Source organism: Podarcis erhardii (assembly GCF_964252035.2).
Source record: "Podarcis erhardii genome assembly, chromosome: 1".
Taxonomy (NCBI): Eukaryota; Metazoa; Chordata; class Lepidosauria; order Squamata; family Lacertidae; genus Podarcis; species Podarcis erhardii.
In genome coordinates, this window is record NC_138497.1 from 32712101 (window position 1) to 32854535 (window position 142435).

Here is a 142435-nt window from a genome sequence, read left to right on the forward strand (position 1 = left end):
CTTTGGGAGAGAGGACACACCTGGCACTGTCTGCCCCGAACTCCTGGCTGCATACTGTAAGGTCGTGAATATAAGCTGCACTTTTAACTTTTCACGGTCGGAATTTGGGAGGAAAGTGTGGCTTATATTCGGACCAATACGGTATCTTCTCAGATATCTTCACTGGCTACCAATCTGTTACTAGGCCAACTTCAATGTGTTACCATTAGTACATAAACACTCAACAGCAGGGGTCCCCAAACTAAGGCCCGCGGGCCGGATAAGGCCCAAGGGACTCGTTTATCTGGCCCGCAGCAACCCCTGCCACCCACTGCCTGCTCTTACCAGTGCTGCGCTGCATGGCTGCCCACTTCCGGGTCGGAGGAGCACTGGAAATAGTTTGTGTGCATGCGTTATTTCCGGTGCACATCCGGGTTGAAGGCCCGTGCACATGCGCACAAGCTATTTCCGGTGCTCCTCCGACCCGGAAGTGCGCCAGAAATAGCGTGTGCACATGCGTATGGGCACACGCTCCCCTGTCCTACTGCGTGATCGGCGCTGGAGACACCGGCCCAAGGCACGGTAAGTTTGCTGACCCCTGCTCAACAGCTTAGGACCAGTTTAGTTGAAGGATCACCTTAGTCCATATATGGCCATGCATCCAGCTTGATCTGTGGGTCTGCTTTTACAAGTGCCACGTCATGTCTTTTCCCTACGTTTAAGGAATCCATCTTCTAGCACTGCGGCGCTAACACTCTGGAGCTTCTTGCCTATTGACATCAGGCAGGTACCTTCACTTTTACCATTTTTGACACTTGCTAAAAGCTTTGCGTGGGCAAACCCTAACCAGGTATGTAAAGCTGACATGCATTTTAATATGTAATTTTATAACGTGTAATTTAACTGCCAACTTTATAATTTAAATTTTATTTATCCCAGGCTAACACTAACCTACCATAGTGGCCCATTTTAAGAACACTAAGCAGTTTGCCAACTTAATACTGGTAGGTAAAGGTAAGGTAAAGGACCCCTGGATGGTTAAGTCCAGTCAAAGGTGACTATGGGGTTGCGGCGCTCATCTCGCTTTCTGGCCGAGGGAGCTGGTGTTTGTCCACAGACAGCTTTCCAGGTCATGTGGCCAGCATGACTAAACCGCTTCTGGCGCAACCAAACACCGTGACAGAAACCAGAGCGCACGGAAATGCCGTTTACCTTCCCGTCGGAGCGGTACCTATTTATCTACTTGCACTGGCGTGCTTTTGAACTGCTAGGTTGGCAGGAGCAGGGACCAAGCAACGGGAGCTCACCCCGTCGCAGGCATTTGAACTGCCAAACTTCTGATCGGCAAGCCCAAGAAGCTCAATGGTTTAGACCAGCTGGGTGCATGCCTATTGAGGCCAATAGTGTCTTTTCCTATCTACCCTTTCGCCGTTGCAAATTAAGACGTAGAACAAAATGACTCAGGCACTCTTGGATTCCACCAGCCCATCCACAGAGACATCTGCAGCCAGGACTTTTAAAAAGGAATTTTAGCTGAGTGGCTGGTGGAAACAAACTCAAAAGGGCACTTCACACAAATCCTTCGCCAGCCCAGTTCAGGATTACATTCCATACACAAATCCATTGTTAGGTGTGAGAGACTACTTTACATGTTTTTAAGGGGTACCTAAGTACAAGTTGAGATTTCTGGTCTTTCCAATGTATGTTTATAGCTGGGAATGGGGATTCTAATTTGTGTCAGACCATTTAGTTTTGGTAGGTGAACGATAAGTATAAAAAACCTTTTCATTAAACAAAAAGTAAAAGCAGAATACAGAAAATAGTATATAAAGCTACCTTTATTTAGACTTTTACAGAACAAGCCAATGAATACACTTGTAGGAAGTTTAAAAACAGTATGTCACCTTTTTACACCAACTATATTGCCATCGACTTGCTTTAGATGTTACAGAAATTCCAAGTTTTGAATCCACTTTCCTCAATCAACAGGTATTCATAAATACAACATCTTAACCCCCAATTAATTTAATGGTATACTGCATTTTTATTGGCATTTGAAAGTTTAGCTTGTGGCCAATAATAATCTAGTTTTGAAGTTACCCATAGGCCTCCTGCAACATACTGCAAAGCACAGAAATAAATGAGATGCAAGTTTTTTTTTTTAAAAAAAAAAATCTAAGCATTACTCTAAAACTAGAGGAGAGGCAAGGCTTGTTGAAATAACTACATGAAGTCTCTAAACAGATTTTAGATGGCCAAGTAATTAGAATTGGCTTGATACACTCACTTGGCTTCTGTATATGGGCAGTTAGTTCACCAAGGAACGTTAGTAAAAGCTGGCATCAATTTGTATAATGAAAGCACAGAAAAGAAAACCTGGATTATGCACAGCTGTGTGCTCCTTCACAGAACTTGAGAATTCACTTTTAGCAATTAAGAGGGGAAGTGTTAATAGGCAGAATATTCAAACACTCTGTATGAAGTATGGCAAAGGGAGAAAGATATCTATGTGAGATGAAGCGGCAACAGGCTCTCACACCTCTGTAAAATACACATTTATTTCTACAAAAAAAAAGATCTGATACAGAAATGATTCACACAAATGTAACTATGTACCTATTAAAATATACAGAAACTCTTTTAAGTAGAGGAGATTTAAAAAGATGAAGGGGTTGTCAATCCTTTTATTTGTACACTTTTGCATCGTCACATAATTTGATAAGTAACCTTTTACAAAATCATGTAAAAAGCACGAGAATTGCCTGGTAAAGTGTCTGCATTTCTCCAAAAGATTTTATACAGCATGCAATTAAGGCAGCCTTCTCTTCCCCACATGGAATCCTTTCACTCATCAAGTAATCTTCTGCTGCAAAGATTAGGCTAGGGAGCCTGGTCTCTTCTGTCAACGCCTTTTGTCTTTCCTGTCTGATTTACGGTCTCTTTCACTCCGCGAAGTTCTTTTGCCTGACCGACTACTTTCTGATATAGACCTCTTTCTGTCCGGCCTTGAACTTTTATCCTTTGATCCTTTCGCATCTCTGCTGCTACCTTTCGAAGACTTGTGACTCCTGTCTACTCCTGCATTATCCCTTCGCTTTCGATCCAGACTCCTCCTACGCTTCCTATCCCTATTGTGCCCACGCCCTCTGCTTCGACTTCTGCTCTCGCTGCTGCTGGAACTACTGCTACTCTCTCGACTGCTACTTCCGCTAGTGCTGCTGCTGCTGGAGGAACTACTCCGGCTACTGCTGGTGCCGCTGCTAGAACTGCTGCCGCTACTACTGCTTGTAGAACTAGTACTACTGGTGCTGCTGCTAGTACTGCGACTTCGACTCTTGCTGCCTTTGTTCCTTGCTCTGCCTCTGCTCCTGCTCCTAACCTTGTTCTTGACTTCTACGCTTACTGCCTGGATTTGGTCTGCCTGAGTTTCAGGCAGATTCTCAGGCACTACCCTTTCTTCTTTGTCTACCTGAGGCTCTTGATCTTGAGTGGATTCCAACTGTGGTGAAGGCTGTGGCTGAAGCACAGCCTCTGGTCGAGGCTGGGCCTCAGCCTCGGTCACTGCAATGGATTCCGGCTCCTTCTCTTCTGCCTCCTCTGGTTCAGCTTCCACTTCTGGCTTGTTGCCTTCCTCTTTCTCCAAGGGAGCAACAGGCCCCTCCTGCTCTGGTTGAGCATTACTCTCCATTTCTGGTTCCGCTTCTTTGCTATTCTCATTTTCTAGTGGCTCTGCATGATCTGCCTCATTGGTTTCCATCACATCCTGCTCGCCATCTACTGGCAGCGTATTTTCAGCTTCCTCTTTCCCTAAGACAACATCCTCCTCCTGATTATCCTGCTGCCTATCATTCTCCTTAATCTCTGGTCCCTCATCTACCTTAACCTCCATTTCCTCTTTCTGCTCCTCCTCCTCCTGTTCTATCTCTCCATCACTGTGATTAGCACCTACCTCCTTTTCTTCCCCTACCTCTTCCATTTCTACATCATTGCTCCGATTACCTGTCTCCATCTCTTCCACCTGCTGAACCGCCTTACCCTCTTCTTGCTCCTTGTTCTGGTCTTCCTTCTTTTCTTCCTTCTGCACCTCCTGGTGTTCTTTTTCCTTCAGAGATTGTCGCCTGGGCCTGGCTTCCATTTTGTTAATTTGCTCAGCAAACTCAATGCGCCTATTTTCAAACAGTGCTGCAGAATGAAAGAAGACACACTAAGCTTATTGTGGGTACTTAGCATGGTTCCATCTTACTGATAGATCACTTGAACCACTTCACACAAGAAAAGTTTCATACAGACAAGCGATCATCCATGTTAAGAGGTCAGAATGTGCACTTGTGAACTGGGGCATTTGCCAAGTATTTTTTAATTACAGGCTACTGGCAGTTAAGAGCAGTAAAGTTTCACATTAAGAAATAATTTATAACTGGATCCAACAGGTGGGCAAGATTCTTATCTCCCCAACCCCCTAGAGACAAATTGTATCTGTCAATCACTTGGGCTGGAATTCCAATGTCACACCATTACAAATGTTCTGTTTGTGCAAGCACATCATCTTGCAAGATGGAAAAACCCTGCTTGCAACTATGTGCTGTTCTGAGGATTTGACCAAACCCCAGAACAGGACTCTAGCACCCTGCCAGTGCCTTTGCACCAACTTTCCAAAGCTGGGTAGGCAATCCTCCACCTTGTGGGTGGGCCAGTTCTGGCTTTATGTGTTTTTGTGTAAACGTGCAGACTCCCAGAACTGACCCTTTGACTAAGATGCAAGTTTGCTTTACTGCCTTATCAATATCACTTTAACTTTTTCTATTGAAATGCCAGAAGAGCTTATATCAAAGAAAATGTATCTACCCTACCACCAGTAACATACCATTTAATTTTTTTTGGGAATCATCAAACAGCTTCTGGGTAGCAGGACACATTCTGCCAGGTATGTAGAACAGATGAGGCTTTGTCTTTGTTCTTATATATTTAATTATTTTGGCATTATGATCATTCCATTCTTCTTGCTGGTAAAAGAAAGATTTTTATTTTTTTAGTATCGTCCACAACACAAACACCACATAGCAGCTGCTTGAATTTTGACTCACCAGCTGAGCAAGTTCAACTTTCTGTTCCAATAGCCGCAGCTCTGTTTGTTTAGCACGTCTTTCCTCAAAGAGCTCTCGCCTCTCATTTTCAACCTGCTTTCTCTCTTCCTCTGCCTGCACTTCAAGTTTCTGTTCAATTTCTTGCCGTCTTTTTTGCTGAAGTGGAGAAACAGTTTCATATTTGCTTAAGGGGAGCTCAGAAATTTTATTATTAGTTTATATACCACTTAATAGCTGGTCGACCCCTGTTCTGGAATCCGATCAATACTGAAGTCTTTATCTAATTATTGCAAGATGGCCCAAAACTTTTGGCTGAACTTAGTAGTCAAGTCACTGCTTATAGTGGTTGGTTTTTCATTTCTACTCCCCTAAAGTATGGAGCACTCCTTGTGTATCAAGCAATCCACATTTACAGTGAAGCAGTGCCAGGCAATGCAACTACATCTCTCCAACTTATGACCTTAAGCCTGGTAACCAATAGGAGCTCTGTGCCCCCCTCTCTCTTTCTAATCTGTTTTCAAATTGTTATGGAACCAGAGACAAGTAAATAATAATAAAAGTTCAACTATATAGCCAACTAAAGGCAGGGCATACGAAACCTAAGTATGGACCTCTCTAGGCTGCTGGCAGTTACTAGTGGTTTTCCCAGCTGGTTGCCAGAACCCAGTTTAGGGTCGCCATACAGAACTGTATTTGTAGTAGGATCCATGTTCTATTGAACATAATAGGCTTAAGTAAAGTTTTAGGAATGCTCACTGTTTCCCTTTACACTTGAAAAATGACTTTAAAGTCCTCATGTTTCCACAATGAAAAATCTGAGCTACTGGGTTACTAGCAGTAAGTTTCTTCACACAAGACAGTATACAATTCTCTCATTCAACAGAAATAGTAGTCTCTCTCCTCTAATGAACATTACAAGGTATTGAGTTAATACCCTCTCAGTAGCGACTGTTGATTCTTGTTTAAACTTCTGAAGAGTACCCATCAACAGGCCAAATATGCGCCGATTCCTAGAACAGAAAAGGAGTAAAAAGATATTATATGATTGACTTTCATACGTGTTCATTATGCATACCTATTGAAACAGTTTTCCAAATCTTCCAAGGTTGTTAGTTAATGGCACATGAATTATAAAAAGGCTACAATAATACAGGGTGAAAAACTATTTAGAAAGAAACATAACCACTGGATGTTGCAAATTTCAACAACCAACATGATAAGATAACAAGATAATTCCAGTGGATAGCTTTATCAGCAACAGCATATAATTTCCAAACATATTAAATTAAATGAAGTTCTTAATTTATGACCCAAAGACATCCAAAAGTTTTATCTAAGATTGAAGACAACAATAAAATACATTAAATACACTGATTATTAATAAAAGGAATACCATTGTTGTGAGTTTTCATAAGGAACCTCAAGAAATGATTTGCCATTTTGTAAACAACATAGCACTGAAAATATAGTCATCTTCTTTTGACTTACTTTTTTGTTGAGAGCTAGCTGTATGACCAAGAAATTTGGCCCTTACGGAGAATCATAGAATTGTTAACTTGGGAGGGACTCCTCCCCAAGGGTCATCTAGTCCAATCCCTTGCAAAGCAGGAAAATCAACTAAAACAACCCTGACAGATTGCCAGAACTTCCAAGGATGGAGAGTCTACAACCTTTCGAGGGAGTCCACTCCACTGTAGAACATCTCTTACTGTCAGAACCCAGAGCACAATGGTCACAGCCTGAAAATAAATTCCAGCCCCACCCCAACTAATACATATGAGATGGTGCTTGAATTAAGAAATAATTTCCCCAAAAAATTATTTGGATACTTTCCCACAAACTACCTACCTGAAGTTGATATACAACCAGCTCAACACAATGCACTGTCTAAAAGTGAGACCTTTAGATAGCTAAGATCTTCATAAACATATTTTAATGAAATATGCCAATTTCCCAAGATTTTGCACAGAAAAGCATGAAAAAGTACAATAGCTGCTAATTTGCAGTATTCTTTAAAGACCAAGGCTAAAATTCCACCAACATCAATGGGACTTACTTCTGAATTAGACTGGTTCATATCAAACTAAAAAAAAAAACCAAAAAAACCCAAGAAGGGAACATTTTAGAAAAAAACAACATGCTAAATCTCTACGTAAATAAACATGGAAGCTGGGTTGAGTTGTCTGGTGCAGTCAGAACCTGTACACACACTTCTTAAGAAGCAGGCTAAGACAGCATAAAATATTAGACAAAGTTTTCTGTGCAAGAAAGAACACTTCTTTCATAATTTGTATTATGCACTTGGAGTTTGAAAACGTTATGGTTATAGTCAACAGCATTGTAAGATACCTTTGTTTTCCCTTTTCATCCATGTTTTGATCTTGAATAAGGTCTCGGCGTGTTCGTTCTTTGGAGGTAGCAACAACAGAAGACTGCAACGCTGGCTGCAAGGATAGGTCAAATCCAGGTTAATGGAAGCTTTTCTACACTTCTTTCCCCTCTCTACCCACCAACTTCTAGGTATCCCTTACTTTTTTAACATCATCATCCTCTGCGTCGCTTTCATGGCGTGATTCTCTCCTTGTCCGACGTTCCCCAGCTAGCCTAAATTTAAGAGAGTATCAAAGGCATCCACTTTATACTAGAACCAAGGAAAATGTTTCAATAGGCTTAGAAAATGATGTTAATAAAAGCAAAATAACTACACTAAAATCAAGATACTGTGCTTCACAGACTGCTTTGATCCAACCTCTCTGTCCGTGTTGTTGCTGGGATCCAATGAACTCTCTGGTGAATGTAGATTAGCTGCTTGCTAAATATGTTAGTTTATTACAGCATCTTTTTAAAGATGGAGACCTCACTTTTAAAGTCCGCTTACTTTTCTTTCTACAGAACATATTGTAGAGTAGCAACTCCTACACAATTTACGGGTACTCAAGACAAAAAAGGTGTTCTACTGAAATCCTATTTAAAAAATCACACAGAATCAGGATACACCAGTATAAATTATTTGCTAATGTAGAATCCCAAGAGGAATTATTATGCAAGTTAATTAAAGAAGAACTGATACATGAATGGTTTTTCCTTTCTTCCCTCCCGGTTCCTTTTGTATGTCTGAAATTGCAAGCAATCATTTTAAATTATACACAGCCTTGAGTGCTATATAAAAACCATGCAGAAATGCACTACAGAAATATACTGAGTCAGCTAAGAAGGCATGCTGTTCTTGTCTCTATCTTCATTCAATCCTGTTCTTGAATTCAGCCCCATTTCATTCTCTGCTCACCTATTGGTCGCCCCTTCTAGATCCCTCTGTTTGGCTGGGGGTCCTCCTCCGCTATCCGAGAATCCACGCCTGAAACAAAAGAGCACATCAGTGTATCAGATCAGTATGCTCCAAGCAAGTTTATAATGCCAAGACCCCATAAAACTAAAGTTCAATGTCTTGCCTTGTGTGCAGCAAGTTTTACAGAAGTCACACCATGCTCTCTAACATTTATATGAAGCCACTAGGTGAGATCAGAGGGTGAAAGTAAGATGTAATCAGTCTAACAAAGAAAATCAGCTCTATTTCTTTTTTTTTTTTATCTGAGTTAGGTGAGGCTGCTCAGGTGCTGAACCAGTCCTTGGGCTCCGTAATGGGCTAACAGATTGAAAGCTGACAATAAAGAATTGTGAGAAAGTGGTTCTTATGTTGATAAATTAGGTACTTGGCTTGTTTCAGATGGGGGCGCACCTTCCATGAAGAAGCAGGTTTGCAGTTTGGGGACACACTTACATCCAGAGTTGTCACTAGAAGCCATGGTAGCCCAAGTTTCACAAACTGCCCTTCCCAGGTTTGACCTTATCACCAGGTAGGAACATTCCTGAACAGACAGTCTTGCCACCATGATGCACATTCTGCTTATCTCTCAAATGGAATACTGTAATGTGTTGTACAAGAAGCTGCCCTTGAAAACTTTCATTAGTGCAGAATACAGTTCAGCAGAGGAGCATTGTTGGGTACTGAAAAGACTCAGGGCAGAGGCCCACAAGAAATATTCACATATGCTTATTTTTATGTATAGGCGCCAATTTTCAGCTGTCATTTGAAGGGGAGAAACAAACTGGCTGTCAGGGAGAACTTAGAGCTATAGGGTGGCAACAGGGATTTCCTGGGCCAGTATACTATATGTGGATTGGGCCCTCCACCCCATCCACAGTCTAGAGCTGCTGTTTATGTACATATTTATGTACGTATTTAAAAACAGACAAGTGCTCGTTGGCAAATTTGAATGGGAGGTGTCTAGGGTCTCACCAGTGCTGTACTTTGAAGTGTTACCAGTTGCCCTGTAAAAAAAGTTAAGTTTAAAAAGGAAAGATGTCCAGTATCCTGCATCAAAGACCCAGACACATGGGCCCCCGGCTACCCACTAACAAGGCTGTTGCTTTATCCTGATGGAATCATATCACATAAATTCTGAAAGAACTACCATGGCAGCCTATTTGCTGCCAAGCCCAATTCCAAATGCTAGTACTCCTTTAAGCCGCTAAATGGTTTGGGGCCTAAATAATTGAAGGAGAACATCTCCCTAAACCAGCTTGCTTATGCCTCAAGATTGCTAGAGTGCTTTTCTCTGTTTCCATTGTCAGGGAACGTTCACTACAGTCGTACCTTGGATCTCAAATGCCTTGGCTCCCGAACAAATCAGTTCCCGAACGATTAAAACCCGGAAATGAGTGTTTCAGTTTTCGAATGATTATCGGAACCCGAACATCCAGTGCAGCTTCTGATTGGTGCAGGAGCCTCCTGCAGCCAATCAGAAGCCGCACTTTGGTTTCCAAATGTTTTGGAAGTCAAACGGACTTCCAGAATGGATTCTGTTTGACTTCCAAGGTATGACTATATTTGGGTGAGATGCAAGAGAAAGCCTCTCAGCACACTCATGCAGCTCTCTCACACACGCATATACTGTACTTCGCATATACACTGCTGCAAGTACATCTCTCCCTCTCAAACACATACCTACCCTCTATTCCCCCACCTCACATAAATATCTCCCTCTCTCTACCCATGTATATATATATATATCCAACTCTCATACACAGAACAAACTAAGTATCCCTTCCAATTCAGAAAAGCCCCTTCAAGGGTGGAGGATGTGACTGTTTTAAAAAATAAACCATCCACAAAAGTAACTAATCCCTGAGTTACACAATACCACAAATTCAAAAGCTTATTCCTTCCTTTTAAGAGCATTTTAAAGAAACTCTAAAAATGTGAATATATCTAGCAATTTTAAACTTTCCAGTACCAAAACTAAATACCAAGTAGGCCAAATATCTGTAGGACTGCAAAGACTGCTATGCAAGCAGAGCATAAAACACCATCCAATAAAAACCAGGCAGAGCTCTGTTGCAATAGCCTTCAAGTACAGTGGTACCTCAGGTTACAGACGCTTCAGTTTACAGACTCCACTAACCCAGAAATAGTATCTTGGGTTGAGAACTTTACTTCAGGATGAGAACAGAAATTGTGCAGCGGTGGCAGCAGGAGGCTGCATTAGCTAAAGTGGTACCTCAGGTTAAGAACAGTTTCAGGTTAAGAATGGACCTCCAAAATGAATTAAGTTCTTAACCCGCGGTACCACTGTACCATACCATGCCAGTGTTAGGCTACAACAGCAGAGGATCTGTAACTGGCTGCCTACCCTTCGGTAATAACAATGGTATATGAGCCAAGCGGCAAGTTATACATGCCTTCTACTGAAATCTTTGAAGACAGCAATTTTGTGGGCTCCTCAGCACTGCCATAAACTAGCATTACAGCAACTGGTAAGTCCAACTTGAAATTACTGCAGTTTTTTTTAAGGTTAGAAGAGAAGTTGCATGCAACCTTAGGGCAGCAATGACAGCACAAGCAATGGTCAAGTACCCCAACAGCTATTTGCTTGTCTGCCTGTGAATATGCTTTGGACCATGAGCAGAACCCCTCTCTTCCCCCTCAATGTACAAGTGTGGCAGTTGAGTTCAGACTCTAGCTACCTTCAATCAACATATTAAAACAACATTTAACCTTCTTTTCATTTCTAGCCTTCAAATACAAGCATAACATTCCGTGCAGCATAGAAGCTGCCCTCAGAAAGGTACAGAATTGGTTTCCATTAATCATCCACAGATACTCACCTGAGTAATATACTTCCACGCCCCCTACCTCCACCAGGGCCTGTGATGGTCAATAATCTCCCTTGAGCGGGCCTGGGGGGAAAAGTCAAGTGAATAATCATCAGGAAGGTGCAAAGAGGTGCAGAAAACATCCCTCAAAGGAACACCACTGGAGACCTGGTGTAAATGTAGCCCCCACCCCACCCCCACTTTATTAGTCAGCTTTAGTGATTGGGGACGGGAAGTGACTGCTTCTAACATGTGCAGGATCCTGATGGCCTAGTTTATTAAAATACCTTGACTTCCCACGTGGAAGGAAGTAGCAGAAAATGCAGGGAGACGGCAGTGGGTATTGCCTACCTTTCGTGACACGGAAACTTTTACAGATTTAGGCTGGGGCATGAGCGCACTCTTAACCCGGGTTAACTTAGGCCGGTGCAGGCTGCGCCCCTAAGCGCCCTTACTGGGAACTAGCGAGCCCCATTGAAGCCATGCGGGGAAGCCGCGTTCGCAGGGCGCAGCCGCGCCCGGCAACTCACGTGGACGCCACTAACGGATTCTGCTCGTAGGCCTCCCTCTGCGCGCCCGCACCCGTTTACCCCCGATTTGAAGAGGGACGGGGCTCACGGCTGCACCGCTCGGGCCCCTGAAGTCCCAGGAGAGGGAAGGGAAAGGGCGCGGGCACGAGGGGGCAAGCGCAGAGAAGCCTCTCAGGGGACGAGCGCGGCGGCCCCCTCTGAGCCGAACGCCCCCCCCCCCGCCGGCCGCCCCGCTCTTCCTCCCGCCTCACCGCACATCGTTGGGGTCCCGCCCCGTGAGCTTGCGGATGTTCTCGTCGACGTGCTTGAGGCTCTCCTTGGCCTTCTCGAGCTGCTCCTGCAGAGCCCGCACCGCCACCGCCATCCCAGCCACCCACAGGCGCGGCCTAGCCAGTCAGGGGCCGGCCGAGAGCGCGGCTCGGCGGGAAAGGGGCGGGGCGCCGCGGCCCAGCCCCCACGCAGCGCGGCTCCTCCGAGCAAACCCGCCAATCGGCGGGCGAGAGTTGGATCGACAACGTTCCTCGCCAACAGCCGCGCCTCGTCCCTAGCGAATCGCCGCCCTGACAGGTTGAGTGGCATTTGGGTGCTCCTGTCATCAGCTTCCTTCTTAGCCAATCGGGAATCCGTAGTGCTTAGAGCGACGTCGGGAGAACCACTCGACGTTCGCTTTGCTCTGTTTCTCCTGCCAATCGCGGAATGCCAGAGCAGGGTGGCATCGAGTAACCAATCAGTGATGGGAGGCGGGTCGGCTGATGCTTCCCTATCCGCCGTATGACCATCCCTACTAATTTTCGCGCGCTCCTCGGGTCATGAGGCGCCTTGAAGTGCAGGGGGCGGGACTAAACTCAATTTCCACGGACGCGTGGCTTTTCTGATTCTGAAATTTGCTTTTAAGTCCTGTTCACTATTACGTACTTGGAAGCAAGCCCCATTGAAGTTAATGGAACTAACTTTTGAGTAAAAAAAAAACCACAGACTCAGATGCGCAAGTGACAAGTTGAAATAACAGCATAACCAAAATATGTGAGATGGGCTGTAACTATTAGCAAACGCTCCCACTATCATTGCTGTAATTGCCTTCCCTGCACTTTAAGGCAAGCCATCTTATTTATTTATTGGGGCACAGAGAGCTAAAAGGTCACCAAGGTGAGGAAGCAGCAGCATTAATGTTTGCTGCTATCACAGCCAAATATTAGACCTTCAATGGGTCTCTAAGGTGTTTGGTCAAATTCATTTTGAATTTCTGCCTTCCCTGCTTTTTCATCACACAAAGCTTTCCATTAAATGACAGGAAGGCCCAGCTCAACAAGGGCAGAAGGATTCTAGGGAGTCAAACTGCCAAGGGCCCTGAATTGGCTGATCTTGTGATCAACAAGGCTACTGGCAAAACTAGCAAAACTCCTAGAGTCCACAAAGACCATAAAATTCCTATCACAATGCCCAGGTCTCCAGGGGCCACTTTGAAGAGTTCCTCACGCTCACAGACTGAAGTTGTGGGCCTCCAAGACCTATGACCAGACAAGAGCTGAGTGAATGAAGAAACTGCACAGAGTCCATTATTCCGATGCAGCTCTTTGACCAAACATTACATTATTCATTGGTCCATGGGTAAACTTCCAAGCAACTGTATCTCGGGTTAAGTACTTAATTCGTTTCAGAGGTCCGTACTTAATCTGAAACTGTTCTTAACCTGAAGCACCACTTTAGCTAATGGGGCCTCTTGCTGCTGCTGTGCCGCCGGAGCCCGATTTCTGTTCTTATCCTGAAGCAAAGTTCTTAACCTGAAACAATATTTCTGGCTTAACGGAGTCTGTAACCTGAAATGTATGTAACCTGAAGCGTACGTAACCCAAGGTACCACTGTATACTGTAATTAGCTATACAGTTGTACCTCTAGATACGAACAGGATCCATTCCGGAGCCCCGTTCTCATCTAGAAGTAAACGTATCTAGCGATGGCACTTCTGTGCACACGCGCGTCGCTTTTCGCCGCTTCTGCGCATGACGTCATTTTGAGCGTCTGCGCATGCGCAAGCGGCAAAACCCAGAAGTAACGTGCTCCGTTACTTCCGGGTTGCCGCGGAGTGCAACTCGAGCGTGCTCAATTTGAAGTAAATTTAACCTGAGGTATCACTGTATAAGCTCTTATGTCCTAGGATTCAGTGCTCATCCATACTGTTGTTTAATATGGATAGAAGATTCCTGTACCTTCCTTAATTTGCCATTGTGCATATGACAGTATCTAAATTGGTGCCTTCCCACACTTTCCACTCCCTCAGTTCAGACTTTCTCATACCCTTTCCTTTTTGGAGTATCCCTGGGACTGAGGGGAAAGTGTGGGAAGGCAGTGATTTGGAGGATAATGTCATATGCACAACAGAATTAAGGGAGGTACAGGATGCTTACTATCCATGTTAAACAACAGTATGGATAAGCCCTCTTAAAGGGAGGTCTCTTACTGTGAAAATCTGTCTAAAATTCTGAACATCACAGACACATAGAGAATCATATCACAACAATTCCAGATCATATCACAGAATAGTGTTCTTCATCTTTATTTTTATAGTAATGACCAGGGGTCAGCAAACTTTTTCATCAGGGGGCCAGTCCACTGTCCCTCAGACCATTTGGGGGGCCGGACTATATTTTGGGGGGAACGAATTCCTATGCCCCACAACTAACCCAGAGATGCATTTTAAATAAAAGCACACATTCCACTCATGCAAAAACACCAGGCAGGCCCCACAAATAACCCAGATATGCATTTTAAATAAAAGGACACATTCTACTCATGTAAAAACACAATGATTCCCGGACCGTCCGCGGGCTGGATTTAGAAGGCGATTGGGCCGGATCCGGCCCCCGGGCTTTAGTTTGCCTACCCATGGTTGTCCTGGCATCAGGACAAACTGACCTGCAGTCATGTCACTACAGTTCAAGGCTGCACCACTGTGGAAAGTCTAAGATCCTGATGCTACAGCAATAAAGACACACACAATAAGGGGGGGGGGGGCAATAATTCAGGAACAGTAACATCTATTTCCACAAAGTCCATAACATATTATTGCTGACATCTTTCTGGCTTGAGAGACAATGAAGTGTGCATCTGGGGTGAAGTCAAACCGCTGTGTTAGCAGCACCTAAGTGACCTCCCTGGGGCGCATGCCTGGGATGTATTGTGCAGATTTCCACCAACTGTGGCATTATGCATGGACAATAGCCTCAACATTTTTTTACTCCACTTTCCCAACCACTTACAGCATTGCATCATTTTAAAATAAAGCAAATTAAACTATCATAAGAAAAGCAATTGCAGTTTTGGATAAAAGTCTTTTATAAAAAACAACAACCTGGGAACAGTATGATAAAAGAAGCTACTATTTACAATTACACTTAGAATTTGATCTTGCAAGCAATTCTATGTTGCCATTATTTTCTATTGTTTTCAGTGCAAGCAACCTCCTAGGGTAATGGTGAGGTTGAGAAATGAAAAGTAGATCAATCTTATGGGATGAGCTGCTTTGAGGAGAAGGCAAGATATAAATCAAACAAACAGGATATATATACAATTTATTTACTTCACATTTATCCAAGACCCTTGGAACACCCTATTGCAAGCCAAGAGCAACTTATTTATAATTCTTACAACAACCCGCTGAAGTAGGTTGAAGGTGAAAAGGCTGAATTTGAGATAAGTTAATGTACAGCAGAGGCCGTTTGGGATTAATTCCCAGCAGTCCCACTGGGACCCACTATGCTCTCTACACCCACTGATTTAGGCATCGCTAAAGTCGCAGTAATCCTAGGGGTGTTTTGTTAAGAGGCCAGAAGAGGAGTTTCCCTTTCTCTTTTCCTTCTGGTGTGGTGTTCTGCTTAGTGTTTTTAGACCTATTTTAATTTTAAGTTACTGCATTGGAATTTTCAGGTCTCCTGCAACTGGTTTTCTTATGGCCAGTGCCCATCCTGAACGTATGGGATTTGTGACCATTAAGCTCATTTGCCTTCAGTAGCAGTAAAGCTCTGCTGAATGAAATACAATTGCCTCTGGTCTATTTTTGGGGAATCCTGCAACGTGTTGTAAGTTTTTACACCGCTAACTGTACGTTGGAATCTGGATCAATACTGAGTAGAACTCCATGACATCTTCAACGTAGCCGTGAGCCCCGCCGGACCTTCGCTTCCAAACGGACACGGAGAGCAGCAGCCCAATGCCCGAGATCGCTCCCATCGGCGCCCGCAAACCACCGAGCGCCGAGGCGGGGACTCCCCGGAGCTCCGCCCCAGAAGCAGCTGCCGGTTGTTGCCTGGGCAGCTCCGCCTCTGGATTGAAGGAGGGACTCGGCTCGGCCCCGGCGAAGAGCGGGTGGGCCCGGTCCTCGTTCCCCTCTGCCCGGGATCTTCCCGGCATGAACAAGGCGGAGATGGCGGACGAGGCGCTCTTCCTGCTGCTGCACAACGAGATGGTGTCCGGGCTGTACCGCGCCGCCGAGCAGGGCGATGGGGTGAGCGGGGGTTGCTCTCGCGGCTCTGCGGAGGCATCTCGGCGCTTCCCCGTCGGAGGGAAGGGAGAGAGGCGGAGCCCGGGGGACGGCGCAGCCGGCGCTGTGGCCCGAGGAGGGTCCCTTCTTTATATTCTGTATTTTTTTAACGCAGCTTCCCTAAATCCGGAATGCCTTCTCCTACCCAAAGCCTCATAATGGAGTCTCTGGTTTCGAAATCTCTCCTCCTTAAAGCGCTGAGGTGGTTTGAGGGCCTGGCCAAGGGTTTCTGGCGTCTGAACAGATTAGCCCGTGTTCAGTATCCAGGTTCGGGGCTGGTTATGGGCGAGTCCAGTGATGGACATGAACAGACTCCCCGAGAGAAATGTGATAAGCATCACATACAGTATGTACCAAGTAAACTAGGGATGATCTAAATTAAAAATGTTTGTTACATTCCCTCTGACCCACTAAGACAGGGGTCAGCAAACTTTTTCAGCAGGGGGCCGGTCCACTGTCCCTCAGACCTTGTGGGGGAGCCAGACTATATTTTGAAAAAATAATAATGAAGGAATTCCTATGCCCCACAAATAATCCAGAGATGCATTTTAAATAAAAGGACACATTCTACTCATGTAAAAACACGCTGATTCCCGGATCATCAGCGGGCTGGATTTAGAAGGCAATTGGTCCGGATCCTGCCCCCGGGCCTTAGTTTGCCTACCAATGCGCTAATACAATGGGTGTCCCCCCCCCCCCGCAACAGCATGCTTTGTGTTTGCATATAACTTTTTTAAATGTTTCAGAAATTCCTGCCATCTTTAGTGTAACGTGTCCTTAAATTTAAAAACAACATAGGCGTTTTAAAATGGGCAGGATTAGGACAACACATTATCCATAATTCAGTTAGGACAGACTGCTTGCAATTAAATTAGTATGTTTAGTAAGCACACCTGGAGTCAGAATTCAGCAGTGCTTGAAGTGGGATGAAACCCTAACTCTACTGTCTTTTTTTATTCCACTTCAAGTATTTCAGATTATAAAATTACAAAGTGTCTCTCAAAGTATATGTTTGTAGGACCCAGTTTATTTTTATGGTTGTAAGTTGTTTTAAATTGTTTTTCATATTGTGTTTTAATGCTTTAACCTGCCCTGAGACCTTAGAGTGAAGGGCGGGAAATAAATGACTGACTGACTAGGGGTTTCTGTAAGAATTCCTGCTCTATGATTGCAGTCATAGTGTTGTTGTCTTTCACATGACGGTATATGTTTTGACTCCACAGAGTGGGAAGTGAAGGAAACAGGATGTTTGTGTTGCTGTGTTCCGTGAAGTGGGACTATCGTCCTATGTTCTTTTTCTCTTTGCTGTCTGATGCTAGAGAGAGACAGAGCCATGTTGCAGTCCTCCGTGTGTGTTTATATGTAAATAAAGTAGATTAGCCAAAATGCTGAGTTGATTACAGGCAAGACAAAAGTGTGGAAGAAGAAAACTTAAAGTATAATTTTAAAAATAGATTTGCATAAGTTATTGCGGTTTGTGGGGTGTTCTTTGTACACACACAAGATTACCTTTATTATACCTTACAGGAAAATGGACGATGCATCTCAAAACTGGAAAATATGGGTTTTCGAGTAGGACAGGGATTAATAGAAAGGTGAGTGGCATGTTTAGCTTCTCTCTTGACCCATTATTTTCCTTCAGAGTTGCAAATATTCCAGCAGGTTTCCTGATGTCCTTATATCATGTATAAATTCTGTGTATATCATAAGACACAGAAATTCCCTAAGGGATGTTGCTTTTAAAGATGCCCCACACAAACTTTAGTGGCTGCAACGTGATGGGAAAATCAAGGGAATTCAGTGGTGCTGCCTTGTACTAAGTGGAAGTGTTTTTCTGCTTGTGCAAGACCTTTCTTGTGCCAAGATTTGTAATAATTATTTGTAGTTGTAGTTTCATGTCATGGTGGGGAGGAGGAATTTGTTTTATGGATTGACCACCTTTTTGTCTATATTGTTTCTGTTTCTGTTTCTGAGTTGGTTTTTAAATTTTTGGAAGTCACTTTGAAATTTTTGTGGGAAGCTAGCTCATAAATTGAATAAATCATTGGCATAATTAGAAACTAGAAATCTACCTTATGTCAGGTCAGATAACCTGTCCTTCTAGTCCAGTGTTGTGTACTCAGACTGGCAGTGACTTTTTGGGGCCTCAGGGTCATTCCCATCATTTTTTACTTAATCTGTTCTTTAAACTGCAGATGCCAGGGACTGAAACTGGCACCTTTTATTCTGCTGACGACTTATGCCCCCTCACCACATCGCGTGCATGCAACTAATTAAATGCCACTACTTTTAATTTCTTTCTCTTAGGTTTACAAAAGATACTGCCAGATTCAAAGATGAACTGGATATAATGAAGTTTATCTGCAAAGATTTTTGGACTACTGTATTCAAAAAGCAAATTGATAACCTCAGGACCAACCATCAGGTATTGTAGAAACTGAACTTGTAGAGTTGTCAATCTTGTTGCATATCAGTGCCAAGTGGGCGGAGAAGAAATTAGACATAATGGTACATTATTTACATTCAAATACGTTAATATAAATTTGGATTCTGTCTGGAATTAAAACAGTTGGGATCTGGTATAGCTCAGCTCTGTCAGCACAATTGCACAACGAAGCATTTGCTTGGATTGTACTACAGATGGGCCTGTATGATTATAAATAAGGTCTTTGTATGTAGAAAGCAGTAAAAAGGTGAACAACCCTTATTGACACTCTAGTTTTCTTTCTGCAGGCTGTTTTCTTATGTGAGAATATTCAAATAGTATTTTTCCACTTGCAGTTTAAAATAAGCAAGGGATGCATCACATTTTTTTCTGATTCTAATTAGGTTCTTATTTCAGAATAATTTTGTTAGGATCATATGCCAGCCACCTTATGCTGTAAAGAGAATTCCATAAGGGTAGCGTGTGTAGCTAAATAATACAGATTTATTCTATGGTGTTCCTTCAGTTTTGTTTTTGCTGTTTTTCTTGTTCTTAATATTGTACACTGTTTTAGGAAGATTTTATCTTGAAAGGCAGGATTTGAAAGGATGAATGAATAATTAACATGCATACGTAATAAAACAATCCAGCTAGTAACCATATTTGCACAGAAGTTAACTTCCTGGGGAGAAAGATGTCTGCCATTAATCTAGCCTTTCTTTCAAAGTGACTGGTTGGGATGATTGCAGTTTAATTGACCGGACTGCATTTGGTAGGAAAACAAAGTATACTGCATGTGTTTGCAGGTACTCTGTAACCAGCTTTTCCCATGTATATTACCTAGCGGGGTTACAACATTAATAAATGATTCTTGCATGAATAGCCAAGGAAAAGGCAGGATAGAATTATAACTGTTATTCATTTTTTGCAGGGCATCTATGTACTACAGGATAACAAGTTCCGTCTCCTGACTCAGATGTCTGCTGGAAAACAGTATTTGGAGCATGCTCCTAAGGCTTGTATAATTAATTATATCTTACGTAGTTCATAGGAGCACCTTCAAAACCAAATTTCTTCTTGGAGTTGCAATACAGTGGTACCTCGGGATGCAAACGGGATCCGTTTCGGAGCCCTGTTCGCATCCTGGATAGAATGTAAGACGCACGTGCGCAGGTCATGTTTTGCTGCTTCCGCACATGCACGTGACGTCATTTTGACCATCTGCGCATGCACGAGCGGCAAAACCTGGAATTAATGTGCTCCGTTACTTCTGGGTTGCCGCGGAGCGCAACCCGAAAATACTTATCCTGAAGCATATTTATCCTGAGGTATGACTGTATATTCATTACATATATGGGGCAGGGGAGAGCAGCAGGAGTGGTCTTGCAACGGTGTTATCTTCTCCATGTACTTGATGTTCACAGTTGTACTTTATACTGTCATATATTTATTCTGTGTTAATAGGAATTTTTGCAAGTTTGACAGATAAACGTTGGAGGGGAAGCAAACTTCTTTTATAGAAGTATTCTATCAGTTGATTGCATTCTAGCTGTCAGATCCACATGTGCACATGCTAGTATTAAAGAAGTATCCTCAAGAGATATTTTTTTTTAACTTTGGGCCCTCTTTCCCCATTTCCTGCATGGAAGTGTCTTCAAGCTACATTATTACATGAGCACTGCTCCACAGCATTTGATATTTTCATTCACATATATTCATTCAAAATAAGATGGGTTTATGAAAAATTCCATATTCTCCCACCACGCTGACGAAGATCTACGAAACAGCAGTCAATATCCAGAATTTCTCAGTGTTGAACATTATATTTGCTGAATACACAAAGCTCCACAGCTTATCTTTCATCGTACAAAGTTTGGTACCTCACTTCAAAAAGATTTTCAGAGACTTTGAGATTAAGATTTCATTTTGAACTTGTTATTGTTTGAAGGAATTCTATAAAGTTTGTCTATTACGTATGTATATGGTCATCGTGTTGCCTAAACATTGTTGACGTTCTCTTTTGCAACACAGGGGTTTGTTTGGATACTTGAAGCTGCTCTCGACAGGGTTAACACTCTCCTTAAATAATGAAATTCATACCTTGGAGGGTTGAGCCTGTTTTTTTTCACTGGAGGGAGAGCCAAAATTAACAAATTAATTTTGTTATTTATACCCCAGCCATCAGGCTGGGTTTCCCCAGCCCCTCTGGGTGGCTTACAGCACACAAAAATATTGTAAAACATTACATATTTCCTGATACAGGGTTGCCTTCAGATGCCTCCATGACATTTTGCCCTTTCCACCAGCTACAACTGGCGCACCAGTTGCATGCCTTCCTAGACAAAGAGCCTGGCCTCAGCTATCCATGTTCTGGGCAAACCCAGCCAGATGGGCGGGGTATAAATAATAAAAAATAATAAATTATTATTAAATTATTATAACCTCCAGAATAGATTATTGTGTTGCATAAAGAGGCCTCCTCTTTGAAAAAAGGGGTGAACATTAAATTCCTCGGCACAAGTTTAAAGAGCTTTCAACAGTGTAATGTGAGAATTATATAAATGATCAGAATGTCGTTTTGTTTGACTTAATGTATGGGTCTTTCCCCCCACAGTACTTGGCATTTACTTGTGGATTAATTAGAGGTGCTTTATCCAACTTGGGAATAAAGAGCATTGTGACAGCCGAGGTTTCAACAATGCCCGCATGTAAGTACTCTTCTTCTTGGCAAAGTATGTGTGCAAATTGTCTCTTCCGCTTAATATAAAGTTGGTGAGACAAATGACCAATTTTAGCAAATATGAGGTGGTTGCACTTAAAATAGCTTGTTGTAGCCAAGCTTGGCCAATGATAATTTTGCAGTCTGAGGTGGAGGACATGATGGTACTTTCCATTGCTCCCAGTTCATTCCAGGAACGCAGCTGGTACTGTTTTCCCCCCTGCTGGATCTGTGAGCAGCAGCCTAGTATTGAATAGGGAGGGTAGGACACAGGGCAAACACAAACCCTGCCTTCCACACCTCACTGTTGCCCCCTGCCCACCAGCATCTGACTAATGATAAAGCCAGCCTTGGGTATAGGTTGCAAAAACGTATAGGGGACTTAAAGGTAAAGGTAAAGGGACTCCTGACCATTAGGTTCCAGTCGTGGCCGACTCTGGGGTTGCGGCGCTCATCTCGCTTTATTGGCTGAGGGAGCCGGCGTACAGCTTCTGGGTCATGTGGCCAGCATGACTAAGCCGCTTCTGGCGAACCAGAGCAGTACATGGAAATGGCATTTACCTTCCCGCCGGAGCGGTACCTATTTATCTACTTGCACTTTGATGTGCTTTCGAACGGCTAGGTTGGCAGGAGCAGGGACCGAGCAACGGGAGCTCACCCCGTCACAGGGATTCAAACCGCTGACCTTTTGATCAGCAAGTCCTAGGCTCTGTGGTTTAACCCACAGCGCCACCCGCGTCCTGTTATAGGGGACTTAAGTAGGGGGAAATATGTTGGGTGGTGGATTTCTTACGAATTTCTAGCTAGAGACCTGCATGCCTAACGGGATACAGACTTTGCTCTAGATTCATAGGCCTTTTCAAGCCCTAACACACAGAAGTCACACTAAATTGCTTGGTTTTTTCCTCTGTGTGTCAAGCCAAGCCGAGTGTGGCTGCAGTTCTGGAAATACAAGAGTTGCTGAAGAGAGGCATGCTAGAAGAGGCCTTGGATTCATCAGATCCCAAGCCATCTCATTCTTCCAATAAGGGAGAAATATTATCCAAATTATGGTGGAGTTATTTTACCTCACGTTGATTTTTTTGAAGAAGCAAAATGGAGGAAAGGCAAAAAGCCACCCTGGCCAGCATGAGCCCAGCAAGACTTTAGGAAGTGGCAGTACTGTAGGGTTTCTCTGTAAGACTGTAATTCTAAATCCACTTACAGGGGAGCAAACCCCATTGAACACAGTGGGATTTACTTCTGAGGAAACATGCATAGAATTTTGGCGTTGTATCTTCAAACATGTCTGAAATAAATGGTGGTAGTAACTTGTAACTAGCTACTCAACCGGAGGCCCAGGGTGAAACATGGATTTCAGTTCTGTACCTACTTAAGCGGGAGTAAGGCTTACAGAACTGAATAGGACATCTGAGTAGAAACCTGATTGCACTGTTAAACGGTAATTGTTTTTTTAAAATATGTCCAAACTACCTCCTAATACAGAAAGTCTGAGAGATTTTTGTTAAATCTAGCTAACAATCAGGGTAGGGAACTGGATCCAGCCAGTGGGCTGAATCTTGATTTTCGCCGCAAACCTACGGTCAACCTTCGGCAGGTTGGCAGATGGTTACCCACCTGTCAGTCACCTGATGTCACCATGACATCAGATGGAGCATTTTGCTTTGCCTGCATGGTTTGAAGTCAAACCATACAGGTGAAGGAAGTATTTCCTTGACAGTACTGCTCAGCTGCTCTGCACTTACAGCTAGCTCTGTTTTGGAATTGGCTGCATTGGTGCTGACAGGAAGCTGCGCTTGTCAAAGAACAATTGGGAGCACACAATTGTGACCCCCCCCCCCGCTTAATTTGTCTTGTGGACCAGAGGTTCCACACCCTTGACTTATTGGAGGATATAATAAAGTACATGTAACCATACCACTTTTAACTACACGAAGAATTGTTTCTCCTTGGTAAGATGGATGTTATAATAACTTTCTCTCTTTACAGGCAAATTTCAGGTGATGATACAGAAGATATAGCACATGTACAGAACCAGCTTCCTGCCTTGTAAAATGACAAATAAAATGTATATTTTATTTATATCCGTAGTTTATTGAAGCTGTCCTATATTGTATAAAATGCCATATAGTTTAAAACACAAATTTTCAAGTATGACCAATAGCCAGTGTCTGCTGTATATCTTGCTTTTTTTCTTTTTTGGTAGTCGCTAAGTTACTGTGTGTTTCAAGGAAGATGAAGCTTACAAGTTTGTAAAGATGGAATGGAAACCTTGATTAAATTTCAAGCTCTAATGTCTGGTTAGTTTTGCAGTACATTGATTTAGCAATGCAAAATTTGTTCCAAGCGTTGATCTAGAGGTGGGTTTGACAAGATCTATGCATATATAATGGGGCACCCAGCTATTATCTGAACTGGGGCTATAATGTCTAATTGAATAATTAGAATGATTAATTAGATGACAGACTTTTAAATTTGTTTTTAATGCAAATACTTCTAAAAACTGCAGATGACGAGGCCAGTCTTTGAAAGGCATTCTTTTATATTTTTATAGGAGGGACTGCCTTTAAGATAACACACGTGTTAAAACAGGCCTAAACTAAAAGCAAAAATTGCAACCAGACAAAATTAGTCATGGTTTAGTCCCATCAGATTCACTGGGACAAGTTAGCCATGCCTAACAAGTCCCATCAAGACTAAGCATGACTACCTTAAGTCTGAAACTCTGAATCCAACCCTTTGCATGATCAAAACATTTTTCCCCCATCAGCAATTTTAAATTAATAGCTTAATGGGTGAACTCATGATTAAATGACTGAAATACCTTACAGTCAGGTTGTATCCCTCATTTAACCAGCTTCCCCCTTCACAGCTTTTGAGATACTAAAAAAATATTGTTGTATGGAACGGGGTTGAACCAGAAGATGGTCTTCAGGCTCCCTACCAGCTCTAGAATTCTATAGTTCTGACTTCATTGTGTGCCTGCAAACACATACATATATTATCTATGCTATACTACTCGGTTGGAATAAATTTAAGGTATTGAAAGGTCTAGATCCTAACTTTCCAAGCTGGCTCACCAAACAAACAAATGACATGATCAAAATATGTTAGTGAACCAGCCAAAACCAAGAATAATTAGCTAAGTGAATTTAAATGCCTACCTAAACAAAAAGGGCTTAAGTCCAGATCCTGGCCTTTCTCATGTTGCCCCAAATGTATCTTGGATTAAAGATGCGTTGAAACATGCAAGGGGAGCCGCCCCCCATGACCTCATGTGACCCACAAAAGTTGTCCAGGGGGGGATGGATTATATTGAAAGGGTTCCGTACTACTCTTATGGCTTTAAAGGTGGTGACCAGCACTTGGAATTCAGCCTGGAAATGTATGTTCTCAAGGCCCAGCCCTGCTCAGCACTCTCCCTGCAACATTTTGCACAAGCTGAATTTCCAGGTGCTTTCAAAGGCATGCCCAGGTAGAGCACATTACAGTACTTCAGTCTTGTGCTAAGTGAAGTATGTGGCACCATGTTGGTTACTGCTGATCTGTGTGTTAGCTGTATGAGGAAAGGTCTAGAAGCACTTCTGAATGAGTTGCAGTAATTGCTTTCAAGGATAGAAAGGAATGAATAACAACAGCTAGGTATGAAGAGTAAGGCAAATTTCTAATGAACTTTCCACCAAATAAAATCTTGCTCAGCCTCTGACTTCATATCAAGTTTGGAAAAAGAAAATACAAGTAGAATATATCTAAGCTAAATCTCTGCATAGAATATGATTTTTATTTTACTATTCCTAGTATAGAAGGGGGATTCTGCTTATGGGAAGCAGTGTTGGGGAATGATCAATGTCAGTTAACTTGCATCTACTAAAGCTGCTACATCCATTTTATGAACTAAATTTGGCTATTTTAAGAAGAAGGAGTTTGGATTTGATATCCCGCTTTATCACTACCCAAAGGAGTCTCAAAGCAGCTAACAATCTCCTTTCCCTTCCTCCCCCACAACAAACACTCTGTGAGGTGAGTGGGGCTGAGAGACTTCAGAGAAGTGTGACTGGCCCAAGGTCACCCAGCAGCTGCATGTGGAGGAGCGGAGACGCGAACCCGGTTCACCAGATTACGAGTCCACCGCTCTTAACCACTACACCACACTGGCTCCTAAAGCATTGCAAAGAGCCAATACCAATACACTCACAAATTAAAACTCTTTTGAATAACTTTATTTATAAAAACATAGTATTATAAAAACTTTATACTAGCCAGATTCAGTCCTGCAGGGTTTTCAATGATAGAATCAGTCTTGTTCCGTGGTGTAGCTTGAATGAGGAGGAGTTTGGTATATGAACTGCAATCACACACTAGCTGCAGGCAAATGGGTCCTTCAGAAAGTGTTTTAGGCACTGTGTTGGTGACCTTTTCCAAGCTGAGTTTTCCAGCCACACTTGCTAAAAAGACATTCCAACTATTCATTTTCTACAGAATTCCCCCCCTATTCAGGGAGATCACACTGGAAGATGGGATATCTCTGCTGTTTATCACACTTGTCACAGAGGAGCTAGCTAATAACACTGGCTTGCATAGTGCCTTAGAAACAATGGCATCCAATGCTTTTATGCTTTCCAGACTTGTCAGGAGGCTTCATCAGCCAGATCGTGCTGGTCAAAATACCTATTGGGGGAAAGAATCCATAAAAGTTATACAAGTCGCTAAGGAAAGCCTACACAAAAACTTAAAATGTCAGAGAAACACAACACATACACTTGGGTATCTCAAACTCCAACTGAACACTGATGTACTAAATGAATGCAAAAACTATACCAATTTCAGTTGTTTCTTCAAGAACAGAGGCCAGGGTGGTAGGTGGCTCAGCTCTTAAGGTTAATAATCCTGTGCATTTGTAGCCCCTGCTGGCATGCAGCCCCACGAAAGATTATCTCCAAGGGAATGTGGGTCTCAACAAGGTTCCTTAGCTCTGATTTATAACAACAAGGAGGTTCCAAAAAAGTTTTGCCTTGGTAGTGAATAAACTGCTTCAGGCTAAAACAACTTGAAAGAATCCTATAAAAGGTGACAGTTATTTAATTCTGTTGTGATATTCACTCCCTCTGCCCCTACTTTGCAATACACTTTTGATGAGGAATCGGAACCTATTGATCCCGGATGAAGAGGCATCCTCAAGCAATTCTGAGGAGAAGTGACGAGAGGGAGGGGGAAACCAGGAGCAGACAAATTATAGCCTTTATGAAAAACAGTATGTGGTTCTTGTGTTCAGGGCATATTACAGTGGTACCTCAGGTTAAGTACTTAATTCATTCTGGAGGTCCGTTCTTAACATTAAACTGTTCTTAACCTGAAGCACCACTTTAGCTAATGGGGCCGTCCACTGCCACTGCTGCGCGATTTCTGTTCTCATCCTGAAGCAAAGTTCTTAACTCGAGGTAATATTTCTGGGTTAGAGGAGTCTGTAATCTGAAGCGTATGTAACCCGAGGTGCCACTGTATAAGCCATCCAGAAGCCTCATCACGCTGGATTATAGGGCTAGTGATGGCTGAACTTTGCCCCCTAAATCTCCATAGAGAAACTAAATCATCCTACTGAAACAAAACTACAAGACTTAAAAATCCAAACCTTCTGTCAGACCATTGAGGATAACCGCTTTGAGTGACTCAAGATTACAGTGGTGCCCTGCAAGACGAATGCCTCGCAAGACGAAAAACCCGCTAGACGAAAGGGTTTTCCGTTTTTTGAGGCGCTTCGCAAGACGAATTTCCCTATGGGCTTGCTTCGCAAGACGAAAACGTCTTGCAAGTTTTCCCCCTCCCCCCCTTTTTCTAAGCCGCTAAACCGCTAATAGCCGCTAAGCCGCTAATAGCGCTAATCCGCTAATAGGGATGCTTCGCAAGACGAAAAAACCGCTAGACGAAGAGACTTGCGGAACGGATTATTTTCGTCTTGCGAGGCACCACTGTACAATCCTTAAATAGCCTTATACAGAATTACAATCCAGCTCTTTCTCCTTTAGGGCTGCAAATCTCACCCAGTGGCTTGCAGCTTTGAACCTGCTCTTAATAGTTATGCAACTATGCCATACCTGCCAACTAAACAAATTAACAAGTTCAGAGCAGACACTTTTTCATCATTCTTGTTTTCCTGCAACAGAAGAAAAATGAAGTTAATGTAGTATGTTACAGCAAATGTCAACAATCCCAAACAGATTTGTGACTCAAAACACAGTGCACTGAATGTGACAGTAATTTCTTATGTTACCAGCATTTGCTGTTATGCTTCTGAAAACAGGTGATTCACTAAATTCAGGCATTCACTAAATTAATTAAGAACTGTCAGCATTTTGAACACTCACTGTACCATCTAGTACCCCAAATTCTCTTTTCTGCCACACTTTGAATTGTCATTTTCAGAATATATAAAAAAACCCACATTTCATACAACCCAGATGGTTACAGGAAAAGGAAAGAATGAGCAATTAGCATAGATAATAAATTCCACTATTACTTTTCTGCCACAATAATTTGTTGATTCAGCTTACTTCTAAGACTCTCACTTCAGAGCATCGTCTGGCCAACTGCCGAATGAGGGAGTGAGCCTCTGGCAACAATGGTTTTTCAAGACAGGCCAATAGCGCATAAAGCCATCTGCCCTAGAGAAATTCAACAAAAGTGGCATCAAGAATTTAACACTTAAGTAAAATAGTTATTGCCCGTTTTATCAAAATACACCTTGATCTAAGGATTACCACTGTGAAAGATCCATAGCAACCCAGTCACCATAAAATAGATACATGTGGTTTTCTCAAGCCAAATTTAGCTTTCAGGAGCTTCCTGCAGCCAATCAAAAGCCACGTTTTGGTTTCCGAACGTTTTGGAAGTTGAACGGACTTCTGGAATGGATTCCGTTAGACTTCCAAGGTACGACTGTACTATTTTTCTTCAGCCTAACTTCTCAGATTGCCTTCCTTGACTTCCAAAATGAAAAAAAAGAAAGAGTGCAAGTTACCAGTTCTGGAGTAAATTCCTTCTCTGCAAGCCAGTTTGTCAGGTACTCCAAGACGCTGGTTACTGTTGCCTTTTAAGAACAAGAGAAGCAGTTATGAAGAAGGGTTTTCTGCAGCTAGTGTTTCCATATAGCCCTTGCATTATTAGAAAAGATGTAATGGCTATATTAGATATTTTATACCACGTGCAGGGAATCTGTGGCCCTCCAAGTTGTGGGTGGATTCAAGCTCCCATAAGCGCCAGCTAGCATGGAGGGCAGCAGGTTCATTAACGGACTTACACAAATGCTAAGGATAATCAAGGAAGCAAATGGCTAAATGGAACACAATAAACCTGTTTTGAATACACATGCAAAGCCACCCTGCAGTGACAACACATGTTTGTAACTTCTGCTGCTATGAAACAGTTGTTGTACAGCAGTGGTGGGGAACCTCTAGCCCAGGGTTTCCCAAACTTGGGTCTCCAGCTGTTTTTGGACTACAACTCCCATCATCCCTAGCTAGCAGGACCAGTGGTCAAGGATGATGGAAACTGTAGTCCAAAAAAGAGCTGGAAACCAAAGTTTGGAAAACCCTGTGTCTAGCCCACAGGCCTCATTAGGCCCACCAGCCTTCAGAGGTTGGTATTCTTCTTCTGCATCCAAAATAGGTGCTTCTTGAATTTGAAATAAGGTGCTTTCTCCCACCAACCTGCAGAGGGACTGAAAAAGGTGCCAAATTTAAAAAGGGCAGAACTCGTTTGGTCTGCAAAGAAAGTGTCTTCGTTTGCAGCCACGGCTTAAACTTTCGACCACCTGATATCATATGACATCAAGTGACTTGACAGGTGAGTGAGTGGCCCCATCACCGATCAAAGTGTCCTGCAGAAGGCTAGCCACTTCTGGATCTAGCCCTCTAGTGTAGATCCAATTCCCCATCCCTGCTGAACAGTCTTATCATAAACATTTATATTTCACTGGCATATCCAATTTGAAAATCAGGTTGCTGTCTGTGACAAATATTCCTACAAACTTTCATACAAAGCAATATGTACAATTGCTTTCCACAAGCAATATGTACAATGGTAGGATGTCTATGAGTAAGTGGACAGTACAAATCTAAAGAATTTACTGGTTTCAGCCATATTTGTAGAGTGAAAGAAATAGAATTACCTGATTCATCCTGCTAACAATACTCAGCAATGGAGGAAAGCCAATCTAGAAGAGAGAAAAAAAACTCCATTAGAATATATAGCATTTTTGCAGGATACAGATTTATTTGATGGAAATCAGAATTAGTTTAGCACACAAACAGCAGCACTTTGCTGCCAATGGGTGATAACAAACAGGACACCCCCTTCATTTGTGCCTCCTCTCCAAATCTGTTCCAGAGGGTCCCCAAAACCCCAGAGCAGATTTTGTAGGTTTAGGGCTAGGCTGTACAAAGGAGGAGAGGAAGGAGAAGTCACATTGCATCAGTGGAAGGTATCTCTGTGGTGGACAGTCAAAGTGGGTTATCACCCATTTTTTTTAAAAAAAACACCCCATCTTTATTTAATGGGAGTGTCATATGCACATAAAAACATGCCTAGGAACTCTGAACAAGGATGTACAATAAATATTCAGCACTTTTGTCCAAAGTTAATACGCACTTGTACATAATCAATTCCTTGATCTTCATCTCTGGATACTTCAACAGCTGTGTCTAAATAGGACTTTTCACCTAGACAAAACCTTTTCCAGCCTTCTTCATCCTCTACTCTGGGCTAAAGAATGCAAAAAGGCAAATTACTTTTCTTATTTAAATGTTGTGGAGTGTTTTCCCCCCATTAGGTTAGAGAAAATTCTACCCTCAAAAAAGTCAATCCTGTATTTTTAGTTTGTAACACAGTCACCACAACAACACCACTTGGGATCATAAAGTAACCCAAGAACAAAATTTTTAAAAAGGCATTCATAAGGGGTTGAATTGGAGTATTATGGAACAAACAGTTTGACAACACAGTTAATATGTTATATTCAACTTACGATTGTTACATTACTGTCCAAATGTTGTGACTTCCAATGATTCCTGTGCTTGTTCACACTCTGAAAGATTTATAATTAAAACCTAATGACTACAGCATTCATCAGTTAAAAAGACCTCAACAGAATTAAATCTTATTTCAAAAGGAAAAAGAGTGGCAGGCTGAATTTTGTTGTTGTTTTTGATAAGGACTATAACATTATACAAATCAACACAATGTGATCCTTTCTATTTTTAAAAAACTCTTGAAAGTTAGTTGATCTGAGAGTATGTTTAATATTGGGAGGCCAAATCTTCAGAATTCAAATCTTTGGGAGTTCTCTCAGGCTGACAAGATGATTCAGGAAGTGTGTTAGAATATACCAGGAAAAACAACATATTGGATCACTGGCTTGGTGTGTGTAATCATTACTTACCTGGCGAACGGCTGAAAAGTGTGCCACTTGTTGCTGTTGCCATTTCAGAGTTGGAGAATACCCTTCAGGGGCAGGTTGGCATCCTGAAAGCTAAGAAAGGAAAGAATGAATATGGCTTTGTTAAGAATTTAGCATAGTTACATTTTAAGGCAGGACCATGTTGTTGCAATTTCAAGTCCTGTTCTGCAAGAACACCAGCCACATGGCTGGTACAAGGTGTTCAATTTTGTGACTGGAAAACCCTCAAAAGCCTTGCCAGTTTACGTGGATGGTGTCTACTTTTGCAAAACAAACCCTGAAATTGCAATGGCATGGCACATTCTTAAAACAAGAGAACAATCAGACTCAAGTGCTTCCAACTTTATTATTTTATCTCAAGAAGTTTATGGATACAGTTCTTCAAAACTTACTGAAATATTCGCAGTCTGCTTCTTTTTCAATTTCTTGGGGTCTATCTGGGCCACAACAACATCAGGGCATTTTGCAGCTTCAATCCTACAAAACAAAAATGGGGTCTAAAATTTGGAGTGCCTTCTGATTTCCCTGTAAATTTACCATGTAAAACGAGGTTTTCTATATGCCACACACTGAAATACTTAAAGAAATTGTCACAATCTACCCCACCCTTTGCCCTCAACTGGGCTTCATTGAGAATCTTGATTGCCTTCTTCTCTTTTATATAATTTTGCCTCTTTGAGCTGTTTTATTTATTTTCAATGGGAATGTTTTATTTTTAGGCTGTTTTGATCAGTCAAAAGAACAGGCTGCGATATAAAACTTTTAATCCAGAACATAACATAGAAGGGCAGCAGAAACATTATCCATATGTGCTTCACAAGTTACAGCTGAAAACTGCATTTCTATTTAAAAGATAAGTGTTCTGTTTTTGTCTTATGTTACAATATTTGGCTAAGTATTCTTTGAATTTCTTCTTGTTGGCTGAACATTTTTGGGTTAACGCTCAATGTGTTTTACAAGTTAAATCTATGCAGTCAGAAGTAAGGCCCAATGCTTTCAACAGAGCTTACTCCCAGGTAACAACACTGCAGTCATGTCACACAGCTGATCACGAAAGTGAGCACTGATCTCCCCAAATTCCAACATGTGAACATCGCCTGTTATAGTCTGCCCCTGTCAGCTGATCCTAACCAACTGGGTATTAGCAGTATGTACTGATACTCTTTGGTGTATGTGTGTGTGTGCGCGCTCTCTCTCGTGTGTGTGTGTGTGTGTGTGTGTTTGTGTGTCAAAACAAAGAATCTGCCTGAATTTTTCGACTCTGTTTGTGCACGTGGCTATGGCGGCTGTCACGATGTGTTCCTGTACTTCAAAATTTAGGACGACAAAACTGTTTTGTTTCATAAGATGGGATGCGGGTGGGGAAGGGGAAGAGTGAAAAGGAAAAAGATAAGTGCTAAAAAATAAAAATAGTGGCCTACAGCCAGCCTCTGGGAAGGAAATGACCCGATCCCGACAGAACTGCACGCACATTTGGCCATCAAAAGAAGCACTTGCCCTATGCAAGCTCTATGCAAACTGCAAGCACGCTGGAAGCAGCAGCAGCAGCAGCAGCAGCAGCCGTGGCCAGGTGTGCCTGAGGGTCCACTTGTCAAGTGAGAAACATTATTGGCCTCTCTGTTCCCCCGAAGGGGCTGGCAGGCGATCCCAGCCCGCTCCCTCTGCCCCCCGGAGCAGCCCCGCTCCCCACCCCGACCTACCAAGGCGGCGCCCACAGACACCCGGCCAGGCCGCCGCCCACTTACTGGACCCGCTTTAAATATTCCTGGGGTGTTCTGGGGGGCACGGTGGGGTCGAAGTCCTCCGAGAGGTCGCAGTCTTGCACAGGCAGGAGCCGCGGCATCAACTCTTCCGCCGCCGACTCCATCTCTCAGCCTCCAGGGAGCCTTCTTTCACCAGAGACCGCAAAGCGCATGCGCGGCAAACAGCGACGCTCGCGACGACCGAGGAGCGGACCTAGCGCGCACGCGCAAACCGCTGCTTCGAGAGTTCAGCGGGCAGGGGCAGAGGCGCATGCGCAGGGATTGAGTGGCCGCGTTCCACAAAAAGCAAACGTTCAAAAACATTACCAGTAAATTAAAAGAAACAAATTAGCAAACAGAATAAATTCAACATTGAAACAAAATATCCCAAGGTTTAAGTATTTAAATACAAAGGAAAACAAGAGATAACTGACAATAAAGTTTCTGGTTCTGGTCTTCCTGCACTCCCAAGGAGCCTGGTTTAAATACAGTTCAGAAGGAAGCCAGGTTACATGACATACAGCCTGGCTCCCATAGCCTTACTCCAGAGGAGGCTGCTAGCAAGAGAAGAGACATGTTGGGGAGCAATGATGCTCAATCTATTCCCCAGGCTCCTGGAAGTACTAACTTGCTGGTGCAGGTCTTATGGCCTGCCCTGAGCCCCCCTCCAAAATAAAAGATAAAATAAACTACAGAGCTTTCCCTTTATTCAAGCACAGAATGCACTTGATAGAAACAAGGGCATACAATTTATGCTTAAAATTCTCTACAGAAACCTTGCATTCAAGGCAACAGATGTCAAGCAGAAGACAGCAGTGATAGCTTGCAGTCACTATTTTTCATGTCAACATGTGGGATTTAAACGCTATGGAACATTGACCATGGACCTGAGATTTTATTTGTTTAATTGGGAGATAAAAAGGTAAAGGTAAAGGGACCCCTGACCATTAGGGGTCCAGTCGTGACCGACTCTGGGGTTGTGGCGCTCATCTCACTTTCTTGGCCGAGGGAGCTGGTGTACAGCTTCCAGGTCATGTGGCCAGCATGACTAAGCTGCTTCTGGCGAACCAGAGCAGCACACGGAAATGCCATTTACCTTCCTTCCTTTTAACTACTTGCACTTTGACGTGCTTTTGAAATGCTAGGTTGGCAGGAGCAGGGACCAAGCAACGGGAGCTCACCCCATTGTGGGGATTCGAACTGCCGTTCTGATCGACAAGTCCTAGGCTCTGTGGTTTAAATACAGTGCCACACACGTCCCAACTGGGAGATAAATACTGCTAATAAAACCAGCAAGATAAACTCACAATTTAAAAAATCCCAATACAAGATTATTATATGTATTACCCACTCTTCCCACTAAGGACCCAAGTGAGGTTATAACAGCAATTCCACAAATAGACTTTGAATTAATGGAAGAAACCCTCATTTTCTTAGAGAGGCAAAGAAACTGGGGGTAGAGTTACAGAGGATCCCTATGTGGCTTCTAACCTGCTCATTTGTCCATATGGGATAACAAAATGTTGCCCATATGTTGTCTTGGGAGGCTAAGGAACCAGGGAAATTGTGCATTCTAAATTCACGATTCCTGGGTATTCTATAAATGCATTACCCATCTACACCACCCAGAAAATGGCTTGTTACATATGCTACAATTAAAAGAAAAGCCTGGGAGATTTGTATCTCTCTCCTTCAAAATGTGTAATATTTTGTATCCTGAAATATTTCAGCTGTTGGAGATTGTTAAAATCTCAGCTGTGGCTGCTTCACACAGCCCATAAAATTTCACTTCATTCCAGTCTGGGCACTTACCTCCACAACATAATCAGAAGCTCACCTCTTCAAGCTCTTCTCTTTTTAATACTCTCCAATGAATTTCTGTGTTTTACAGGGCCCTGCTGCCTCAAAAACTATATACAGTACACACTATTTGCCTTAAGTTAAATCACCTCACATGGATGTGTTTATGTAAGACATAAGTTTTGTAAAGATTTCTTTTTATTCAGGTCTACTTTAGAAACTTGTGTACCATTGCTACACATTTTGTTATTTAAAAAGTTTATAAAAATACAGATATATATACACACACACATTAGTGTTCTTCATGCCTGTTCATTTGTGGAAAGGCTCTACCTTCCAGTAGACTCCCATCTTTAGAAAAAAGGGATGTTAAGCTATGCACAGCAAGATATTCTTACCTAGAGTTCACATTAAAAACACAAAATCAAGTATCATCTCTACTGTAGTTCTAGAACATGATCAATACTTTCTTAAAAAGATATAATATTGTGGCTTTTTCCACTCATCGCTATAGATGCTAAACAGTATAGAGCACTTCATTAATATAGCAAGAGCCTATTTTGTGTTGCATAAACTCTTTAAACTTTTTGTCTTATATTGGTATCTGTAACCTGGAGTGTAATTGGGAGAAGCAAAACCCAGTTTCATTCATTTGTACAATTCTTATTTTGTGTATATGTTTCATAGATTTACATTTTCAGAATTTAACCACAGAATTCATTCTTATCCACAGTACAGCATTATAAGCTAGTTCTCTTCTTACTCCCCACCCCACCCCACCCCACCCCCACCCAAAAAAAAGAATGGAAAAAGGAAACCTGGTTCACAAATCAGCAGGTCTTCGACATTTTAGGCAACATTTGATATATAATTGATGCATTGGAGCCATTGCCATGAACGGGACACAAAATACAAGTTAATTACAGAATGCAAACCATGATCTCTTACATGACCTAAAAGAATTGTACTCTCAAATCTGGTCTTGCATAAAGATTCTTTTAAAAAAACCCAATCTATCTATATATGGCAGTATTCCTGGCATCCTAGAAAAGTGAAGAAATACTGATAGATGGTAGGATGCATGCAGGTGTAAAGAATAAGCTCAAGTTGATAAATATTACTACTTCCAGTGACGATTATCTGAGCGGATCTGGATGGGAAAGGCAGTAAAAATAATACAAAAGGCAGAGGGATCAGAGGATGACAATGAATGGTGTTTCGCAGACACACAAGATCTAATACTTGAAGAGAGTATTGTCTGAGCATGTGCGAAGAGGGAGCCTGATCTACATTTCCTTTTTATCAATTACACATACAACATGCATTGCAGAAAATAAATCCTGAGGAGAACGTGTGACACGGATACCACAGCAAATTATTAGTTTAAAAGAAGGATCAATAATATCTGCATTTTTAAAAGATCCTATGAGGGTCCAAAGGCTCTCAACCTCATCTACTTACAAGGGAATAGAAAATTGTCAGTGCTTTGTATTACTGATAAAAAGTTTTTTAAAAAACAGTCCAGTTTTTTGTAGCCTGGAAATAACAGTTACGTCGAATCCTCTTCTCTTCCTCTTGAGTGCTACACACTGAAGTCCATGTATCCCTTCCTCCCCGCCCGCCCCCCAAAAGCCTTCAATGGAAGCATCATCAGGGACTTCCATCACTGCTTTCTTCAAGGAGCGATTTCTCTGCAGGTGAAACAGATGCTCTTTATTGCCATCCACTCTGGGGAAGACTTGCCTGTAAGGAAAAGGGGGCTCCAGGTGTTCCTGGTGCAGGGGGATATGTAGTAAAACCATCTGGTTGGGATGCATAGTTCTCCAGAGCAGACGCAGTGTGTGCCTTTAAAGCAAAACAAAACAAAACAAAATAGTATGTTTAAAAGAAGACCACAAGCAGGGCCCTTGCTCCTTTTAGTTTGTTTATATTTGCATACTTGGTTCTTAACCTATTTAGTTTATGCAAATTTTAGAATTTCTAAATAAGGATGATTACGGAAGATTGTTTTAAACTAATTTATTAGCAAACAAAACAATCTACATGTTTGAATAAATTTATTTTGCATTTTCAGACTCTCACAACCCTGAAAACATAGATTTCATCGCCACTTATCTAGAATTTTAATTGAGTTGGATTGGTAGTTTTGCTATTAGCTGCCCTGCGCGTGGGGTAAAGCAGGATATAAACGCTATGAAAGTAAATGAATGTTTCATGTGATGGATAAAACACACTGAGGCATAAATGACTGCAAGCATTACAGAGCTTGTAATAATCAGAGTTGTCACAAAATCGGTGTGTGTGTATGTGTGTGGAATGCCACTTTCATTTTAATAGCATACTTTATCCTCATAGTTATAGAAGAAACCTGTTAGAAGTGGCTAGTTAACCACAAAAGGCTCAAAAGACATCTGGATGGCACGTCTGAGGCTGGGGACTAAGATTCTTGCAAGAGCCCTTCTGACCCCACTCTGCTAATATAAAATGAGCCCAGATTTTCCTTCCCTAGTTCCTATAATCTAGTACCCAAGTTCTGGTCTAACCAGAATAAAGCATGCATATACATTTGCAGACATCTCCTTAACTGATTATCATTGTAGGCATTGGAACCTTTAGCATGTTCTGTATTTACCTGCAGTAATGCAGACTGTGCAGCTGCACTGTGCTGAAGTTCCTGCAGGGAAGACTGTGTAGCACTCTGGGCAAGTCCAGGGATGCCAGGAAGAGAGAGGAGTCCAGGGAAAACTGTATTTCCAGGGGCCTGAAGCCCAGAAGTCAGGCTAAAAGAATCAGAGGTGGAACATGTTCAACTCCAGACACTGCGGCAACAATTTAATACACAAAATTCAAAAGTGTTTTATAGTGATTAGATTCTATGCTATGATCATAAGGTCGTATACAACTAAATAGTTGCATTAGTGCAAGGATTGGCACTAGCACAACAGAATGTTCCCTCCTCTTTCCTTGCACATCCCATACTTTCCCCAAATCTGCTCTGGGGGGTTGGGCAAACCCTCAGAACCAATTTAGGGGGAGAAGAGGTAGGGAAGAACATCTGATTGTGCAAGGAGAAAGCCTTGCTCAAACTGAATGTTCACCTTAGCACTATGTGGAATGTAACTTACAATTTAAATACTGTATACACAAATTTGTGCGCCCAAGCACTGAACAGACCAGTTATCATTTTGCCAAGAGGGATTCTGCATGTGGAAATTGTTTTGCCAATGTCTGATATTTGGAATTTGATTACCTCAGGCAACAGATATGTGTAAAATACAGCCCAGTGCCGTATTTGTCGGTTCTTACTTTAGGACTTCTCTCAAAGAACCTAGTACAAATTTAAGAGCCATATATCCTCTAGCAGGAAGACATTCAGTACTTATCAAGTTAGTAGGGTAGGTTTAAAAGGAAATTACAAACTTATAGACAGGTCTCTGCCCACGTTGAAAAAATTTAGCCTGCAACACAGAGAGCTAAGAAACGGGGTATTCAAAACAAGTTATCAATACTTCATTATCCTTATGTTTAAAACTTCACAACTACCATTAAAGATAATCAACAATTTGCCAAAGAGACCCCCTGACCTCTTGGAGCAACAACGTACCCGGCCTGTGCAACCAGTGCAGAGTTGAAGTTTGAGCTAAAGGCCGAGGCAAACCCTGGCAGCACTGGAGCCGGAGATGGGGCTGTGGCAGCTGCCGGCAGTGGTGCAACTGCTGCTACTGTAGAAGATGCCTGGAGCCCAGGGAAAGAAGGGAGAGCAGGAGTGACAGAGGGAGTGTTAGAGACAGGGAAAGGAGGGAAGGATGAGCTGCATGAGCCTAGAGGTACTTGAGGAACAGAAAACAGCGAAGGGACGGCGCTGCACAAGTTGAGGGGGAATGGGGGAGCTGGAGCAGCCGCTGAAGCGATGAGCGTCGGGAGGGCACTGGTCGCAGAGCTCACATGGGGAGCAGGAATGCCTGATGTGGTCGTAGGTGGAATGGGCAAGAGAGACCCCGTTGGGGTAAGTGCTGGGTTGCCGGCAAAAGCAAAACTGCTGGCCAGTGAAGTGAATGGAGGAAGTGCGTTATATACTGGGGCTATAGGAGCAGATGAGCCATGCGGGGCGATGGAAGGAGAGCTGTTGAGAGAAGAGCTCAAGGAGGAGAGGCTAGAGAGTGCTGGATTCAGGGAACTGCCTGGCAAGGAACTAGTGGAGGTATATACATGGCCAAGTGCTGACAAGCCTGAAGTGCTATGAGAAGGTCCGGAAGAATGGGAAGGGCCTTTGAAACCTGAAATTGTAGGGCTGGTGGGCTCAGTTTTGACCAGCGCAGGAATTGCTGTGGCAGCTGGTGCAGATGAGGCCTGCTGTTCGGGATTAGCAGGACTTGGGCAATGGGCATGAGCAGCTGAGGAAACACAACTGATGGGCATAATGGAGGACGGCCCTGCAGTTAAAGGGGACTGCGTTGGGGGTGTTGCGCTACTGTTAACCCCAGGCTGAGATGGAAGCCCTGGGAAAATGGACAGCCCTGAAGTGGAAGGGTGCTGGAGGGCAGAGGTAGCAGTTGGAGTGTAACATTTGTTACCGGACGAAGAGGGGGCTTCCGAATTCTGGCTGGCAAGACCAGATAGAGAGGCAAGCTCAGCCGTCACAGCCGAAGGCAGCCCAGCTGAATTCATTATTGAGCTATCGTTTACAGACAGGAATCCCTTCAAGACCGACAGGAGTGGGTTGGGCAAGTTAAGTGGGCAAGGCAGGCTAGTGGCAGGAGAACCAGCAATGGTGGACGGAAGGGGACTAGCTATCCCTTGAGGAGTGGGGGTCAAGGACAAAGGAAGGCCAGCAAAAGCAGATGACAATGAATTAGGGTTATTAGCTGAGGCAGTGACAGATGCAGCGGAAAAGGGCAGGCTGGCAAATGGTGTAGAAGCGGATGCAAAACCTTCGCTCGGGACAGGAGTGGCACATGGCGTGGAGAGCCCCTGTGGAGCTGCTGTGGCAGGCAGCACGGAAGCCAGCCCAGAAAAAGTTGAAGGGAGGGGAGCAGAGGTAGCACAATGAGCAGATGTGGCAGGAACACCAGGCAGCGAATGGGATTTGATGACAGTAGGGGTGGGAGTTGATGGCTGTGATGGGTGGACCGAAGAGATAACCTGCCCAGAGAAGGCAGGAAGGACAGGGGTGGACATGCTTATCCCTGGGATGGTTGGCGATGCAAGTGCCGACGAGTGGCTTATTGCCTTAACAGATGATGGGGTTGGGGCTGGAGTAGCAGCAGGGTTAGAACCATGAGGTGTAAAGAGATGATTCGTTTGTGTAGCAAAAGCTGGAAAGAAACAAAACCGGTAAGAATTCTTGGAAACTAGCAGAAATGTTTGTATTCAACATGAATGCATTGTAACACAGTTTACACAACAGCAAAATAAAAGATGCTACCACCATAACTTGCAAGAAGTAAAATGGTATGCAAAATGAGACACAAAACACTAGCTCATTTATTGTTCTTTGCATTGTTAAAGAATAACTGTAGGACAAGCAAATATAAATACCAGTTTCACTTTCATATCCCATGATCGCTGCTGTCAGTTTAACTATATGGTTATTTTAAAAATTAATGCCCGCCATTCATTTTAACCAAATATGATGTCCATTTTTCTCCTATGCATATAATAAATATTGGATAGGTTACCAGATGTGTTGCCAGACAACTAGCAAGCAGGACTAGTACTGAGAAATAAGCCCTGCCCTTTTGTACTAGCTTCATCAGAAGAGCAAAATTATTCACAACACATTTTATTCTTGGTATCAGAACTAGCTGGATTTCAGCCTCTCTTAGTTTTAAAATTATATTTAGCCATCTTTTTTCTAAAAAATATTTTCAGAAATACAGGCAAATCTGCAAGGAGTTCTTATGTTTAGGAAGTCATCATGCCATATTGGCCCATCTATCTCCTGCTATCCCAGGTAGTGTCACCCAGCAATATATTGTCAGTGGTCCCTCATTTGTCTGTGTCTCCTGTTGCTGTACCTTCCGGTGTCTAGTTAGCCTTACATATCAGGACTAAAAGGAGGAATGCAAATGAGTACATTCATATACAACTTATTGATTTACTTTGGACCAGGGCTGGTGAACCTTTGGCCCTCCAGTTGTTGTACATCAGCCCCAGACAGCATGGCCAATGGTTAGGGATGCTGTGAGTTGTAGTCTAGTAGCATCTGGAGGGTCAAAGGTTCCCAAAACCTGCCTTAGGCATACAATACACATTCTCTTACTTCAAATTCCTAGTTTTTCAAGACAAGGCTGGGGCAGACATAATACTCCTTATTAACTACTGTTAAGAAATTAGGAGGCAGTCTTAGGGCATAGCTGTCAACTTTCCCCTTTTCTTATTTCCTATTCGGAATAAGGGAATTTCCCTTAAAAAAAGGGAAACTTTGACAGCTATGCCTTAGGGACACTCGTGCTTCATTGAATCTCCTCCTCTCCCTGGAAATAGGTGTCCTCTCCACTTTCTGTGGTTAAGCAGAATTTGTCAGGATAGCAATTTTTGAGGATGAATGGCAGCAAATTTAATCTGAACATACTTTTTCAAGCAAGTTTTGTGTTTCAATAAGAACAAAATGTGTGCTGTGAAGTGCTCTGGGATTATTTAGATGACGGGCAGATTATAAATATTTTAAATAGATGCGCAAACCTAATTTCAGTTACTAAATTCTACATACTACTATTGAAAATAGAATTGCTTGCAGAAGGCACTCAAAAGTCCTAAGTGGTTATGCTGCACTCGCAACACTTGAGAAATGTGGGAGTTTTAACAGGAAAGGAAAAACAATATTACATGGAAAAGCATAGTGGGGGTGAAGATAGGGAGCTGGCCATTAGTTCTGGGTAAAGGTGCTGCAGTAGTTGATAAGCAACTAGGTGATGAAACATACCTTTGACTAGTTCTGCTAAATAGGGAGAAAAAGCAAGCAACTTCTCTTTCTTTATAGGAATCTTACTAAGCAATTGCAGCCATTGCTGTCACCAATGCTTTCCAATTTTCCTGCAAGGCTATGTCAAAAACGTTTTACATTAGTTGAAGTTTGCTTTGGTAGCATCAAAACTGCTGACATTCACTCTCTACTCCGGGCATGGAGACTCAATGTGCTCACTCATTTGGGGGGGCGGGGGCTGTAAAAATGGAAACTTCAGTAGATTTGGCCATTATTTCAATTGTGTACCTTGTTATTTCTCTGCCAAAGATGAGAATAGCAGTCATTCGCTTCTTTGGCAGTAAGTGAAATGCTATAGTACAGGCTGCCGTTCAGGTCGTAGGGAGCAGGTTCTGCCCCCACTAACCTGATGTTCCAGAGTCTTTTTTTGCACTACACTGTATGTTGAACAGTTACCACTGACTTCTGAGATAGCATGCAAAGCAGCACTGTGCCCCAAGCTCATGGAAGACTTGAGCTTCTACCACAGTAAAGGGCTTTGGGAATAACAAATGAAAGAGGAAGTAGCTTATATTACTGTCAGGAAGGTACATGTTTTATGCATGTTTTCCCCACCACCACCCCAATGTTTATTTCCTGTTAAACCAAAAGTGATTAAGCTGAAATGAGGCTATTAGCATTTCCTGGGAAGGGAAGAAACTTGAAGCTCCTACCTAAATTAAATACAAGAAATTCAACTGGGTACTAGTTTTTTTGTCCCCTTGTGATAAACAAATACTTTTAACTTATGAGTTGAACTGTAAAAACCACCTCCTCCTCCCCCACCCTCAAATATTGCAAAATGTTAACACAATACTGCTTTAGGGTCCACATTTATTGTCTGTTCCATTAAGTATTTAGAATTCACTATTATCAATGAAGCTAAGTTCTCTCACAGGGACCACCAAATTATACATAGAAACATAGGATCTGAAGTGCTTCCATTGTAATTATTCAACAGTGCTCAAAAGCAGATAACGATAGTAGCTTTTAATTAAATATTATTTCATCAAAATTTAGCAAGTCTAGACAACAGCAGTGAATTTTTTCGCATGCCAAAGTTTTATGTATCTAACAATTTGGGCTAAGAAAGGTACTTGTTTTTTCTGTACCTCAGCATGACATACACTTATGAATTTAGTGCTGGGTTTAGATATAACATCAGAAAAAGAATTTCTAAGCAACTGGTTAAAAAACCCCAACACTCAGGAACATAGTAAGTAGCTTACCTTAACATTTGCTGCTATTCAAATACAAATGGATTTATTTTTTTAAAAAAGCAGCATTCAGCAGAATTAATAATGTTTATCCTCACAAACACATGCATTTAAGTTTCTACAGCTACAGCTTGTCTCTGCAAGTGGACAGCTTACCTTGGCTTTGGGAAGATTTTGTCTGATTGGAAAGCTCTTCATTTTCTACATAAAGAACATAATTAATGAGGTGAAAACAGAATTCTTTTGATACTAAAGGTAAAGGTAAAGGGACCCCTGACCATTAGGTCCAGTTGTGACCGACTCTGGGGTTGCGGTGCTCATCTCGCTTTATTGGCCGAGGGAAGTACAGCTTCCGGGTCATGTGGCCAGCATGACTAAGCCGCTTCTGGCGAACCAGAGCAGCGCACGGAAACGCCGTTTACCTTCCCGCCGGAGCAGTACCTATTTATCTACTTGCACTTTTACGTGCTTTTGAATTGCTAGGTTGGCAGGAGCAGGGACCGAGAAACGGGCGCTCACCCCGTCACGGGGATTCGAACCGCCGACCTTCTGATCAGCAAGTCCTAGGTTCTGTGGTTTAACCCACAGCGCCACCCGCGTCCCTTCTTTTGATACTACCAAGCTGTTAAAAAAACAACTCCTTTTCATTGTTTTCATTTTAACAATCATCATGCCTTGAGAGATGGGAGGCCTTCCCCTCCACCCCAGGCCACTCCTCTCACTCCTGCCTACCTGTGACAGATAGACTACAAATCCCATCAGCCCCAGCCAGCGTGACCAATGGTCATGGATGATGGGAGTTGTAGTCCAACAACACTTGGAGGGTATTATGGTGGCTACCCCCTGCTCAAGCCCATTCTGAAGCAAATCTCTTCACACTTCCCACCCTGCAGAAACTATTACTGGGAGGGAGAGAGCCTGACAGTGACTTGCTAGTTGTCAAGAGCAGGCTTGCGGCCCAAGACATCGGCACAGACTCTCCCAGCTATTGGTGACGCTGGTGTGTAACCAGGACACATGGGGCTTTCGTAGGGTTCTTGCTTTACCTGTTCCTACATGACTAGAAGCATATGGTGGTGGAGCTGGCAAGCCTGGAGCTATGACATTGGCCAGTGGAACAAGACCAGCATTGTTGTAAGCACCTACGTAAAAGAAAACGGAAGGCAGACAAAGATGGTGTAATGAAGTTTCACAGGTCATCTCCAAACAGCGTATCAGTAAACCCAATACTTTAAGGGCTGCCTTCTTCCATAAGTTATTTTCTACCCTTGTCCAGATATCACTGCCAATGAGTTATGATGGGCAGCTACCTGGAGCAGGCAGAAGCACATACTTCAGGAAGCATCCTCTCAAAGAGAGATTCATCAGATCCCAACACTTTGTTGTTGTAAATGCCTGGCAGAGACACAGCTGTTCTGAAAGGCTTGTTCATTGCTTTCTGAACCCCGTTACGTTATTTTAGTAACGTTTACCTCCATGGCTGAGATATCTGATAATATTTTAAGTTGATACTCTTTTTTTTTTTTTTATACTTCTGGTATGATGTGCTCTTACGTAAACCTTGAATTGGCTTTGTGAAAGAAGGCAGTTGTTTTAAATGAAGAAATAAATATAGCAAGTTGTTTGAACGGTTGAAACTGCATGCGGAATATCACCTTACGCTGAATTCTGAAGCAGTCACAGAATCCTGAGCTTTCAAAGCTAAACTAGTTAATTTAAAAGGTTACTCCCCACCCCCTGCAAAAAAATCCTGAGCTTTCAGTATTCCTTTAACAGATTAAAGATTCATTAAGTATTCAGCTGAAATTCCCCACATTTAAGATTAGAAACGATGAAAAGGCAGGTATAAGGTGTCAAATACTAGCAGCAAAGTGGATTTCTGCTGTCCCACCCAAGTGTCCAAACCCTGCAAGCAACTGCGCCCCAATATTTCAGAAATCTCATTTTTCTTTCACTGCTCCTGATTTTTCAAAAAACAAAGCAGGAACTATTCTTTCAGTTTAATTACTCATTAAGAGTCAATAAAGTATGCATAAGGGATTGTTTTAGAGTGGGTAGGAAGCAGAAATGAGTAGGAGAATCAGCTCCAAGACTCAAAAGGTATAGAATTATCTATGGAGAATTGTTTTGAGCTGCAAACATCACAACTTAAGGACATTAACAAGTTGGACAAAATTCAGAGGAGAGCTATGAAAGTCATTGAATTTTACTCCATCATGCAAATAGTGTAAACAGTAAGAGATCCGAAGCATATATTTAAGAAAATAACTGAGGGTAATGCCCATAGAGAATGTGAAAATTCTTCCACAGTATAAAGGGGAAATGATCACAGAAAACAAACAGGAAGGATGGGCTTACTTGGTGCAATGGTTGCATGTGGTCGACAAGGAGGGATAGGATAAGGAACAGGCTTGTGTGGATTGTATGTTGCTGGGGCCTAAACAAGAGGGACAAGAGTTTGTCAAAACTGAACATCTACACATTAATCTATTGCAAAGGCAACGGTAAATCCCCCCTCATTTTGTAGCAGAAATTATATATTGTTTTTTTCACTACTGAAATATTTCGAAGGGAGGTGGCATTTTGCTCAGTTCTCAAAATTCCAGCTGACCATTTTCACAGGCTTTCTTACTTAGTTTCGACTTCTGCATTGGAAGCCTACTGCCTACACTGCAGTTTGCCTTTAACATGCCCCAATAACCAGTAATTGATATGACTTATCTGCCTTTAAACTCTGTGGTGGAAAACCTTCTCTCAGATACATTTGAGACTTCTTGAGTCACTACCCTTCTGCTATGAACAAAACAACTGAACTCATGAATTTCTGATCTTGCCAACTGTAGGGAAGAGCTGCACCTTAGAAACAGATCACATGCTTTGGATGCAAAAGGTCTAAGATTCAACTCTTTTTTGCAATCTTCAGGTAGGACTGGGAAAGATTCCTGTCTGAAACTTGAGGGCCAGTACCAGTCACTGCAGACAGAAATGAACTACCGTATTTTTCGCCCTATAGGACGCACCGGCCCATAGGATGCACCTAGGTTTTTTTTTGGGGGGGGATAAAGAAAAAAAAACATTTCCCACCCAGCCGCGGCTTCAGCACGCTATCCGCAGCCTAATGAGCCCTGCGGGAACTCCTGCGGGCTCCCCAGGCTTGCTGATAGCTTCCTGAAGCCTGGTTTGCACCGACCCCTCTCGCTCTCCAAGCTTTAGCGAAAGCCTGCATTCGCCCCATAGGACGCACACAGATTTCCCCTTCATTTTTGGAGGGGAAAAAGTGCGTCCTATAGGGCAAAAAATACGGTAGCTGGGCCAGTAATCCAAGAAAGTCTCTGCTCGTTTTTTTCCTGGAATGTCCTCTTCTTCCACCACACAATTCAGGATGGTCCCCTAACCTCCAAAGGAGCATTTTCAGGGGGCGACCAGGGAAGAAGTAGTCAGCTTATGCCAACTCTGTGACATTCGTTCAGCTGTGGATACAATGCACTATCACTGATTCTTCTCCTTCATTGCATTCAAACAGTATTTGGAAATTTATCTTTACCACCTCCTTTGCTCCTTCCTCCTTTCTTAAAAAAAATACCAAACTTTACATTGTAAGCTTGCAAAAGTCATTCTTTTAAACTATTTTTATTACGGTCCCTTTTTGTTCTTCCACCATTTTCACCCTGCTGTTACTTCTCTCCCAAGTAACTCTATTCTGTTTTCAAGAACAGGAGCAACCCCAATAATGAAGCTTATAAAAATGTAATTTTGTAAACCTACTGGCTTGGATGGTCCAAGGATACGAGCTGCTATTCCCTTGCCTTCATTAGTGTAGTCTTCATTCTCCTTTTTGACAGGTGACCCCTGGAAAAAAGGAGGACCCACTATTAAAGACCAAGCTCTCTACTGTGTGGAAAGCAAATGTGGGTTACAGAAAGCACAGGGACATTTGTAAGAGACAGATATAGATGGATAGATAGATAGGATATACTTAGAGTAGCTCTAACTGTCTATCTATCACCCATTATCAGGAAAACGTCCCCACTGAACCATGAAAGACAGCTTCACCAGAATAAATTAAGATTTTCTGTGACATTTAAGCAACTAAGGCTAGAATTCTATACATTCACTTAGAAGTAAACCCGCTGAATACAGTAGAACACTTTCTGAGTAAACATGCTCTCAGAGTGAAGTTTCAGGCCACACGTTCTAAGGCACTGGTTTCAACCAGGGTCCTGTGGAACCCTTAGGTTCCCAAAACATCCCTCAGGGGGTCCACAAAACTTTACAATAAAAATGTTGATGCAACCTGGAGTACTCTGATCATGCAGGGTTCCAGGTTGCAAGGATGCCTTGATGCACAACAGCTAAAAGTGAAACAGCTCCTTTCCCATAGCCACTTGCCCTTTAAGAAAGCAGACACAAGTGGGAGGTGCTACTGCTCATGCCCAATGCGGAGGGCATGGCACTGCTCCCCCTTTGCATGGTGGGAGAATATATGTGCAATTCTTCTCAAGAGAACTACTATTGGAGTGATTTTGGGGTTTTCTGCTTTTAACAGGAACTGGATATTTTCTTCTTCAAAACCAATTATTCCAAGTAAAGGTAAAGGGACCCCTGACCATTAGGTCCAGTCGTGGCCAACTCTGGGGTTGCGGTGCTCATCTCGCTTTATTGGCTGAGGGAGCCGGCGTACAGCTTCCGGGTCATGTGGCCGGCATGACTAAGCCACTTCTGGCGAACCAGAGCAGCGCACGGAAATGCAGTTTACCTTCCCGCCGGAGCGGTACCTATTTATCTACTTGCACTTTGACGTGCTTTCAAACTGCTAGGTTGGCAGGAGCAGGGACTGAGCAATGCGAGCTCACCCTGTTGCAGGGATTCGAACTCCTGACCTTCTGATCAGCAAGTCCTAGGCTCTGTGGTTTAACCCACAGCGCCACCCGCTTCCAAGTAGAATTTAGTACTTCCAAGTAGAATATGATTCTCTGTAATTAGGCCTGTTTGTTGTTGTTGTTTAACTAAAGAGAAACAAATTAGGAATTATGTTATCTTTTTAACAAAATGTTTTTATTATTTGCCCAATACTGATGAAGACAGGCTTGCTGTTATTCTTTCATTTTTGTGGGCAATTTATTGCAGCAGTGCTACTTTTATATTCCACCACCAATCCCCAAACTGAAAATGACAAGTATATTCAGTAAGATCATACTGGGAAAATTCCATTTATGCGGCTGGGCTTTCCTTTTGGGTAAGGGTTTCCTGGAATCATGCCACAGGAAGATATCATAGCGTGAGGTGCTTTGCACCCTGCTTTGGAAGCCTGCAATATAAACAAAACAAAGGGCAGCATTAGATTCCAACACAACTATACTGAGTGGTGGCAAAATAGCCTACTTTATGAATACACAAGAATGGGTGTAAAGGTAAAGCTATCATATTCCAAGGGCATCATGAACATTTCGGTACAGCCCAGATGGCTTTTTCTCGCAAGCCACTGCCTCTCCATTCCCCTTCTCTAAGGCCTGATAATTCCCTTAGAGCAGAGCTGGGTGATGGTGGCCCAATGGATAAACCCCAGCGGAACATCTTTTTGCACCAGGGACTGGGATTAGCATAGTCCTTACGTGGAAATCCTGCACTTAGCATGGGCCTTCGCCCTGGCGGAAAGGTCATGTGGTGCAGCAGTTTCATATTAGGGATTTTGAAGAGATGTTCTGCCATGCTCTGGAGACACCTTAAGCTTTTTGCAGCTGTTTGCTTTGAATTATCTCAAACATGAGAATTTATCATTTGACTTTCCTATTATTACAGCAATGTATTGCATTCCAGATTATAATAGGCTGTGTTTGTGACTAGGTAAATCATAAACTTGGCCCAAAGGTTCAATTCCTACTCATCAAGGGACCAGTCAATGAAATGCCTCATAGAGCTACCTCATACTTGTTTGTGCAACTGAAGTAGTGCATCTTTTAAAATCCACAGACAGATCTAAAACGAAGAACCACAGCCCCAGAGTAGCAGCAGAGCAAACTGACAATACAAGGGCAAATTATACATTCAAGGGAGAATGCAAAACTTGCAGAGAAATTCTCAATTTCTCCATAGACTCAATCTCTTTGATACGTACAATATCATGCAATGTCCTGAAAACCTCCAAAACTATGCATTTTGTCCCTATGCGCTTCCAGGTTTTCATGAATGCACCCGTGTGGTAATACCTGTTCAAGAATTCTCCTGCATCTCTTCTTCTCAGACATGCTAGTTCTGAAGAGATCTTCAATAAGGCGGTAATTCTGAGCATCAATAATATTGCTATAAAACAAAGCACTATGTTTAGAAACTGTTAGCGGCTCTCATGCATACAGTCAATAGTATTTATCAGAGCTTGTTGTGCTACTTAATATTCCTCAGCAGCATAATCATAACAACAAAGCTAATTTTAGCAGAAAAGAGATGGACCAGTAATATATAAATATATACACACAAACAAGCTATCAGTGCAAGAAGATACGCCCCCAGTCACAGCCCATGAGGTCAAGGATCTTAACCATTCAAGCCTCCATCAAACCAAAACACCAAAAGGACATATGCTAGTACTAACGGTAACAGTCTGCATGGAATGCTAATCAACAGCCAATACTTACGAAGCCAACAGTTCTAATGCAATAAGCTTGTCTTTGCTAAAAGTGAAGCAGTTTAGGATGTTAACCACTTTTGCTGCAGAAACAGCTACCATTTTCTAGAAAGGAAAGAAAAGAAAGTTTCAGCAATCCCTATTCACGTACATTAGTTGCAGGCTCACATGTCTGCATTAAGGGTTGTTTTTTTACAATCAATGGTATACAAATTGTATGAAGAAGAAAAAAGATCATTGAGTTTTTGGCAACCAACAAATGGATCAGAGTGCACAGACTAATCAAAGGTAACTGGTGTGGTGCCCATCCTGATGTTGTGCTGCAACTCCCATCACTCCCAGCCTGCATAAGCAATGATCAGGGGTGACTGGAACTGCAGCCTCCAGATGATGGGACTAAATGCTGGCTACCTGGGTACAGACTAATGCTTCAACAGCTTGTTGAACAAGGCTTTTGTTCATAATGACAGCATGAAAAGACAGCAGAGAATCTGAAAGTCACCTAGGTCTAACCACTACACTGTAGCAGAACAGACAATTTACAATTATGTTATTTCCAGCTGTAGGCCCCACAACACACATAAGCTACCACCAGACTGTACATGAGATCACAACAAAGGTTGCATCGCTTTGGCAACAGGACTTCCCCTTCCTCCCCACTGCATATCCCATACTCTGCCAAATTTTTTCCACTTGCCTGCAATTCCCTCACTCCTCTCAAATCCAGAGAAGTTGGCAGACACAGGGGGGAGGTGTGGAAGGGAAATCCCTCTGGATACAAGCCACAGTATTTGAAACATTCAATATTGACCAAGCTAGTCTTTACAAAGAAGGGAGAATAGGATGGAATACGCAGCATTGGCTGAACAGGGAGGCTAAACGGCCCCCCAAAAAGTGAGCATGTCAGAATCATGCACAATCAGGATTTGAAGTCATCTTTAAGGACTGTGGTGATAAAACGAGTGAGCAGTCCAATCCAAACCTGCTGCTGGAAACCAAGTAAATGCTACTATGGCTATAAGACCAGAGAAATGCAATTCAACAAAATCTACTGCTTCAATGAAAAAACTTACATGTTGCAATGCCTTCATTGCTTTTAACTGTGGTTCAGCCCAAGAAAAGTACCTCAGTAATTCAACAATCTGCAACGAAAGAAATCCGACAGTTCATCACTCATGTAAAAACTGTCACTGAACAAATGCACACATTTGTACATCACTTGTAGCTAGAAGTAAAAAGGTTTTCTCAGAAACTTTTGTGGAATGGTTTTTGTTGATTCTTTAATAGCTGTGAACCAGTTTGACGAAATTTAAATCTAAAATAGTACCACACAATTAAACATTTTTAGAAACAGAATTTCAAAGTTATCCAAATCTTGAATCTGTTTAATAAGCTATTTTTTTGTAATTGAAATCTGAATGGAGATGCAGCTACATTCATGGCAGCATCTACCTTGTTGTAAGGCCGTACTTCTCAAACAGTGGACCTCAGATGCTACAACCTGCCCAATGCTTCTTCACTTGTCTCCCCTAGCTATCCCACAGCCTTTTGGTTGGACCAGTGCCAGCATTAGTGACTCCTTGCATATTGTAAGGTGGCTGGGAGACAAACATTTTGGGCAGTTGGGGGGGCAGGAGGCGGAGGAAAAGAAGATCTCCATCCTCTGAGGGAAAAGGGCTAGAGGAGTTATGGAAGGAAATAAGAAAGTGAGATATTTATTAATTCTTATTATTAATAATAAATAATAAATAATAAATAGCAGGAAGCAGTGAATCTAACAGGAACATTTAGGAATAATGAACGAAATTGTCAGTTAGGAGGGAATAAGGTACAAATGTAAAAGGAGAAGAAATTACAGAAAATGAGTAAAGATATTTTAAGAAGCATTGGGGGGGAATATGAAAGAAAAAAGACTTCTCCATTTAGAGTCTCTGAATCGGCAGATTCTACCTAAAACCTCACGGTACTATGACTTGAGGAAGGCTGATCATCTGAGCTCCTTGATGAAAAGAAAACTGCGGTAAAGAATTTAGCAATTTCCATAGGTGGATTAGATAACTGTAGAAACCACCAAAGTCAGTAACTGACAGCTGCTCAGAAACTGACTCCATCTTGTGACTGGCTCTGCCCTGCACCACCATTTTGTGACTGGTGGACTTCAGTAATTTCCAGCTGTCTCAAGTGGGCATTGTGGTACAGAGTCTGAGAACCCCTGGTGTAAGGACCCCAGTCCCACTACTGGAGCATAAAATTCACCCATACTCAGCAGAGCACAGAATCAGGCTTCATAAATATACTATTTTCTTGCTTCACAGGATAGGGCCCTAAATTGGAGGGGGAAACTCAACATTTACACTCTTCTCACTCTGCCAAGCTGATCGGAAAAACAAGGCACCTTTAGCAGAATTATTCATGCTGCAGCACAGAGATCAGGAAGCTACAATTGTTGTTCAGCTCCCAACACCCAAGAGTTCCAGCCAGCATGGCCAACTACCAAAGACGAAGGGAGTTGCAATCTAACAACACTTGAAGAGCCCCTGCTATAGTGACAGTTGCCTTGTCATACTTTCCAGAGCTTTGCACAGCTTATTTGTTCTTCAGCATTACCTGTTCGCTAGAAAAGTATCCATGTACATATTCAATAGCTTTCAATTTGTATTCCATTAACACAGCCTATGAAACACAAAAAACCATAGGTTAGTTTGCAAAACTATAGTAATGAAGGCGTAAAACTATCGGAAATCAAGAGCATATAGCAAGGGTAGCACACTTTAGGCCCAGGCCTTCTCTGTAGCTTCCTTGGATACTTCTGCCTGGCTGGAATGTGTACTTAAACTTTGATAATGCCTTTGGCTTCCCTAGATTACATTGTGTGTGTGTGTAAACCTTTTATGTTTGCATGGCTTAAATGTAACCCAGTGTACAAAATAAGAATCAGTCAGTTGCTCTGTGCACTCCCCCCCCCCACACTTCCACCCAGTTTTGTCTCTGGCCCTGCCCACCAGAAGTATGTGGTGCCTGGAGGTTTGACCATAAGAAAATGGAAAAGGTATTCATTCCTGCTAAAGATTCTGCAATGCTACCATACTTAGTATGAAATAAGTCCTATCAAAAATGAGGCTTCTGTTTCACTAAAGTATCTTTAGAAACAACACTGGCCCTGCTCAAAGTAGGCCTACTGAAGTTAATGGACATGACTATCTTAGGTTCATTAATTTCAAGTGTTCTACTCAGAGTAGGGCTTTGTTGAGTAACAAAATGTAAGGGAAACCAAAGCAGTGGTGGGATGTGTGAAGCCACACAATGACCAATGGGTTCTTGTTAAAATCCTGGGTTTTATTACTGGTTTTATAAGAAGGCACATTATATGCCATTTAAATGTTATATGTTAAAGACACAGAACTCCTGTAACAGAATATAGAAGACATATTTGCACAATATTAAGTTTCTTCCCTAGACTAATGTTTTTACATTTTTTACAGTTGAGCTGTTCTGTTATATTGGTTTAATCACTAATTACCTTTCTAATTTCATCAAGCACCATCTCAAATGCTTTTTTATCCATCTTGCTTTCTTCAAGATGTAACCCTTTGTCAGTTCCAGACACTCTTTATTGCAGAATTGCCTTCTGTTGAAAAAACACAAACAAAATAAAATGTGAATTCCTACCCACACTGTGCACCTCACTGATCATGAAGTTCATCACTAAGTCTAGAATGGGGAATTGTTAACATTGAGAGAGCCTCAACTTCTGAAATATCTGCATCAAAGGTAATTCCAAAACTCTTTATTCATTCTCTCATTGAAGCCATTATTTACTAGCCCCAATGTGGAAAAATGGCGTGTTACTGTCCTCAAGCTCAAGGTAATACATAATGTCCTCAAACAGTTACAAAATGAGCAGCCTTCCATCATAAAAGAACTTACCCAAGCCTTCTCAAATGTAACAGCAGTTCCTTTGAACTCACTCAGATGCACAACACAGAATCTGCATGATGCTGATTGGCAGCAAGAAGGCCAGCAGCTATATTTTATTTATTTTAACATTACTGTACTGCCAATGTCGTTCCATGGAGCCCTCAGGACATCCATTTCTAGGTAGAATCCAAAAGACAGAAAAAACAGAACTCAGTAGAAGCTAACACCTCCTAAAGGAAGTTTATTTAGTATGCTGAGCATTCTTGCGACATGTCGTGATGTCAAATGCTGTGACATACTATCCAACTTTCCATAAAACAGATCTACATTTAAGCCTCTCTTAGTAAATTCTGAACCTTTAAAGGCAAGCAATTAGGACATGTGAATAAAACATATTTTCTAGTATTTTAAAAGAAATCCTGAATTCTAGAGAACAGTTTCAAAGAGTACTATAACTTGGACCCAAAAGGGTCTTACATGTGCAGAATGATGCTTCTCTTGATACAAGGGAAGTTGCCGCCAAATTCTGTGAGTACCCTGAGCCCCACCCACTTCTTGCCATTTCATAAGGTTCTTAAACCCTTAGGAGCTTTTTGGTGTTGCAGGGAGCAATATCTATGAAAGCCCCGTTGTGCAAGTGAGGGTCTCCTCACACTTCTTTGGATCCAACCTGAAACATTTCCCCCCAAAATCCTCTATTTGTCTCTTTTTTAAAAAAGGAAAGCATAGATCTAGGGTGCTCATATTTATGGAATTTTGTATCCAACCAGTGGTAAAGATAAGGCATTTGACATTATGTTATAATGTAGCTAGGGCACATAGCTAAACCATTTCTTCTGTTAAAAGTTTTACCTACAGCCCAATCCAAAAATGGCTCCGATCAAAGCCCATGGAATTTATTCCTGACTAAGTGATCACAGAACTCCAGTCTCATAACACAATTCTGTCTATGCAAAAGTACCGTAAGTCCCAATTCAATGAGGCTTACTTCCAGGCAAACAGAGCTTTGGTATATCTTGTGATCGCTGGTAAAGGCTGAAAACCTTATCACCTTCAATCCCTCCCAGCTTACCAAGGCTTGATGTCCTTCCACAATGCCCCACTTTTCTCTGTAACTGGGCTGAGTAACTGAAGAGGGATCATGTGCAGCTCTCCACATCCCCTGCAATGTCTCATTAGAGATATGGGTGACCATCCTCAACACTGGGGGTGGGGTTTCCCCTGACACTCCAGAGATGTTTTGTGGCAGGCTGAACAGGGTTGAGGACATCCTTGCTGAAGTCCATGCTTGTGCAGCAGTGTTTGTATAAAATAACATGCAATTTTCTCTTTGCTTTGTGTACTGAACACACAAATTGTTTTTATCATATTTGAATGGAATTCTACAAAGCCAATGGTGATATTCAAAACTCCTGAGGCTAATGTAGAGTGTGGGTCATCAATATCCAGACATTCAGAGAGTAAGTAAAATCTGCCCATTCTTCTACTTCCATCTCCTCCCTCACGACTTTACACTTTCTTCTATCATCATAAACACAACATCCAATCTGTTCCAGCATGATACTCATTGCAGCCCAGTTTGATTCAACCATTCTCACTAAAACCATTTCAGAATTCCACCTCCAAAATAACTGACACATCCAAACACAACCAGGAGTGAACACACACTAGTATAACCTGAGATTCACCAAGCTTCTTTGGCACACCTCCTTCAAGTGATCGTCTCTGTGATGAACTACTAACTGATACTGCCTGGCAGAATCCTCTAATGCTTCTTTCCGTAGGGCAAGGATGGGAAACCTGTTATCCTCCAGCTTCATGTTCCAGCAGCAGCAGCCAGCAAAGGCAACAACCAGGAACAAGACCAGTCCTAGTCCTACTATTTCCAGGGGTCCAGAAGTTCCCCATATGCGATACAGAAGTCCCTCTGATGACCTAAATGAAAAATTGCCCTCGTCACCAGCCCAGCACCAACAGCTTCTGCATTGTGGGCTTTAAACAGACGGTTATGCTAAAGGTTGCCATTCAGGGCACAGGGCCTCCCCTCAGTCCAGGGGGACTTGCTTTCGAATAAACCTGAACAAAACCTCGTGCTCACACACGGATCGCGTTTGCTGTGACTTGAATCCCGCTGAGTTCAACGGGGTTTAACTCCATCCCGAGGGGGCTCGCACGACGGGTTCCGGATTAACCAAGAACTCGAAGGGCGACCCTGGTCACGCTCGGTCCCATAGGACTTAGCGGCGTTTACCCCCGGGAAACACGTGCTTCAGGGCTGCAGCTCTGACCAAGGGAAGCGGCTCCGGGAGTCCGCGCCGCGCGCCGCTTCCAGGCTGCAGCACCCGAAGCCGGCGGCGCAGGCAGGCCCGAAGCCCTCCTCGCCAATTAGGGACGGCTCGGGCCCGCTTCCAGCCCCGCCTTCCCCGCCCCCCTCCAGCCGCTGCTCGGCTTACCATCCGCGGCGGCCCGGCAGGCAGGCAGGCAGGCAGGCAGGCGAGGAGCGGCCCCTGGCCGGCGTCCAGGCAACCCGCGCGCAACCCCCAGCCGCCCCCACCGCGCGGAGCCAAACTTCGCGACTCGTCGCCTCCTGATGTCATCACCAGCCAGGCGCCGCCATAAGAGGCCTTCCTCCCGCCCCGCCGTTCGGAGTGGATGCCGGGAAGGAGGAGACGCACCTGCTCCTGGAGTCAGCCCCGCCCACCCCTTTCCCTCCGGAGGCTATTAAGAGGCCGGCCGCGTCTCAGGAGGACTCAGAGCTCTGTGCTCAGCGAGGCTCGTGGGCTCCCCGGGGGCAATGTTAGAAACTGAGATAGGAAAACTAGGAGCTCAGTGGCACCTTAAACCTAAGTTATGGGCGCAACAACGGGATGGCTAGGCGCGCCTTTTTATAACAAGAACACAAAGTTGAAAATGAATGTACTGCAGCTAAAATATGAGATTCATTTTTCACATGGTCTAGTAGTCCATGGGTAGGCAAACTAAGGCCCCCGGGGGCCGGATCCGGACCAATCGCCTTCTAAATCCGGCCCGCAGACGGTCCAGGAATCATTGTGTTTTTACATGAGTAGAATGTGTGCTTTTATTTAAAATGCATCTCTGGGTTATTTGTGAGGCTTAGGGATTTGTTCATTCCCTCACCCCCAAATATAGTCCGGCCCCCCACAAAGTCTGAGGGACAGTGGGCCAGCCCCTGCTGAAAAAGTTTGCTGACCCCTGATCTAGTCCTTTCCCTGCTCAAACCCCTCATATTCTTAAGAGGGTCTCTTCTCCAGTCTTCAGAGAGTAGCTGAAGTGGGGAGGCAGAAAAAGGTCGTCCTTTACTTCCACTTTGCACTTTTGAATCTGAAATCTTAGGCGCAGTACTGCGCCCAGGGCTCAAACTGCTCACACTAATGAAATTCCCTGTTGCAAAATGCACCTAGAACAATGGGAGTTTTGAACACTGCCTGGGGGTATTAAAAAGGTGATGAGAGGCAGCCTCACTTGGGAGGATTCCTTTATTTATTGCATTTACAGTCTATCCCTCCTTTTCCTCTAAGGAGCTCAAGGTGGTATACATGGTTCTGCCCCCTCCTCATTTAATCACCACAACGACCCTGTGAGGGAGGTTAGGCTGAGAAGCAATGGCTGGCCCAATGTCATACAATGAGCTTCATGGCAAGTGGGGATTTGAACCCTGGTGTCCCAGTCCCAGTCCCACACTAGGCCAGAGGTTTTCAACCTTTTGGGGTCCACGGCTCCCTTGATCAACTACATTCTTTCTGTGGCACCCTGTGGGGCTCAGGAGCTCAGTTATGTCACCCCTAGCCTGCAGAGCTGGCAGCCTCTCACCCTTTTTTGAACATCCTTCCTTGTGGAGTGTTCCCTCAGCCTCCTCTCCTTGGGAGTCCTCTGGGCAGCTGCCCCTGGTCTCTTAGCTGCCCCTGCTGCCCCAAAGAGGGGTACCTCCTCACGTTGCCCCACTGGGTCCTGGGACTTGTTTGTCCATTCCCAACAGCAAGGGCTGGTGGACTAGCTGGCTAGGCTCCTTGACCCACTTGCTTACTTTGAGGCCACCTCAGCTCTGGCAACCAGCACCCCCTGACCAGCCCCAGAGGCACCATTCGCCTGCGGAGCTTGTAGCCAGGGCTGCTGCAACTAACAGCTGTGCAAGCCTTTGGGAGGCAGAGATGTGAGATGGCATCAGAGGAGGGAGGGAAGGAAAGAGGGACATAGGCCAGCGTTGCCCGTGGCACCCCTGGCCATCATTCAAGGCACCCCAGGGTGCCATGGCACACTGGCTGAAAACCATTGCACTAGGCTGACTCACATAGGGTTGCCACCTTTGTTCTGGAAAAATATGGGCCAGGGGGGTGGGGGGCGATTTCTTTTTTTTTTAATCTGGTGCTGAAGTGACTTCAAAGCAATCCATTGCAATCTACTGCAGCCAAACAGGATTTCCCTTCTGGAAATTTTCACACACAATCACACACACATACACATGAAATTGTAAATCTGTCTGTTCTTTGCTACCCAGACCTTAAATACCTGACCTTTCACTACCCTTTCAAACACATGCATTTGGAGAGGTTCCCTAACTTTGCAGAGAGAGAGAGAGAGAGAGAGAGAGAGAATACCTGAAATACAGGACAAACTATCAATAGCAGGACGTAACATTTTACATTGAAATATGGGACGATTCTGTGATATACAGGACAGATGGCAACCCTGCTCATGCATTATAGTGGTGTGTAAGCTGCCGTTTGAAAATCACATTTTCAGTTTCTAAAGGGTTCCATTAGTCTCATTTTCTTCAGCATCTTTGATGAAACCAAAATATATGAAGATATACAAACAGTAAAAAAACAAACTAACACCCTTCTATTGAACCTAATTTATTCAGCCTCCAGGGAGTATAGTCTCGAGGTACCTCCATTACAGCCTCTACTGTGTTTACACAACCTCAGCCAAATTGCACTTTTGCAAAGTTTAGAAAATAGATGAAAAATGAAGCAAGGTGTACAAAAACATGCCATGAATCATTAAAAGAACACTGTGTACTGTTCCAGTATACACATGAGATGCTTGGGAATTGGGTGGGGAAAGTGCTGGTGTGCTCAAGTCTCTCTCGTGGGCTTCCCCAAAGAGGTGTCTGGTTGGCTCCCCAGATAACAGAGTGTTGGACCAGATGGTCCTTTAGCCTGATGCAGCAAGCATTTTATTATGTTCTAATGACAAACTGTTTTCTACAAGGTTCTGTGTAGATAGAAGATCGTTTTGTCCTGCTTTATATGCGCTTTTTCGGAGACAATAGCTTTACCGTAGCGCCATCTTATGGTGTATTTTGGAAAGTTCAAGAAATATCAGTTGAGTAGTACTGTATTGTTCATATAATAGCTTATGTATTTTGGTTGCTGGTTTATTGTTTTGCATTTTGCATTAATTCAGATTATTGATTCTTATGGGGTTCTCACTATTTTCGGCTAGAGGTAACTTTTTAATACTAAGGTTATGTTCTGACGGATAGTTTTCGCTCCCGCTATTCTATTCTTTAGGGTCTCCTTGTGAAAATAGTGCTAAATGTCCTCCCTGTTGTACTCTGTTAACTGTAAACTTGTGTTAAATATGTTCGTCGTCCTGAGCGGAACCCAGTAGCTTGGCTGGGGGGCGGGGGTAGGTAGAAGGAGAAGAGATAAATAGGCAGGAAAAAATTAGGCTGAAATGTGACTAATAAAGATTTCCCTTAATTTTTTTTTTAATTAAAAAAAAACCATCCCTGCCTCTTGGGCTATGGAGCCATCTCCTCCGCTTGCTTATCCACGTGCAGATCAAGCAAAGGCTCGAGAGACCGGCATCGTAGGCAGAGTGGTGTGGGGAAGCAGAACTCCGTCGGACAAGGCAGCCAAAACAAAGACGGCCACTCGAACCCAGAGACACAGGCAGAGTTCCACGCCCCCTCGCTCTCTTTGCTGAGGCTTGGCTGGGAAGAGTGCGAGAAGGCGGAGCCAGAGCGACTCCCGCATGCAGATGAGGCAACGCCGCGGAGCATTATGGGGGAGCACGAAACGGGCTTCGGGGGCCCTCGGAGAGATCGGGGCTCCGTCAGACTGGTCGGTAGATGATGCCCGACTGCGAGCGAGAGAAGGAAAGCGGGGACGGGGCCCTCGGGCAGGGCTTGGTATGCTCGCTGTGTTTTGAAGGGGTGCGGGAGGACGGCGGCCCGGGTCCGGGCGGAGCAGAAAGCATACTTACCTGGCAGGGGAGACACCTTGATCATGAAGGAGGTTTTCCCAGGGTGAGGCTCATCCATTGCACTGCGGGTGTGCTGACCCCTGCGATTTCCCCAAATGCGGGAAACTCGACTGCATAATTTGTGGTAGTGGGGGACTGCGTTCGCGCTTTCCCCTGACAATTCATGTGCAAAGAATAGAATTAATGTGCTTTGTTCATATTATTTTTCTACGTTCGCGATTCTGATTTTAAAAAATGAACGTCTGAGGAAACGGGTCACACTTTGGTCAGTATAGTTGCGTGCCGATGAGTGCTACTTGAGTGACGAAGGGATCCTGTGCTCTGGTCTCCTTGTGGGATCCGCAAGAGACACGACTGCCTGGTTGGTCCCCGGGAGAAGAGCGTTACACCAAGTGCGTGTTGGGTCTCAATCTCGTTTTCTTACGTTCTAACATCAACAGATTGCATTTCCACAAGAAACATTGCGAAGTTGACCTGGCTTTATAAGCTTTCCCTCAGACAATGGCTTTGCAGTAGCGCCATCCTATGGCATTCGTGGAAATCTTGTATATATATTGAGCATTGTTCAGGTAATAGCTGAAGGGTGTTTCTTTTCCATCTCCCTTTAATTTCCACACTAGTTCTTCTCATGGCGTTCTCATTGCCCACCGCACCCCACGTTTCTTTTTAATGCTAAGGCATTCGGTCAGGTTCCTGCGGATCCTTTTCACGGCAACTCTTCTGCCTCCGTTTTGCTCAGTAGCTTTTCCTTGGGAAACTGCCTCCGATCGCCTTCTCTGTAGTACAGTGGTACTTCGGGTTACATACGCTTCAGGTTACACACTCCACTAAGCCAGAAATAGTGCTTCAGGTTAAGAACTTTGCTTCAGAATGAGAACAGAAATCGTGCTTCGGCGGCAGCGGGAGGCCCCATTAGCTAAAGTGGTGCTTCAGGTTAAGAACAGTTTCAGGTTAAGTACGGACCTCCGGAACGAATTAAGTCCTTAACCCGAGGTACCGCTGTATTTCTGTTAACTACAAGTTAGGTTAACAAGTTTGTCCCGAGCTGGACTCCGTAGCTGAGGGGGGGTGGGGAATGAGAGGAGCACAGCAATAGAGGCGGACCATTTGGGCGGACAAATGTGAGTAATAACGCCTTAGGAATCACTGAAGTCTGTTTCTTCCAACGTCTGGGGTGGATAACCAGCCCCGGGCCTGACCCTTGGGCTGTGGAGCCAAAGCGTGTCTGGTCCTTGCCCTTATAAGAATTGCAGGCAAGGCGCTGAGGGCTGGACAGTACAAGGACTACAACCAAGGCAGCCGCTGGAACAGAGGCCTTTGGCTGGAGCGGGGCTTGGCTGGGAAGAGCGGGAGGAGGAGGAGGCACTCTCGCATGCAGATGAGGCGCCACCACGGAGCATTATGGGAGAGCACAAATGGGCTTCGCGAGCCTTTGGAGAGGTCGGGGCTCCGTCAGGCTGGAGGGGTAGATGACGCCCGACTGCGAGCGAGGCAAGGGAAGCGGGGATGGGGCACTCGGGTATGGCTTGGTATGTTCGCTGTGTTTTGAAGGGGTGCGGGAGGACGGCGGCCCGGGTCCGGTCTGCAGAGAAAGCATACTTACCTGGCAGGGGAGACACCTTGATCATGAAGGAGGTTTTCCCAGGGTGAGGCTCATCCATTGCACTGCGGGTGTGCTGACCCCTGCGATTTCCCCAAATGCGGGAAACTCGACTGCATAATTTGTGGTAGTGGGGGACTGCGTTCGCGCTTTCCCCTGACAATTCATGTGCAAAAAACAGGAATGAAAGTTCTAGAAGTAATTTAGTATTTGTATTTTTTGTGGCACGTGACTGGTGCCTGTTTCTTTGCAGGACTCGTGGCTTTTTGTGTGTACGTTTTCTTTGGTCTTTGGTTTGTTTTTCAGACTGAGACAGTCCTATGTAGTCCAAAAGTTTGTAGTGTATATGGGAGGTGTATCTAAAATCGTTACTGTGCAATCCAATATAGAATATACAAAACATAACAAGAAGGTAGAACTCGACTGCATAATTTGTGATTCCAGGGATTGTGTTCATGCTTTCCACTAACTGGTGTTAAAAAAATCCAGAAGGATGCACTGCCTGGAGTTGAGGAGTTTCTGCCGGATTTCTCCACTCCTTGGGAGCCTGCTGTGGAAAATGGGGTGAAGGAGGAATCAGTGTCTGGGGGTGTGTGCCAGAAAAACGGGTGCAGCAGGAGGAATGACTAGTGTGCAAAAACCAGAATTAATATGCCCTATTCATACTCTTTCTACATTTTATTCTACTTTCAAATTTGTCGCAATTCTGATTAAAATCAAACTTCTCAGGAAATTGGCCGCATTTTGGTCAGTAAAGTTGCCTCATGTTGAGTGCTGCTTGCTAGGAATCAGGAGTGCCAAAGGGATCCTGTGCTCACGGCCTCCATGTGGGATTTGCAAGAGACGTCTGTCTGGTTGGTCCCTGGGAGAAGAGCATTCCACCAAGTACAGTAGCTGTTGGGTCTCATCCCCGTTTTCTTACGTTCTAACATGAACTGATTGGATAACCACAAGAAACACCGCGAAGTTGCTCTGGCTTTATAAGCCTTTCCACAGGCAATGGCTTTGCATTAGTAATAATAATAATAATAATAATAATAATAATAATAATAATAATAATTTATTTATACCCCGCCCATCTGGGTGGGTTCCAACAAAACACTAAAATACAATAACCTATTAAACATTAAAAGCTTCCCTAAACATGGCTGCCTTCAGATGTCTTCTAAAAGTTTAGTAGTTATTTTTCTCTTTGACATCTGGTGGGAGGGCGTTCCACAGGGCGGGTGCCACTACCAAGAAGGCCCTCTGCCTGGCTTCTTGTAGCGAGTGAACTGCCAGAAGGCCCTCGGCGCTGGACCTCAGTGTCTGGGCTGAATGATGGGGGTGGAGACGCTCCTTCAGGTATAGTGGACCGAGGCCATTGAGGGCTTTAAAGGTCAGCACCAACACTTTGAATTGTGTTCGGAAATGTACTGGGAGGCAGTGTAGGTCTTTCAAGACCGGTGTTATATGGTCTCGGCGGCCGCTCCAGGTCACCAGTCTAGCTGCCGCATTCTGGATTAGTTGTAGTTTCCGGGTCACCTTCAAAAGTAGCCCCACATAGAGTGCATTGCAGTAGTCCAAGCGAGAAATAACCAGAGCATGCACCACTCTGGCGAGACAGTCTGCGGGCAGATAGGGTCTCAGCCTGCGTACCAGATGGAGCTGGTGAACAGCTGCCCTGGACACAGAATTGACCTGTGTCTCCATGGACAGCTGTGAGTCCAGAATAACTCCCAGGCTGCGCACCTGGTCCTTCAGGGGCAGGATTCAACCTCAATCTGTTAGCCGCCATCCATTCTCCAATCGCCTCCAGACACTCACACAGGACCTTCACCGCCTTCACTGGTTCCGATTTGAAAGAGAGGTAGAGCTGGGTATCATCCACATACCAGCGGCTGCATATAGATGTTGAAAAGCATGGGGAAAAGGACAGAACCCTGAGGCACCCCACAAGTGAGAGCCCAGGGGTCTGAACACTCATCCCCCCCCACCACTTTCTGAACACGGCCCAGGAGGAAGGAGCGGAACCACTGTATGACAGTGCCCCCAGCTCCCAGCCCCTCTAGACGGTCCAGAAGGATGTTATGGTCAATGGTATCAAATGCCGCTGAGAGATCCAGCAGAACTAGGAAACAGCTCTCAATCACCTTGCCCAAGAATGGAAGATTTGAGACTGGGCAATAGTTGGCCATATTGGCAGCATCTAAAGATGGTTTTTTAAGAAGCGGTTTAATAACCTCCTCTTTCAGCGGGTCTGGGAAGGCTCCCTCATGGAGGGAGGCATTCACCACCTCACAAAGCCCATCGCCCAGTCCTTCCCGGCTAGCTTTTATAAGCCAGGATGGGCAAGGATCCAGGAGACAGGTGGTTGGCTTCACTCGTCCAAGCAGCCTGTCCACATCCGCGGAGGTAACAGATTGGAATTGATCCCACATAACTTGACTAGACAGAACTCTAGCACTCTCCTGCCCCGGCCCTGCTCCCATGGTGGAGTCTACCTCTTCTCGAATCTGAGCGACTTTATCTGCAAAAAACTTTGCAAAATCATTGCAGGAGATCATGTGGCCCGTAGCACCATCCTATGGCGTTCGTGGAAATCTTGTATATATATTGAGCATTGTTCAGGTAATAGCTGAAGGGCGTTTCTTTTCCATCTCACTTTAATTTCCACACTAGTTCTTCTCATGGCGTTCTCATTGCCCACCGTACCCCACGTTTCTTTTTAATGCTAAGGCATTCGGTCAGGTTCCTGCGGATCCTTTTCACGGCAACTCTTCTACCTCCGATTTGCTAAGTAGCTTTTCCTTGGGAAAGTGCCTCCGATTGCCTTCTCTGTGGTATTTCTGTAAACTACAAGTTAGGTTAACAAGTTTGTCCCGAGCTGGACTCCGTAGCTGAGGGGGGGTGGGGAATGAGAGGAGCACAGCAATAGAGGCGGACCGTTTGGGAGGACAAATGTGAGTTATAACGCCTTAGGAATCACTGAAGTCTATTTCTTCAACATCTAGGGTGGATTTGCAGCCCCGGGCCTGACCCTTGGGCTGTGGAGCCAAAGCATGTCTGGTCCTTGCCATTATAAACATTGCAGGCAAGGCGCTGAGGGCTGGACAGTACAAGGACTACAACCAAGGCAGCCGCTGGAACAGAGGCCTTTGGCCGGAGTGGGGCTTGGCTGGGAAGAGCGGGAGGAGGAGGAGGCACTCTCGCATGCAGATGAGGCGCCGCCGCGGAGCATTATGGGAGAGCACGAAACGGGCTTCGCGGGCCTTCGGAGAGGTCGGGGCTCCGTCAGACTGGGCCGGTAGATGATGTACGGCTGCGAACGAGCGAAGGGAAGCGAGAACGGGGCCCTCGGGCGGGCCTTGGTATGGTCGCTGTGCTTTAAAGGAGTGCGGGAGGACGGCGGCCCGGGTCCGGTCTGCAGAGAAAGCATACTTACCTGGCAGGGGAGACACCTTGATCATGAAGGAGGTTTTCCCAGGGTGAGGCTCATCCATTGCACTGCGGGTGTGCTGACCCCTGCGATTTCCCCAAATGCGGGAAACTCGACTGCATAATTTGTGGTAGTGGGGGACTGCGTTCGCGCTTTCCCCTGACAACTGGTGTACCAAAAAACAGAAATGAAAATTCTAGAAACAACGTAGTTTCTTTATGGCGTACGGACTCATGCCTGTTTCTTTGCAGGAGACATGAATTTTTTGTGTACATTTCCTTTGGTCTTTGGTTTGTTTTTCAGACTGAGAGAGTCCTATCTAGTCCAAAAGTTTCTAGTGTAATATATGGGAGGTGTATTTAAAATCGGTACTGTGCAATCTGGTATAGAATATACAAAACATAACATAACAAGAAGGTAGAACTTGACTGCATAATTTGTGATACCTGCATAATTTGTGATACCGGGGATTGTGTACAAGCTTTCCACTAACTGGTGTTAAAAAAACCAGAAGGAAGCACTGCCTGGAGCTGAGGAGGGGGCTTCTGCTTGATTTCTCTACTCCTTGGTAGCCTGCTGTGGAAAATGGGGTGAAGGAGGAATCAGTGTCTGGGGGGGGGGGCGGTGCGCCAGAAAAACGGGTGCAGCAGGAGGAACTGCAGGCATGTAATAACACAGGAAAAACTCGGGGTGTGTGTGTGCACACTGCAGAAGAGCAGCAGGTTCCTGCTGATTTTCTTACTGCCCTGCAAAGTGCTGCAGACAAGAGCACAATGGTGGTCACACAGCAATACCTAGCAGGTTAAAGAGAGGAGCAAGCCCTCAAAAATGCTCTGTTTCTCTAAATCAGGAACCTTTTGGGCTCCACACACCAGATCCTTATTGGGATTGGCCTTCTGGCACCGAATTTGACATGTGAGCAGCACAGCCTACCTGTCTCAGTTAGCCTGACAGTTAGTTCCTTGCACATCCAAGCCAGACTGCTTGGATCCTAACAATGGCAAACTACTTTTGAAAGCATCATTTTCAAACTGGGGGGCACTAGGCTAGCAACAGCCCTTTGCCCTGGAATATGTAGTGGCTTCGATCCCTGTCTAGATCTGAAGTACTGTTCTCCTCTGTTCCCTAAGGAAATGTTGAGAGGTTTGTTTTGTTTTTTCAATCCAAGATTTCAGCAATCAGTATTCTCCATGGATGCCCTTTTCTAACCAGTTCCTTCCTCGCAGAGTCCTATGTATTCCTGTCACTCCAACACTTATACTTTGAGCCTTCTTCTTCCACTAAACTACCTCTCTGTTTTCTTCTAGCTTACATTCCTCCTTGTGCGAAACATACTATAGATCTAGAAGTCTCTTCCAAGCCACATTCTGCAGAAAGAATTACATAGGAACAACGGGAAAGAGTGGCAGGAGACCTGTCGGAATTTGTTTGTCTTGCCTACAAAGAATAATTTCAAATCTTTCGAAGACGGTGTGGCACTAGCAATGTGGAAAGGGAACTTAACAGCATGCTGCGACCCCACTAACCAACAGATGGACATGTCAAAGAGGCCGAGCAGCGATGGCAGTTCGGTAAACACAGGCCCCAAAGGGGTGATCAACGACTGGAGGAGATTCAAGCAGCTGGAGACAGAGCAGCGGGAGGAACAGTGCCGGGAGATGAAGCGCCTCATCCAGAAGCTCTCGATGACATGCAGGTCCCACCTGGACGATGAGGAGGACAAGCGGAAGCAGCAGGAGCTCCAGAAAAAGCTGGATGGCAAGCTAACCCTGCAGGAGTACAGCGCGCTGCGTGAGGGCCCAGATGACGAGGAGTTCCTGCAGCAGTACCGCAAGCAGCGCATGGAGGAGATGCGGCTGCAGCTGCGCGGCGGGCAGCACTTCCAGCAGGTTGTTGAGATCCACAGTGGGGAGGCCTTCCTGGACACTATTGACAAAGCGCCCAAGAATTCCCTGGTGATGGTCCACGTCTACGAGGATGATGTCCCAGGGGCCGACTCCCTCCACGGATGCATGGTCTGCCTGGCCACTGAGTACCCCATGGTCAAGTTCTGCCGGGTGCGGAGCTCCCTGATCGGCGCCAGCTCCCGCTTCACCACCAGCGCCTTGCCGGCACTCCTGGTCTACAAGGGTGGGGAACTGGTGGGCAACTTTGTCCGTGTCACTGACCAACTGGGTGAGGACTTCTTCGCCGGGGACCTGGAGGGCTTCCTGCAGGAGTGCGGCCTGCTCCCTGAGAAGGACGTGGTGCTCCTCACCTCTGTCCTCGATGCCTCCTCCTCCTCCTGCCTCAGCGAGGACAGTGACCTGGAGATCAACTGAGGGCATCCTAGGGGGAGCAGAGAGGCACCTGTGAAGGGGCGAGTAGAAAAGCCCACCCTTCACCTATGGAAGCCCAGAAGGCCCAGAAAAAGTTAAATATGGAGAATAAATGGTTGAGATATTCGGATTTATTGTTGGAAGATAATAAAGGATTTAAATTAAGACCATTTGAGCAAATTAAAGATAAATTGGATTGGCTACATTATTACCAGATCAATGAACTGTTTAAGCTTGATAAGAAAAATGGTTTTGCATCGGGGAAAACCAAATTGGAAATGGAGTTGTTAGATACTAATGTCAAAAACTTATCGAAAATGTATAATTTACTGTTGGAGTGCCATACAAAGGATGACCAAGTCAAATCTGTGATGATAGATTGGGCAAGAGATGTTGGGCACAATATAATGTTGGAAGATTGGGAAAGGTTGTTGAAGAAAGGGGTTAAGTTTACTGCATGTACTGTACTAAAAGAAAATATAATGAAAATGATGTATAGATGGTACTTAACCCCAGTTTACTAACAAAGATTTATCATTTGAGTGTTAATTTATGTTGGAAATGTAAAGAAAAGGAAGGCACCTTTTATCATATGTGGTGGATGTGTCCCAAGGTGAAAGACTTCTGGGGAAAGATTTATAATGAGTTGAAAAAGATGTTGAAATATACATTTATAAAAAAACCCAGAGGCCTTTCTACTTGGAATAATAGGTTTGGAACCACCCATGAAAGACATTAGATTGTTTTTGTATGCCACAACTGCAGCAAGAATTCTGTTAGCCAAAAACTGGAAATTACAAGAAATACCAACAGTGGAGGAATGGCAGATAAAGATGATGGACTTTTTGGAGCTGGCTGACCTGACCGGAAGAATCCTCGAACAGAAAGAGGAGGAGTATCAACAAGAATGGAAGAAATTTAAGGATTATTTAGCCAAATATTCTAAGATTATATAAGTAGAATTATTTGTGAGTACCATATTGGCTTAGGAGTTAAATATGTTAAATAGCATATTATAGATAGAAGTTAATATGATAAGAAAGAAAGAAGTTAATTGACCAAGTTACCGTATTTTTCGCTCTATAACATGCACCCGACCATTACACGCACGTAGCTTTTAGAGGAGGAAAATCCGTAGGCATGTCACCCGTAGGCATTCCCTCCATAACACGCACAGACATTTCCCCTTACTTTTTAGGAGGAAAAAAGTGAGTGTTATGGTGCAAAAATAACGGTAATCGTATTTGAAAACAGTACAGTGGTGCCCCGCAAGACGAATGCATCACAAGACGGAAAACCCGCAAGACGAAAGGGTTTTCCGTTTGCGAGTTGCTTCACAAGACGAATTTCCCTATGGGCTTGCTTCGCAAGAAGAAAGCCCATAGGGAAATCTCCGGGGACCTCTTTTAAATGCTGGCGGTGGGGAGCAAAGCCTTTTCCCCCCCTCCGGCCTTCAGAAGAGGTCCAGGAAGGCCGGCGGGGGCCGAAAGGCTTTGCTCCCCACCGCCAGCATTTTAAAAGCGGTCCAGGATAGCAGGGAAGCGTTTCTCCGCTATCCCGGAGGGCTTTTGAAGGCTTTTGAAGAGGTCCTGGACCTCTTCTGAAGGCTGGCGGGGGGCGAAAGTCTTTGCTCCCCCCCCCGCCTGCCTTCCCGGGGGCTTTAAAATCACCCCGGGACAGCAGAGAAGTCCACTGTCCGGGGCGATCTTAAAATGCTGGCGGGCGGCAGCGAAGCCTTCGCTGCCGCCTGCCAGCATTTTAAAAAACCCCGGGACAGCGGAGAAGTCCTCTGCTGTCCCGGGGTTTTTTAAAATGCTGGGGGTGGGAAGAAAAGCCCTTGTCCCCCCCCCCCAGCCTTCAGAAGAGGTCGGGGGACAGACTGTCCCCGGACCTGGTCTGAAGGCGGTTTCCATAGGAACGCATTGATTGATTTTCAATGCATTCCTATGGGAAACCGTGCTTCGCAAGACGAAAAACTCGCAAGACGAAAAAACTTGCAGAACGAATTAATTTCGTCTTGCGAGGCACCACTGTATTGGAAAACTGCTACAATGATTTACATGGAAACTCAGCTAGGGGGGATTCGAGGAAGTCACTCAATAATGGTACAAAAGTGGGATTATAATAGTTACGATAATTGTTTGTATATTTGTTTGTTTTTTATATTGTAATGCTTTTCTTTTATGTTTGTTGTAAATTTGGAAAACCAATTTAAAAAATTGGAAAAAAGTAAGAAAAGCCCACCCTTTACTAGCACCTAGAAGGCAGTTACCCAGTTGCTACCCCCCCACCCCCCTTCCCAAATGGAGGAGCCACCTCAAGCCTCCTGCTGAAACCTGTCCAGCAGCCTGTGACCCCTCTGCTCTATGAAGAAATGAATGAAAAACAATCAGCGAAGCAAGTATTTAACAGACATCATAAAAAACGAATGTCAAACTTGCTGTATTTTAATAAATAATTATCAAATCAAGTACTATCTGCAGTCTATTTTTTTTTTTTAACACCAGTTAGTGGAAAGCATGAACACAATCCCCAGTATCACAAATTATGCAGTTGAGTTCTACCTTCTTGTATATCTCCTGTTTTGTATACTGTGGTGTAAACCACTGAGCCTTGGGCTTGCTGATTGGAAGGTCGGTGGTTTGAATCCCCGCAACTGGGTGAGCTCCCATTGTTCAGTCCCAGCTCCTGCCAACCTAGCAGTTCGAAAGCACGTCAAAGTGCACTGTTAATTGTTTTTACAGTGGTACCTCGGGTTACAGACACTTCAGGTTACAGACGCTTCAGGTTACAGACTACACTAACCCAGAAATAGTACCTCGGGTTAAGAACTTTGCTTCAGAATGAGAACAGAAATCGCGTGGCGATGGTTAGCTAAAGTGGTACCTCAGGTTAAGAACAGTTTCAGGTTAAGAACGGATCTCCAGAACAAATTAAGTTCTTAACCTGAGGTACCACTGTATTCTGATTTCATATGGCTAAATTTTGTAAGCTGCCTAAGGGGTCTTCTGTGGAAAGGCAGGATAGAATTCTTATAAACAAACCAATAAGGTTGCAATAAGGCTCCATATATTTATGAGTCTCTTCTCTATGTGCCATTTTAAGTTTAATTCCTTCAATGTAGATTTGATTAGAGTCTCTATAGGTCACTCTAATATGATGTATGTGTCAACATGCACAGCTTAAATAGCAGCTTTTGTGTTACCACCTGCAGGAATGATGAAAACCTGCAGCAATTCTGAATGAAAAATAAAACGTGATCTTAAAACGAAACAGAAAAAAAGTGCAAGTAGATAAATAGGTACCACCCCGGTGGGAAGGTAAATGGTGTTTCTGTGTGCTGCTCTGGTTTTGGCAGGAGTAGCTTAGTCATGCTGGCCACATGACCCGGAAAAACTGTCTGTGGACAAACACCGCAACACCAGAGTTGTTCACGACTGGACTTAACTGTCAGGGCTCCTTAATCTTTACCTTTACATTGGATTGCACAGTAACGATTTTAAATACACCTCCCATATATTACACTGGAAGTGAGAGCTGGACCATAAAGAAGACTGATCGCCGAAGAATTGATGCTTTTGAATTATGCTGCTGGAGGAGACTCTTGAAAGTCCCATGGACTGCAAGAAGATCAAACCTATCCATTCTGAAGGAAATCAGCCCTGAGTGCTCACTGGAAGGACAGATCCTGAAGCTGAGGCTCCAATGCTTTGGCCACCTCATGAGAAGAAAAGACTCCCTGGAAAAGACCCTGATGTTGGGAAAGATGAAGGGCACAAGGAGAAGGGGACGACAGAGGATGCGGTAGTGGAAGACTGGAGTGCCTGGCATGCTTTCTGGTCCATGGGGTCACGTAGAGTCGACTAAATTACAACAATATTACACTAGAAACTTTTGGGTGACATAGGACATCAGTCAAATGATGCAAATAGTAAAGAAGCTATATTATTTCTGTTTTTTGCACATGAATTGTCAGGGGAAAGCGCGAACGCAGTCCCCCACTACCACAAATTATGCAGTCGAGTTTCCCGCATTTGGGGAAATCGCAGGGGTCAGCACACCCGCAGTGCAATGGATGAGCCTCACCCTGGGAAAACCTCCTTCATGATCAAGGTGTCTCCCCTGCCAGGTAAGTATGCTTTCTCTTCAGATCGGACCCAGGCCCCCGTCCTCCCACACCTCTTCAAAGCACAGCGAACATACCAAGTCCTGCCCGAGGGCACCGTCCCCGCTTCCCTTTGGTCGCTCGCAGTCGGGCGTCATCTACCGGCGCAGCCTGACAGATCTGCGATGTCTCTGAAGGCCCGCAAAGTCCGTTTCGTGCTCCCCCACAATGCTCTGCAGCGGCGCCTCATCTGCATGCGGGAGTGGCTCCTCCTCCTCCTCCTCCTCCTCCCTCTCTTCCCAGCCAAGCCCCGCTCTGGCCAAAGGCTTCTGTTCCTTTGTACAGTACTTTGTACTGTTGAGCCCTCGGCGCCTTGCCTGCAATTATTATAAGCTGGAAAAATGCAACCTGTGCTGCTGATAGAAGTAGTGTGACTCATGCAACACGTTGGCAATTAATATACACAGAACAATAATTATACATACTTTATCAACCTTCTGAGAAAAATACAAAACATTAAATAAAGCCACATAGACTTGCGAACTGACCAGACTAAGATGAACTTATTATGTCTGGTTTCAATAGCAAATCAGTTTTTTAAGCTTAAGCCAAGAAAGAGTATTCTCTCTAAGATTGAATATCAATATATGTACAGTGGTACCTCGGGTTACATACGCTTCAGGTTACAGACTCCGCTAACCCAGAAATAGTACCTCGGGTTAAGAACTTTGCTTCAGGATGAGAACAGAAATTGTACAGCGGTGGCGCAGTGGCAGCAGGAAGCCCCATTAGCTAAAGTGGTGCTTCAGGTTAAGAACAGTTTCAGGCTAAGTACGTACCTCCGGAACGAATTAAGTACTTAATCCGAGGTATCACTGTATCAAGACTTTGAGATTTGACCACTGAAGAAGGCCGGAAAACTATATTGGGAGTGTGCTACCTGCAAGCCCCAGTAAATGCCCCCCCCCCCATTGGGGGTGAACAGCGGCCTCTTGATTACTTGGACTGCCAGGGTGAAACACGTGCAAAACGCCAGCACCCTGTCTCTACAAATCCACTAGCATCTCTCGGTATTTTGAATAACAACGAACTTACCTTTTGTTGGTATCTTCATGAACTTCTCTAAAAGACTGAGTTCAGCATCTGAAAAATCTATTGAAACCAGACATTCTAAGTGCATCTTAGGCTTGTCGGTTCACAAGTCTCTGTGGCTTTATTTAATGTTTAGTATTTTTCTCAGAAGGTTGATAAAGTATGTATAATTATTGTTCTGTGTATATTAATTGTCAACATGTTGCATGAGCTGCACTACTGCAATTATTATAAGGGCAAGGACCAGGCATGCTTTGGCTCCACAGCCTAAGAGACAGGCCGGGGCTGGTTATCCATCCCCAGACGTTGAAGAAATAGATTTCAGTGATTCCTAAGGCGTTATTGGAATGTAGGTGGCGCTGTGAGTTGAACCACAGAGCCTAGGGCTTGCTGATCAGAAGGTTGGTGGTTCGAATCCCCGCGACGGGGTGAGCTCCTGTTGCTCGGTCCCTGCTCCTGCCAACCTAGCAGTTTGAAAGCATGTCAGAGTGCAAGTAGATAAATAGGTGGGAAGGTTAACGGCGTTTCCGTGTGCTGCTCTGGGTCGCCAGAAGCGGCTTAGTCATGCTGGCCACATGACCTGGAAGCTGTACGCCGGCTCCCTCGGCCAATAAAGCGAGATGAGCGCTGCAACCCCAGAGTCGGCCACGACTGGACCTAATGGTCAGGGGTCCCTTTAACTTTCAGGCGTTATTACTCACATTTGTGTGCCCAATTAGTCCGTCTTTATTGCTGTGCTCCTCTCATTCCCCACCCCCCAGCTACGGAGTCCAGCTCGGGACAAACTTTGTTAACCTAACTTGTAGTTAATGGAAATACCACAGAGAAGGTGATTGGAGGCAGTTTCCCAAGGAAAGGTTACTGAGCAAAACGGAGGCAGAAGAGTTGCCGTGAAAAGGATCAGCAGGAACTTGTCCGAATGCCTTAGAAAATGGGGATGAGACCCAGCACGTACTTGGTGGAACACTCTTCTCCCGGGGACCAACCAGGCACGTGATTCCTAGCAAGTCAGGGAACTTTAGTGACCAAAGTGCGGCCAACTTCCTTTCCTGAGACTTTTTTTTTTTTAATCAAAGTTGAAATGAATTTGAACGTTGAATGCAACGTAGATAAAAATATGAATAAAGCACATAAGTTCTGTTTTTTGAACACGAGAGACCAGGGGAAAGCGCGAACGCAGTCCCCCACTACCACAAATTATGCAGTCGAGTTTCCCGCATTTGGGGAAATCGCAGGGGTCAGCACACCCGCAGTGCAATGGATGAGCCTCACCCTGGGAAAACCTCCTTCATGATCAAGGTGTCTCCCCTGCCAGGTAAGTATGCTTTCTGCTCCGCCCGGACCCGGGCCGCCGTCCTCCCGCACCCCTTCAAAGCACAGCGAGCATACCAAGGCCCGCACGAGGGTTCTGTCCTCCTTCCCTTCGCTCGCCCGCAGTCGGGCATCATCTACCGACCAGTCTGATGGAGCCCCGATGTCTCCGTGCTCGCCTCGCGCCCCGGTTCGCGCCTCCCACAATGCTCCGCGGCGGAGCCTCATCTGCATGCGGGGGTGGCTCCGGCTCCACCTCCTCCCGCTCTTCCCAGCCAAGCCCCGTCCAGCCAGGGGCTGCTGCTTCTCAGTTCCAGCGACCGCCTGGGTTTAGTGCACCGGCGGATAAGTTGTTTTAGACGGTTATTAGTTCCCTTCGTCGCCCCTGCGCTGCTGAGCACTTGGCCCCTTGCTTGCCAGGGCGATGACCAGACACGCTTGGCTCCATAACCCAAGTGGAGTTTTCCTTGTTTATATTCTAACCCCGACCGAATCTATACATTATCTCAGTGTGCTTTCAAAACATATGTGCAATCCAACCCGAAAAAGTCTGTCCTTAAAAGTCATTTTTTACACCTAAACAACAGAAATTTTGAATTCAGAAACACATTTTAAACAGTCACTAATGGTGGATCATTTTTAGTGTTGTGGTAAATTTAGAGTTTTAAATGTACTGAGAATGTTTGCCTCTTGCCTCTGGGCACTGGAATACTTCTAATGGATTAGAGTTAAGCATACTGGTTATATGAGACTGGATTTACACCCCCCCACACACATTTGATTATAGTAACAGCCCCACTTGCAGTACACAGCCATTGAATATCTTTGAGCACCCCATGGTATGGAGATGTAGTGATGGAAAAAGTTAAACCAGTTAAATTTCAGTCTCTCGGTTCAATGTGCTGCAGTGAGATGTGCTATTTTGCCAGAGGTTGCAGTAATACTTGCCATGGATTCAGCATGCTCCCCTTTAAAAACTCAGTGCCTCCGCATGGAACAATCAATTATAGTGACCAGGATTATAAACTGTTTATTATGACTAGCGTAGTGCTTTGCCATTTATGTGATACTGTGTTTGACAAGAGCTAAAAAGAAATACGGTGCCCAAGATGTTTCAGCAAAATGCCTTCCTCAGGGAAAAAAATTACCAAAGTCTTCTGTTTCAAAAGGTACTTCTTCCTCAGAGGTTTATTTAGGCTGCCTCTGACAAGCTACTGTTTTCAACAAATTATTTATTTGTCTCCAATAAAAATGGTTCTGTATATGAAGTTACCTGGCAGGGGAGATACCATGATAACCAGGAAGGTGGTTTTTCCACAGGTGAGGCTCATCCATTGCACTGAAAAGGCAGGAAACTCAAATTACCCCACCATGTAATTTGTGTTTTCCACGGGAAAGTGGCTACATTCATAAAATGTTTCTGTCTCCTTTTCTGACAGAGGCCCAGGTCACCTAAAATGGGATATGTCCTGGGAGAGAAATCAGATCCAGACGCTGCTTTCCCAGTCCTGGCAGTTTCATGACAAGAAATGCTGCACCTGTTGAACATATTAATACCATATATGGAACAGCTGTCAGGAAAGGAGGAGGCAGCACTATGTTCAAGACCCCGGTACAAGTCAGGGATAGGGCTGACTTTTTCTTCTTTTTCTGAGGACTAGTAATAGGCCTGTCCAGTTTTTCCTGCATTGGGAAAAGAAGGAACTTTTCCAATATAATAAAACGTGTTTATTGTGAACCACTCTCTCTACAGATGCTCCTTTAACCTAGCGGCAGCAGGAAGGTTTTAAGTGCCAGTCATCTTGGCCTTATTCACTTTTTATTTACAGAACACTTTGTATGAAAACCGTTTCATTGACAGAAAAATCAATGCAGTTCGAGATACACACACACACACACACACACACACACACACACACACAGTGGTACCTCGGGTTAAGTACTTAATTCGTTCTGGAGGTCCGTTCTTAACCTGAAGCACCACTTTAGCTAATGGGGCCTCCTGCTGCTGCCACGCTGCTGGAGCACAATTTCTCTTCTCATCCTGAAGCAAAGTTCTTAACCCAAGGTAATATTTCTGGGTTAGCGGAGTCTGTAACCTGAAGCGTATGTAACCCGAGGTACCACTGTATACACACTATATACACACTATAAATATATATATATATACACACACATATATATATATATATACACACAAGTCAGAACACAAACCCAAACTTTGGCTCAGATATGTTGACGACACCTTTGTAATTTGGCCACACGGGAAGGAAAAACTGGATAGCTTCCTCACACATCTCAACAACTTACACCCCAAAATACAATTCACTATGGAAATAGAAGCCAACAACCAACTTCCCTTCCTTGACGTCCTAATCTACAAAAAACCTGATGGCTCCCTAGGACACACTATCTACCGGAAAAAAACACACACCAACCGCTACTTACATGCACAATCACACCACCACCCTGCACAAATAAACTCCGTAGCCAAGACTCTCATCTCCAGAACCAAACGCCTGGCGGACAAAGACCACTTGACAACTGAGTTACAGAATCTCTCAAACGTGTTAATTACCAATGGATACCAGCAAAACAGGATTACGAAGCTAATCCAAAAGGAAACACCCCCCAAAAACCAAGACACAGAAGAAAACAATGGCATGGCCCTCCTTCCTTATATCAAGGGCACTACAGATAAAATTAGCAAAATCCTCCATAAACACAATATCAAAACAGCCTTTTGCACCAACCAAAAAATAGCCAATATCCTCAGAAACCCCAAGGATAAAATCCAGTTGGAAAACCAAGGGATCTATGAAATACCCTGCAAAGTCTGCCCAGCCACGTACATTGGACAAACAAACAGACGAATAAATGCACGTATCGCAGAACACAAGAATGCCGTCAAAAAAGAAGAAAAAACTTCCTCTCTTTTCCAACACATGAAAGAAACAGGACACGAAATTAATTTTGCAGATTCCAAATTGCTCTTTAACACGGAACATCACCACAAGAGAATAATCATGGAAGCCATCGAGATAGAGAAACACCCTCACAACATGAACAAGCGTGACGACACATCCCGCTTGCCAGACATCTGGAAATTAGCCCTCCCCACAAAAACTGACACCAGATCCAGAGGCACACAGAACGCCAACACCAATCAACCACACCAGACCCAAACCCAGACCCTCTCCACAGATGAATTACAGACACCATCCAGTAGCCAATCCATGGTGGCACCTCCGGATGCTGCACCCCCCTGCAATCCCTACACAGATCTGGCTGACACAAGCCACAAAACCACAGCTCGCCCCTATACACGAAGCCAAGCCAGAGCACAACAAAGTACAGTACAGCCATCTTCTCAGGAAAACTCTTCACAAAGTTCAAGAGGTCAAGACACAAAGACTTTAACAACTAATCCACACCTAATGACCCACCTAAGTGGTACTCAGGATATCACTCAAGAAATCACTCAAGATATCTCTCAAGTAATTAAGGAACAAAAGAAGAAAAGGCACACTAGCCTGGGAACTTCCTCTCTGCCCAGAACATTGGAGGCTATACACCACACCCCCTCTACAGTATTTATAGGAACTCAAACACTGAGATCCTGCTCTGTTCCAGTAACAAGAAGCCGAAAGCACCAGCCTGAAGATGACGAGTGAGACCTCGTCGAAACGTCGCCTAGACACCCCAACTTTTACACGGGAAGACACCCGAGGACACCAAAACCTGCATATACACACACATATATACATATATATACATATACATATACATATATATAATAATAATATTATATATATATATATATAGCATATATAATGTTATATATATATAACTATATATACTATCTATATATCTATACACACACAAAAACCACACATTTTCAGATCGCCAGCAAACTACTGGGGGGGGGGGCGAGGAGGAAGGTTTTTATTCATCGTCTGTGTGAGCCTGGCGGGGCAGAAAAGTTTCCAGCAAACGTTGAAATACGGAAGACGCTTGGTGAGGAATCGGGTCGATGACAAGGCTCGGACCAAGGCGCCTCACCAAAGCCCGCTTCCACAGCCGCCGCCTGAGCCGTAGGCGGGGCTCTATCTTTCTCCGCCGCGCTCTCATTCGCCGCCCTGCGGCGGAGGCGGGAACAAACAAAAGCGTCCCGAGGCCCCGCCCCTCTCCGGGCTGCGCCTCGCAATGCGCGCTCCTTGCCCCTTTTGACGTGGCACCGGCTTCCCCCCTCAGCCATGTTGGTTGCGTCGGCACCGCTCAGGCTGCTGGGTTCCCGTGTGAGGAGAGGCTGAAGCGAGCGGCGGAGGCGGCTGCTCCACTGGCTGAGCGACGCAGGTGGGTAGAAGCGAAGGGCTGGGCGAAGGGAAGGGCTGCGCCACTTTCCGAGGAGGAGGAGGGGAGGAGGCCGAAGTGGCACAAGAGTCGAGTCCCGCCGGAGAGCCGCTCGCCGACTCGGCGCTGGGGGCGCGCGCAGCGGGAGAGACGCTCCCCTTCTGACCCCCGGGGGCTTTGGTGCCTGTCGGGGGACACCCCCCGAAAGACCCCCCCCCAAGCCTCTCCCGTTTACTTGTAGGCTGAGGTAAGTCGTAGCGAGGGGTCAGCGACAGGGTGCTTGTTTTCTCCCGTACCTCCCCTCCCCAAAGCTAGAATTGTGATTATAATGTGATTATAAATTTTATAATGTGATTATAAAATACATATTTATATATATAACTGCCCCCCCCTTTTCCCTCTTCCGCTCGCCCCCAGCCCAGGACGAGCGTCTCTCATACTCCTGTAGGTGAGGGGCTGTACTGTGGGCGAAGTGTGTGAGGGAGAGACTGGGAGTGGGTAGGCGGTTGTGGCACACACGGTGGCTGGAGCATTTGGGAACCAAAAGCTTATTCTGCCCCTTCAAGGACCCCGCCTCCCTCCCCGGTTTGGGCAGCGTTGGGTATGAAGGATATTGGGATTTCACATCTGTACTTTACTGAGGAGAGGAGTCAGCGGCCTGAACTACAGTGGTACCTCGGGTTACAGATGCTTCAGGTTACAGACTCCGCTAACCCAGAAATATTACCTTGGGTTAAGAACTTTGCTTCAGGATGAGAACAGAAATCGTGCTCCGGCGGCGCAGCGGCAGCAGGAGGCCCCATTAGCTAAAGTGGTGCTTCAGGTTAAGAACAGTTTCAGGTTAAGAATGGACCTCCGGAATGAATTAAGTACTTAACCCGAGGTACCAATGTAGTACCTTATGCCCAAGAAACGCTGTAAGTAGCTGCTTTCCTGTGGGGTTAGGAGACTAAGAGCGCTGCTCTTAAATCATCTGGATAGTTTGGAAATAAAAGAGGGGATGTGTAAGAAATGAAGCAGGGTGATGTACACAAAGATGTAAAGATGAAGGGGAAAGTCGGGATCATAAAGAGGGAGCAGGAATTGTGCTACATGACAGTGTATTTTGGTCCCTAAATCCAACTGTTTTAAAGACAAAAATAACCCCCACATCAAACTGATGAAATACTGTAGGTAAACATTTGCTAATACATTGTTGCTTTGATTTTCCGCTCTATGGTTTTTCTTCTTTTAGAATGTCGAATGAATGGAGTTCCTCTTCATGCAGCTGACAAATTGCCTCTGGCCCAGAAATGTTAATGCCACAAAACATTTGTTAATGCTTAAGGTGCCATAGGATTCTGTCGTCTGAGCAATGTGTACACTGTGTTCCCACACTGCAGAACTGGCAGTATTTGGCACAAATAATGCAAATCAATTATTAGTAGTAGAGTGAACAGATCTTAGGAAAAAGTCACGCAGTTTCTTTCTATAATACAAGAAGCCTCCATTGATAATCCCCCAGGGTTTTCAGAAAAACAAGCTCGCTCTCCCAAGAGCTTTATTTGTAATCATATGTTTTCCTGGATTTAATATATAAGTTGCAATAGCATTGGAGATTATCTTCCAAGGGAGGGAATATATGTAGTGCTGTACACTCACTTTTGAAAGTGATTCACTTCACAGGTAACGATATCTGCCATAAACAGACATGCAGCATGATACTAAACATACATTCAGTGCAGCCCATTTCAGCCTTCTGACAGCTTCTATTTGTTTGTTTAGAAACTTTAATTTAAAAGTTTTATAAATGTGGGGTATTTATTCTATATTCCACCTTTCTCCTGGTGAAGATCCCAAGGCAGCTTACAACACAAATTAAAAACACAAATTAAAAATAAATACTAAAGTCAGCCAAGCAAGTAGCCCTATATAAGCAGCACTGAAAATGCTTAAAACCATTTAAAAGCACAAAGAATTACCACATCCACTCTCGGGAGACCCTTTCAGAACAGCTAGTTGATGGCCAAAGGCCTGCTGGAACAAAAAAGTGCTTTCCTGCTGGTGAAAGAAAAGCAAGAGGGAAGCTCAGTGCAGCATTCCACAAGGTGGGAGCAGCCACTGACAAGACCCTCTCTCATGTCCTCAACCAAGGTACTTATGAAGGTGGTGGAGCCAAGATAAAGGCCTCCTCAGAAGATGTCAAGGCCCATAAAGGGAGATGCAATAATTATTCAGCTAGCCTGGATCCAAACCATATAGGGCTATGTCAGTCATAACCAGCAAACTGTCTCTGTACACACCAAAAAGTTTTCCTGAATGTTAGGTATGAAGATTTTGTTGAAGTTCAGGGCGTTAATTTTACAAGTTATATTTTAGGGAGCTAATAATCTCTGCTGAACAAAGAGGTAAGTATTTAAAATCATGTTGGTGCGTAAGCATACTTAGGGCTACAATATTAAGCTCATTTACTAAGGAGTGGGTCCCCTTGAACTCACTGGGATCTACTTCTGTTTAAACTTGCTTTGGGGTCTTATGCTGGATTATAACTTGTTTTTAGATATGCTGTATTTACTAGATGTTTGTATAGGTTTGTAGTACTTTTATGATGAGCATCATAGTTCTGGGCAAACTTACTTGGAAGTAAATTCCACTTAAATTGGTACAACTTACAAGAAAATAGGTTGTGTTGTGCCTAGTGTTTTAGGCTGTAATTCGTGTTTGGAAGGCAAAAATAAAGGAAGAAGATGGGATAAATTCCTTTGCCCAGATCAGGTTTTATGAGCCAAAATGTATGCATAAGCTTTGTAAGGTCAGCTATGATGTGGTATTGAGAGGTAAGCATATTTTCATCCATTGGTCTTTAACTGGTGGATTAGAACCCACAAACGTGTAAAAGGGGTTGTACTGGTGACATTGCTATCATTCCCTCCCCCTATATTTTAAGAAAATAAAATAAGGGAAAATGGAGAAGGGAGAGGGGAAGATACTTAACACCAGTATAATAAACACATTAAGTTTGTGTCTTGTATTGTAGACAGGGGTTAAAGGTGAATTTCAGATCTGAAAAGTCTGAAGACGTCTGTTCTAATCAACACGTTGTGTGTACCTTGGTCTTTGTAGAATGTGTAAGCATGTAATAAAACAATGTACAGTGGCTTTTTAAAAAGTGGAAGCATTTCATCCTAAGGTCTTTATCTCACGGATAGTTAATGGATGGTATTCAGTTAAATAATTGTGTGAGGGGAATGACTTCAGTTTACGCAGTGGGACTCCCTCCTCCCCTCTCCTCCCTCGCACACCTCCTAAATCTGCCCCGAGAGTTCCCCTAAATCTGTTATTGGGGGCAGCATTGAGCAGAGAAGGGAAGAGTCATTTTGCTCACAGTTACTTAGTTTGCTTGTGCTTGACACAAGCTTGTTTACATGGAGCTCAGTGAAGCACCCAACCAAATGCCTATAATTTTGAGTTGCCGATGAGAATATTCTTATAGCTGGCTATATGCATGTCTCTGGAAGTGCAGAGTTCAACTGTAAATCTGTATGTAGGGCAGGTATTGCTTTTGTTCCTTCATCATATTTATTGCAAATTTTGGTAGCAAAGAGCCAAGTACACATTGTATGCAAATACTCAAAATCAGAGTCCTGACACTCTTTTTCATTAAATAAATTTTTGTTTGGAGGAAAGTGTGAAGAGTAGACAAGTGGTAGGGAGGGGCACAGAGAATGCTAAACTGTTTTCCTTCTCACTGTTTATCATATTCAAATCCCCCTCCCCTCAAAGACGTGTTCCCCCTTGGGATTTTTCTTTCTGTAATGGGAAAAGCTACTTTGGGTCTGCTGTGGGTATGAGGCAGACAAGGGAAGACCTAAGCACCACCTCTTCCCACCTCTTGCTTGATTTATTGCTCTCTGATTTTTCCACGTTTTGCTAAGTTATTCAGCTTCTTCCCTCCATGGACCTTTTGACAACACAGTGTTGTGCTTTTTTGCATGGGCTTCGGCTGGGGTAATTCTGTCAATGACAGCAATAAAATAAGAGCTATTCGTTAAAAGCAGAGTTTCAGGGAGCTGGCTGCTTATAATTGCAGGTCAGAGGGCTGCATTGGTGAGCTCTGCAACTTCAGCAGAGATTCTGCTCTCTCTCCTTGCTCCTCCCCAACTTGCAGCATCACTTTGTGCTGCTTGGCAAGCTGCTGTTGAAACCTGCAAGTTTCAAAAGTTTTTTTTTTAAATATAAATATTTATTAAGGTTTTTTTTATATAAAAGAAATGCACAAATAATAAACAGCATTGGTTATATCGTAACATAATTTCATAACTTATTTGGACTTCCTCACGTTTTCTGCTCCCACTTACATCGTTGAAAAGTTTTTCAAGCAAATTATCAACTTGTTTGCAATCTTATATCCAATCATTTAAATATAATCTAACAATTCTCCAAAAGGTTTATGTTTTCCTTAATCTGACTTATCATCAAATTCCAGTCTAATTTAGTGGTGGCCAGTTATTTATGATCAAGCATCCTTCTTAACATTCAACCAAATTACAATATTTTTGTAAATAAGTCTTAAATTTCTTCCAATCTTCTTCAATCCTTTCTTCTCCCAGGTCTCGGATTCTGCCAGTCATCTCCGCCAGTTGCATATAGTCTATCAGCTGCATCTGCCACTCTTCCAGTGTGGGTAGATCTTGAGTTTTCCAGTTCTTGGCGATGAGTATCCTTGCTGCCGTTGTTGCATACATAAAAAATGTTCGGTCCTTCTTTGACACCTTCTGGCCGACAATACCCAGGAGGAAGGCCTCTGGTTTCTTAGTGAAGGTATACTTAAATACCTTTTTCAACTCATTATATATCATTTCCCAGAAGGCCTTCACTTTAGGGCAAGTCCACCAGAGGTGAAAGAATGTTCCTTCATTTCCTTTACATTTCCAACATTTGTTATCAGACGAATGGTGTATTTTGGCAAGTTTAACTGGGGTCATGTACCATCTGTATATCATTTTCATTACATTTTCCTTCAAAGCATTACATGCAGTGAAGTTCAGCCCAGTGGTCCACAACCTTTCTCAGTCCTCAAACATAATGTTATGCCCAGTGTCCTGTGCCCACTTTATCATAACCGATTTAACCGTTTCATCTTGTGTGTTCCATTTTAACAGCAAGTTATACATTCTTGATAATACCTTAGTCTTTGGTTCTAACAATTCTGTTTCCAACTTTGATTTCTCCACCTGGAACCCTAATTTTTTGTCATTTTTAAAAACTTCTTTAATCTGGGCGTAATGTAACCAGTCTCGCACTTTATCCTTCATTTTCTCCAAACTCTGCAATTTCCAATTGTCTCCATCTTTTTCTAATATTTCCCAATATTTTGGCCATTTGGCCTCCATATTGGGTCTTTTTTGGGCCTTAGCTTCCAGAGGTGAAAGCCACCTTGGAGTTTTGTTTTCCAATAAGTCTTTGTATTTTGTCCAGACATTAAATACTGCTTTCCTGACAATATGGTTCTTAAAGGCCTTATTGATCTTAACTTTGTCATACCATAAGTATGCATGCCTGCAAGTTTCAAAAGTTTATTGATGCAGACTTGTTCAGTACAGCTGGATAATACAGCTATTAGAAACACCTAAATTGAAGCTTGAGATTTCCCCCCAGTGTACTGAAGCTACAGCTGCTGCAATAAGTGGAAGGTATTTTGTGGGTAATATCATTTTATGATTGTGGAATTCATTCTGGAGTAGGATCCTGAGAACAATCATTATTGACCATGGTTCAAACTTCTTTCAGAAAACCAGAGTTAATACTAATTATGGTTTGTCCAGGTCAAGACATAATGAGCTACTGTGGTTAGTTGAAAGTGGAGACTAAGGTTTCCACTCTTGTGGCTGCACTGGAAGAGGAGAAGGGAGCCCATGGTGCACTGTTGCATGCCAGTGCAGCCAGTATGATGCAAATGCATTGTGCAATATAGATGTGCCCAGGGTAGGTTTTTGTGGTATTATCTTCCCATCTATGTCACTCCCTCAATAGTCCACTTGCAACATTGATACTTGCCTATAGTGCTTTTATTTATTTATTGCTTGATCTGTAGAACCTGCACAGCAGCTTACAATAAAATTACACACCTACAATAAAACCATACATGTACAATAGAAAGTATTTTGGCATTCAGCTTTGGAATTCTAACAAATAAAACTTTTGGCTTTACATATACAAAGCCACATCGAACTGTTGACAGGAGTTTGGTATTAAAATAACAAATATAAATCAGGCTGTTTATAAAATTTCTTACTCACTTTTCACTATAAGGTCTCAGGGCAGGTTACAATGATATAATATTTCCCCCCTCAAAAAGTAAAACAATTAAAAGTAGAGTAGAAAAATATAAATTCAATAATAATAATAATAATAATTTATTATTTGTACCCCGCCCATCTGGCTGGGTTTCCCCAGCCACTCTGGGCGGCTTCCAACAAAGATGAAAAGTACACTAAAATGTCACATATTAAAAACTTCCCTGAACAGGGCTGCCTTCAGATGTCTTCTGAATGTCAGGTAGTTGTTTATCGCTTTGACATCTGATGGGATGTCAACAAAAGAGGTTGGTCTCGCAAAACAAAATACCACACCTTAACTGTCAAAGGCCAGGGTAAGGAGTTGTATCTCCAGCATACAGTGCAAGCTGCACAATGAAAATGCTACCTAGGCACACCTCTCTGGGGAGGGGTTTTCACAATTTAGGGGCTGCTGCAGACCCAGGATACATGAAGAGTGTTTGGCATGGAGAGTACAGATAAATTGAATAATTCCTAGATTATGAGTGGAAAGGTTGGAGGAATTTTACTGAAGACATTGCTGTTGCTGAGCTTGGTAGCTCTTGAATATATTCACTATTTTGTCTTGCTCCCCCCCCCCCCCCGTTCTGTATTGCTCTTCTAGTGTGTAAGTCTGGTTTGTCATATTTAAAACGACCAAAGGTTTGTTGGTGTGATAATAAAGAACTGTTGTATTATACTGGATACTTTCATTGCAGTTCAATTTGTCCAATGTGAGTGGTGTGCCATGGTGACTGTACTGCTGAGCTGCTGCCATATCTGATGTGTTTACCAAGCTTTGAATAATACAGCAATCTGTAGCAACCACATATGGTGGTGTGTATTGCATAGTACCAGTCTGAACTTGCTAGTTAAAGAACTTAAGAGGTGAATGAACCCTTCCCCCGTGCACACTGTTTTGAAATGAATGGGAGTGTGGTAATCCTTGTGATATTCTTTTGGATAACACTTCTCAAATCAAAGTTACTTTGCAGGTCAGTGTACTTCCGAGCTGACACTTTATATTGCTGCAATGTTACAGCCGCTTGAGAGATGTATGTATGATATCTCTTTTTTAATATGTGTACTGGCAATACTGTAGAATGTCCACTATCCAAATGCAACGGAGGCTCCTAGTTGTTTTTTGTTTTCCCGCATGTAGCTCTATGAAAAATGTATGTCTTTCGAGATGGCTAGTAATGCAGGTAACTTGGAGGTGCTCCGTAATGCCCATTCAGATGAAACAAGGCTTGGTTTCTAATTCATTCTCCAAAGCTTGCATGTATCCATTAATGTGTGCTTCTGTTTCAGAAATAAGAACGCAGTGATGGCAACCTTCCTCGAGTTCATTCAGCAGAATGAAGACAGGGATGGCGTTCGATTCAGCTGGAATGTATGGCCTTCCAGTCGTCTTGAGGCTACAAGGATGGTGGTTCCTGTGGCCTCTCTGTTTACACCATTGAAAGAGCGGCCTGACTTGCCTCCCATTCAGTATGAGCCGGTCCTGTGCAGCAGAACTACCTGCCGAGCTGTTCTAAATCCATTATGGTAATTTCAGATAAAGAGTTTTAAACTTTGCATGGATATTAGTACTTTATTATTGTTAAAAAAGTTATTTTATGTTATTTATGTTCAGGAGTTTGAAAGACAAATTTATTTTCTGACCTTCCCTATAAAAAATGTTACAAATAGTATCTTGGACATTTTAAAAAAAACACACCCTCACAAATAAATACAAAATTATGCACAGCACATAAAAGATATTATCTGAAGTGCAGCTCATTATGGGTGATATCCAGCTTCAGTCATGCTTGGAGTTAAGTAACTTAATTGATTTCAATGAGTTTGTTTGGAGTATGATTTGGATACTTTCCAAAGTGCATTTCTGAAGTTGACAGTATCTGTGAGCATGCCTTATCTACAGAATTTTTCTTGCTCCATAAAGTTATCCATGACAGCAGTTAGAAAAAAATGGCCAAAAAGTGTAAATAGTAAATACAGTTCTTATTTTGTAGTATTTTTTTCAAGGGTCTTAATACCTTATTCCCACAAGATCTTTTTTAAAGCAAGTCCTGTTGATTGTAACAGGACTTTAAAAACATACTTATAATGTATGGTTCTTTACTGAAGCTGTTTTCTTGTGGATAAATTAACTGAAATCATACTGCCTCATGTGCACACAGAGCTTCTATGTGATGCTTTATGCGTGCACTTGCCATGTACAAATTGCAATATTTTTTTTTAATGTGCTGTGCTGCATACCATTAACAGAAAAGGTATCCCTGAAATTTCCACATTTGGTGACATGCCAAAAACAATAAATACCAAAATAAAGGTAACACTGGTGCCACTTTGCTTCTGCAATATTATCAGCCACTCACTGCTTAACTAACTTGCAGTCACACGACTAACAGATTATTTAATATAATTGTTCTGCCTTTTGTTATGGTGCATGGCAAGACACAACTCTAATTTTATTTATTTCCCTGAATATTTATACTTTCCCCAGCGAGTGTAAAGTAATTTGCAATAATTGTAAGTGAAGCAAAGAGGTACTCGCATTGTGTTAAAAATAGATCAGCCAGACAGCAATGGAGAATAAGAAGGTGAGGTTTATTGCCAGGCAATAAGGTACCCAGTTGGAATATTTTCCAAAGAACTGGGGACCCCGATTGACAGAAATCCAGAGGTCTTTATACCTGAGCAGAACACAGCAAATCATTGATCATGAGACAATCAGGAAGGATTCACAATATTGTCAGCGAGAATCAGCCAATCAGCAAGCGGTTGTCACGCAACTTGACCCCCGGTCAAACCTTGGTCAGCACCGGATTCCAGTTCTGCTTTCCGATGCTTGTAGTGACGCTCTGTCTAACCTTTCCCCCAGTAATGACAGGACAGGGAGCTTGGATATTTTGTGGTTTTGCTCTTCCTGTTCTGTGGATTAATTTAGCCTGTATCTGAGGGGATTTTGTACCAGAATCTCTGATTCATGTCTTTCCCCCTTGTCCCGGGTGCACAGATATTTAGGGGAAAGGTCGGCTCTAACCTTTTGCCGTTTCAAGCAGTTTGCAGCACAGCTTCCCTTTTGATTCAAAATGAATTATAAAGTACTGTAATCCTTGATTTGTATAAGCATATGTGGATATATATTGAATATATTGAATATATTGGTTTCTGATAACTGATTATGTGGATAGCATAGGGGTAGCCCTTCTCCCTTGCCTCATTCCCCCCTTTTCAAGCTCAGAGAGAAGATTCATCTGACTCCTGAGCTTGAACACCACTCAAGACATCAGAATAAACCGTTGCTTCCTGCAATGGGGCCTGTTCCTGCACCGGAACCGGTTCCCTATGCATTCGCTCGTAACCATCGTCTTCCTCTGGCTCATCTGGCGCTGGTGGCAAAGCTCGATATATTGCCAGAATCTGAGGGTCAGTGAGATGTTTAACATTGCGGGCTATCATTCCTCTAAGCAAAGACAGACAACAAGGGATTACAGAAAGAAACAACAGAAAAACAATTCCTCCTATAGCTAAGGCGGTCAGAAGGCCATGCACCCACCCCTCTCCTGGGATCCATGACCACATCTTTCCCCAGGGATTCTGAGTGGGTGTGTTGTCAACTACCAGGGATTGAAGTTTTTCCAATTCATCCTCGATTGTCTTGTTAAGGTCGTGGAACTTAACCTGGCATTGACCTTTTGGGACAATTTTACAAAAACCGCCTGAACGTGCAAGGAGGTAGTCTAAAACCAATCTATGGGTCATCGTCAGTTGGTTCAAATCCTCAACCTCTGACTGCAAAGAGCGCAAGACATGGGTGGTGGCATTGATAGATTTTTTCCAGCCTGCATGTAAGAGCAAACCGTGCTTCCTTATTTTGCTCGGAAACTACTCTTGGGTAAATTCCATTGAGAGGAATCCTATAAATCCACCCCCAACGCTCCCTACAGAATTTGTCAGATAAATTTCATCTTCACAGTGTTCGCCTAGGGCCGTCCTTTTCCGTCTGCCTGCAAGACGAGGTACCATGTGGTTGACCTCCACTGCAACCGGAAAGGTGAATGCCCCTACACCGACACACTGGAAATTTCCTGGGTGGAAATTTGTCGCCAATCCATCATATAGAAACCAGAGGTTAGGATCTTTAATCATCCAACCAGAACAAATGGACCCTTGTCCGGTGAAATGAACTGAATACTGAGGAAAGTATGGGTATAAATCTGATGAGGTCGTATTGCCCTGGTAGGAGGCATTGTGGGATCCCCAAAGCCAAAATTTATCCGAGCATTGGGTATAATTTCCCAGCCATCCTTTGTCAATGTGGTACTTAACTTGGGGCCAATACTTCCATTTGGAATTCCATACTCCAGTGGCATGACAACAAAACATAGACCTTTTGTGGTTCTGGTATATCTGATATATCGATAGGGGATGTCATTCATTTCAGTAGGTGGGGCTGCAAGGAGACCACTCTGATTGTAAAGTAGGCCTGCCAAAACAACATCAGGATCCTTGATTAATCCTGGTATAAGGGACATGTCTGCTACTTTCCTTGGGTGTTCATAATATAGGGTAGCATTCTCCCCATATATCTGGAACATGTGTTCAGCATGGTTTATAAAGACATTACCTACTACCATTGGGCCTCTCTGGAGCCACAAGCACATCAATATCAACAGAAGCTTCATTTTCATTTTCCCCATGTATGCCTTCAAGGTTGAACCTTATCAGTTCTGGCTCTAGGTCGATGTTAATACTGAGATCCTTCTTGTATACACAAAATACAATGATCAGGACCAGAAGGAGCGAAATTGCAACAATTAAATAAGGTAGCAGGTACCAGAACATACCCTTCAGTGAGATATAGCCTCCCGCTCGGCCGCACCCAGTGGACTTATTGGTGGTCCCCAGGTTCTGATCGAACTGGTGAGGTCAACTCACACTGTATACACTTTGCAACTGCTACCTTGAAGGGACCTGTGGGTGGTGGAGGAAATACAGCTACAGTGACCAGTATAGCACCAGGAAATGCTCTTTTGGGGAGGTGGGTAGGAGAAGCTTCGTATGGCTCTCCTTGGTTCCCCTGGCATGTACTCTTCCCTTGTATGTGAACTATTGTCTTGGACCTGCTTGTGCCCAATCTGGTATGTAGAGTTCCCAAAGAAAGAAAGGGATGTAACAACCGTATGCCCAATCCACCCACTTGTCACGAATGTCCCCCTTTTGTCCACCCTTGTTATTGTTATTTGCACTAAGGGTTTATGAGCAAAATCTGGCTGGAATTTAGGATTGACCGAAATTTTAACTGGTAGGGGTCCTCCCATACGCTGGTGCAGCTCCAAAATCTTCCAGTGTGCGTAGACTCACTGGCTTCCAGGTGCAGTGAGAGCAGACCTGTAGTCCCGTTGCCCGTGCTCCTGCCCGCTTCCGGAGGGGCTAGGTGCAAGGTTTCCTGGTGAGCTTCAGCTTCAGAGGGTCAGACGGGTTCAGCTCACAGTTCCAATGACCCTCAGACCGCTTCAGACGAGAATGATGAATCCACGGGGTTACTTCCGCTACTTTTACTGCAGTAGGTGTGGCCAGCAGAACCGTGTAGGGAGCTCTCCAGCGAGCCGTCAGTGGTTCGTCTTTCCAATCTCGTACCCACACTCGGTCTCCTGGCCGAAAAGGATGAACTGGGTCGGATAAGCAGATGGGAATGCGCTGGAGACACCACCTGTTTAAATCAAGAAAAACACGGGAAAGAGCCTGGATTTGCTCTGCTGTTTTCTGCCCCCCCCACCTGAGTCAAGTCTGCTGTTTTCCCCCTGGCTATTGGAGGTGGTCTCCCATACAAAAGTTCAAACGGAGAAAGTTTCAGTCTCTTTGTTGGTGAACATCTGATCCTAAACAAAGCTATAGGCAACATGTCTATCCATTTACAATGAGTTTCCTGGCACAATTTCGCTAATTGCGCTTTCAGAGTCCGATTCATCCTTTCTGTTTTTCCTGAACTTTGAGGTCTATATGCCGCATGCAGTTTCCATTGTATTTGCTGTACCAAAAAGTGTTGGGGAATTCTTGAATCCTTGAGGCAACCTTGTCCACGTTAACTGAGTCTTTGTCCCCTTGTAAGGATCCTCCCATAGAAATGCAAATATTGGCTGACTCTGGGAGGCAACACGGCAACAGAAAAATGCATCTTTTAAGTCCAATACTGTAAACACAGTTGCCTCTGAGGGAATCAATCCTAGGAGGTTGTAAGGATTGGGCAGACATGGATGCAGAGTCTGTATTAAATTATTAATCCTTTTCAGATCTTAGACTGGGCGAAACTGATCTGAATTCGGCTTGCGCACTGGAAAAAGTGGAGAATTCCAGCTGGACTGGCACTTTACCAAAAGCCCATATTGCAAAACTTATCTATATGCAACTGCATTCCCTCTGCTGCTTGTCTAGGGATTGGATATTGTCGAGTTGCTATCGGCTTTGCCCCTGGTTTTAAATTTATTATGAATGGGGCTATATTCTTTGCCATGCCTGGTGGGTTGTCCTCTGCCCATACTCCAGGTGGGGCTCTCAGATTTTTGGGAATCTGTGAAATTTCTTTTTTGAGAGTCTTTACTTGACAAAGCCACCATCATTCTCCATGCCTGTTCCCTAGGCACCTCTACTGTGACTATCCCAGATGCAGCCTGGGGTAATTTCATTTCTGCCCCTTTTGGTGTGAATGTAATCTGTGCTTGGACCTTTGATAGAAAGTCACGTCCCAGCAAGGGAATTGGGCATTCAGGCACATACAGGAATTGATGTGTAAGTGTTTTCCCTCCAATCTGGCATTCTTGAGGTTGCAGAAACGGTTTTAGGACCCTGTTGCCTGTGGCTCCCACAATTGTCACTGCTTGGTTGCTTTTTGCCTTTAATGGCTTCGTGAGCACCGAAAATTGCACTCCAGTGTCTATCATGAAATTTACTAAACGGCTCCCCAGTTTAACCGAGACCATGGGCTCCTGGGAGCCTAAAGAAAGAGTTGAGCCCGGTCTGTCCTATGCATTCTCATTCTCATATTCCTCCAATTGCGCTAATCCAACAAAATCTCTGCTACTTCCTCTGTTTCTCACATATCTTCCTGCTTGCATCCTTCCTCTCTGCGATCCCCATTCACGTCCACGTTCCCTCTGATCCCTGAATCCACCTTCTCCCTCTGCTTCCCTTGCATCAGGGCACTCTTGCTTCCAATGACCTTCCTTCCTGCAAATTGCACATTGATTCCTTCCCAATGGCAGTCCTCTTCCCCTTCCACTTCTACCTCCACGTGCCCTACTTGAACCTCTCCCTTGGGCACCTGCATCAAATGCCGATCCTTGGCTGATGGCTGCAGCCAAAAACACTGCCTTTTGCTTCATTTCCCGAACTCTGTCCTTCTTAACCTCATTCTCTCTGTTCAAGAAAACCTTTTAAGCGATTGCTAGGAGCTGATCCATTGCAATGTTTCAAAAGCGTCTAACTTTTGTAATTTCCTCTTAATGTCCGTAGCACTCTGAGCCACAAATGCCGCATTTACCATTTGCTTACTTTCTGGGGCTTCTGGATCAAAGGCCTGAATCTGTAATTGCATCCATTAATTTCCATAATTTTGAACTGTCATGGCTTCCTGGGGTTCTTAATGAATTAGTTTGTTCCCCCCATGCTCCAGACATTTGAAATGTACTGGTTCCTCCTTCCGCTCCCTCTGTCTGTGTCTGCCTGACTGACATGTCCTGGTTGAATTTTTCCTCGGGAGGGGAGGGTAACATGCTTTGATCTAAGGCAGCCGCTTGATTTGGCTGGGAAGGCAAATCTGGAAGGCTAGGCACATCCAGCGTTGCTTGAAAAGGTGGGGCTGCCTGAGAAGCTTGTTGTGAGTTATTTACCGCCAGCTGAGATGGGCTGAGCACAGGTATCTGTTGGGCTTATCCTGCCATTGCATTTTGACTTGGCAACACTTGCCCTGAAGGCGGCTGCATTGCTTGATTTGTGCTGCTATAATTGTATGGCGGTGGAGGGATTCCCTCCTCCTCTGGCGGAGCAACATAAATTTTTCTGTCAGCTGCAGAAGAATTTGTGGTTTTCCTGGCTTCCTGTCTTACAGCAAAAATCTCACAGTTGCTATTATTTCCTTTTATTCTGAGCCAGTCCGGATTTTTTAAACAAATAGTAGTCCATTTTGAAATATAATAAAACTGCTCCTTAAGCAAATCCGGTTTCTGCATTATTGAGTCCATAACTGCTTGACATAGCTCAATCCTGAAGGTACCTCCCCGTGGCCAATTTTTGACCTGTTGGGGCCAAATCTGCTGGCAATATTTCTTTAAAACCTCCTTACTTGGTTTGACCTCTCCCTGTTCTTCTGGAAAAACTCTTTTAAAATTTTCTAACATGCATTCTAGGGGTGTACAGGCTTGAACTGGTTTTGAACATTTTCCCCCCATAGTTGTTCTTTGCAAAAACTTTCCCTCTTCGCCAGGCAAGCTTTTAGCTAGGCCGTTTCAAAAATAGGACAAGGAAACCCACAGCACACTTCCCCTTTTTTTTTTCCTTGCTTTCCTGCACTCATTCAGAACCCTTTTCTCCCTTTTTTCCTCTTTCAAACACTCTTCCTTTTATATATATCACAGTCCTTACTCATTCAACCACAAGTCCCGGGACACTCTTCCATTCGATCATACACACACACACCGCCCTTTTCGCCCCCCTTTGCCTGCGGCGAAACAACTTTGGCAGAGAAACCCACACACACACACACGCACAGCTGTTCTGTTTCTTGTTTTCCTAACCTTTTCCTGCAGAACTCCCTTATTCCCTCCTTTTGGGCTCACCCAGCTTCTCCTCCCTTTCCCTTCTGGGAATCCTTTCCCCTTTAACGGGAGGTTACTAGTGGGTCGCCCGAGTGTTGATCAAGCACTCATTTTTATCTCAACTCACCGTGAGTTCCTTCCGTGGCGCGCTTTTCCTGTTGGCTCACGTTCAGATTCTCCTTCCTCGGTCCTTGCCTCCGTCTTGCCGGGGATCCGGGCCGAGGCGATTGCCCCCCTCCTTCGGAAATGATGTCCGAGTGGCGCCTGGAGCTGGAACAAGGTCCCCGACACGCCCCCCCGCAAGAACCGAGCGAGGCTCTTTTGGGTTAAAAAAACCCTACTGGCCTGTCTGATCCGAGTCACGGCACCAAATGAAGCAAAGAGGTACTCGCATTGTGTTAAAAATAGATCAGCCAGACAGCAATGGAGAATAAGAAGGTGAGGTTTATTGCCAGGCAATAAGGTACCCAGTTGGAATATTTTCCAAAGAACTGGGGACCCCGATTGACAGAAATCCAGAGGTCTTTATACCTGAGCAGAACACAGCAAATCATTGATCATGAGACAATCAGGAAGGATTCACAATATTGTCAGCGAGAATCAGCCAATCAGCAAGCGGTTGTCACGCAACTTGACCCCCGGTCAAACCTTGGTCAGCACCGGATTCCAGTTCTGCTTTCCGATGCTTGTAGTGACGCTCTGTCTAACCTTTCCCCCAGTAATGACAGGACAGGGAGCTTGGATATTTTGTGGTTTTGCTCTTCCTGTTCTGTGGATTAATTTAGCCTGTATCTGAGGGGATTTTGTACCAGAATCTCTGATTCATGTCTTTCCCCCTTGTCCCGGGTGCACAGATATTTAGGGGAAAGGTCGGCTCTAACCTTTTGCCGTTTCAAGCAGTTTGCAGCACAGCTTCCCTTTTGATTCAAAATGAATTATAAAGTACTGTAATCCTTGATTTGTATAAGCATATGTGGATATATATTGAATATATTGAATATATTGGTTTCTGATAACTGATTATGTGGATAGCATAGGGGTAGCCCTTCTCCCTTGCCTCATAAGGAAACACACTAAAATGATAAATTTAACAGTAATCGAATAAAAAGCAGTACCAAACACAACTTATGGTATCAGGAAGGAGTTAAGATAAAGCACAAATATTTTAATGGGTTAGAGAAGAAAAGTTTTGATAACTAGCTTTGATCAGAATAAACGATGAGACTAAAGTTTGTGGATTGACCGTTGATCAACGGTCTCAGTGACCTGACAATAAAGCTTCTGTCGGAAGAATGGGGAAAGATGCAGTTTTAAGCTATCCTTCCCCTGCCTCTCCAGCCCCCACTACATCAGGAACAGATTTAAGGTGTGTGTTGGGGGAGGGGAATGGCCAAAAATTGCTTCCCTTCACATTCTTGCTGAGCGACATTGTTAGATACTATGCTGTTACCTGTGCCCATGTTTAAGCATGAAACTGCAAAGTATCTGTCTTGCATTCATAATTTGTCTATTAAAACACTTTAAAATTTATTTTTGTAGCCAAGTGGATTACCGAGCAAAACTATGGGCTTGCAATTTTTGTTACCAGAGAAATCAGGTAAGAGAACTTTCAGGTGAATGCATTTTAAGATTGAGATATGAGTGGTAATAATATTAACATGTAAAGGGTGGGGGTGGGGTGGAATAGACTAGTATAGGTAAACCCTTTCCAGCTTGTTGCTCTGCAGATATTTTGGACTTCAACTCTGAACAGCCCCACATATTGTGGCCATATGTCAGGGATGTTGAGAGTTATATTCTAAAGCAATTGGAGGGCACCAGGTTAGGAAAGGCTGACTGGTATAGAAATTTATGCTTCAAAGTGGTTTTTGTTTGAATTTTTCATTTGATTGGATCCCTTTTCTTCTGCAGTTTCCTCCTACGTATGCAGGCATATCTGAGATGAACCAGCCTGCAGAACTCTTACCTCAGTTTTCTAGCATTGAATATGTAGTACAGGTAAATACCTTGATTAAAATCTTTGGGATTCTTGGGTCAGAAAAGTTGCCACTGTGATGGTCTCCAATATGTGGAGTTTGGACAAGGACTCAGCTATATAGTGGCAAATAAAACGTTTTAGATGTGTTGTAAAGTGCAATATACAAATGTGACACTAGATGGCATAGTGAGTTCGATGTATTTTTTAAAACATTTTTAAAAACATTTTTTTAAAAAGCGTTTTCACAGCATTTTTAATACGTGTGTAGATTCCACCTCAGAGTCAGGTGTAGTCATACTTTCCTGAACAATTAGTGTAGCCTAAAACCTATGTAACTCAGAAGTAGGAGGAGCATGGGTAGTTCAGGGGTGACATCCTAAATATGTTTCAGCCACCATGGAGACGGTAGCACAAGTGCTCTACAGCTTATACATTTGTTTCAACTGAACTGAGTGCTAAGCAATACAGTTGTACCTTGGTTCTGAAATGCCTTGCGACTCAAACGTTTTGGCTCCTGAATGCTGCAAACCCGGAAGTGAGTGTTTCAGTTTGCGAAGCCGAACGTCCAACGCGGCTTCTGCAGGTTTTGATTGGCTGCAGGAAGCTCCTATAGCCAATCTGAAGCCGTGCCTTGGTTTTCAACCATTTTTGGAAGTCGAACGGACTTCTGGAACGGATTCCATTCGAGAACCAAGGTACAACTGTATAGCAAAACTGATTTAAATAACACTGGAATCTAATACACGTATGTCTGCCCAAGTCAGTGCATGCCACTTTGCATAGTGTTAGAGAGATTCAAGTGTTTTTATTTAGGACTGTAAAATGGATACAACCATGTTGAAGCCGGTTTTGCATGAGTATTCCCAAGAAAGCATTTGATCAGGTATAGTTTGGGGATAGTTACAACAAGGCTGTTCCTGACTTTTTGAAGTAGTGTTAATGCTGCAATCTTGTTCACTTTTTCTTAAAGCGCGGACCTCAAATGCCTTTGATATTTCTTTATGTTGTTGACACGTGTATGGAAGATGAAGACTTGCAAGCTTTGAAGGAATCCATGCAAATGTCGTTAAGTCTCCTACCTCCAACTGCTTTAGTTGGACTTATTACTTTTGGGAGAATGGTGCAAGTTCATGAGCTTGGCTGTGAGGGGATTTACAAAAGTTATGTTTTCAGAGGCACCAAGGATCTGACTGCAAAACAGCTTCAGGTAAATATAAAATTAATATTAAAAATGGTATTTCCAGCTTTGGAGCTGCTCTGTCTTTGAGGATGGAAGTAAAAAAAATATCTGTACCTTACTGAACAGTTAAGGAATTAAGCAAACATTTTCAATGTGTAAAATGAGAAAATCAACATCATAAAGATGTTTCCAAACTTTTTTTAAAAGTAAGAGATTTTTTAATTAAAAAGACTCGGTGTAAATGAGTAAGAAATATTCCTTAATTTTCTTTAAAATGTTGTTGCTGTTTATATGCTGAATATGTAACTATATTCAACTTTATTATGTTAAATATACTCACAGGAAATGTTAGGACTTACAAAAATGAATGTTGCACAAGTGGGGCGTGGCCCTCAAGCTCAGCAGCCACCACCATCAAACAGGTATTTGTTTTTATTAAGAAGAAAAATGTACTAAATTGTTTTACAGTAAGCCCTGCTTTGTAATTTTGCAGTATGAGTCATTGGAGGAAAGGTGGGTTATAAGCATAATAATAAATAGATGAATAAAAAATGTTAAAATGTCAGATATTGAGGTCAATCCCTGTTCCCGACTCTCTTTCTTCCAAGCAAGTGTACTCAAGATGCAAAGCTTAGCTTGTGCCAAATCCTATTCATTCATTTAATTACTCATTTATATGCATGCCACCCAGTAACAAGCTTTCTGGGTGACTCACAATGAAAGTAAATCAGTTGCCAACTTAAGTCATACTTGGGGTAGAAGCACTGAAATCAATGGGCTTAAGTTTGTCATGAATAATAATAATAATAATAATAATAATAATAAGAAGAAGAAGAAGAAGAAGAAGAAGTAACTTCCAACATAATATAAAAGCACAGGGAGACATCAAGCATGAACTAACTTAAGTATTACTTAGTTGGATACCACCCATGTAACATTAAATTTATAACAAAATTTAATTTGTATTTTAAACACTATAATTGTAGGTCAATACTTTGCAAATATATAAATGGTCTAGAATCATTTGAAAGCTTCTGCAATCAAGGGAAACTTCTTTTTAACTTAATGTTTTTCTTGTCTCCAGGTTCTTACAGCCGGTCCAGAAAATTGACATGAATCTCACTGATCTTTTGGATGAACTGCAACGTGATCCTTGGCCTGTTCCCCAAGGGAAAAGACCTTTGCGGTCTTCTGGAGTGGCACTTTCCATAGCTGTAGGACTGCTAGAGGTAACAAGTTCTCATTTATGCGCATCTGAAAGTTCGCTGCCCTTATATGGGTTACCTGAATGAGTTAAAGCAATGTGAATTTGATTTGAAATTGGAAAAATGCTGAGGGTTGTTCCCTCCAATTGCAAACAGACTTTCATGAAGTTTTTCCGGTTCAGCTGTTTCTTTTTGCAGTTACAGAAAAGTGAGGTACTATAGTGTAAATACTAAATATACTTAGTTAAATAGGTCTCAGCATTAACCTTATGTCATATTCACAGTTCAACCTATTTTAGAACTCAATTAGCAGTTCCGAATATCATCGCAATATGTCTTTGAAACACGTCTTTTTGCTTTCTGTCTTAAAAACTTTTATTATCCCACAGTGTACTTTTCCTAACACTGGTGCCCGTATAATGATGTTTATTGGCGGACCGGCTACACAGGGACCTGGGATGGTTGTAGGAGATGAACTTAAGGTGCCTATAAGGTCTTGGCATGACATTGAAAAAGACAATGCCAAATATGTAAAAAAGGGTACTAAGGTAAGAACACATAAGTTTTAAATTCTGTAATTATTTGGAATATATGTAAAGTAATGTGAGATCTGTACATAATTTATTCAGTGACTGCATATTTTCTAAAATTAAAACCCCTCCAAAACAAACTGGTACATTTCCATTAACCTTGGAGGTATATTTTGTGTGCTTGCCTTGACAAAGAGTGACATAAGCATAATGGAACATATAGGACTGTGGAAGAAATAGCATGTAATTGTAGTGGTTAAGACTGGTGGACTCATAATCTGGTGAACCGGGTTTGATTCCCCGCTCTTCCACATGCAGCTGCTGGGTGACCTTGGGCTAGTCACACTTCTTTGGAGTCTCTCAGCCCCACTCACCTCACAGAGTGTTTGTTGTGGGGGAGGAAGGGAAAGGAGAATGTTATCCCGCTTTATCACTACCCGAAGGAGTCTCAAAGCGGCTATCAAATCCAAACTCTTCTTCTTCTTCTTCTTCTTCTCCACCTGTCCAATACTTCATGTAGCATCCCTTGAATCTGCTGTGTGATTATATGTCTTCCTTCCCTTCAAAACCACAGTGTAGTGACAGCCATCATGCCAATGGAATAAAGTTTAATCCAGATAAGATTGGTGATGGATGGGAAGCTGAACTAGGAAAAATTGTTACATTCTAGATGAGGTCACAACATTCCCCCTAAAATATCAGATATAGGGCTTGGGGCTGCTCCTTGATGCAGTTCTGCTTCATCTTGTTCAAACTGCATCTTTTTGTCCGGAATGCCCCCCCCCCCCCAGCCCTAAAATAAAGGTAGCTATTTTGGCTTATACAAAATCAGAACAATTATGAATTAAAACATATTTCTGTTTTAAATACTGATCTAGTCTTGTATAGCATCTGAGAAGAATATAATTTGGCAAATACACTTCAACTTCTGAAGAATATTTGAAGCTTTAATGTAAAATGTGGGAATTTTGACCTGCATTGTTTAGTAAAAGTTATGTTTACATTTGTGTCTCTAGCATTTTGAAGCTTTGGCAAATCACGCTGCTACAACCGGTCACGTTATTGACATTTACGCATGTGCATTAGATCAGACTGGTCTTCTGGAGATGAAGTGCTGTCCTAACTACACTGGGTATGTGTTACATTTTACAGTAACGTAAAAGAGGCTATATGCAGAAACAGTGTTCTTGTGTAATTAAGAGAAAAGCTATATATTGGAAGTCAAGTGGACTTGCATATGTTTGCATGATTGTGTCTGTGTGAGCAAAGTTGTCACTACAATTAATCTTTTTCAATCATGAAAATATAGATTAAAATGATTTTTCACGTCAGAAAGCAATACTCTTTGACTAGTACTCTTAATTGCAGTATATTCCTTTCTCCTGTTTAAATATTTTGTATCACACAGCTATTAATACTGAGCATATTACTATTCTGGGGAGTAATCTTAAAGGAAGATTTTTCTCTCTACTGAGAAAGTTAAATGCTGCTGCACAGAAGCACTATTGTAGGATGATAGTGCTGGAAAGTATCATCAAATCAAATCTAACCTCCTGTCCTTTGTCAAGCACCATTGTTTTCTTTCTTCTCCTTCCCTAACTTCCATAATCTACACCATGGTGTGCTGCAAGCATGAAAGGCACACCCCTCAAAATCAATGGGTGATATCCAATTAAGTCTTACTTGAAGCAGACCTATTCAAATTCTGCCAGCGCTTCTCAGGAGCTACATCGATATGTATAAAATGGTCTGTTTGTGAAATACCGTATTTTTCGCCCTATAGGACGCACTTTTTCCCCTCCAAAAATGAAGGGGAAATGTGTGTGCGTCCTATGGGGTGAATGCAGGCTCTCCGCTGCTTGCGGAGAGTTGCTTGCATGCTGAAGCCTGCGCGTGCTGAGCTCAGCGCGTCCAGGCTTCGCGGACCTCTCAGCAAGCAGCGGGAGCCAGCGCTGGGCTCCCACAGCTTGCAGAGAGCTGCCTGTTTGGGGGCTGGGGTCGGGGGAAGCTCGGGCGGGCCTCCCCCGCCCCAGCCCCGCGCCTGGGGGGAAAATAATTTTTCCCCCTTTATTTTCCCCCCAAAAAACTAGGTGCGCCTTATGGGACGGTGCGTCCTATAGGGCGAAAAATACGGTAAATTGTTTAGGGATGGCCACTGGGCCCTCAGTGCTGCTTTCCATGTTTTATTACTACATTATGCCTCTTCAGGAACGAGCTGTGGGTGGGGTGGGGAAGCCAATGCATATAAACTGATACTGCAGTGCTTCCATGAGTGTCTTGTGATGGTCACTTGTATACATAGCATATAGATCTGCAATATCACAACGAAATATGGGATGGCAGGAGTGGAGCAGAAATCTTCACAGGTGAACTTGTGGTAGCAGCCTAGAGTGTGATGACTTAGAGCAGTTCCAGATTCCATTATAACTGCTCTTTCGCGTTTTTCATATATTGTTTGACTTAATTATTCATTTTTCCCCCATGTAGGGGTTACATGGTAATGGGAGACTCTTTCAATACATCCCTGTTCAAACAAACCTTTCAGCGTGTGTTTACCAAAGATGCACAGGGGCAATTCAAGATGGGATTTGGAGGTACCTTAGAAATCAAAGTAAGATTTGGAATTTTACTATAAATATTTTTAAAGGTCTTGTGTTGTTATTCCATCGCATTTGTTTACAACTAACTAAACTATTGCACTAAGGTATTATTATTGCTAGTAACAATTGTTCAGTCAGCGTTTTACTTTAAACCTTTAGCATAGGGGTCGTAGTATTTTATTTTACAGTGAAAATAAACACTGGAATTTAGTGTGGCTGTGATCCAGCTTTCATTGCTTGGCAAAACTGTTATGAATTCCTACCCTTGACTTACAAGATATGCAACTGGGTATCTTTTCTGTACCTTTGCGCAGACAGCTCACTCTAACATCTTGTAATCTGTTGATATGATATTTAGATTCTACTAACAATATATACTGAATCGTCAACAGAAATATTTCTCTGTTGCAGAAATGTGCAATTCTTATAACATTTCTTCTTGCCAGTATGGAATGTGGGCAGCAGGGCATGAGATCCAGCGGATGGTATGGTGATTTGTCCATATGCTGCTGGTCATATGGATATGCTGCTGAGGGAAAAAAATATATCTGGAAAGGGGCTGTTGCTTAGTGGTAGTGCACATTGGTGTGCATGTGGAAGGTCCTTGACCCAGTATCTGCTATCTCCACAAAGGATGTTGATGTGAAAAGTCAGAGTAGACAATACTGAGCTGGTTGGCATTTTTATAAAACATCTCCATATGTTCACCTGTACGGAAGTGTGGGACTCTAAGGAACTTTGAGGGTACTCTGGGTCAGGTGCCTGTTCTGAGATATGATTCGTCATCTCTGCCACCAATGATTGTTCTAGATTGGACTTGTAAAGGAGATGTAAAGTTAAAGTGTATAGGCTTCTACAACCTAGAGGAATGAAGTCTCATAAGTCTTTTTAGTGCAAGGAGTACTTTTAGTTGATCCAGTGAGTTGTTTTAGGCTGGAGTTCTCTACATACTTACGCACAGTCCAGTCTCATAGAAACCATTTTTGCTACAAGAAAAGCTGTCTAGTTTCTGCTCCATTCTGAATCAAATGACTGTTCAGACCTCTGTTAGCACTGCTGTTTACTAGTAAAGGAGATTTATAAGATCAGACTGCCAAGAGGAAATATTACCCCACATTCTGCAGGAGCAATCATTTGTTCTTATTTTATTTTGCTCTTTAATCTTTGTAGACTTCAAGAGAAATAAAGATATCTGGAGCTATTGGACCTTGTGTATCTCTCAATTCTAAAGGGCCTTGTGTATCAGAAAATGTAAGTTGACTAACCAGTAAATCACTTATACAATTTGTACCTTTTTCACTTTTCACACATAAAATGCTATGGAAATTATGTAGTAAAATCTTGTGTAAAATCCTATTAGCGTGTTGTCATTTTCAAAGGCATGATTTTACAAAAGTTTTGACTTTTTGTTCTTCAGGCCGGGTGAGCAGTGAGTTGTTTGACTGTCAGATGGTTTAAAATAGTTGATACCGTTTTAATCCAACCCTTACACCTGTTACATAAAAATGCAGTAGATCCAGCTTTTTCTGATGTGACTAAGCATTAGTGGGTATCATATTGCAATTACACTATACCACTCTGTGTGTGAGTAATTCAATGTCACACTAAGGTGATTGTTCTGACAGGGAAAGCATTTTGGCTTGCCTGAAGGAACAGTCCCCCTCCTTACCCTATGTGCTGTTCTAGGGGTTCTCCCGATTCCCCTAGAGACAATTTCGTGTTTGCGCAGGGCGATGTGAAGGAAAAGCCCTGTTGTACAAGGAGAAGTCCTTGTGCAGGGCTTTCACTGACAGGACTCATTAGCAGAATCCTGCCATGTGTGTGTGTGTATTTCACCAGCCACTCAGTTTCCAAAGTAGTGAATATATTGTTGAGGAGTAAAAAGCTCTAGGTAGCGATAAACACCTTACATAACAGTAATGTCTTGCTTAGTGCCAGTATAGTGGCTCATTGTTTCGTTTGGCTTTCTCCACTAGTATAAGGTGGCATTATTTCTTTTATGCAGCCAAAGTATACTCTAGTCCAGTGTTTCCCAACCTTGGGCCTCCAGCTGTTTTTGGACTACAACTCCCATCTTCCCTAGCTAGCAAGACCAGTGGTCAGGGATGATGGGAATTGTAGTTCAAAAACAGCTGGAGGCCCAAGGTTGGAAAACACTGCTCTAGTCTGTGGAAATTCATGTTACGGTAAAATGTTATCTTAGTAGAGGGGAGAAGTGAAGCATATATAAAAAAGATATAATTTTGCTATATCTAAGTAACTGGGATACGAACCATTGAAAACAGCAGTATGTTTTCCCAAATCCTACAATTTGCTGTGTATAGCAAATGTACCTTTTGCTGAAAATTATTTGTAATATTTTTGCAGGAGATAGGAACAGGAGGTACATGTCAGTGGAAGATTTGTGGACTTAATCCTACCACAACCCTAGGATTGTATTTTGAGGTGGTTAATCAGGTAAGATAATATTTTTAGAGCACATGTGCATATTTAAATATTTTTACTGATTGTGTAGGAGGTAGGTGGTTGAAAAAGCACAATTCCCACTTCCTCCTTCCCATTTTAATTGGAGCTTTGGGGAAGTAGCTGATGTGGTCTACAAAAGTAGTTTCTTTCAAGAATTATGCGATGGGGCCTCCTTGTGTGTTTCATCACTTGGGGGGGGAAAAGCAAATTATAGTTTCCCTCATTTTAATTAGGAACATTTTATGAGACTTACTGTAGCTTGTAATACCATAAGGCGCTAAGCAACAAAACAGGAAGTCCCTGTTTTAGTTCTCACCTCTGTAATGAACCCGGTGTGCAGTCTTAGTAGTTTGCCTGCCTTCGGCCCATATCTACAATATGAGGGTGGTAATACTTTTTTACCTTATAGGGCTGTTTGTAAGAAATGCTGAGGTCGTGTTTCTGAAGCACTTGGTTGCTCTAAGTAGCTATATACATATTACAGTGGTACCTCTGGTTACGTACTGAATTCGGTCCGTTCTTAACCTGAAACTGTTCTTAACCTGAAGCACCACTTTAGGTAATGGGGCCTGCTGCGCCACTGGAGCACGATTTCTGTTCTCATCCTGAAGCAAAGTTCTTAACCTGAGGTACTATTTCTGGGTTAGCGGAGTCTGTAACCTGAAGTGTATGTAATCCAAGGTACCACTGTACATTGTATTATCTTGTCTCATCTACATCTCCTATAGCGTTTTCTTTACTTAAAGCACTCTGTTTTGGAAGCTGCTCCAGTGTTGAATTAAATTGTAGCTAAATACAGGCAGTGAGCTTACTGACTTAAATTTTTCATATTTGTACAGCATATTGCACTTATTAAAGTAGCTTCTGTCAAATCACCTCTAATTACAGAATTGACAGTGGCAGTGATGGGATTCTTAATGTGGCGATCATGCTGCACAATGTTCCTGTGATTCTGTTCAATTTAATCTCTTCACCATTTACCCTTCGAAACAGCACAATGCTCCAATTCCTCAGGGTGGGCGAGGTGCAATCCAGTTTGTGACTCAGTACCAGCATTCGAGTGGACAGAGACGAATTAGAGTGACCACTGTTGCCAGAAAGTAAGCCTTAAGTTCTGATGTGCAATTCTAGAAATTTGTGTGGTATGCACACTGTTTAACAAACAGTATTTTGCTTAGAAGGGAGACCTTATGTATGTAAGGTCTGACATTGTATGTAATGCTGACTTTACACCAGTGGAAAGCACTTTGATTCATGCACAGCAGAGCACCTGATTTTTTGTTAATCTGCCAATATTTATTTATTTATTTATTCCAAAGGAGCCCAGGGCAGCAGACACATAAACAAGAAACAATGAGAACATCTTAAATCCAGTACAGATGAGGTCTGGGAAGGAACTCTCCACTTAAAAGGCTTTTTGGAAAGGGAAGCTTTTCAGTAGGTGCTGAAAAGGCAAACGAGACAGCGCTTGTCTATTATTTAAAGGGAAGGAATTCCAAAGAGTAGGTGCCACAACACTAAAGGCCCCATTTCTATATGGAGAAGTACCTCCTGATGAGATAGTATCTGCAGGAAGCCCTCAGTGCAGAATGCGCAGTGATTGACTGAGTATATGAAGGGTGAGATACTATTTTAGGTAGCTGGATCCCAAGTTATATAGGGCTTCATATGGTAGAACCAGCACCTTGAACTTAGCCTGATTGCAGATTGGCAGCCAGTGCCAATTGAATTGGATACCTAATCATCCTACACCTCCACAAATGCATGATCACATTAGCAACCATGGAGGTGGGTTGTGTGTGATTATGATTCAGAGCATGGTGTGCAGAGAGCTATATGATGCCTTTCCTTCCGGGGATCATGAATTGCTGATGATTCTGCAAGGCCTGCTTCTGGCATAATGTCTAAATTGGCTCTAAAGGAATTGTTGTATTTGCAACAAAGTGAGCTTCCTGCATATTTTATGTTTCTCTTAATTGCGTAAGGGAGCTTTGTTTTGATTTGGAGGAGCAACATGGATTGGAGTTGTTCATTATTAAACTGATATGTTTTTGCTTCTCTCTGATGACATGTGTGGTAAACAAATGCTATTCTTTTGCAGTTGGGCTGATGCTCAGACACAGATTCAAAACATCGCTGCTTCTTTTGACCAGGAGGCGGCTGCCATTCTTATGGCCAGGCTGGCAGTGTACAGGGCTGAGACAGAGGAAGGACCTGATGTTCTTAGGTGGTTGGACAGACAGCTGATTAGACTGGTAAGGCATTACAAATGTGTGAAAATATTGATTCCTCCTCCCATCTGAGACTGTATTTAGGGAGAGAATAGGACCGGGCCTGGTTCTTGTATCTGCCTTCTCTGCCCCCAGTGCAAATAGCAGATATAGAGGTCCTGATCCAGAATGGGCTACTGCTCCTATTATTTACTTTAAAAAACCAACAAACATTTGTGCAACTGATGATTGTGTGAATGATGCCACATCTAGTTTGTTCCTAAGACTGCAATCTGATCTAGTTTGTTCCTAAGACTGCAATCTGATATTTTGAGAAATGTATATTTTGAATAGTTTTAAGTTATGTGCTTCTGGTGTATAAAGTTGCAAAGGAACTTGTTGAAAGATATTAGAAGGATGATAAAGAAGGCTTTTCACAGTGGATCTACTTTGTACTATAAAGTGCCAGCATAAATAAGCCAAAGGTTTTGCTTGTCATAATTACCTCTAACTCTTGCATTTTAAAGCTTCACTCCACAATTTTTAAAGTCATGTTTTTTTCTCAATAGATATACTGCTCAAGTAAAATTTAATTGTCTGGAAGCCTCAGTTGTATTCCTCCCTCTTTTGAGAGCTGAAAAATAATATACAAACATTGAGCTTGTTGCTAACTGTTAAAGTTGATGTGAATGTTTCCACAAAATCTGTGGGTCTTAAACATTTGGTATTGAATGAAGCATTTTGGTTAGATTTCATTCTGGGATCTATGTATGGTAACTATGTACTTGACACTCTTGAACAGAATTTTAGAAGCCTCCCCATGCTACTTTGGTGAAGTTAGGTTGTTTTGTAATGTAGTGAAAGTAGAAGTATATATTTCTGAAAATGTCATGACAGTATTTGAAGTGTCAAACTGAAAACTTTAAAGACTTTTTAAAATTTATCCAGTGTCAGAAATTTGGAGAATATCACAAGGATGATCCAAGTTCCTTCAGATTTTCAGAAACCTTTTCCCTTTATCCACAGGTGAGTATGAATGAATCGAAATAGAGAACATTCTATATCCAGTATGATGCTTATATTCACTTTATTGTAAGATGTCCAAGTGTCCTTGATTAGATTGCAGTTTTTTAAAAAGTTCTGCTTCATGCTAGCATTTTGGGATTTGTGAAGCAGTAAAACATAAAACTGAATAGTATTTCTCATTCTAAGCCTTTTAACTTTGGCTGTTCTGCATTTCTTAGACTTTTAAATCGCTACTTTAAAAAAATACTGTATCATTCTAGTTTTGGGATCAAATGTGGCACAAGACTGTCATAAATTTAAACACTCGAGAACATTTATATAAATATAAACTATGCTATAAATATAAACATCTACATGTGATATTGACTATAACATGATTTTTCATGTTTAAAAATTATGCCTTCATTGAGAATTTTCCTTTTTCAGTAAAAAAACATAACTGCAAAAAGATCACCAAGGGCAATTTGGGTCCACAATGAAAAAGTATACAACACCTACAAGAACCGTGTGTGCGCTTTTTAAACATAAAACGGCATATTATACCAGTAGCATACATACAAGTATAACAGTGCAGTAATCATAAGTTGTAAATTACATGCAATGTCAACAATTTTCACAGAACTTGCAGCCCTAAACACCTCATTTCACAACTGTATTAGACTACTGTCCAATGAACAGACAAAATTGAAGTACATTTTTTTCTATGATTTTCTATCATTTTGTTGGCCACAGAGGTAACATCTCGTCTTTTCCTTGCTATCAGCATTGTTACCCTACCAATTTGGAGGTTGTCTTCCTTTCTCTCCCAGACAAGCTAGATGATGTCACTAAACTCAGTGACATAAACCAGTATCAAATCTTTTTGGAAAGAAACATTGCTACTGTTGATGCAGCTGGGTTTGTGGACAAGAAACATTGGGGGAATTTCTGGTTTGTTTTATTTTGCAGTTTATGTTCCATTTAAGAAGATCTCCTTTTTTGCAAGTCTTCAACAACAGTCCTGATGAAAGTTCCTACTATCGCCATCATTTCATGCGGCAAGATCTGACTCAGTCCCTTATAATGGTTCAGCCAATTCTATATGCCTATTCTTTCAATGGACCCCCAGAGGTATGTTGGTGTGTATGACCTAGTGTGTATGAATAACTGCAAAAATAAAACTTGAAAATGAAGAAGACTCATTAGTGTATTGTTGGGAAAATAATTTCAAACTAAATTAACGCTTTAAATTAAATGTAAAGCAGTTTTGCACAGGAAAATTTTGGGAGCATGTTATGTTGCTTGCTAAATGTAACAGAGAAAGCTGAATTTTAAGAAATGGATTTCTCTGTTTTGTATATGTAGTTAAGACACTTTTCTCCTTTTATATTAGCCTGTTCTTTTAGATAGCAGCAGTATTCTGCCTGATCGCATTCTTCTCATGGACACCTTTTTCCAGATCCTTATTTATCATGGAGAGGTAAGATCAAGTCACTTTGACTTCCATATCCTACTATTTGGGCATACTTATTAAAACTAATGGCTGTCACCCACACATGGCAATAGCTCTGTATTGGAGGCCATTTCTTGTGCTTTGTCCAGTTTTAGGAGCTGCTTGTCATGTGGAGTTGCTTCTGGGAAGAGGAGGGCTCAGAAACCTTACTGTTACATTGCAGAGGCCATCACAGAGCCTTTTGGGTAGAGCTCTGTCACGTGTCCATATTGGTAGCTTCTCAAGGCCATCATGGTACTTGAATTTTCTATGAAAGTGCTTATGTGCAAAAATCCTTATAAGTTGAGGCCTTGAAAGCTAATACGTTCGCTACCTGCTATATTTACGGAAGTTGCTATCGTCAGTAAACATACATTCTTGTATTTCAGTTAACAAATAACACTAAGTAGGCAGTTCTATGACTACTTACTATGGCATACTTCCACTGAGGATGATGGCACTAGATATCATGTATGATTGCTTTGACAGAGCTGCTGCTTGAAAAATGAGAAACTATTGAGCATTTGTTATTCAGAACATAATGGAATATCACTGTTGTTATTTGCTCTTGGTAAAAATATAATTACAATAGTGTAATTCTGGTGATTAAATCATTGTTAAAACATTAATTAACTGACCTGTTCCCTAAGATTTCTTACTGCTTCCTACTCATACTGGATTATATAAAACTTGTTTGGATGAATAAAACAATGTGTGTTTAATGCTCTATAGACCATAGCTCAGTGGCGCAAGTCAGGCTACCAGGACATGCCAGAGTACGAAAACTTCCGCCATTTGCTCCAGGCTCCATCAGATGATGCACAGGAAATTCTTCATTCCAGATTTCCAATGCCACGATACATAGATACAGAGCATGGAGGCAGTCAGGTAAAGCACCGTTGCTTCAGTTTATGGCGGAGGTTTTCAATTATTGGGGGTCCACGGCTCCCTTGACCAACTGCATTCTTTCTGCAGCACCCCTGTGGGGCTCAGGAGCTCAGTTATGTCACCTCTTGCCTACAGAGCTGGCAGCCTCTCACCCTTTTTCAAACACTCTCCCTTGTGGAGTGTTCCCTCAGCCTCCTCTCCCCTCGCCTCTCCTTTGGAAAGCTGCAGCTGCTGCCCCTGGTCTCTGAGCTGCCTCTCCACCCCAAAGAGAGGTGCCTCCTCCCATTGCCCCACAGGGGCCTGGGAAGCACCCCCTGGCCAGCCCCAGAGGCAACATTTGCCTGGGGAGTTTTTAGCCACAGCTGCTGCAACAAACAGCTGTGCAAGCCTTTGGGAGGCAGAAACATGAGAGGGCACAAGAGGAAGAGAGGGAAGGAAAGAGGGACAGAGGCCAGTGTTGCCAGCGGCACCCCTGACCATCATTCAGGGCACCCCAGGGTGCCATGGTACACCGGTTGAAAACCACTGGTTTATGGAATCATCTTGCTAAATGCAAGACAGGCCAAATCAATATTGGACTTGCATTAATAAACTTTCAAGTTTCATGTAGTTGACTCAACTTCTAGCATACTGAGCATGTGATGGCTCATGTGCTTGGCTGAAGATTTAAGGTGCTTTTAGATGCTCATGATTCAAACCCACCCCCCATTTTCTGGTGGGATTTAGCCAAGACAAGCAGCAACCCCCTTACTATCGTTTGCATAGGCTCCCAGAACATAGCTCACCTTCATTCAGTCTTCTCAAGCCAAACTATACGTGGTAGGGCTGTGTACATTTATTCCTTGTTGCTGCTCACTTAGCACTTTTTAATATTTCATACTTAACAAAAGCTAAATGCTTTTAAAAAAATAAAAGCTATGATTCTCTGAATGCAGACTATATAACAGGCACCTCAGGGCAGCCTGCAAATGGCAGGTCACATGATGGTCATTCTTGTTGGAGTGTAAATAAAGTCCATTCTTGTTGGACTGTAAACATTATTTAGAATAACTTTATTTTCCTTATTTTTGTTTAAAGGCTCGTTTTCTGCTTTCTAAAGTGAATCCCTCTCAGACCCACAATAATATGTATGCCTGGGGTCAGGTAAGTTTCAGGTGGATTAATCAAAAGGCTAAGATAATAGACATAATGTTTCCTGCTTTAACTCTCATAAAACAGTTTGATAGTTAATCAAATAGGGAGCGATTACCAATATTAAAACTTGAATGTCATAAACAAGACAGTATTTTTAGAAGTTGCCATTCCGATTAAGGAACTGCTATGTTGCTTTTTTGTTGCCCTTAAAAATAAGCATTTCTTGCAGCCTAGAAACAATATGTTTCTCTCCTTCTGGGAGTTTTGATAGGATACAAAATATTCAAAGGCCTTAAAAAAATTAGGTAGAGGTGAAGATTGTTCTCAGTAGAAAATGTACTAAAGCCAGTTTTGTTGATGAAACCAAATAGCGGAGACAGCCTAAAAGCTTATATTGTATGAAATTCATTACGATTGGATCTTAAAGAAAGGTTAGCAGATTCATGGAGGGTTTAGGACTATGGCTGTAGTTCATATTCTTAATATGCAAAAGGTCGCAGGAAAATACTTCTGAAACCCTGGAGAATCACTGTTACTCATCATAGACAACATAGACTATACAGTGCAGGCAATACTGAGGAAGGTGGGCCAATTACAGTCGTACCTTGGTTTTTGAACAAAATGCATTCTGGGAGTCCATTTGACTCCCCAAACCATTCGAAAACAAAGGCGTGGCTTCTGATTGGCTGCAGGAGCATCCTGCAGCCAATCAGAAGCCGCGGAAGCCGCACTGGACGTTCAGCTTCTGAAAATCGTTCGAAAAATGGAGCACTCACTTCCGGTTTTCAGTTGATTGGGAGCCGAAACATAGGAGTTCCAAGGCATTCGGCAACCAAGGTACGACTGTATCTGAGTTGCTATGTGGAAGATTCCTACATTCCAGCTAAACTAATAACACCAGGTTCAGAAGTTGTTTTTCAGTGGGATAAGGAAGGATTAACTGGGTTGGGTAATGATCACAAGCTATGAGGAAGGCAGGAGAGCAGAACTGGAGTGAATCCCCTCAGTTTTTTCTCTCCTGTCTTGGTGAAACAGCTCATTCCTCCCGACTCTCTCTGTTCCTGTCAGTTAACTGTTTTTTCCCTTTCAATATTTTCCATTTTTTCCTGCGGTTCCTCTGTGTGCATGTTTACTGCGCTTTGCTTCTCTTGTCAACTTTTCCCTACTTTGTAAAAAATAAATAAAATCCTGTCTTTCTCTTCTTGCTTTTTCTGCTCCTCTTGTGCCTTGAAGCTTCTCTGTGTTCTTTCTTATTTTTTTGTTCCTTTCTGCTGCCTGTCTTCTCTATATTTGCTGAGGGGACAGTTGCCAGTTAGGAGAAGCCATTGATCGCCCATTTTTCCTCCTTTCGACTGCCAGTTGCCCCTATTGGAACAGCTGTTAATTGTCTAGTAAAGGGAAATGTGGAGGTATATTGGTTACTTAATTACAGTGATTAGACTTACTGATTTTCATAGTACATGTTCTCATGGAATATTTTAGCTTTGCTTAATGAATTTGACATATTTTCTAACACTTTCCCTTTTCTTATAGGAATCCGGAGCACCCATTCTCACAGACGATGTCAGTTTGCAGGTTTTCATGGATCATTTGAAGAAACTTGCTGTATCAAGTGCTGCCTAAGTGTGAAGTGCAACAGATGTTGATTAGCTGAATCAACATTTCAGCTTTATTTTCCATTTGATGTACTTGTAAAACAAATGCTCTGATGTGTTGCAAGCTGCCTAACTACATCTTAAAGTAGTGTAGTTTTCAGAAAAAGAGCATATCAAAGGCCTAAGTACAAACTACAGTTTGGAAAAGTAAACCAAACTGGGATATAATTTGGGGGGGTGGTGCTTTTTTTGTTTCCATGATTCTGTAATTTGTCTTAGTCCATTGATTATAACTTTGTACTATCTTTTATATTTGAACAGTCGAAATTATTATTCTGGTTTGCACTGCAGAAACACTAAATGTTGTAAAAAGAAGTCTATTGTCAGCAATGGGCTTTCATGATTTGCCTTCTGGCATATTCATGTTTATTCTTCTTGGCTAGAAAAGAACAAAGAAACTAACTATAAGATGCTATAAATCCAATTTCTTGAAATCGAAAAATATTTATTTTCTGCAATCAGTTGTATGTTGATGGTTTCATTTTTGTTTGGTTTTTTGTTAGGAAATCTTTTCTATATTTTCTAAGTGAAGTTTAACAAGCAAAAATTGAAACAAAATTGTCAATTGTTATCCAAAGTTTACAATTTGACAATCATTTGGATAATATCTGGCAAAGCCTGTGATTACTACACTTAATTAAAACACTATCAAATCTGGGTGTTTTCAAAACAGAGGAGAAAAATTGATGTCCTTCACCTGTCTACAGTGTCTACACAGGGAAAAACACATAGTTATAGTACCATAAACAAAAACATATTGCTGCATATTTCCATAAGTAAAGTATGCTTATTTTATTATAGCCATATAATGTTATGACATTGTGTGGTGCTTGTTTTTTTGTTCTGCTTCTGTTTTGTTATAAATTATGCAGGTTATGATTCTTGTTGAAGCAGTATTACACAGTACACACCATAATTGTAATAAATCTGGTAATACTCAGTTTTAGCTTTGTTTCCTTGAGAACAAATATATTTGCTTTTTAATAATAAAGTTTTTATGTATAGAACAGATGGTTGCATTTGTAAGCCTATGTCTATATGCAATAGCTGAATTTGATCATAATCATTTAATAAATAAAAAACGTATTTTTATATGTAAACAATCTTATACCATTTCCCCCTAGCAGAACTCACAAACACACTTGGCAGGCTGTTGCTGACTATTGTAAGTTTGAGCAAAAGGACCTGAACTGAGCTCAAACTACATACTCCCAAATGTTTTCATCTAGCCCTTGAGATGGGTCTCAGCACTAAAGTGCAAGAAAAAAAAGTTTCCGTATTTTTCGCCCCATAGGACACACTTTTTCCCCTCCAAAAATGAAGGGGAAAAGTGTGTGCGTCCTATGGGGCGAATGCAGGCTTTCGCTGAAGCCTGGAGAGTGAGAGGCATCGGTGCGCACCGACCCCTCTCGCTCTCCAGGCTTCAGGAAGCTATCCACAAGCCTTGCAAGCCCGGCGGGAGTTCCTGCGGGCTCACAAGGCTTGCTGGCAGCAGCCTGCAGCCCCGGCGAGTGTCTGCAAGCCTTGCGCGCCCGGCAGGAGCTCCCGCCGGGCGCGCGAGGCTTGGGGCGGCAGCCTGTTGCCTGAAGCGCGCGGAGCCCTCCAGAGGGCTCGCCGTGCTTCGGGCGAGTGTCTGCAAGCCTTGCGCGCCCGGCGGGAGGATGGGAGGTCCCGCCGGGCGCGCGAGGCTTGGGGCAGCAGCCTGCAGCCCAAAGCACAGGGAGCCCTCTGGAGGGTGCCCCGTGCTTTGGGCAGGCGTGTGCAAGGCTTGGGGCGGCAGCTGCGGCTGGGGGGGGGAATAATTTTTTTTATTCATTCCCCACCCCAAAAAACGAGGTGCTTCCTATGGGCCGGTGCGCCCTATAGGACGAAAAATACGGTACCTAGCATCATTGACACTGGGAACAGTATGTCTATTCATGTCACCAACACACTGGCCTTTTTCTCAAAGGATTTGCCTAACTTGAACTGCCTTTGAGCCACAGATTCCCTGCCTAAATCTAAATGTCGTCCATTTTAACTCTCTCACCCTCATGTGATCTAGCCCCTTAGCTCTATTGCTGTTACAGATGTAACACTTAAAGATATTCTAGGTAGCTGTGATACTTGCCAGGAGGGAATGTGAACTTTGCTTCCCCTTGGCTGATCAATACCTATGTGTATTCTATCCACCCAGATTGGTCTTACTGCCCGACATCAGTGTCCTATCCTAAAGTGAAATACCTAATACATGGGAAATAATTTTACTATCTCTTTTGGTCCAGTGTGCCTGGAAGGCATAGTGACACAGGTTTAGGGCTGGATGAATTCTAAACTCATTTGAAGGGAGGTTGCAGGAGAAAGAGAGAGATGGGAAGCAGAGACACTGCATTGGCTTTACTGAAAGTCCCGCAGCTCCATCAGGTTCCTTTGTCCCTCACCCATCATCTGGCAGCTGCTTTTCTCTTCACTGGGGAAGATAAAACCAACTGGGGAAAATTTGTTGGCATCCGTCTGTCTCAATAGACAATGTAGTGCACCTCTGGGGTGGTGCGTGAAGTCAAACTGCTGCATTAGCAGCACCCAAGTGACTTTCCCAGGGCTCAAGCCTGGGCACTGTGTATGGAGGTCTTTGGCTAACCAGACAACAATACTCCCCTCTCAGCCTCATTGGTGCGGTCCAAAGGAAAGCAGAGCAATACTTTTGACACTTGACTGGCTGCAGGAGTTGCCAGGAGGAGATGTACAACATGCCATCCAACCATATTAGAGATTCAACTCCAGATTTGTGTAGGGTTTATTCCTTAGCTTTTTCTTCTCCTGAAGAAGCAAGGAAGCGGAGGTTTAGGACCAGAGTTTTCCTCCTCCTAGATGGGCTACCTTCCCAGGTTGACAAGCCCCCATCTCCCGTTCACCTCTCTACAGCACATGCAGAAACCGCCTTCTTGGCCATTGGACCCACTATTGGCTCATCTGCTCAACCCACTGGGACCTGTCTTTGCATTCAGGGGAAGTCCTTAAGTCAATGAGAGTTTGAGACCTATCTGCTACCCTTATCTGGCTTAGCCGGCTAGCCAAAGCCGTTCCTGGGATATGGCCACCGTCACATGCTGACAGCTTCTAGGAGCCACAAGGGGGAGCTGCTTGTAGGGGGGACAAAAGGTGGGCAAACTACCCCTGAAGGAGCATGACATGTCCCCTACTAGAGGTGCTACCTCTCTCCTAACACCCCATACAACCCTGGGGAAAAAGATACAGGCACCAATCTCTTTCTAGTGGAAGTAAAAACAGTATGACAGGCTTGGGGGAACAGATTAGGAACTCTCTCTTCCTGTGTTGCACTTCCACTTCAAATGACAGTATTGGTGACTATTCTATTAAAACAACACAAAACAGTCTCTGAAAGGAATTGTGGAACTGCATTTAGCATGCGACTCTCTTTCTGAGCAGGTTTTGGGAAACCTCAAGAGGGCAGTAGCACCTTATGCTACAATTTCCCTTCAGATCCAAATGGTATCCATGACCGGTGTAATTCTCTTGGAGCTGGTAAAGTCAGCTCTGATTATACTGTAATCTATTATTTCTAGGCTCTGTATCTGGAATCTTAATGTTAAAATGTAATTGTCCTTTCCTGCTTTTTGTACTTGGCAAGTCAAAATGACACTTCGAGCGGCTGCATATGAAAGGGCGTTGTTTGTTTGTTTTTTTAAAGTAAGTTGTCATCTTTGAGTAGACTTCCCAGAAATAATTCTACAATCCACTGGTATTGAAGCGAATCATAAAGCATCGTTTTTAAAAAGATTGCATTGCACGAAAGATAATCAATGCATGTGTTCTGAGTGTCAAATGCTGTAATGAATTAGCAAACATAGATATAGATTTTCTGCTTTATTTCTGCCTTTCATACAGGTGCTTTGCTTGTGTAAGATGCCCTTTAGATTAAAGGCTTTCTGGATCTGCCTAGCCTCTGGTCCTGGATACAAACTGCTTTCGTCTCCCTGACGGGGGATTTTTGCCTGGGAAACTGAAATGGTTCCTAAACTCTTTTACCCACTTGAAAATTGCTCAGGGTCTTGGCAGACTGCTTAAAAAAAAATTCTTTCTCTTGTAGCAGCTGTAATGTGCTGTGCTAGGTGCTGTAGGATTTTTAATTGTATTTTTACAGACATGCTACAGATCACATGAAGAAAACCTGCAAATCACTGGTGCTCCATGACCCATAGTTGGGAACCCCTATACTAGGGGATGGGCAGTGGAATCTACTAATAGGTGATTTGTGTGATATTGGCAAGGGCTTCTCATTCCCAATTGTTTAACAGAATCGAAAACAAAATGGGGCTTTTGTTTTCTGTGCTTAAAGAACGGTTACCAGGCAGCCAAACCCATAAGCTTAGACACATCAACACTCTTTCCTCCCCGCAGGATGCCAGTTGGGACTAGGGAATGAATGACCTATGGATCACATGCATATTTGTGGATTATTCACACACATTTTTCAGGGGCATGACATTTCATTAAGGAGAAATGGCTAACATTCATGCACTCAAGGGAGTATCTAAGAAAGAAACCAAGAACCAGCTCTAAGTATTTATTAGATATAACACAGACACCCTTTTTTTAAAAAAGCCTAGAAATAGGGAGTGGTTCAACCAATGTTTTCCTCATATGTTCCCTTTATACTATCTATTGTGATTGGGTCGGGAGGGCAGAAAGCTATCAAAAACAAACAAATACATGTGTACGGTGCAGCTCCTATCATAATTGAAGTCATGGTCAATGTTTTTTGGGGACCCTCGTTCAACCTCTTGCTGTTTAGAAAACTGGCTATTTCCCCCATAAATCAAATTTTAATAAATACCAAATAAACCCATATCCATCTGAACATCTGTGGATTTATTTTGTGTCGCATAGCATATGAATTGCATTCAAAATTCTTTAATACCAGGAGGTGATTTTCTAGAATGGGAAGCTGATGTATTATAACCTTTATTTGACTTGACACAGTATTTCCAGAAACGTTAATCAAATCAAGAGCAGTGATATCAGAAAATGCTAATTTATTAGGAAATGAAAAAAAAGTTTACAACATTAATAATGTCCTGAACTTTACTTGAGGAATATGTTCAGGCGGATTTGGCTTGGGTCTGGGGGCTTGCAGGAACCCACAGAGCAGTGCAGAAGAGGGAGGAGAGAGAGGACTATTTCATTTAGCAAGCCGAAACAACATGCATTGTAGTGCAACACTAGGGTTGCCATATTTCAAAGAGTAAAAACCAGGACACCCTAAAAGTTGTTGAGCTTAACAAAATTGTTAAGATCCAGGAATCCAGGACGAAGCACCGCCTTTTAGAAATTACCCCTGGACATCAACTCCACCTTTGAAATACCTGTAATGTCTGGGAAAATCTGGACGTATGGCAGCCTTATAAACGCTGAATTCCACCCTATCTTTTCTGCACAGTCTACATTACTTCCCTTCTTGTTTCCCAGGTAAACAACATTTCCAGAGCCTAGGGTGCCAACACTATTTTAAGGTAACATGGAACTAGGTGTTAGGCACAACACCCAGGATATAGATTGCCTTGCCTGCATGTGGCAACAATGCCATGCTCATGAAAGCTGTGAAGGAGTTGGACTTTGCTGTCCTGAACTGAGTGTATGGTCCTTCTTTGTATAGACTCTTGTAGGGGAGGCATATTTTACCTGTCTCTTCATTTGTGGGATTATAAGGTTAACTTGCTAACAAAGGTCCGTATAGTTAAAGCTATGGTTTTCCCAGTAGTGATGTATGGAAGTGAGAGCTGGACCATAAAGAAGGCTGATCGCCGAAGAATTGATGCTTTTGAATTATGGTGCTGGAGGAGACTCTTGAGAATCTCATGGACTGCAAGAAGATCAAACGTATCCATTCTGAAGGAAATCAGCCCTGAGTGCTCACTGGAAGGACAGATCCTGAAGCTGAGGCTCCAATACTTTGGCCACCTCATGAGAAGAGAAGACTCCCTGGAAAAGACCCTGATGTTGGGAAAGGTTGAGGGCACAAGGAGAAGGGGACGACAGAGGACGAAATGGTTGGACAGTGTTCTCGAAGCTACGAACATGAGTTTGATCAAACTGCGGGAGGCAGTGGAAGACAGGAGTGCCTGGCGTGCTCTGGTCCATGGGGTCACGAAGAGTCGGACACGACTAAACAACTAAACAACAACAACAACAAGGTTAACTTGGAAACCTTGAGGCTCAATGATGAAGGCAGTGAAAACTTCATTGCAGATAAGGAGTTTGGCATGTTTCTGGCTTTATTGGTTTTTTTTGAAGTGTGGGTTTCCATAGTGGTTATTTGGGAGGGATACAAATATTATTTGATATGCTGTGCTTATTATTTGGTCAACAAGTGTGCGCTTGAGATGGTGGAAGAAGTTATGAACATTTTGCTAGTTCTGTATCGCACTAAAATTGGAACAAGCTATTATAGTACTTTACGAAGAGCAGCAAGTTGAAATAAAACAATGGCATGGAACAAATCAAACCTATGGCAATGGAGGAAAAAAAGTTAAATCTGATCAAGGCAAAACCAGCCTTAATTATATTAAGCCTTAATTTGCATCTCATTTCCCAGGAAGATCATTCACAGTGGCACCAGAGCAGTTGGGGTTTCATAATCTAGTAATCATATGTACAGATAACAGGGCTACAAATTAGAATAAGAAATCACAGGCTGGAGAAGATGGGAACATTGAAACAATAACACCGAGGAAGTATTGCAGCAGGAGCCTGCCTCAAGGCAAGATAATTAGGAACAGATTTGAAGCTTATTTACATTGGTGAAAAGTTGAACTGAGAGCGATCATTCTGAAACCCACAGAGCCATACTGCATGCAGAACACATGACACCAGTGAAGTTATTCATGATGTTTCTTCAGAGTTCCACTTGTTCACCCTCTTTCAATTCTCAAGTGATTGAAGAAATACGAAGCAAACCAAGGTCATGGGGAGGCATGCTGGGATTATTGTTCAGATCCAAAGGTTCATCAGAGCAAACTGGGGATTTGTTTAATTTAAAAAGTAGGACACATCTACTTAATACACCTCCAGCCATTTTAGTGGAAGAAGATATACCATCATGGCGTAGTTGTAAGTTGGCAACCACCTAATAGGAAAAATGCACTGAGGTAGAGCCACAAATGAACTCTGGGGTGGAAAATGGAACTTCTGAATGAAGTTAATTTGCATATATTTTGCCCCACGGAGGACCTTAAGGTCCATAAATTGCAACATCCTAGAGGTCCCAGGCCCTAAGTTAGATTAGCTTCAACCAGAGCCAGGGCCTTTTCAACTCTAGCTCCAGCCTGGTGGAACGCTCTGCCTCATGAGACCAGGGCCCTGCAGGATCTGATTTCTTTCCGCCGGGCCTGTAAGACAGAGTTGTTCCACCTGGCCTTTGGCTTAGAATCAATTTGATTCCCTCCCCCCCTTTCTTTTTTCCTTTCTCCTCCTGTGATGAGGCTGCATTTTAATGTTTTAATTGTTTTAATGTTGTATTTTAATCTTGCTTTTTAAGTGCTTGTGTTAAGTTGTGGGCGAACATAGCAGACGACACAGTGATTCTTCAAACAGCTCTTCTTTATTCAGATGTCAGAACAGAACTAAACTGAGGGGCTCAGTCAGCCTGCTTATATAGAGCTCCAGAACAATTGTAACTGTTGCCATTTTCTAAAACTATCCAATCACTGAACGTCACTTTTCGATCCTTTATTTGCATAACTATCTACAGTATCCCCCTGCTGGCCCAGGGTGAGAACTTCAGTACATAACAAGTTGTATTTCAATCAACTTGTTTTTATTATTGGTTGTTAGCCGCCCTGAGCCCAGTCTTGGCTGGGGAGGGTGGGGTATAAATAATAACAACAACAACAACAACAACAACAACAATAATAATAATAATAATAATAATAATAATAATAATATAAGAGAGGGGACAGCAAAACTTCATCTTTTGCAAGTGCAGTGCAACCTCCTCTGATGCGTGTGAGCATCAGAGCTCTTGGAAATCATTGTCAAGCTGCATATAGGTCTATTAAAATTTTCAGTACGTAGCACATCTGATATAAAAAATCAGAGCAAAAAATTATGTGCTTGCATACTGAAGCTTTACAGAGCAACCTTAACTACAGGACGCTGGTGTAACTGAAGCTGGTGCAAGTTATCCCTATTCCAAATACTTTTCAGGAGCCACTGTGGGGGTCCACTGCCAACTGAAATGGCAGGTGAGAGTGGGCCCAGGTTTTGAGGATAGGGCCCTAGGTCCCATGACCAAGCAGACCAAGGTTGGGAATAGGGAATTAACTCTGACATATCTCCAGGTCAGCTGGGGTGAGGGATTGTTTCATGCTGGTGTTGCTCTAGGTGAATGCCCAAGACCTGCTGAATCCAAATTTTGATCCTAGTGGATCTTGAAGTTGGATTGCACTAGAGCTGGCCTAATCAATGCAGTGGAAATGTAGGTGGTTTTTTCACCTCCAGTTTTTAAAAAACAAGACCGGGTATATTGTTAAAGAATAAGTGAAATGGTTGGAGGAGACCCAAATGTGTTGAGGCTCAGTGTGGCAATTATTTATAGAGTTGCAATACAATCAAGGGGTCACAAAATACTTGACTTCTGTGTTTAGTAATGCTGTAAAACCATCTCCAGCGCAATAATATGACACATAATTTTAGTTCAATGACTGAACGCATTTTTGCAACATCATAAAATCCTTTGATCTTTTCAGCCTGTTAATTTTACCACATATTGGAGAAAGTCCTATTACTTTCTCTGAGAAGTGGTTCCTTAGTCACACTATATTAGCACCCTGTTCCTTAAAATAATATCTTCATGTATTTTTTCCTCATTGCTTACCGTATTTTTTGCCCTATAGGACGCACTTTTTCCCCTCCAAAAATGAAGGGGAAATGTGTGTGCGTCCTATGGGGCGAATGCAGGCTTTCGCTGAAGCTTGGAGAGCGAGAGGGGTCGGTGCGCACTGACCCCTCTCGCTCTCCAGGCTTCAGGAAGACATCCGCAGCCTAGGCTGCCCTGCGGGAGTTCCCGCAGGGCTGTCTAGGCTGCGGATAGCAGTCTGCTTCCTGGAGCGCCGGGCGCGCTGAAAGCAGAGCACCCGGCGCTTCGGGAATGTATCCTGCAGGGCTCTCTAGGCTGCGGATAGCAGCCTGCCGCCCGGCGCGAAGGGCGCTCTGAAGCAGAGCGCCCCTCACGCCGGGCAGACATCCGCAGCGTGGGGAGCCCTGCGGGGAACTCCTGCAGGGCTCCCCTCGCTGCGGATAGCAGCCTGCTGCCCGGGGCGACAGGCGCTCTGCAGCAGAGCGTCCCTTGCGCCGGGCAGACATCCACAGCGTGGGGAGCCCTGCAGGAGTTCCCCACAGGGCTCCCCACGCTGCGGATAGCAGCCTGCCACCCGGTGGGCAGGGCGCACTGAAGCAGAGCACCCCTCGCGCCGTGCAGACATCGGCCAGCCCCACAAGCTCGGGGGACAGCAAGGAGGAGCAGCGCCGCCATCCTGCTGTTCCTCGACCTGGTTCGGTTTCCCTGACCTGGTTTTTTTTGGGGGGAAATAAAGGGAAATTTTTCCCCCTTTATTTCCCCCCCAAAAAACTAGGTGCGTCCTATGGGACGGAGCGTCCTATGGGACGAAAAATACGGTATTTTATAAAAAAAATATTTTCTATTTTTAATGTGCCTTGTTAACATGTGCAAAATGTTCATAAATCCAGATTTGTGGTTTTTTTTTTAAAAAAGTAAAAGATAAAACCAGTAGTCTGCTTATACCCTCTCAGCCTGGTAAGTACACTTAAGTCCACTGAAATCAATGAACGCAGGTGTACCTAACTGCACAGGAAGAGACTGTATACAATATTTTTTCTATATTTCTGTGGTTTTGAGCATTTCTTTAGAGTTTGGGAGCTGGATCCAGGTTAATATAGTTAAACCCCATTGATTTCAATCAGAAATAAGCACAAGCAAGTTAACTTGACTCAAGTTAAGTCTGCAGTATTGTATTTTTCCATCCCGTCTGTGAAGAAATCAGTGTAAAAAAATAATAATGGGACAGTTTATATGCTGAAGCTGTCTTTATGAGAAACTATGTTAAGTTTCTTTTGTCAGTAGGAGCAACTTTACCTTGCAAAAAGCATGGAGGTTATATCTCACCTGGGGATACAATGTAAGTCCAACGGAACTGCACTGTAATAGGGTACAAAGCACCTCTTTGCCACATAAGTGCCTCTATTCATTTCAATTTTGGTCCTTAAGCAGTTGTAGAAATTCAGCGTATTCAAAGACTGGATATTTTTGGAATGCTTCCACTAAGGAAGTGGCTGTGGATTGAATTGGGTCCTGTGCTAAAACTACTGTAAGTGTGAGTTGGGAATTTATTCCATGCTACAGCTTAAACTAAGCTGATAATGCATGAGGGCAGGGAAGCTTTCCTGAACAAGGCCCAGTTATCATTTTGTGGGACCTGGGCCAAACATGGAACTTTGCCCCTTCTCCCACACACTCCCAGGGCCGGCCCAAGACATTTGCAGCACATGGCAACCCCACTCCCATCTCAACAACATCATAGTGACATACGCTCCAACATTTCTCCAATGAAAATAAAGACGCCCCATTCCATAATAAAACTTTTACTATTTATACCCCACACATCTTACTGGGTAGCCCCAGCCACTCTGGGCAGCTTACAACATATATAAAAGCATAATAAAACATTAAACATTAAACAAAACTTTCCTATACAGGATTGCTTTCAGGCGGCTCAGGGGTCGGATAACTCCATACTCTTCAACATTTCTCAAATGAAAATAGGGACACCCTAAGGAAAAGTGAGGGATGCGGGTGGTGCTGTGGGTTAAACCACAGAGCCTAGGACTTGCCGATCAGAAGGTTGGCGGTTCGAATCCCTGCGACGGGGTGAGCTCCCGTTGCTCAGTCCCTGCTCCTGCCAACCTAGCAGTTCTAAAGCACGTCAGAGTGCAAGTAGATAAATAGGTACCGCTCTGGCGGGAAGGTAAACAGCATTTCCGTTCGCTGCTCTGGTTCGCCAGAAGCGGCTTAGTCATGCTGGCCACATGACCTGGAAGCTGTACGCCGGCTCCCTCGGCCAATAAAGCGAGATGAGCGCCGCAACCCGAGAGTCGGTCACGACTGCACCTAATGTTCAGGGTTCCCTTTACCTTTACCTTTACCTTTACCTTTAAGAAAAAGTGGGACATTCCAGGATCAAATCAGAAACTGGGACGGCTTCTTTAAATCAGGGACATCCCTGGAAAACAGGGACACTTGGAGGGTCTGCAGTAACCCAAGTTTGGTTACTAGGGATGGATGGATCAATCTATTTCAGTCCCATAACAGTTTTGTTACCCTCTAAGCGATCTGTGTTTTGCCCTGCAGAGTTTTTAAAGTGAAAGAAAAAAAAAACCACCTTAAAAAACCACCCACTTTTACAAAAAGTAGTACTTACAAGGTGGTCTTAGGGCTGCCTCTTTCTTTAAGCACGCTAAGCTGCTTAGAAGAGCTTCATGGCTATGCAGTTTTTCCAAACCCCTTTTGAAATGCATTCAGAAAGTGGCTGCACATCATAATGTGAAGCCTCTCCCAGGGAAATTGTATGGGGAAAAGATGGCTGCTGTGTTGTCTTCAGCTGCTCATGTCTTCCGCCTTTCAGCTTGGACATTTCTTTCCCCTGAACAGTTAGTCTATGTGAGGATATTCCCTAAATTATTTTGGGTTATTTCAAAGCAAGTGTTGCATCTCCACCACACCAATGCCAGTGATTTTTAGATGTGTTTCTTTTTAAATGTAAAAGCTGGGGTTCCAATCATTGTTGCTTAGGTGACCCAGTTCTTCAAGAGACTGTAAGATATTTAACGATGCATTGGATGATCACCGTCACCAAGACGTTTATAAATCCACTAATGCAAGGCTTTCTCTCCATAAGGCCAAAATGTTGATTAGGCACTAGTAACGTGAGCAGGTTTGTTTTTGTAAATTCAATGCCTTTCTATTCTAGACTTTGTCCATGAAGGTAGTTGCCTCTTTCGTCATGGAATGGAGAGACAGAGTCCTTTTGCCCGCGGGATTACATTGTTGGTTCCTCCTTTTTGGAGTAAACTGCAGAATATTTACAAAACGCCTCCAGCTTCCTGAGGTATGAATAAATACCAAGTAATTTATTCTCGCTTAATAACAGAATTGAACTAGCTACAAATCTACAGGGTTGAAGCTGCCTGCCTTTATGTCAGCTTATCAGTGTCAGGCAGCTTGCTTTTTACACAAATGCCATCTTGCTGGCCCATTAGAGGAAATTGCTGCCCAACCTCTGCCTGCTTTTCTTTTTTCTTTTTTTTACTAGTTAGTAAATGAAGAGCCGGGCTTTTGTCTTTTCTCTCTCTTTTCTTTAGGAGTGTTAATCATGGCATATTGGCAGCACTGTCTTTAGCATATGCGCCGCCAGGGTGCAAAGATCCATCCAGCGCCCCAAAATTTAGTTTAGCCCCCAAATTAACTTTTATTATGTTTATGTCAGACACCACGCTTACGCCTTATCTCATTTACGAAAGAAGGGAGGAAAAAGAAACAAACTTTTTTATTTGCTCATTTATTTATAATACACTTATACTTAAGTATACCACATCACCGCACTTAAACTTGAAAGTATTGTTTAGGCACCTACTTAGGAGAAATATCAGTCGTGTCAAAGGTGCCGCTGACCCCGCTGCTGCATAGCAGCTCAATACAATACGTAATATAATATTTTGATCTAAGAGTTAATATCGCATCACGGCGCCATTGTGAATGACTTGTCATTGAGTCTGACAAGCACCACCGTCTTTGGTAAATGAGTGCACAAAGTCTAAAGTCCTTTAGTGAAACAGTAGGTATACATTTTGGTAATACCTAGGTATATATGTATTTTGTTTTTCTAGCTTGATCAAAATTATTTATTATTTCATAACAGGTAGATAGTTAAGAGCTTCAGTGCCAGGCGCAGGGCACCCTCCAGAATTTGGCGCCTGGGTGCCCTGCACCCCTTGCACCTCCGGGTAAAGACGGCCCTGCTATGGTTTCCTGCTTTTTCCTGCTACTTCTCTTGGTTCATTCTACAACAAATGGGAAAACAGCTCTTAATAGCACCGTGTTCAAGGTTCGTGCAATCAGTATTGTGAAGCTCTGTCATCCTTCTCTCACTCTAGTTCTCCAGTGGAGATCTTTGGCTCCTGATGAAGCACAGGACCTTGAAATGACAAACTGGGGGACTTCCGGGTTGGCGCCCCCGGCAATGGCGGAGTTCCTCCGATCGGGAGGAACTTGCTCCGTGGAAAGTTGGGTTTGAACCGCCACGGCGAAGGCAGAGACCCATTGAAATCACAGGCGGAAGAAGCTTGTGAACCTGGGATTCGGCTGGCACCTTTTGCGCCTCCCCTACTCGCGGGGAAACCCTGTTGTGGGGATCCGGAGCGACGTGGGATGAGCGGGGCGGTGCTTTGAATCGACTGCTTCTTTCACGGAGTGAAGCCGCATTGCTGTTGCAATTGGATTTTAAACAACAACCCGTGAGTAAAACGGAAAATTGGATCTTTAAATATCTTAATTTGGCATCGAACGGGAAAGGTTCAAAACAGGAAGTCCGCCTTCCCCTTTTGTAAATAGACTGAAGCAAAGAGCTTACAAGTTAAGGTCTCGGAAAGCCTTATGTAAAGGATTAAACTTCCATCGATTGAAATTATTAGACCCCCCCTTGGAAGCAGGAGAAGAGGGGGAAAATTTTGGACTGTGTATCCTGCAGGAGAGAGTGATTAAAATTAAATTATCACTGCTCTGAACCTGGGAACGGGCTCCCAGTGATTGACGTTTCGGGAGAGTTCATTGACAGCGAAGAGAACGGATGTTGACAGTCAGTTAAATAAGAGAAATATATTGTTTCCATTGTCCGCTTCTGCGTTTAAAAGGGAGGAAAAGTATCTGAAAATTGAAACTATCTTTACTTTTTGATCTGTGTTGGAAAAGATTGATACAAGTGGAGACTGTTCCCCTCTAGAGGGAGCTTTTGAAACTGTTACAAGAGTGGAGCTGGGAAATCTCCAGCTGCTTGATAAGAACTGTGAGAACTAGAGATTGACTGTGCTGGTCCCAGGGGGGATGAGGTACTATTACCGTAGGCCAAGATCGACAGGGAGCCGGGCGGGGTAGCAGGAACGATGGTAGGGCAGAAGCAGGAAGCCAGGCGAGGAACCGGAACACTGGTAAGGCAAAGCAGGAGTCCAGGCGGGGAACAGGAACACTGGAAAGGCAAAGCAGGAGTCCAGGCGGGGAACAGGAACACTGGTAAGGCAGAGCAGGAGTCCAGGCGGGGAACAGGAACACTGGTAAGGCAGAAGCAGGAAGCCGGGCAAGGAACAGGCACACTGGGAGTGCCGAACAAGGACTGGGTAAAGCAGATACTTCACAACGACGTTGCTCCCACAACCTGGGACCGGGCTGCCTGACCTTTATCTTCTTCTAAGGCCGAGGGCGGTCCCGGCCCCCAGAAGCCCCGCCTCTCTTGGCCTTAAGGCGAGCACTCCTCCTGGGAGACACCAGTTCCCTTCGCCTCTCTGCCCTAAGCCTCTGCAGATCAGGAGAGGCCGAAGGGTTACTGGGCCCCGGGGAAGGCTCACCTGTAGCCACTGAGTCTTCCAGCACCTCTGGGGCCTGAATGATTTCACCTGGTGCCTGCTCTTGAGTTTCCTCAGCAACTAGGCCTTGCCCCAGTTCAGCCGGCCCAGGAGGCGGGGACTCCTGCGCCGGCTGGGATTCCTCCGGATCACTCTCAGACTCGGAATCCCAGGCCATCACACCATCCCCCCTCCCAGGCCCCCCCCTCACTTGAGGGCCCGGACCCGGCTTGCTGGGGTACGCTGCATGAAACTCCCGGATGCAGGCAGGTGCGTGGACGTTGACCGCTGGTTCCCAGGAACGGTCCTCTGGCCCATACCCCTTCCAGTCAATGAGATACTGTAGCCTTCCCCTGCGGTATCGGGAGTCCAGAATGCGTTCCACCTCGTACTCAGGCTCTCCCTGCACCAAGACTGGCTGCGGTCGGGGACGGTCCGGGTGGAACTCGTCGGGTGGGGCCACCGGACTCAGAAGGGACCTGTGGAATACCGGGTGAACCTTCAGGTTTGCTGGCAACCGGAGACGGAATGCCACAGGCGAGACCTGGTCCACGATAGGGAACGGGCCGGTGAACCGGGCGTCCAGCTTCCGCGAAGGTCGAGAAGGGTGGAGGTGGCGAGTGGAAAGCCATACCAAGTCACCGACGTGAAGTTCCGGCCCCACCTGGCGGTGGCGGTCGGCCTGGACCTTGTACGCCTCCTTGGCCTGGTGCAGCTGCTCCATCAACAGCTGTTGCTGGGACTGGAGCTCCTGAAGCCACTCTGTCACCGCAGGGACCGTAGATGCCGGCAGCACATCCGGAAACAACCGTGGATGAAGGCCATAACTGGCTTGGAACGGGGTCTGCTGGGTGGACGCATTCACCGCGTTGTTATAAGCGAACTCCGCCAATGCTAGGTGGTCGACCCAGTCGTCCTGCTGGTAGCTGCAGTAACACCGGAGGTACTGTTCCAGTACCGCGTTCGCCCGTTCCGTCTGGCCATCAGTCTGTGGGTGGTAAGCAGATGAGAGACAGACCTCTGTTCCGAGGGCCTGGTGCAAAGCACGCCAAAACCGGGACGTGAACTGAACGCTGCGGTCGGATACTACACGCTCAGGTAGGCCATGCAGGCGGAAGACATGCTGAAGGTACAGCTGCGCGGTTTCCTTAGCTGAGGGTATGGATGGGCAGGGGGCACAGTGCACCATCTTCGTGAAGTGGTCGGAGAAAACTAGAAGGCAGGTGCAGCCACGAGACGGGGGTAACTCCACTACAAAGTCTAGAGAAACTGTGTGCCAAGGACGTGGTGGAACCGGCAACGGCTGAAGGAGGCCGGGGGGTCGCCCGGTAGGCCCCTTGGCCCGCCTGCAGACGTCACAACCAGCGACGTAGCGAGCCACGTCAGCCTTCAAACGGGGCCACCAAAACTCACGGCTTACCAGATGGGTGGTCCGATACCGCCCAAAGTGCCCCGCCGCTGGAGCGTCATGGGTCATCCGGAGAACCTCAGCCCGCAGCGGCCCTGGTGGGATGTACAGGCGCCCGTAGTGCAGCAGAAGACCCTGATGCAAGACCAGCCCTGGATACTGAGGGCATGATCCTTCGGCCAGTTCCCGGAGTCGTTCCTGGGCCCAAGCGTCGACCCGCTGCTGTTCCCGCACCCGAGCCTGCAGTGGCTCGACCTCCTGGGTGGCCAGGAACGCAGCTGGTGGTAGGATCGTGGTGGGTGCTGCTTGCTGAACCGTGTCTGCGTTGTCTTCAGGTTTCCGGGACAGGGCATCCGCCTTCTGGTTTTGGGAGCTAGGGATGTAGCGGATCCGGAACTGGAACCGGGAAAAGAACAACGCCCACCGGATCTGCCTTTGGTTCAGCTTGCGGGTGGTCTGGAGGTATTCCAGGTTCCGGTGGTCGGTTCTCACCTCCACCGGGTGTCTTGCTCCTTCCAGATGGTGGCGCCAAACCTCAAAGGCCACCTTGATGGCCAGCAGTTCCCGCTCCCACACGGTATAGTTACGCTCCGCTGGAAGGAGCTGGCGGGAATAGAAGGCGCAGGGTAAGAGTGGCGCTTCCGGTCCGTGCTGCTGAGACAAGACGGCACCGAGAGCCGTACTGGAGGCGTCAGTCTCTACCACAAAGGGTCGAGAAGGATCCGGATGTTGCAAGATTGGCGCTCTCTGGAAACAGGCCTTCAACCCTTGAAATGCCTCCTCCGCCTCCTTGTCCCAGGAAAACGGCGTCTTGGGGCGCAGAAGCCGGGTCAACGGGGTGGTGCGGTGAGCATAATCCGCAATGAAGGTCCGGTAATAGTTGGCGAACCCCAGGAAACGCTGTAGGTCCTTGCGGTTCCGAGGTGCCGCCCATTCTCGAACCGCTGCCACCTTCCCAGGATCCATTTGTACCCCACCTGGTGAGAGTCGATGACCCAGGAAGTCCACTGACTGCTGATGGAACTCGCACTTGCTGAGCTTTGCATACAGACGATGCTCGCGCAAGCGCTGCAGCACGGTCCGGACATGGCCCTCGTGGCACGCCGGGTCACGGGAGTAAACCAGAATGTCATCCAAGTACACCACCACGTACTTGTCTAGCAAGTCCTGGAACACGTGGTTGATGTACCGTTGGAACACAGCAGGCGCGTTGCACAAACCAAAGGGCATAACCAGGTATTCAAACTGTCCGTACCGGGTCCCGAATGCTGTCTTCCACTCATCCCCGGCGCGGATCCGAATCAAATTGTAGGCTCCCCGGAGGTCTAGCTTGGTGAACACCTGCGCCCCTTGCACCCGCTCCAGTAACTCCGAAATAAGGGGCAAGGGGTACCGGTCCGGGATGGTAATTTTGTTCAGGGCCCGGTAATCATGGCAAAGGCGGAGCTCCCCACATTTCTTTTTAACAAAGAGCACTGGTGCAGCAGTGGGCGAGGTAGAGGGTCTAATGAACCCACGCTCCAGGTTCTTGCGCAAGAAGTCCTGCAAAGCCTCGCGCTCTGGCTCTGTTAACGAGTATAAGCGACTCACCGGTAGAGGCGCTCCGGGCTGGAGGTCTATGCCGCAGTCAAAGGACCGATGCGGCGGCAGCTGGTCTGCCCCCCGTTCCTCGAACACGTCGTGATAGTCCCGGTACTCAGCGGGGAGCGTCGCAGCCGCCTCCTCAGTGGGCGCAGCTGCTAGCATCTCAGCCTCAGCAGGAGAATTGGGGTCTGGGAAGTGTACAGTCCGTTTGACCCAGTCAATCTGCACATTGTGAGCCTCTAGCCAGTCCATCCCAAGCACCAGGGGGAACCGGGGCATGGAAGCAGTATCCAGAGTTCGCATCTCACGGTGCTGCTGGAGGCACAGGACCAGGGGCTGGGTCTCTTGAGTGACGGCGCCCGAACGCAGTGGCCGTCCGTCGATTGCCTCCACCTGTACCGGTTCTGGCTTGTTCCGAAGTGGCACCCGATGCTGGGCAGCAAAAGCAGCGTCCATATAAGAGCGGGTTGCCCCTGAATCCACCAGAGCATGGGTAAGAATCCATGGCCCTCCTGGAGGGTATAGATGTACCGGAACCATAAGGTGTTGTAATTCAATTGGTGCGGCCCCATTCTGTGCTGTTTGGGACCCCCGGTAGCTAGGGCCATCAGCTACTGGGGTTGGCGGTTTCCCTGCGGCTGGCGTTTCTCTGGACAAGACCGAGCGAAGTGTCCACTTCCGCCACAGTAAAGACAGAGATTTCCCTCCCGACGCTGCGCCTTCTCTGCAGGGGAAAGGCGTGGCCGCACTGCCCCGAGCTGCATAGGCTCCTCCGTTAAATCAGTTGTGACCGTGGGGCTGCTGGAAAAAGCTGGTGCCGTGAACTGGAAGTGTCGGCGACCCCGGGCCTGACGACGATCCTCCAACCGATCGTCTATTTGTAGACACCGTTGAATGAGAGTGTCTAGCGTGGTGGGGCGTTCCATTGTGGCCAACTGGTCCAGTACCTCGTCTGAAAGCCCCTCGAGATACTGGTCCCGCAGTGCCGAATCATTCCAGGTCAAGTCCTGTGCCAGCAGCCGAAACTCCGTGGTATATGCGGCCACCGTGGACTTGCCCTGTTTCAAACGCCGAATCGCCCGGTTGGCTTGACTCCCTTTCTGGGGATTGCCGAACGCGGCCTCCAAATGATTGCAAAACCCCGTATAGTCTGCCAGCAAGGGGGAGTCTTGCCTGAGTAGCGGCAACGCCCACTTGGCCGCCTGGTCCTTTAACAAACTAATCAAAAAGTGCACCTTGGTGCGGTCGTCAGGAAAGTTCCGGGCTCGCCCCTGAATATACAGCTTGGCCTGGGCCAGGAACATGGGAAAGCTGGCCGGGGCTCCATCAAATTTCTCAGGCAAAGCCACTGGGTACTTGCCAGGAGCCGGGGCGTCGGCCCCAGGAGCCGGTAGGGCTTCCAAGCGTTGCTGAAGTGCCACAACCGCGTCACTGAGCTGCTGCACGGTGTGAGTCAAGGTCTGGTTCCTCTGGGCCAAATCCACCAGTGCAGCCGCCTGGTCAGCCATGGCCTCTGGCTCTTCCCGAACGCACCCCTACGAAGGGGGAGTGCGGGTATGGCGGGAGCAAACTGTGCTGGTCCCAGGGGGGATGAGGTACTATTACCGTAGGCCAAGATCGACAGGGAGCCGGGCGGGGTAGCAGGAACGATGGTAGGGCAGAAGCAGGAAGCCAGGCGAGGAACCGGAACACTGGTAAGGCAAAGCAGGAGTCCAGGCGGGGAACAGGAACACTGGAAAGGCAAAGCAGGAGTCCAGGCGGGGAACAGGAACACTGGTAAGGCAGAGCAGGAGTCCAGGCGGGGAACAGGAACACTGGTAAGGCAGAAGCAGGAAGCCGGGCGAGGAACAGGCACACTGGGAGTGCCGAACAAGGACTGGGTAAAGCAGATACTTCACAACGACGTTGCTCCCGCAACCTGGGACCGGGCTGCCTGACCTTTATCTTCTTCTAAGGCCGAGGGCGGTCCCGGCCCCCAGAAGCCCCGCCTCTCTTGGCCTTAAGGCGAGCACTCCTCCTGGGAGACACCAGTTCCCTTCGCCTCTCTGCCCTAAGCCTCTGCAGATCAGGAGAGGCCGAAGGGTTACTGGGCCCCGGGGAAGGCTCACCTGTAGCCACTGAGTCTTCCAGCACCTCTGGGGCCTGAATGATTTCACCTGGTGCCTGCTCTTGAGTTTCCTCAGCAACTAGGCCTTGCCCCAGTTCAGCCGGCCCAGGAGGCGGGGACTCCTGCGCCGGCTGGGATTCCTCCGGATCACTCTCAGACTCGGAATCCCAGGCCATCACATTGACCTTGGATATTCAAGAATGTTGACAGGAGAAGCCTTATGGACTGCATTTTCTAAGATAAGCCACTTGTTGGAACAGCTTCATAATAAGATGGATGCTATGACTACTAAAATTGACATTTTGGAACCAAAAGTGAGCACCAATACAGAAATTATTCAGGATTTGGCACAGGAATCTATTTCAACAGGACAAATTGCTGAAAAGGAGAAGGAGAAAGTTGCTGTTGTCGAACCTAAAGTAATACAAGGGGGAGCCTTAGCCTTACAGAGGCAAATTGAGGACTACAAGTTGAGGCCCTTTATGATTGAGACTAGAAAAAGTCAGATTTTGAAGATCGGAGCCTGGCCTGGACTAGAAAAGGAAAGTTGGAAAGATCCCTCTATGCAGGGATTAACTGACTTTTGGAATATGGACTTGGGTCAGGAGGAGATTGGAGTTCTGGGGGCCTTTGGATTTGGAGGAATTTTGAAACATGCCCGGAAATACTTTATGGATCCTAGTTTTAATTATGGAAATCTGGCTGACCTGTCAAGAAGGAATAAAAGTATCGTTGGATTGGAGTTTCCCCGAGATCTGCTCTTCAGCTTCAAAGAATATGAAGAAGACTGGCAGAAGGGACGTGGAAAAGAGTTAAGAGCCTTGGACATAAGATCTCCAGGTTGATGGACTGTATGGAGTTGACGGAAGTGGCTGGTAGAGTCCGAGACTGGGGAGAGGAGATGGTGGAAGAAGATTGGAAATTTAAAGTCTATATATAGAAATATTGTAAAATTAATGAGTGATAGAAAAATGTTGGAAGGAAATTTTATGGCTTTAGCTGAAATGCTATAAGGAGTTAAGCTTAAATAAGTATACTAATTTTAATGGAAATAAGATTAAAAATATGTTAGGACATTTATATGATAGAAAATAGAGAAAGATGGAAAGGAATTGCTGAAACAATTAATGGAAGTGGAATACAAAGAGGGAGGTGAGAGGAGGTCAATGATACAAGGGAATGAAAGATAGAATATGGAAAAGGTATGATGTATGTTTTTAAATTGTTTTTGTTTGGTTTGGTTTAGTTTATTGTGTTAGTTTAATGTGTTAAGGTTGTGTTTTGTATTGTTTATGTATTGTATTGTTTTTTCTCTTTTTGTTTTTTCTCTTTTGTCTTCTTCCTTCCTTTTCTTTTTTGTAAGCTTTAAAAGTAATAAATATTATTTTTTAAAAAAGAAAAAGAAATGACAAACTGGGGAAAAAGGGCTTCGGATGTGTCTTTGCTTCTCAGGCTCTGTGGGGGAGGGGGGGAGTCATAAGGGGAAAATGACCTTTCATACATAAGTTTTCTTTTTTATTTGATAAATTTAAATTGTTTGTAGTGGCAGGTTTTGGAGGATAATGTCTTCAGAATATGCTCTTCCTCTTCTGCGTATGCTCTTCCTCTTCTGCGTATTAGTTGCTTGTTATTTAAAAGGTCTTCAGGAGACTTATACTCACAAACATAAAAATAAATACATTATACCATTAAAATTCACACAAAACACCCATCTATCCATCTAACTATCTGCTACACTGGGATAGCTCTGTTGGTAGAGCTCTTAATCTCAGGATCGTGGGTTTGAGTCCCACATTGGGCAAAATATTCCTGCATTGTAGGGGGCTGGACTAGATGGCCCCTGTGGTCTCTTCCAACTCTACGATTCTATGTCTATGATTTATCTATCCATACAACCCCTCTCCCCAGTAGCAGCCACAGGAAGCTTTGGCAGCACACTAATAGCAGAACAAAAGCAGCTCAGTCCATCAAAAGCCTACGGAGAAAAAGGCAATTCTTTACCTGGTGCTGAAATACTGATAGCAAAGGTGCCAGGCTGACCTTGCTGGGGAGATTCCACAGGTGGGGATTCACAAGGCTCTCTCCCTTGTCATCACCCTCTGAGCCTCCCTCAGATAAGGGACCTGGGGAAGGGCCGCAAATGAAGATTTAAGGACTCAAAAAGAGAGTTCCAGAAGATACTGGGGTCCTGAACCATCAAGAACTCCCAGGCTTATTCAGCTTCCCCTCTGTGCCAGATCTTATAAGTCCTGAGGAGCAAGGATCTAAAACACAAGTGGTTGCGCAAACCTGGCCAAATATTTTGTCCATACCCATAAGGATACAATAACTGAAACTCATCTATTGACTTTGGACAAGAAAGCACTCTAGACATCTCCCCAGGATCATCACCACCAATGATGGGAGTCCAACCCTGCCATTTTTAATTTGAACCAGACATTGAACCTTCCAAGGGAAAAAGAGACCAAGGGCATCCTTATAAGTGCTCATTGACTCCCATGTTTCAAAGCTCCACAGATGTGGATTTGAGAATGTGTCTGTCATGATAATGTCCACTCTCAGACTCTTAGCCACCAAACCAATGAATGGGGAGCCTAAAGCCTTTTTGATATTGTTGGGACTCTACTTCCCACCAGGCCCACCCTGCATGGCTAATGGTCAGGCTTGATGGGTGTAGGAGTCCATCTGAAGAGTAATATGTTAGTGAGAGATGGGTTAAGTAACTCCTCTTTGAAGCCAGATTGCACTGCAATGGGAGTCAGCAAAGCTTTTCACTAGCTCCACCTGGTGAGAATTCTGCCATTCTACCTTCTGGGTTTGTCAGATGCTATTTTTCCAGTTTTCTCAGAATCTCAGGAAGGCATTGCCTGTGCGAGAATATGAGCAGTACCCTCGAACACTGAGCTTACCCTGTGAGAATTTATGTCTGAATGTCTGGCAAGGATTTTCATGGCATTTTATACTACCCCTGTGCTCTGGTTTTGAGTCTGATCTTCTCTGCACCCAGTTGTGCTCCTACTTCCTTCACTTTAGTCCTGTCTCCACAGTAATCAGTTGCACATGAAGATAACAAGAGGTTGATGAGAACAGTCTAAACAACAGCTTATCAATTTTGCTTCCCGAGAGTGTTTTTGTCTTCTTTTGTCTGGGTATCTACATCTTTCTCACGCCCAGAGGAGGAACTTTTGGAGAAGTCTAGAGCGGAAAAGGTTAACAAGCTTTTCGCCCTCCCTCCCCAGCAACAAAATGTCTGGAGCCAGTCCTGTGTCACAGTCAAAACATGGTGTTATTTATCTGCAGTATTTTCTTTTCATGGTGGCTCAGTCAAAGACTTTCAAAGTTATCAAAACAATACAGAAGCACATTTTCTTATTATTCAAGACAGGAGATTAATGTTGGGAACTGGGTGGGTGGGGCACAATTCTACCCCTACAATTGTAATGCCAAGAAAAATGTTGCATGGATTTATTTACATTAGCAACTTGGGGGGCTGGAGTGAGAATCTGCTATGATGTAAGTACAGTGGTACCTTGGGTTAAGTACTTAATTCGTTCTGGAGGTCCATTCTTAACCTGAAACTGTTCTTAACCTGAAGCACCACTTTAGCTAATGGGGCCTCCTGCTGCCACTGGAGCACAATTTCTGTTCCCATCCTGAAGCAAAGTTCTTAACCCGAGGTACTATTTTTGGGTTAGCGGAGTCTGTAACCTGAAGCGTATGTAACCTGAAGCTATGTAACCCGAGGTACCACTGTAGCTTAAATGTGACTGTGTACCATTGCCTCTGCAAGCTGACAGGCTAAGAACCATCCAACAATGCAAATGAAAAGCATTTCCCCTTATTTTTCAACTTGAGTCAATTTTCTGAATGCATGTCTTTGATCTCAAATTAATCATTGAGCATCTATCCAGTTGCACCTTGTTCTTCGATTGCTGCTCTGGAAAATACCTTAAGGAGGAGCATACAGGCATGTGATTAAAAAATAAAACTGAGGGCCGAACCTAAAGGCTGTGATAGTATGGGAGCTCAATAATGGTTTTGCAGGGTTAGCTCCTTGCCTTCTTATACAGATTGGCAGTGAATGATACATGGGCACCTGTACTGTGGTATGGCAGAAGAGGCGGGGGGTGCTAGAGGTTTTAGTCCAGCTATACCTGCTGTTGGGATGCATCCAAGGAAACAGGGGCAATTTGCAAGCCCCCAGCTGGCTCCAGCCCACTGGCCGCTAAGCCGGGTGATCTCCAGTCCTTGGAGCTGCGTCAGTGACCCCAGCTTCAGAAGCTGGAGCATGCTCTAATCAGCAGAGTGAACACTACGCAACAGAAGTGGCAGGAGATGGCTGTGTGAGCATTTTTACAAGCAGTTTATTCAGCATACAGCAGGACAAAGAAAAACATGTCTTCTCCCTTTCGTGTCCAAAAGCAAGCAGCATAAGCAATAGCTATACACAAAACGGAAGTTCCCAGCAAGCTGTGCTGGAGTGTAAACAGACATGCGACATAGAGCAATCCACACATCTGTTCTTAAGGTGGAACGGAATATTCTAACACCTGCTCCCCTGGCCAATGGATGCCAAGCAATCTGTTAACCCTCTATAGCAGAGTGTGTTAATCAGAATCCTTATCTTGCCCTACATCCCCCTACTTTCAGTCAAGATAGTGTTGGAAGTTCAACAGAAGGCATCATTGTTTGTAACTCAAGGGTTAATTCTGTTAATGTCAACTAGCCAGCTAGTAGAAATGCTGCTTAGCAACTGAGCAGTATACCTCTTTGCTGAGGTATCACATGCCCTGATTGGCTGTGTAGTTCTGAGGAAGTTTTCCTCCTCTGTATGTTTGGTTCTATGTCTCCCTGCTATGTATAGGGCCTGACATAAGAAAGGTAAAACCCCTCTGTTCCTTTCTCCTCAAATTCTACATGGTGTTTTATCAATACTTTTCTCTCTCTCTCTTGACTTCATCTGTGTTATCAGTGACTTCGCTAGCAGACAAAACAGAACTTACGCAGTTAACTCTAAGTTGTAACAATGCAGCCAGTCACTAATGACTGAAGTATCCATCATGCAGACTGAGGTGGTAGCTGCTTGAAGTTGGGGCAATAATAACATACCTTCAACATTTCTCTGATGAAAATAGGAACATCCTAAGGAAATGTGGGACATTTTGGGATCAAATCAGAAACTGGGAAGCTTCTGTAAATACAACCACTGAGAACTTGGTGAGAAAATGGCCGTATATAATTTATGCAACTGTTCTTTATGTGTGTATGTGTTTACATACTGTGAAGTTTTTAAAGGCCTTTCAAAATTTACATTGAAACTATAAGAAATACAAAGAGCTAAAATATAAACCAAAACTCAGATCCAGAGGGGGAAATTTTCTGCTCCCTTAAGCCAGCAATTATTAATAGCATCCACCTCTGATGTTGCTGTACAACTAAGGGATTTCTCAGTCAGAGCCAATCTGATTTGGGAAAGATTCTTACAATGTATTCAAGGCCAGATTTAATTCTCTTGTTATCTGCAGGAGTTTTGCCATACATCTTGAACAGGTCGATGATTCTGTGGTGGCTTATTTTGTTAACAGCAGATATCAGCCAGCCAATCAAGAATTCTACACTCAGCTATAGACTTTTTTTAAAAAAAGGACCCTACACTACAAATCCTTTGCATTTGTGATTGCCAGTGTAAATTAAGATGGGAAACCAGTTCCGTATTGAACAAACTGTACCGAAGAAGTTGAAAACACCATGAAACCACAAATAAACTGCAACATGGCATGGCACAAAAATATTGGGCAGGATCCAGCCAAAACTAACCATATTTAAATACCAGTTGATTAAGGCTGGGTAAACACTTACGTATTTGCAGCACAGTGAAGTAGTGCTTCTCCATTCAGAACCATTCCTGCTTGTCTTGAACATGCTGCTTTCTATCTAGATTGATTTTAGATCCCTCACCCACACTTGATACACATTGAAAACCTTTCCTTTGATTAGTTTAACCACACCTTTTGCTAGATTTGCAGTCAGATGTAATTTTGGTATTATGAGATGGTTGAAGAGAGGATATCTGTCATCTTCAAGGTGGCTACAATTTTCAGGATGGTTTCATGGCACCTGCACTGATTCCTTTTCACCAATAAACAACAACAAAAAAATTTGTTCAGCAGCACCTTAGAGACCAACTAAGTTTGTTCTGGGTATAAGCTTTTGTGTGCATGCACACTTCTTCTGATACACCAGATACTCTTTTGACCAAGAGCCTCACAGATGCCTCAATCAATCAATCAATCAATCAATCAAATCAAATCAAGCTGGCACTAACTTGTAAGAGGCAGCATGCAGGCTTTCGCCTAGTAAGGTTCCCATTCACATTTTGATGAACATGACATTGTTTGTACCAACACAGGCTGGAGCATCCTGCATTTGCTTTGCCCTAACTAAGCTAACCTGTTCCTGATTGCATCCTGCAATTTATTGTGAAAAACAATGTATGCCCATTCTCTCTGTTGCTTTCACACACACCTGGGAATGTGTTTTTTTGTGTGATGTTCTTTCAACAGAACTGATGAAACTAATCCACCAGTCCATTTCAAAGTAAAAAGAACAATAATGAACTGCCTCAGGCTAGCTAAACTTACCCAATCCATTAGCATTTAACATGCTGGTGCTCCTTGGCTGCTATAAAATGTTTTCATATCGTTGACAATTGAAGAGAGGGTCACACCTTGTTTCCTAGCTTTAAAAATAACTGTCTGGGACATAGCTTAGAAGGTCAAGGTACCCGTCTCAAAAAGTTGTAAGTGCCTTTCCAGTTGCTCTTTAAATTGTATGTTTATGATGCTGTTCCTGAAAAAAATTGCACACACCTACTGATGTTTCCTTCTAGAACTTCAGCGGAACTTTTCATGATGAGAAACGGATGTGGAACTTATTGCTGGACCAGAGCTAGAGATTCCAGTTAGCTAACTATCTGCTAGAACTTGGACCAAATGTGAGTTTGAAAGCTTTTTAAAAAGAAGAAAGGGTTTGACAGTAACGCAGCCTGCACCAGGGCCTGATGACCTAATTAAGGTCTGCAAAATGTTGCAATGACCACTTTAAGAAGGTAAAGGACTCCTGACAGTTAAGTCCAGTTGTGAACGACTCTGAGGCTGCAGTGCTCATCTTGCTTTACTGGCCGAGGGAGCAGACGTTTGTCCGTAGACAGTTTTTCCGGGTCATGTGGCTAGCATGACTAAGCTGCTTCTGACAAAACCAGAGCAGCGCACGGAAACACCGTTTACCTTCCCGCCGGAGTGGTACCTATTTATCTACTTGCACTTGACATGCTTTCAAACTGCTAGGTTGGCAGGAGCTGGGACTGAGAAATGGGAGCTCACCCCGTTGCGGGGATTTGAACCGCTGACCTTCCGATTGGCAAGCCCTAGGCTCTGTGGTTTAGATCACAGTGCCACCCGCATCTCACAATGACCACTTAGTGGGATAATATGAAACTGCACAAGAATGTAGCCTTGCTACAGAGTGGGCAGGCATTCTAAGGGAGGGCACCCTTGTTTACTTGCTTTAAATATATATATAGCTTAGTATCGCCATATAACCCCCCCCCCCCAAATGCTCAGCAACTGTGTCTGGATCTTTACTTCTTGAAATATGGCAGCCCTAATCCAATTTAGATATGCTCTGCAGTTGTGGATTGCTGAAATGCAATGCTTCGAAAAAACAACAACAAGCTTTTCCAGGATTCCTTACAGATCAGTTAAGAAAAAGAGCCAAGACAGGAAAAATCTAAAAACAATGTGGGTAAAGACTAGCAGCATAAAGCCAATAACTAGGGTTTGAAAATTCACATTTAAAATACTTGGGGAAAGGATAGAAATTATATAAGAGTAGGTACCCAGGGAGTCTCTTGTGGGAGAGCATTCCACAGAAAATGGGGCACCTTCACCAAGAAGGTTATCTACTTGACCAGCTGCTGCATCTCAGAAGGCATTAATCCCTGGAGGACGGCATCTGAAGATGATCTCAGACCACTGGTGGACTTTTGTGGAGATACACAATTCTTTGAGTAATCTAGTCCCAAGCTGTGAAGGGCTTTAAAGGTAACCACCAGCACCTTAAATCAGAGATGGGGAACATGTGTCCCACCAGGTGTTTTTGGACTCCCAACAACTCCCATCAACCCCAGCCAGTGGTTGTACCTTGGAATTATTTACCACCATGCGTTCCCTGCACATCACCTGAAAAGACTCCAAGTTAAAAGTTCTAAGTCATTGGAAGGAAATATGATTTCTGCACCTCTTCCCATTAATCTTACATCTTAATATAGAATGTTATCACCATCTTGGTCCTAGAAAATGAGAGATACAGTTGACGTAACATCTTTAATTAACCTTTCCTGCATTATGCCTCATTAATCTTGTATCAAGGCACACATTCTTAAAGGGCACTGTCAGAAAAGTACCTAATTATAAAGCTTGAAGATATGCTCCTTCAAATGGTACTTCTCTAAAATTAAAAATGATACAGAAACAACACTTCCTCCACCCAAATAAACCTGTCATGTGAGCAGAGTTCATGTAGCGAGTATATAATGAAGAGCAGTCTGTGTGTTCTGACAGCATAGCACCTCACATGTCTTTTGTCAGCTGATATTCGAAAGGTGGTTAAAATGTAGACTTATTTTGTCAAGAGAGGTTTTGAGCCAATTAATAACTGACATACCTTTTCTTGGACAAGAATGATTTGGCTGAGAAATGCTATGGGAACAGCAAAGATCTCAGAGAGCAATAGTGGAAGCTGGAACACCTGGTGGATTGGGGACAGGGCTCTGAAGGACACCTTCCCTCAGTCCGCTGCTCCTTTGCCATTGCTATCTTCCAGAGTAGCAGAGCCAGGAGCCACATAGCACTGTGGTTTGGTACAATCCACAGTGCCTGGTACTCCAGGCCTGTTATTGTGAAAGCAATATCATTTACCCATAAATCTGACTTTATTATTATGAGCTGCTGTGAGATCCATAATTGCATCAAATGTCAGTGTACAAATATTGTAAAGTACTTGTGGAAAGTATTACTGGTGGGTTGCAAAAGTAACCTGAATATATGGGAAATTATCTAGCAAATGAAAGACTTGCCATCTACTGTTTTTTTTATATTCACAAAGGAATTTATATTTTAACATTGTGGGCTGTTTTAGATGAGCCACTGTGAGCCTTCGGCTTGCTCCTTCCTCCTTTGTGCATGAAAGAAAGCGAGTGAAAGTGTTGACGATGGGATGTCAATTTAGATTTATGTCAGTGTTTTAGTCTTCAGTTCTCCACATTCCCACATCACTTTGTCATTCATCAGCATTTCAGAGCGATTTTCTCCAAATATACACATTTTCCTGTAATATATACATTTCTGCAAAACAATTTCTACTAATATAATAGATGAGCAGGAAGTACCTGGCACTGCCTGGGAATTTCGAAGAAACAACAACAACAGCAGCAGCAGCAACAACAAACAGTGGTTTTTAAATGGATAGTGTAATTTGAGAAGTTTAGGGCTGGGCACAAACACAAACACATACCCCAGCCCAGGGCACTGACCTGACCCAGGGAGCACCAGGCCCAACCCCAAATCAGTTTTTTTTGTGTGTGTCTGTGTGTAACTAATGCTTAATTAGACTTAACTTGGTCCATCACCCTGATTTAAAATGGTGCCGGGCATCCAAACATTGACAAAAACTGCTGCCTCCACTTTAGGAAACCCTGTGCCAAGTCTGGTGATATCTTCAGAGGCATCTAAATAGGTGTAGGATGGAAACATCCTGCCAAATTTGGCAAAGACCAGCATGGGCAGACCTTGGTAATATGCCATCCTGTGCAAGGCCAATATTTGATGCCTTTCCCCTTAGCCCTTGTGGTGCCAGCTTAAACCAGGCTTCAGGAAGGAGGTGCAAGGATCTGGCAGGGTGCCAGACCCCTCCCACCTCCTTCCAAAAGCCTGGTAGGCACTTGCCCAGCTTTGGAAAGGAGGAAGGAGTCGTCTAGGACTCTGTAAGAGCCCTCCCTGAAGATGGGCAAACACTTACCAGGCTTTGAGAAGGTGTCCTTCTTGGCTGCACTGCACAACCAGTGCAGCTGTATCACTTGCACTGTCTTAAATCCGCCTCTGAGACTAGCCTGAACATGGCAGATTTCCATGTTCCTATATTCCTAAAAATAGGATGCTACTGTTCACACAAAACAGCTTTCACTGGTCTCCACTTGTGGGTGGAAGAGAGGGGAGAAGAAGTGTGTGAGTCTGAGGCACATTCTCATAACCCATGCTCAATAATTGACACCACTGCTCTGAGCATTCTGACTCCCTCATACATTTTCTTAGTGATTCCCAATGAGCTAAATGTTTGATAGACAGCAGATAGGAAAGATGCATTCTATGTGCTTTCTGTACGTCAAGTTATCACTTTCATATTTAACTAGAATCCTCAGACTGTGAATCTAACTCTGTTGTATTATTTATCACCACTTTCTTTGACAAAAGCAAAGCATGCCCTATATATTCTACTGTTTGGAACATTTTGTTTTCCAGGCTGCTTTTTGAAGACCAGAAGCCTAGTCCTAATGCTTCCTGTGCCAACACATAATTAAAAAACAACACAACTGGTGGCTGTATTTGGGGGGCAAGAAGGAATTTGCCTACAAACAAACTGGGCCTGTTTGAGATTTTTGCCTTCCTCATAGCAGTTGTCACAACTTTCAGCTGAAAAGGCATTGGGTTGACTCCTTAGTCGATTACTGGACTGTGTATATGAAATGGTGCATCTCCCCAACTTGAGCAGCTGCGATATCTCATGCTACCCTAGTAAGAGGACTGGGTGGAAGATTCTGTCCCGAAGCCCAAATGTGGAGGCAGATGGGCCATAGAACTTCCATTGACAGCCTGGAGGGCCAGCTTCATTGACCTGCATCTTGAGATGACCCTTAATACCAGAGGTTTACACTTTTTGAAATATGGCAACCCTAACTTGGATTAACTAACTAACTAACTAACTAACTAACTAGGATTAACTAACTAACTAACTAACAAGGGATGCGGGTAGCACTGTGGGTTAAACCACAGAGCCTAGGACTTGCTGATCAGAAGGTTGGCGGTTCAAATCCCTGTGACAGGGTGAGCTCCTGTTGCTCAGTCCCTGCTCCTGCGAACCTAGTAGTTTGAAAGCACAAAGTGCAAGTAGATAAATAGGTACCGCTCTGGCGGGAAGGTAAACGAGGTTTCCGTGTGCTCCCCTGGTTCGCCAGAAGTGGCTTAGTCATGCTGGCCACATGACCCGGAAGCTGTACGCCGGCTCCCTTGGACAATAAAGCAAGATGAACGCCACAACCCCAGAGTCGGCCATGACTGGACCTAATGGTCAGGGGTCCCTTTACCTTTACCTAACTTGGAGAAGATCCCTAACTTGGCAGAGAGAGAGAGAGAGAGAGAGAGAGAGAGAGAGAGAGAGAGAGAAGAGACCTGAAATACAAGACAAACTGTCACAATACAGGACGTAGCATTTTACATTGAAATACAGGGCAATCCTGTATTATATAGGACAGATAGCAGCCCTGGCATGGGCCTGCAATGAA

General features: G+C 43.9%; 5 protein-coding genes, 1 long non-coding RNA gene and 1 pseudogene across 10 annotated transcripts; 4 read left to right on the forward strand and 3 right to left on the reverse strand.

The window, feature by feature from the left end:
* Positions 1-1799: 1799 nt before the first annotated feature.
* PNN (pinin, desmosome associated protein) lies at positions 1800-12180 on the reverse strand. The gene is made up of 9 exons (XM_081879988.1): positions 11998-12180; positions 11229-11300; positions 8350-8418; positions 7595-7667; positions 7413-7507; positions 5998-6073; positions 5064-5219; positions 4844-4982; positions 1800-4161 (listed from the first exon to the last, which is right to left on the reverse strand). Exons 1-9 carry the CDS (start codon positions 12108-12110, stop codon positions 2882-2884), a joined length of 2073 nt encoding a protein of 690 aa, XP_081736114.1. The 5' UTR covers positions 12111-12180; the 3' UTR covers positions 1800-2881.
* A 141-nt stretch (positions 12181-12321) lies between these two features.
* Positions 12322-13297, forward strand: LOC309351868. The gene is made up of 2 exons (XR_014160975.1): positions 12322-12515; positions 13038-13297. It is a non-coding gene; the product is annotated as an uncharacterized lncRNA (long non-coding RNA).
* Positions 13298-15894: 2597 nt separating this feature from the next.
* Positions 15895-23722, forward strand: TRAPPC6B (trafficking protein particle complex subunit 6B). Its single transcript, XM_081866301.1, has 6 exons — positions 15895-16248; positions 17812-17879; positions 18592-18709; positions 19641-19724; positions 21324-21417; positions 23418-23722. The coding sequence occupies exons 1-6, from the start codon at positions 15955-15957 to the stop codon at positions 23447-23449; spliced, it is 690 nt and encodes a 229-aa protein (XP_081722427.1). The 5' UTR covers positions 15895-15954; the 3' UTR covers positions 23450-23722.
* Positions 23723-25633: 1911 nt separating this feature from the next.
* GEMIN2 (gem nuclear organelle associated protein 2) lies at positions 25634-32790 on the reverse strand. The gene is made up of 10 exons (XM_081866056.1): positions 32625-32790; positions 31272-31356; positions 30862-30951; positions 30448-30507; positions 30072-30185; positions 29593-29637; positions 28444-28512; positions 27977-28087; positions 27521-27579; positions 25634-26096 (listed from the first exon to the last, which is right to left on the reverse strand). Exons 1-10 carry the CDS (start codon positions 32744-32746, stop codon positions 26057-26059), a joined length of 795 nt encoding a protein of 264 aa, XP_081722182.1. The 5' UTR covers positions 32747-32790; the 3' UTR covers positions 25634-26056.
* A 1811-nt stretch (positions 32791-34601) lies between these two features.
* On the reverse strand, positions 34602-55718 carry PROSER1 (proline and serine rich 1). 2 transcript variants are annotated; one of them, XM_081859533.1, is made up of 14 exons: positions 55596-55718; positions 52745-52852; positions 51832-51897; positions 50298-50366; positions 49235-49329; positions 48809-48902; positions 47800-47910; positions 46368-46451; positions 44961-45039; positions 43649-43744; positions 42759-42803; positions 38026-39736; positions 37054-37201; positions 34602-36266 (listed from the first exon to the last, which is right to left on the reverse strand). In XM_081859533.1, the coding sequence occupies exons 2-14, from the start codon at positions 52787-52789 to the stop codon at positions 36135-36137; spliced, it is 2775 nt and encodes a 924-aa protein (XP_081715659.1). In that variant the 5' UTR covers positions 52790-52852; positions 55596-55718; the 3' UTR covers positions 34602-36134. The 2 variants fall into 2 exon arrangements, with proteins under 2 accessions (XP_081715659.1, XP_081715658.1); XM_081859532.1 differs by lacking the exon at positions 55596-55718 and adding an exon at positions 53152-53290.
* A 3467-nt stretch (positions 55719-59185) lies between these two features.
* LOC309343789 (phosducin-like protein pseudogene) lies at positions 59186-66713 on the forward strand (annotated as a pseudogene). Of its 2 annotated transcripts, none has more exons than XR_014161718.1 (2): positions 59186-59299; positions 65699-66713. The product of XR_014161718.1 is annotated as a phosducin-like protein pseudogene (transcript). The 2 variants fall into 2 exon arrangements; XR_014161537.1 differs by lacking the exon at positions 59186-59299 and adding an exon at positions 60311-60494.
* Positions 66714-77413: 10700 nt separating this feature from the next.
* Positions 77414-112038, forward strand: SEC23A (SEC23 homolog A, COPII coat complex component). 2 transcript variants are annotated; one of them, XM_081859779.1, is made up of 20 exons: positions 77414-77573; positions 85178-85414; positions 94228-94285; positions 94600-94686; positions 95637-95873; positions 96189-96268; positions 96931-97075; positions 97441-97599; positions 98598-98713; positions 100069-100192; positions 101352-101432; positions 102549-102638; positions 103641-103747; positions 104749-104902; positions 105806-105883; positions 106832-106993; positions 107256-107342; positions 108087-108242; positions 109320-109385; positions 110910-112038. In XM_081859779.1, the coding sequence occupies exons 2-20, from the start codon at positions 85194-85196 to the stop codon at positions 110997-110999; spliced, it is 2298 nt and encodes a 765-aa protein (XP_081715905.1). In that variant the 5' UTR covers positions 77414-77573; positions 85178-85193; the 3' UTR covers positions 111000-112038. The 2 variants fall into 2 exon arrangements, with proteins under 2 accessions (XP_081715905.1, XP_081715906.1); XM_081859780.1 differs by lacking the exon at positions 77414-77573 and adding an exon at positions 77643-77817.
* The last annotated feature ends 30397 nt before the right edge of the window (positions 112039-142435 follow it).

Excerpts from the sequence above, each read along its gene's own strand:
- PNN (XM_081879988.1), bottom strand. The coding sequence starts at position 12,110 with ATGGCGGTGGCGGTGCGGGCTCTGCAGGAGCAGCTCGAGAAGGCCAAG. Across the intron at positions 7,508-7,594 it reads AGGATGATGATGTTAAAAAA|CCAGCGTTGCAGTCTTCTGT; the intron begins GTAAGGGATACC and ends CTATCCTTGCAG. Across the intron at positions 5,220-5,997 it reads CAACAGTCGCTACTGAGAGG|CAAAAAAGACGGCAAGAAAT; the intron begins GTATTAACTCAA and ends TCTCCACTTCAG.
- TRAPPC6B (XM_081866301.1), top strand. The coding sequence starts at position 15,955 with ATGCCCGAGATCGCTCCCATCGGCGCCCGCAAACCACCGAGCGCCGAG. Across the intron at positions 19,725-21,323 it reads ATTTGGAGCATGCTCCTAAG|TACTTGGCATTTACTTGTGG; the intron begins GCTTGTATAATT and ends TTCCCCCCACAG. Across the intron at positions 21,418-23,417 it reads GGTTTCAACAATGCCCGCAT|GCAAATTTCAGGTGATGATA; the intron begins GTAAGTACTCTT and ends CTCTCTTTACAG.
- GEMIN2 (XM_081866056.1), bottom strand. The coding sequence starts at position 32,746 with ATGGAGTCGGCGGCGGAAGAGTTGATGCCGCGGCTCCTGCCTGTGCAA. Across the intron at positions 30,186-30,447 it reads TGGACAGTAATGTAACAATC|CCCAGAGTAGAGGATGAAGA; the intron begins GTAAGTTGAATA and ends TGCATTCTTTAG. Across the intron at positions 28,513-29,592 it reads TTGTTAGCAGGATGAATCAG|GCAACAGTAACCAGCGTCTT; the intron begins GTAATTCTATTT and ends TGTTCTTAAAAG.
- PROSER1 (XM_081859533.1), bottom strand. The coding sequence starts at position 52,789 with ATGGATAAAAAAGCATTTGAGATGGTGCTTGATGAAATTAGAAAG. Across the intron at positions 51,898-52,744 it reads TGCTTGATGAAATTAGAAAG|GCTGTGTTAATGGAATACAA; the intron begins GTAATTAGTGAT and ends TGTGTTTCATAG. Across the intron at positions 43,745-44,960 it reads ACATGCAACCATTGCACCAA|GTGCTTACAACAATGCTGGT; the intron begins GTAAGCCCATCC and ends TCTTTTACGTAG.
- SEC23A (XM_081859779.1), top strand. The coding sequence starts at position 85,194 with ATGGCAACCTTCCTCGAGTTCATTCAGCAGAATGAAGACAGGGATGGC. Across the intron at positions 95,874-96,188 it reads TGACTGCAAAACAGCTTCAG|GAAATGTTAGGACTTACAAA; the intron begins GTAAATATAAAA and ends ATATACTCACAG. Across the intron at positions 96,269-96,930 it reads CAGCCACCACCATCAAACAG|GTTCTTACAGCCGGTCCAGA; the intron begins GTATTTGTTTTT and ends TCTTGTCTCCAG.